Genomic DNA, 144179 nt, shown 5'->3' with positions numbered 1-144179 from the left:
AGAGGATCCATGTGGTGACCGTAGCCACGTTGCTCCCCCGCAGAGAAATCTGCTCCGGGCTTGTACTATTCCATTGTGACCCTACTTTTTTGCCGCATCATCAATGGGAGGCTGTGAAGATGACAGAAAGCGGGTTGTGGTTCATCAGAAACAGGCTAAGGGACTCCCAGGAAAGGTTCCATTCGGTGATCGTAGCCACATTAGTCCCTGGGATAGATGTCGTCATGGAGCCTGTAGTATTCAATCGTGACGCAAATTCTTTGTTGCGCCGTCAATGTGAGGCTACGAGGTTGCAATAAACAGATTGTGGTGCATCGGAAACTGACTACTGGACTCCCAGGAAAGGTTTGATTCAGTGACCATCGCCACGTTAGCCTCTCAGAGAGAAGTTGTCGTGGAGGGGTTAGTACTCAATCGAAACACAATTTCTGTGTTGTGTACGAATGTATGCTTTGGCGGCGATATCCGTTAATAAAACATCCTGGGGTTTCAAGCCACGTCAAGTGTTTTACTGCCACGAGCTTTCGGCAGAGAACTCCCCTGCCATTGTCAAGTGGATGACTGTTGTGTGGTTGTCATTGCCGTGCTTATAAAATCGCGCCGATGCTCCTGGCGTTGCTCGTGACGTCATTGATACTCGGTCCCGCACCATATATGGTAATGTTTTGGCCCGCGACCTCCGGGCCCTCTTCAGCTCCCTCAACACCGGATCCCACGCTACTCAGCTGCAATCCACTGTCTCTATTGAAGGCGTTGTCAGTATTTCTAATCTCTATGGCCTCGTTTATCACGCTATCCCAGAAGCCATTAGTCCGTTTAATAACAGACGTCTCATCGAATGCCTTTCGGTGTCCGTTTCCGAGAGCATGTTCTGCTACATCTGACTTTTCGGGATAGCGCAGACGGTAACACCTTTCATGTTCTATGCGTCGTTGTTCAATAGTGCGAAAAGTCTGGCCAACGTAGAACTGCCCACATCCACATGGTATCTTGTCAATTCCTGGCGTTCTGAGGCCTACATCGTCTTTCACAGATTTCATTAGTTTCCGGATCTTCGCCGGAGACCTGAAGATTGCGTCTATTTTATGCCTCTTCAGGAGCCGACTAATCTTCCCTGTTGTCGAATCACAAAACGGTAAGAATGCAACCTGGCTGGTGTCTTCCTCAGAGGTCTTCTTCCTTTGAGACTTGGATGACACTGCTTGTGAGATCCGTTTGTTGTTGTAGCGGTTTTTCTTAAAAACTTTGCGTAAGTGGCTCAATTCTCTCGGCAAGTTTTCAGCGTCTGAGACGGTTTCAGCTCAATGTACTAAGGTCCTCAGAACTGGCTGTTTCTGTGCTGGGTGAAGGAAACTGGCGGCGTGCAGATATCGATCCGTGTGGGTGGGCCTGCGGTAAACGCTATGATTTAGAGACCCATTGGGTTTACGGCGGACAAGCACGTCCAGTAACAGCAGGGAACCCTCCTTCTCTACTTCCATCGCAAAGTTGATGTGGTCGTAGATCCTGTTGAGGTGCTCCAGGAACTCTTCTAACTTTTCATGTCCATGTGGTCAAATGATGTAGCAATAAAAACAGCTCGGCTTTGTAGGAGCCGTGTCCAAGGCGATGTGTTCGAAATGCTCCCTGAAGAGGTTGGCTACTACTGGAGCTAATGGACTTCCCATCGCCACGCCGTCAGTTTGGTTAAAATATTCTCCATCATGTAAGAAATATGATGACGTCCGAGTGTGCTTAAATAAATCCACGATGGTGTCGTCAAAGAGCTGAGACAGCAAGTCCGTAGAGTCTGTGATGGGGACACACGTGAATAAAGAAACCACATCGAAGCTAACCATAATATCCCTTTCAGCAAGTCGCAGACCTTTAATCAGATTGATGAAGTCCGCCGTGTTCTTTATATGGTGTCCACAGTGTCCAACGTGCGTAGAGACGAGGCTGGCCAGATGTTTAGCAAGTTTATAGGTCGGTGATCCGATGGTACTCACTATCGGCCTCAGTGGTGTTTCCTTCTTATGCACCTTCGGCAGACCATAGAACGTGGGCGGTCTTAATAGTGTTTTCTTCCAGCGGTGACAGTTTGAGAAGCTCTGAAGTATTCCTCACTATTCCGGATGTTGGGTCCCGAGGTAATTTTTGGTATCTGTCTTCCTCCAACATCTGTCTGATTTTTGCGTCATAGTTGGCTCGTTCCATTAAGACGGCAGCATTGCCCTTGTCAGCTGGTAGGACGACGGTGAGAGGATCATTCCGGAGAGGACGGAGGCCACTGCGCTCAGCTCCAGTCATGTCTGAAGCTGGTGATTTGGATTTTAAGAGAATAAGGCTCGTTTCTCTACGAATTTCCTCAGCTACATAACCTGGGAACCTACGAACCGCTTGTTCAACACGAAACAATATGTCAGCGAAGGGGATGCTTCGTGGTGAAGGAGGAAAGTTAAGTCCCTTCTTAAGTGCTGAGATGGCACCTGCGTCGATGTTTCTTGCTGTCATGTTTATCGCAGCACGTTCCGTAATTTTATATTCTGCTCTGTGTTGTTGCAGCGCAAGCCTACTGAATTTCCCTTTCTGCTTCTCCGTTGCTCTCTGTCTCGATGATGTTTGCTGTGCAACTGTTGCTGCGTCGATCCAGTCCCAATCCAAAGCTGGAAGTGACCTTGTCAGTTGCGGCTGAACGGCCAAAAGCTCACGACCGTTTGTATTCCAGCTGTTTTCTGGTGAGATGCATCCTCTCCCGCAGCAGGGCGAAGCTAGCACGGCGAAAAATTCTTCTGACTACCATGGTGACGATGTGATGGTTAACGATGGCAAAATGTGGAACCGTCAACTCATCACGTAGTAGGAAGGCCATAGAGATTATGTCATAATGCAACACATGTACTGGGTAAAATCGTCGTTCCCTATAGACTGCAGAGGGTATTGTAGTTGAACGTGCGTTCTCCTCGATGTATAGTCGCAAACTGCCGTAATTCGAGGCCCTCTTCCTCATGCATCCTTTTTCTTCCCTCCATTCACCTACGGCGAGGACACAGGTTTTTCAGACGGTCCATCCTTTGCTGTTTCCTGCCACCATCTGCGGCCGCTGTCCACACTTGTCTTTCTGCCGTCTGGCCACATAAGGCGACCCCTCTACGCCAACACAATAGCGTGACAGTCAACTAAACAATAGGAGATAAAAGGATATCTGCCTCAAGTGCAACTTGTTCGTCTAAAATATAGCGACAGAGCCCCCACACTTCATCCTCATGATCAGAGCGCTTCTGTGTCTGGTGAGCACCCCCAGTAGACACACCCCACGTCGCGCCAGCAGCCTGCCATTCTGAGATTGAGAACAATTGCTCTTAATGTCAATGCAGCTCCTTCTAGCAATCTGATAAACTTATTTCTCCCCACTGTAAAAACAACGAAAATCCAGAGAACGCTCCGGATGACATTTTAAAAATTCTGCTGCTTGCGAAAGAGGAAGCTTTCTGCCTAAATCGACCGCAGCCTTACACCGCAGTGTCTTCGGTGTCCACCGGGTGGGCGACGCCGACAAAAGCTACACATGCAATGGAGAGTGACGCCGAAATCCATCAGAACAAAACCGTGATGAATGAGTGCTGTCCTGATCACGGGCTGTTTGTCTAAAGGGCCAGCCGCGACCTCTTAGGGACCTCCCACTATGCCATTCTGAGCACTGGACCGTAGAAAACTCAATCACAATCCTCTTTCCACGAAAATAGGCGCAGTCCTATTTCTTTTAGTTTTATGAGCAAAATCGGTATAGTTATAAATTCAACTGCAGGATACAATTTGCATCTCATTATTTTGTGACGTCCAATGAAGTCCACTGCCCAGCGGCTAGTGGCTAGTTTGCATTGTTGTCTGCCATTGTAGTGTTCACAGATGTTCAAGTGTGTATTACAAACATTTCTGAAACGTGAAATAACATTAGAGAGTACGATCTTTCATGCCATTACCTCACATGTCGGGGAAAAAACACATTCATTTTAGTTTCGGCAACAAGAAGCTATAATTCGATAGAATGTAGCTGTTTTGTACATAGTGACAGGTCCCAGTTACCAATACAATGCTATATAGTACTGTTGTTGTTGTTGTTGCTGTTGTGGTCTTCAGTCCTGAGACTGGTTTGATGCAGCTCTCCATGCTACTCTATCCTGTGCAAGCTCCTTCATCTCCCAGTACCTACTGTAACGTATATCCTTATGAATCTGCTTAGTGTATTCATATCTTGGTCTCCCTCTACGATTTTTACCCTTCTCGCTGCCCTCCAATGCTAAATTTGTGATCCCTTGATGTCTCAGAAGATGTCCTACCAACCGATCCCTTCGTCTAGTCAAGTTGTGCCACAAACTTTGAAACGTCCCCTTTTTACAATTGTACATGACTGTGCTTAAACTGACACACAATATTTTTTAGCGCAACGTAATCTGACTTTCAAAGATCCCTGCAAAAGAATGGCCCTGAGTAACATTAAACTATACCTTTCAGAAATCACTTACCTCACAAAAATCTTCATTACTCGAACTACTGCAATACAGCGAGCGCCACTACTGCCAGCTAAATAAAAGATTCAAACTACAGAAGGCACTAACTACTGATAGGCATAGTTAGCAAATGAAAGATTTTAATAGAGAACAAACAATGTATTTACCTTAATAGTCATAATATATATAGCAGTTCATGACAAATTACAAAACTCCGCCATCTCTCTCCCCACATCCACCACTGCTGGCGGCTCACCTCCAACTGCGCAACGCTACGCGCTGTTCACATCCAGCTGCCGTGCCCAACACTACAATGGCAGACAACAATGCAAACTAGACACAGACTGCACACAGCACAGCCAGTGATTTTTATACAGAGATGGCGTTACCAATAAAAAAACCTAAACAGCCTACTTACAACTTCTCTTCTCCCCAATCCTATTCAATACCTCCTCATTAGTTACATGATCTACCCACCTAATCTTCAACATTCTTCTGTAGCACCACATTTCGAAAGCTTCTATTCTCTTCTTGTCCAAACTATTTATTGTCCATGTTTCACTTCCATACATGGCTACACTCCATACAAATACTTTCAGAAACGACTTCCTGACACTTAAATCTATACTCAATGTTAACAAATTTCTCTTCTTCAGAAAAGCTTTCCTTGCCATTGCCAGTCTACATTTTATATCCTCTCTACTTCGACCATCATCAGTCATTTTGCTCCCCAAATAGCAAAACTCCTTTACTACTTTGAGTGTCTCATTTCCTTATGTAATTCCCTCAGCATCACCCGACTTAATTCGACTACATTCCATTATCCTCGTTTTGCTTTTGTTGATGTTCATCTAATATCCTCCTATCAAGACACTGTCCCTTCCGTTCAACTGCTCTTCCAAGTCCTTTGCTGTCTCTGACAGAATTACAATGTCATCGGCGAACCTCAAAGTTTTCATTCTTCTCCCTACATTTTAATACCTACTCCAAATTTTTCTTTTGTTTCCTTTACTGCTTGCTCAATACACAGATTCAATAACATCGGGGAGAGGCTACAACCCTGTCTCACTCCCTTACCAACCACTGCTTCCCTTTCATCCCCCTCGACTCTTATAACTGCCATCTGGTTTCTGTACAAATTGTAAATAGCCTTTCGCTCATTGTATTTTACCCCTGGCATCTTAAGAATTTGAAAGAGAGTATTCCAGTCTAGCATTTACGAAACAAATCGTGAGAGCATGACTCTCCTTATGTACGTGCGAGATTGAAATTTCGTTAAAAGATAGCGCCGCAAGTCAAGAATCATTCCATGGTGCCCTAACCCACCAGGTGGCACATCATTCATATCAATTGGATAGGGTAAGTAATTAAATTGATCATGGCAGTCAGTTTGCATGTCGAGTAATTTTTTCTCTTTTCAGTAATAGGATTACACTCACAAGGCAGGTCAAATGGGAATCCCTAGAGGGAAGACGATGTTCTTTTCGAGGAACACTACTGAGAACCGACATCTGATGCTGACCACAGAGGGATTCTACAGCCCACACCATACATTTTGCGTAAGGACCGCGCTATTAAAAACACGAGCGTAGCGACTGTGTTACCGTCACCCTGCATAAAAAGCAGTCTTGGGTCTAGAGGCACACACGAATCTCTGATAGCATTATGCTGTCTGATAGAAATGCTGTCTGCAATTTGGAATCAAGTCCATCCATTCTACCACATCCTTGCATTCGATCCTGTAGAGACGTCTTTTAACACTAGAAGGACCGGGGATTTCGATTTACGTAAAAGGATCATCCCGTCATTTTGACGGGTACAGTTTCATTTGCTGTTTTTTTTAAAAAGTGAACAGATTTTGACACACATTAATTTATTTCAGACAACTTACACAAAAATGGTTCAAATGGCTCTGAGCACTATGGGACTCAACATCTGCGGTCATCAGTCCCCCTAGAGATTAGAACTACTTAAACCTAACTAACCTAAGGACATCACACACATCCATGCCCAAGGCAGGATTCGAACCTGCGACCGTAGCAGTCACGCGGTTCCGGACTGAAGTGCCTAGAACCGCTCGACCACAGCGGCCGGCCAACTTACATAGTTTACCAGGATACAGTTTTACTTTTTTCCGTAGAATCACATGGTACAATGAGCATTTTATTCCTAAAAATTAAACAAAACATTGTATAACAAAATGTGGAGTGGATAACTTTCCGTAGAAAAGAAAACCATGTGTTTTAACACAAATATCTGTAAAGCACAATGTATTCTAGAGAAAAGATTTATAACCCTGCTTTTACTCATTCAAAACCACCTGCTGCATCATAACACCTTGCACAGGTGTATTCGGCATTGCCTAACCATGGTCCGCAAACATACTTGCCACACTTTATACATAAATGCTTGCTTCTATTCTTGCCTCTGCACCGTCCGATTTGACCAGTCTTCCGAATGTTGCAATGATGTGATACTGTATTGGGAAGAGTATTTTGTTCCCTTGTGGCCTTATATGCTTAAATCAACTCTTCTGCCAATTTGCATACAAACTGATGTCTGCTTAATTTTTCTCCTGTGACTTCTTTATAGAGAACCCATGCAGTCATAGCCGCTAAGTCCAAGACTTTGAAAAAAACGTGCGTGGACCATCTACGGCATCCATGCTTCACAGTGTAAAGCCAAGTCATTTGATCGATTACGTCAACCCCATACCTAGTGTCATTGCAGCAGGCCACACACTCTGGTAGCTTTCCAGAATGTCGTTCATCGATACTGACTGTGTCATGCATTGAACTCAAAATAAGCATATTTTTGTTCTTTTTCCCCTGATTGCATGTTAGTCATGTCAGCTGACTTATAAAGAATGGTTATATGCATAGGTGCTACAGCAGATTTTGCTAATCGAGGTATTTATTTCCCTTCCAGATTTCTCCACTGTGCCTACAATGCTCGTACTCTTACGTTTCAAATTTTCTGCAAGGCATTTCGTGGTGAAATAATTGTCGCAGGTTATGTTTCTTCCTGCGGAAACAAAGGCTGCATGAGACACGTTACAAAATGCTCTGTAAAGGGAACACCTATGGGACGCTGCTCATCTTGTCTAGCTAAGGAAACCCATTCATCAGATACTTAGAATTCGTATCAACTGCAAGCCTAAACTTTATTCCAAAGTTGTCTGGTTTGTTGCTCATGTATTGAATGAAAGAGCAGCTAGCCTTGCGTGGAAGCAGTTGCTCATCCATAGTAATATTTTCACCCGGAATATAGCACAGCAAGGAATTGACACTGAAAAGATTCCACACAGGGGTAGCAGGTGCAAAACGATCTGTCTTTAGCCTATGTGAATGTGTGCTGTTTGCGTCAAATCGCATAAACCGCAAAATTTCTCTGAACTTATTTCTGCTCATCGTGTGCCGAAAAAATGCTGGTCCCCATGTATTAGACCATAACAGCTTCAATGGAAAGTTTTTTGCTCCATATACGCCTCGTAAATAGATAAGTGATATTGCGCATTATATTTCATTGACGCTAATGGTCCAGTCATAATCATGTAGCTCTTGGCGTGCTCTGTTTTCTGTACACTTCTTTATATTTTGAATCACGCTGTCATCAATTAGCAATCTCCATGCACTAGAATGTATACCTTTGCGACAAACTTCTTCAAGTAGCCTGTAGGTCCTGGTGCTTCCTTCAAGATGTTCTGCATGGGACGTCTTCCAGGAACTGCTTTCGTAGGTGTAACAGTCCATGTTGTTCCGTCATTAGCAGTCTCACTACTCCCAACGGAAGGATTTACTTTCATCTGAATTTTTCCTTTCACTGTGCCAAGAACGCCTCTAGTGCTGTTAGCTGGAGGTAAGTGCACAATGTTGTTTGGCGTGCCTGAATATACAGTATGTAATAGAATAATTCAGTTACAACAAAAACAATGAATTTCAAATTATAATACAGCAAGATAGAAAACATTTATAGTGCTTGCTGAAATATCAGTTGCGATAAAAGATAAAATAATAATCCAATGTCTACACAAACATACCTGCTATAGGTAAAGTAACATTGGTTTACAACTTCTCGGCTTGCTCTTGTCCAGTAGCTGCATCCTCACTGTCTGAAGAGTCTCTGATTTCATTGAGGGGAGGGATATATTCCTCATCATCAAAAGCTCTTACAGCTTCATCTTCTCGTAATTCATCAACTTCACATACATGACGAGGATCTTCTCCTTTTGAGTCACCATCTGACACTGATATCAAATATTTCAAAATTTGGCCGGCTGCTGTGGCCAAGCGGTTCTTGGCGCTTCAGTCCGGAACCATGCTGCTGCTACGGTCGCAGGTTTGGCCTTGGGCATGGATGTGTGTGATTTCCTTAGGTTAGTTTGGTTTAAGTAGTGCTAAGTCTAGGGGACTGATGACCTCAGATGTTAAGTCCCATAGTGCTTAGAGACATTTGAACCATTTCAAAATTTCATCATCAGACAAACCGCGTCTTTGAACCGCCATTACGAAACAACTGAAATGTGGACAGCGCAAACTGCGCCACTTGAGCAACAAAGCTTCGTTGCTCACGGACAATGAGTCTGCAGAAGACAATAATCAAATTAGGATGGTAAACAACAATAGCTTTGAACATCTCCAAAAGCTATTGCTCACATTTCGGTAACCGTCAAAATGATCGATTTTGGTTCTTGTAGTAGGAGTTGTTTGGGACACTTTTCAGAATGGTCCTACTGGGTAAGTTCTTTGCAGACGCCTACCTAACAAATATTTATGAAAAGTCATAGAAAATGGGGCCAGTAGAAGAATCCATTTAGGAGAAATAAGTCTGCAGACGTACAATACCCGTCAAAATGACGGGTGCGGTCCTTCTAATGTCAATGATTACAGCCACAGCTGAATCATATTCGTGCCACTCTCATATTTTGAAATGAGTCACTTTTTTGGAAGCTATCTGCTAAGGGCCTCATACAGCAAAAACTCCAGTGCTGTTATTTAGCTTCGTGCATGTGATCATCTCAATTTAGGTCTGACCTGAATGGAAGTTAGAGACTGCTATTTCTAAGACCTTCTACATCTCGTGGAGAAACAGGACAAGCTGAGTTAATGCGACAGGACCGCGTTTTGACCACTCGGTGGAAATGGTAACATGTTGTCGTAGCTTCACCAAACATGTTCAATGTGTAAGGCCAGCGCCAAACGAAGCTTCCCCCTGCAAATGAGGTAGTAGAAAAGATAGCAACGGGCAGTTATGGTGGTGTTTTTTGTTGGGAAAATTAGGAAGACTCCACATCATACATTGCATGGAGGATTTTGCTACTGCATTGCAACAGATCTCCAAACTACATATACACTCCTGGAAATTGAAATAAGAACACCGTGAATTCATTGTCCCAGGAAGGGGAAACTTTATTGACACATTCCTGGGGTCAGATACATCACATGATCACACTGACAGAACCACAGGCACATAGACACAGGCAACAGAGCATGCACAATGTCGGCACTAGTACAGTGTATATCCACCTTTCGCAGCAATGCAGGCTGCTATTCTCCAATGGAGACGATCGTAGAGATGCTGGATGTAGTCCTGTGGAACGGCTTGCCATGCCATTTCCACCTGGCGCCTCAGTTGGACCAGCGTTCGTGCTGGACGTGCAGACCGCGTGAGACGACGCTTCATCCAGTCCCAAACATGCTCAATGGGGGACAGATCCGGAGATCTTGCTGGCCAGGGTAGTTGACTTACACCTTCTAGAGCACGTTGGGTGGCACGGGATACATGCGGACGTGCATTGTCCTGTTGGAACAGCAAGTTCCCTTGCCGGTCTAGGAATGGTAGAACGATGGGTTCGATGACGGTTTGGATGTACCGTGCACTATTCAGTGTCCCCTCGACGATCACCAGTGGTGTACGGCCAGTGTAGGAGATCGCTCCCCACACCATGATGCCGGGTGTTGGCCCTGTGTGCCTCGGTCGTATGCAGTCCTGATTGTGGCGCTCACCTGCACGGCGCCAAACACGCATACGACCATCATTGGCACCAAGGCAGAAGCGACTCTCATCGCTGAAGACGACACGTCTCCATTCGTCCCTCCATTCACGCCTGTCGCGACACCACTGGAGGCGGGCTGCACGATGTTGGGGCGTGAGCGGAAGACGGCCTAACGGTGTGCGGGGCCGTAGCCCAGCTTCATGGAGACGGTTGCGAATGGTCCTCGCCGATACCCCAGGAGCAACAGTGTCCCTAGTTTGCTGGGAAGTGGCGGTGCGGTCCCCTACGGCACCGCGTAGGATCCTACGGTCTTGGCGTGCATCCGTGCGTCGCTGCGGTCCGGTCCCAGGTCGACGGGCACGTGCACCTTCCGCCGACCACTGGCGACAACATCGATGTACTGTGGAGACCTCACGCCCCACGTGTTGAGCAATTCGGCGGTACGTCCACCCGGCCTCCCGCATGCCCACTATACGCCCTCGCTCAAAGTCCGTCAACTGCACATACGGTTCACGTCCACCTTGTCGCGGCATGCTACCAGTGTTAAAGACTGCGATGGAGCTCCGTATGCCACGGCAAACTGGCTGACACTGACGGCGGCGGTGCACAAATGCTGCGCAGCTAGCGCCATTCGACGGCCAACACCGCGGTTCCTGGTGTGTCCGCTGTGCCGTGCGTGTGATCATTGCTTGTACAGCCCTCTCGCAGTGTCCGGAGCAAGTATGGTGGGTCTGACACACCGGTGTCAATGTGTTCTTTTTTCCATTTCCAGGAGTGTATGTACTGCAGTCCAAACGAAATCTATGTCTCTCAGGGTGCATTCATGTCTATCACTCAAATATTCTCTCCCACCTTGGTATTTTGTACCACCCAACAGAGAAAACCTATGAACTACAAAAACTCAGTTAACATCACCATTAGAGAACTTCATAAGACATTACCACGTCCCTGTCTTCTGATATACCTGAAACAAATACAGTCTGCTTTCCCGCATTGACCATATGTGGCGATCCTATTAAATATACAGGTATTGGTTCATTGGCGCAGGTGGCTCGGGATCGAAGTCACTTCCACAGACTGGTGTAAAGTTACATCACCTCTACTGTAGGTCGACCATATCCAAAAGACCATCAATCACCCAGAGTTCCTGTACTGTTTAATACATTGGTACAGTTTAATACATTGGCTTTTTTTCAGTTGTAACACACGCAACCATTGTACACTGCCATACAATTTATTATCTGCCATGACTTAGAGGTCCGTGTCAGCTGCTGCTAAACCGAGATTAAAACGTTTCAATCTTCTGGCTCTCACAGGAAGCTGAACATTGCATGGTACAAACTAGACAGCTACCACAACACAGGCTGGTAGAAATAAAACACAGAGGTGATGTTTCTGATCGACAAAAATGTGGAAGACATCGCAACATATGGAAACTGGAAAAGTTTGCGGTATTGCAGAGCGTTTCCAACAGCTATTCAAAGGTTAACCTCATCTTCCCCATCGACAAAGTAGAGGATGTCTCGGTGCGCCATTTCGAAAAGCATTGTTCCTGCACTTTACAGTCACGTACATGATTACTGTTCCAGTGTTGACCATCGCCGAAAGGCGCTGTTCACAACACACGTGAGGTAGCACAAATAAAAAGAGGTACTGTTCTCTTATCGGTGAAAAAACGAATAAAATAAAATAAAAACATGTGGAGGCTGTATGAAGGTGATGACCTCTACATTTAATTCCATGCTCCACAGTGACAAGTAGCAGATATTTAGTGTTCTGCCAAGGCTCCCTCCATCTCAACCGAGTGGTGTCTGTCAGTCATTATGCAGTAATCAGCAGCATACCAATGCATGATTGGGATTGGAAAGACACCGTTGATATGGGATGATTATAATACGCACCACAGTTGATAGTGAGGTCAATTTTAGCAATTTTACCCAGAAGTCAGAGAGCGCTTTATGTCTACCAGGCTCTGCAACCCGTGTAGAAACAGAGTGAGCTGAGTTAATGCTGTAGGGCCGTGTTTTGACCACTCGGTGGAAATGGTAGCATGTTGTCGTAGCTCTGCCGACCATGTACGATGTGTAAGGTCAGCACCAAACGAAGGCTGCTCCTGCAACACGATGCAGTATAAAAGACAGTACGAACAGTTATGGTGGTGTTTCTTATCAGGAAAATTAGGAAGACTCAACATCATACAGGTACTGCAGTCCGAAGCAGATCCACGTCCCTCGGGGTCCATTAACGTCTATCAACCAAACATTCCATCATCGGTATTCTGTACCATCCCACAGAGGAAAATTACGAACTATAAAAGCTCCAAGAACTTTATCGGACAGATTTTTACCGCATCTCTCTCTTCTGATATATCGAAAACAAATACCGTCTCCGTGCCAGCATCGAGCATATGTGGCGATCCTATTAAATATACAGGTATTGATCCATTGGAGCAGTCGGCCAGTGATTGACGTCGCTTGCACAGACCGGTGTAAAGTTTCATTGCCTGTACTGCACGAAGACCTTCTCCCACAGATTATCAGTCGCAGGAGAGGGTCCCTGTTTGATACACCACTTTTTCTGCTGAAACACGCTTTGTACACTGCCATACATTTTGTTTTCTTCTGCCATGACTTCGACATCTGTGTCAGGCTCTAAACTTACATTAACACGTGTTGGTCCATTGGCTCTTACAAAAAAACTAGACATTGCACGGCGGAAATATACTGAGCCAGACGGGTGATCGTGTTGGTGCTGCTGATTCCACAACACACCCACACACTGGGTGATTTAAATAAAAGACAGTGACAACATAAGGAAACTGGAAGAGTTTTGAGGCATTGTGGAGCGTTTCCAAACTGCTGTCCGAAGGTGACTGACGACCTCTACACTCTTTTGGTGTTAGTCATCCCTGGAAGGTGTTGCCCCCTCCACCAAATTTCTTGCTCCATCTCAAACAAGCAACGTCAGTCAATCATTATGTGGTAATCAGCAGCGTACCAGTGAACAGTTGGGATAGAAGAGACACCATCGATGTTTCGCGATAATAAGGATCATAGTGCGTTCAATTTTTGCAAATTTTATCGTAATTTCAACACCGACCAATGATGCAGCAGCATGCTTACCAATTTCTATATCATCGCTAAACAGCGATGATGTAACAGGGGCCTCCACTACTTTGCGAGTACCATCGCGAATGTAAATAGATGACTGTGCAGCACATACACTCATTGTTAATTCTCGAACATATACAGCAAAGTATAGCAGACAGCGACCTACATATCTCTAGAACATCGGCCGTAGTGCGTAATTTACGATCTTTCTCTACGTGGATGGGAGTCACAGGGCATTCTCACATTCTTAGGATAAAGTTAGAGACTGGAAGATCTCCTCGCATGGTCTTTGACCAACGATCCCTGCAGTACTGCCACCGATTTAATCTGCAGCTGACCAGAAGTAGACAGCTACCTTCCGTGTTTCGTGGAGGATCAGTCCCAACCGGAGCTGTAACTGCTGTTCTGCACCCATCCTAGACCACAAGATTTCTCCAGATGCGCGATTGTCGAGGAGGTTAGTATCCCTTATCGGAGTACAGTAGATATGAAACTATCGTGATGAGATAACAGACGGTTAAGAAAAAGAAACGGGTGGTTTTTATGCATTATGGAGCTCCAGACAGACTGGGTTTGCAGCATTTTATGTAAATCAACTGCGCTATCAATTCTAAAGTATTGTTCTAGTATCTGAGGTTATTACCAAAGAATTCGTAAGAGAGAACATAAACACATGTACTTAAAACTGGCTGTAATGTTAGATAGTTGGGGTTTCCACCCAATGTTCACATCGAATTTCCTAAATAGGTAATATCTGATACACCAGAGTGTGCATATCGGCAATTTGGTTGGCATAACCTATTTAAATGGATAGGGGTCTCGAATCTACTACTAACTAATAATTAATCTTTTCCCTTAATAGTTTTATTCCACGTCACCCTTGTGACTACATGCAGTGAACGGTCGTGCACATTATAGTTAGTGTATGTTTGGATAAGTTTCTACAGGCTTCCTAAACGCAACGTTGACCATCTGTGCATAAAGTCATAAATGATGATCTAAGCTTTACACACACAGGCAATCATAAAGGCGTGGTAATGTAGTGGCATAGCATAACGTTAGTCAAATTTCGCATTAACAAATCGGTGTATTACTCCATGTACCGGGTGATCAAAAAGTCAGTATAAATTTGAAAACTTAATAAATCACGAAATAATGTAGATAGAGAAGTAAAAATTGACGCACATGATTGGAATGACATGGGGTTTATTAGCACCCAAAAAAAGAAAACAAAGTTCACAAAATGTCCGACAGATGGCGCTGGACAGCAAAACGTCAGTGACTGCGCATGACAATCGTGTATAAAAGCAGCTTGGCCTCCCAGGTCCCCAGACTTCAGTCCGTGCGATTATTGGCTTTGGGGTTACCTGAAGTCGGAAGTGTATCGTGATCGACCGACATCTCTAGGGATGCTGAAAGACAACATCCGACGCCATTGCCTCACCATAACTCCGGACATGCTTTACAGTGCTGTTCACAACATTATTCCTCGACTACAGCTATTGTAGTGGAATGATGGTGGACATATTGAGAATTTCCTGTAAAGAACATCATCTTTGCTTTGTCTTACTTTGCTATGCAAATTATTGCTATTCTGCTCAGATGAAGCTCCATCTGTCGGACATTTTTTGAACTTTTGTATTTTTTTTGGTTCTAATAAAACCCCATGTCATTCCAAGCATGTGTGTCAATTTGTACCTCTCTATCTACATTATTCCGTGATTTATTCCGTTTTCAAATTTATACTGACTTTTTGATCACCCGGTATAGTGGAAATTATTTTATTTCCATCTTCTCCTAACCCTGAGAAGTTCTCGCGTTACGGACATATAACCTTGTTCATCCCCTGCATGAGATCGTGCAGAACCATATGACTTATTGGTGATTATTTGAGGTTTTTAATCTAACAAGCTGAACTAAGTAAATTTTCTTGTCAATTAAAAAGGTCTCGGTTTATAGTTAACGCTTATCGGGATTCTATCTACTTAGTGCCTTGTTCTCTCTCAAATTTATGGTTTAACATTATAGGTAATTTCCCAGTACATAACATAAAGAGAGCCAATAGTAGGCACTTCTGACTTTCCGTGCGCGCATGCGCGTGGTCCCCCGTCTGGCTCAGTATATTTCCGCCGTGCCACAGTCAGTTGCAAAGCAGCGTCCGCGGCTAACCGACCGCTTTCCATGAAGTGGGGCCGGGGCTGTTCCTCAGCTAAGTAACGTAGCTTGACATGGTACCACGGTACTTTACCTTTTTATGTTTGACCGTGCCTTATTCTGGCATGTATTAGTTTATTTTATGCTTCTGAAGATGGCTAGATTACTCTAGCTGAAACCTGGGTAAAGACCTGTAACTTTTCGCAACTGAGCCGGACCTTTGACGTGTTAAACCGAATAGTAGTTGTAAGTAGCGGGACTTTCACCCATTCAGGCTCCTCATCGTCGACTACAAGATCTTTGCCCACATCCTCCGTGCGCGTCTCCACCAGGCTATCGGGAAAACAATCCATACCGATAAGGCCTGTTTATGTGGTGTCAGAAACATCGATAAAGCGTTAGGAGCGTACTGCGACGTAATAACATTGGTGAAGGCTTATAGAATATGGGGCACCATTGTCGTTGTCGATTTCAGCCATGCATTCGACTGCGTGGACGACGGATTGCTATGTGCAGTTTTGGAATGCATGGGCCTCTCTCCGCAGTCTTCGGAGGTAGTCACTCGATTGATCCACAGGGCGTGTTCTCACACGATGGTCAACAGTTAGCAGTCTGGTCACATTGTTGTTGGATGGTCAGTGTGAATATGATGCCTTGTCAAACATATTACACTACTGGCCATTAAAATTGCTACACCACTACGTGCTACAGACGCGAAATTTAACCGACAGGAAAAAGATGCTGTGATATGCAAATGATTAGCTTTTCAGAGCATTCACACAAGGTTGGCGCCGGTGGCGACACCTACAACGTGCTGACACGAGGAAAGTTTCCAATCGATTTCTCATACACAAACAGCAGTTGATCGGCGTTGCCTGGTGAAACGTTATTGTGATGCCTCGTGTTAGGAGGAGAAACGCGTACCATCACGTTTCCGACTTTGATAAAGGTCGGATTGTAGCCTATCGCGATTGCGGTTTACCATATCGCGACATTACTGCTCGCGTTGGTCTAGATCCAATGACTGTTAGCAGAATATGGAATCGGTGGGTTCAGGAGGGCAATACGGAACGCCGTGCTGAATCCCAACGGCCTCGTATCACTAGCAGTCGAGATGACAGGCATCTTATCCGCGTGGCTGTAACGGATCGTGCAGCCACGTCTCGATCCCTGAGTCAACAGATGGGGACGTTTGCAAGACAACAACCATCTGCACGAACAGTTCGACGACGTATGCAGCAGCATGGACTATCAGCTCGGAGACCATGGCTGCGGTTACCGGTGACGCTGCATCACAGACAGCAGCGCCTGCGATGGAGTACTCAACGACGAACCTGGGTGCACGAATGACAAAACGTCAATTTTTTGGATGAATCCAGGTTCTGTTTACAGCATCATGATGGTCGCATCGGTGTTTGGCGAAATCGCGGTGAACGCACATTGGAAGCATGTATTCGTCATCGCCATACTGGCGTATCACCCGGTGTGATGGTATGGGGTGCCATTGGTCACACGTCTCCGTCACCTCTTGTTCGCATTGACGGCACTTTGAACAGTGGACGTTACATTTCAGATGTGTTACGACCCGTGGCTCTGCCCTTCGTTCGATGCCTGCGAAACCCTACATTTCAGCAGGATAGTGCACGACCGCATGTTGCAGGTCCTGTACGGGCCTTTCTGGATACAGAAAATGTTCGACTGCTGTCCTGGCCAGCACATTCTCCAGATCTCTCACCAATTGAAAACGTCTGGTCAATGGTGGCCGAGCAAGCGGCTCGTCACAATACGCCAGTCACTACTCTTGATGAACTGTGGTATCGTGTTGAAGCTGCACGGGCAGCTGTACCTGTACACGCCATCCAAGCTCTGTTTGACTCAATGACCAGGCGTATCAAGGCCGCTATTACGGCCAGATATGATTGTTCTGGGTACTAATTTCTCAGGATCTATGCACTCAAATTACGTGAAAATGTAATCACAGGTCAGTTCTGGTATAATATATTTGTCCAATGAATACCCGTTTATTATCTGCATTTCTTCTTGGTGTAGCAATTTTAATGGCCAGTAGTGTATGCTTTGCATGGTCTTGACGGCATGGTCTTGACGTGACCTTTCGTTGCGGTGCATTCTCTCATGATGTGGCGTTCCAGCACAGAGCAGGGGTTGAAATACACATAGTGCTTCAGTGGCTACGCTAGTACGGCGGGGTGGGGGGGGGGGGGATTGCTGGGAGCGTTATCAGTCTGAGGAAGAATAAATACATAAATGGCGCAGGAGACCTTACCGAAACAACAGCGATGCATTTTGATAAGATGCCTGCACTCTGGGGGTGTGGTTTCCTAGCACTGCTCTGATTTTTTTTTTTTTTTTTTTTTTTTTTTTTTTTTTTTTTTTTTTTTTTTTTTTTTTTTTTTTTTTTTTTTGGTCATCAGTCTACTGACTGGTTTGATGTGGCCCGCCACGAACGCCACGAATTCCTTTCCTGTGCTAACCTCTTCATCTCAGAGTAGCACTTGCAACCTACGTCCTCAATTAATTGCTTGACGTATTCCAATCTCTGTCTTCCTCTACAGTTTTTGCCCTCTACAGCTCCCTCTAGTACCATGGAAGTCATTCCCTCATGTCTTAGCAGATGTCCTATCATTCTGTCCCTTCTCCTTATCAGTGTTTTCCACATATTCCTTTCCTCTCCGATTCTGCATAGAACCTCCTCATTCCTTACCTTATCATTCAACATTCGTCTATAGCACCACATCTCAAATGCTTCGATTCTCTTCTGTTTCGGTTTTCCCACAGTCCATGTTTCACAACCATACAATGCTGTACTCCAGGCGTACATCCTCAGAAATTTCTTCCTCAAATTAACGCCGGTATTTGATATTAGTAGACTTCTCTTGGCCAGAAATGCCTTTTTTGCCATAGCGAGTCTGCTTTTGATGTCCTCCTTGCTCCGTCCGTCATTGGTTATTTTACTGCCTAGGTAGCAGAATTCCATAACTTCATTGACTTCGTGACCATCAATCCTAATGTTAAGTTTCTCGCTGTCCTCATTTCTACTACTTCTCATTACCTTCGTCTTTCTCCGATTTACTCTCAAACCATACTGTGTACTCATTAGACTGTTCATTCCGTTCAGCAGATCATTTAATTCTTCTTCACTTTCACTCAGGATAGCAATGTCATCAGCGAATCGTATCACTGATATCCTTTCACCTTGTATTTTAATTCCACTCCTGAACCTTTCTTTTATTTCCATCGTTGCTTCCTCGATGTACAAATTGAAGAGTAGGGGCGAAAGGCTACAACCTTGTCTTACACCCTTCTTAATACGAGCACTTCGTTCTTGATCGTCCACTCTTATTATTTAATCTTGGTTGTTGTACATATTGTATATTACCCGTCTCTCCCTATAGCTTACCCCTACTTTTTTCAGAATCTCGAACAGCTTGCACCATTTTATATTGTCGAACGCTTTTTCCAGGTCGACAAATCCTATGAAAGTGTCTTGATTTTTCTTTAGCCTTGCTTCCATTATTAGCCGTAACGTCAGAATTGCCTCTCTCGTCCCTTTACTTTTCCTAAAGCCGAACTGATCGTCACCTAGCGCATTCTCAATTTTCTTTTCCATTCTTCTGTATATTATTCTTGTAAGCAGCTTCGATGCATGAGCTATTAAGCTGATTGTGCGATAATTCTCGCACTTGTCAGCTCTTGCCGTCTTCGGAATTGTGTAGATGATGCTTTTCCGAAAGTCAGATGGTATGTCGCCAGACTCATATATTCTACACACCAACGTGAATAGTCGTTTTGTTGCCACTTCCCCCAATGATTTTAGAAATTTGATGGAATTTTGTCTATCCCTTCTGCCTTATTTGACCGTAAGTCCTCCAAAGCTCTTTTAAATTCCGATTCTAATACTGGATCCTCTATCTCTTCTAAATCGACTCCTGTTTCTTCTTCTATCACATCAGACAAATCTTCACCCTCATAGAAGCTTTCAATGTATTCTTTCCACCTATCTGCTCTCTCCTCTGCATTTAACAGTGGAATTCCCGTTGCACTCTTAATGTTACCACCGTTGCTTTTAATGTCACCAAAGGTTGTTTTGACTTTCCTGTATGCTGAGTCTGTCCTTCAGACAATCATATCTTTTTCGATGTCTTCACATTTTTCCTGCAGCCATTTCGTCTTAGCTTCCCTGCACTTCCTATTTATTTCATTCCTCAGCGACTTGTATTTCTGTATTCCTGATTTTCCCGGAACATGTTTGTACTTCCTCCTTTCATCAACCAACTGAAGTATTTCTTCTAATACCCATGGTTTCTTCGCAGCTACCTTCTTTGTACCTATGTTTTCCTTCCCAACTTCTGTGATGGCCCTTTTAGAGATGTCCATTCCTCTTCAACTGTACTGCCTACTGCGCTGTTCCTTATTACTGTATCTATAGCGTTAGAGAACTTCAAACGTATCTCGTCATTCCTTAGTACTTCCGTATCCCACTTCTTTGCGTATTGATTCTTCCTGACTAATGTCTTGAACTTCAGCCTACTCTTCATCACTACTATATTGTGATCTGAGTCTATATCTGCTCCTGGGTACGCCTTACAATCCAGTATCTGATTTCGGAATCTCTGTCTGACCATGATGTAATATAACTGAAATCTTCCCGTATCTCCCGGCCTTTTCCAAGTATACCTCCTCCTCTTGTGATTCTTGAGCAGGGTATTCGCTATTACTAGCTGAAATTTGTTACAGAACTCAATTAGTCTTTCTCCTCTTTCATTCCTCGTCCCAAGCCCATATTCTCCTGTAACCCTTTCTTCTACTCCTTCCCCTACAACTGCATTCCAGTCGCCCATGACTATTAGATTTTCGTCCCCCTTTACATACTGCATTACCCTTTCAATATCCTCATACACTTTCTCTATCTGTTCATCTTCAGCTTGCGACGTCGGCATGTATACCTGAACTATCGTTGTCGGTGTTGGTCTGCTGTCGATTCTGATTAGAACAAAACGGTCACTGAACTGTTCACAGTAACACACCCTCTGCCCTACCTTCCTATTCATAACGAATCCTACACCTGTTATACCATTTTCTGCTGCTGTTGATATTACCCGATACTCATCTGACCAGAAATCCTTGTCTTCCTTCCACTTCACTTCACTGACCCCTACTATATCTAGATTGAGCCTTTGCATTTCCCTTTTCAGATTTTCTAGTTTCCCTACCACGTTCAAGCTTATGACATTCCACGCCCCGACTCGTAGAACGTTATCCTTCCGTTGATTATTCAATCTTTTTCTCATGGTAACCTCCCCCTTGGCAGCCCCCTCCCGGAGATCCGAATGGGGGACTATTCCAGAATCTTTTGCCAATGGAGAGACCATCATGACACTTCTTCAATTACAGGCCACATGTCCTGTGGATACACGTTACGTGTCTTTAATGCAGTGGTTTCCACTGCCTTCTGCATCCTCATGTCGTTGATCAATGCTGATTCTTCGGCCTTTAGGGGCAATTTCCCACCCCTAGGACAAGCGAGTGCCCTGAACCTCTATCCGCTCCTCCGCCCTCTTTGACAAGGCCGTTGGCAGAATGAGGCTGACTTCTTATGCCGGAAGTCTTCGGCCGCCAATGCTGATTATTTATCAAAATTTAGGCAGTGGCAGGGATCGAACCCGAGACCGAAGACGTTTTGATTATGAATCAAAGACGCTACCCCTAGACCACGGGTCTGATACGGAGCAACAAATTGCGTCCAATGGACATGGTCCTACGAATGCACTGTGTCAGCACCTATCTCATCTCAAAACTGAACTATTTCGCACACGTCCCTTGATTGTTGCGATGGCCGACAGATTTCAAGCAGAATATGGACATTTCGTGAGCTCTGGTCTCGTTTTTAAAGTTCGGTACGTCATCCCGACACTGCCCCAGCGAGACCGGCCTGTGTGGCCGAGCGGTTCTAGGCGCTTCAGTCCGGAACCGCGCGACCGCTACGGTCGCAGGTTCGAATCCTGCCTCGGGCATGGATGTGTGTGATGTCCTTAGGTTAGTTAGGTTTAAGTAGTTCTAAGTTATAGGGGACTGATGACCTCAGAAGTTAAGTCCCATAGTGCTCAGAGCCATTTGAACTGCCGCAGCGGGCGGATGGTATCGAATTAATTCATGTCTATAACCGTGTGCAATCGCTCTGTTTCAACACTAAGCGTCGTACGTGGGCCTCTACCCACGCCAATGTGAGGAGAACTTTGACAGATGAAGTGGCACTACGTTCTCTACAACCACTGGTTTCTGTGGGTCACGTTTCACCGGCACTCGCCCACATCAGAGTGTTTTTAATTGATCTAAGCGGACTTCCTGTCGGCATGGATGCCCCGTACAAAAGACTATTATCGCCCTCACCAACAGCAACAACCCATCTATACGATCGCAGACTGGCACCCAGAAGTTCGCTGGAAGACGATGTGCTGAGCAGTACACACGCCTTTTCTACCTATGGCGGTGCGTTCGGTTTGGTACATGTCTGTGAAAGGAACATTCGCTACTCCTCAGCGGCAACATTCCATTCACCTGACAAATGGCCCGTTGTGTTCGAGATATTGAGTCGTTGATTCGGATGCACACCGCTGACTTCAGACGCGACCAGAAACTGCTGGCATTACTTTTGCGGCGATTTCCGTTCTCCGGTGACGACGTATTGCGCCTCGACGGAGTGTATTTTCCACTATCCAAGATGAATGCCGTTGATTGGCGTAATGGCCCTTTACTTCATATTTCGTCATGCACACGAAGGTATACTCGACTTTTGGTCCCTACTGATGATAACACATGCGGCTTTCAGCAGCCACCCGAGGTACAGGACCCACTTCCCTAATTATTTAGAGATGCGAACCCTCCTGCTCATTAGGTAGAATGAGACGCTGTTACTGAAGAAGAGTCCTGGAGCATGTTGATCCCCTACGGACGGAATAAGGGGGAACCCCTACAAACAAAGGAGAAGATGACTCGGACGCTCGATACGGAAGTCGTAAGATCTTTTGTTAATAAAATAAATAAATAAACATGCTTAATCCTCTACCTGATCCTAGAGCACGTTGCGTGGGCGTGGCGACGGGATGGCCGTGCCTCGGGTGTCGACCCCTGCCATACCCGTTGTCCTGTTCGCGGGAGCAGTTCGTTAGAAAAAAAAAAAAAAAATTAATCGCTCTGCTTCGTAAGATGGAGGACTCTGGATCGACTCTCGCTCATGATACTTTTTTTTCTTGGTTCCCAGGTAATTTTAATAACAGATTCATTATGACTGGGCAAATTATCAGTATCTAAGGAATCATTTATTGCTAAATAATCTTCACCTTGAAAAATTCTGTTTTTCTCTAACATTTTGGAAGTAGTTTACCACTATAACTGTATCCCTGCAGGTACGTTTCAATCCAGCATGAGCCTATTTACCCGGTATAGATACAGATACGGTGCGACTCACCGTACGAACACATTTTCCCCGTAATGTTAGTTTTGACCCACCAGAGACATTTGCATGTGCACCAACAACTTCCGGTTGGTGGAAGGAGAAAGGGAAAATGTTTACGATCACGAAGAATACTTCATTTCTTTCTTAGCCCCGGAGGAAACTACATGTCAACGCTCCAACATGTCTGGTTTTACGAGTAAACGTTTGATGCGCCTGGTACTTCAACAGCAAGAGAGCGTGCACCTGATAGTGAAGCCCTGATCTTTCAAAAGTACGATTAAAAACGGCACTTGTGTACAATGGACAGCTCCTTCTCCAAAACAATCTGATCGCTTCGGAACCTTCTGCAGCAATAACACAAGAACACATGGAAATTGGAGAAGAAATATTTTGCAGAATTTTCGAAATGCTAGCGCAGAAACAATTCGTCGTACAAGACGACCTAATAGCGCACCAAGACATCGATAAAGAGGGTGTATGTGTTGTGGACTGGCAAGACAGCCAATCCACAGTGACGGGTAACCGAAAGGCACGCGCTTAAACTCACGCAGGCTGGCGTGAGGTCTGAAACAGGATACGTAATGAATGCTATAAAGAAAAGTACGTAGCTGCTGGAATACTTAACTTTAATCCACAATTGGTGAACATTGGTCTTGTTGATACAGCATATGCGTCATTAGATACATAGCAAAGGATAATTGGCGCCTTGCTAGGTCGTAACAATTGACTTAGCTGAAGGCTATGCTAACTATCTTCTCGGCAATTGAGAGCGTAATTGTCAGTGAACCTTTCCTAGCAAAGTCGGCTGTACAACTGGGGCGAGTGCCAGGACGTCTCTCTAGACCTGCCGTGTGGCGGCGCTCAGTCTGCAATTACTGACAGTGGCGACACGCGGGTCCGACGTATACTAGCGGACCGCGGCCGATTTAAAAGGCTACCACCTAGCAAGTGTGGTGTCTGGCGGTGACACTACAGTATGTGCTCAGACGATTACGAGGGCGAAGAGAAGCAGTCGAAAAAGGACAGCGATTACTTTCCGCAGTACTACAAGATTAGGGTTGTCAGTCTTGAAGAGAGCGTCCAGGATGGAGTTTGGCCACTCTTCGTAAACTGGGAGCTTCACGTCTCAAATGCATGAAAGGTTTGCAAAGATGGGAGGAACATATAAAACAAGGTGGAACAAGGCATGGACAACTTAAAAGCAATTAATTCGTGGGCCTATGATCGTTTCATAGAAGCTCCAGAATGTGATCAGCAGGTGACGACGAGAAGCCTGCAGCAATGGGCTTCTGCTGCGCCTAGACAATTTCCCGATTTAAATTTTCAAGCATCTGACTCGTGGGTCGTGCTCTTCAAACGGAGACATCGGATTAGTTAGACAAAAATTACCAGAGTAGAATCCAAGAGTAAAAGCGCTTCACTACTGCACCTCGTTGATGCAGCAGTAAATTTTCGAATGCAGACTCGAGCCCTCATACGAAACCACGACAAGGATTTTGTTATTAACATTCATCAGAGAGGTATTACACACAAAAGTACCTGCTTCATTTACATCAGTTGTACTAGTATTGTTATAAACCATGTCATGCTAATTTATGAATGTTCGTTCTAGGCTTCCAATATCAATAAACTTATGAGCGAACTCCTGCCGAATGCGGAACAGCGGTGTTTCTTGTGCAGCGAAAGAACGTGCACAAGGTGACACACTTGTACACTGCACAATAGGCAGGCACCTTATCTGGAAAATTACTACCAACGGTATTCGTTTCCTCGCAGGAGACCAATGGCTCAAGGGCGCAAAAAGTAGCTGATGAATGTGGACACCAATAGAAAAACGTTATGATAACATCTTCAAAGTCCGGGAAACTCACGACGGTTCTATCTATACGGGAAATTTCTAATTGAAGTCGTACGTGAGAGAAGAACAATTTCTTTTGCTGCTCGATTCATGGGGAGAGCAAACGAACCCGGTTTTGTACGACGAAATTTTTCAAGATAGAGAGGGTCTGCCAAAGTGCAGTATTGAAGTAATTTCTCCAAAAAGTACTGCGCTGGTGCAGCCCTGCGACGTTTGTTTTTATAGAAAGTTGAAAACTGTGGTATCGATAGCTACGATGCCACTGCTTAGGTTGGCACTACGAGAGTCACCGACGACAGCACCCTCCAGCCGGCGCTGTCGAGATCTACGAGATCCGCGACTGTTTATCCCCATTTGATCAGGCGCAGCCGGCCAGGACACTTCACTTCAGCATCGCACCTACGTACAAAGTTATGTAATCGTTTATCACCTTGTTTTTGCACCAATAAACCATTTGCACCAATAAACCATTTTCTTGCGGTACCGACTTCTATTACCTTTCCCAGTTCCTACCCACGCGCCGCCTCCCAGGCGGGATACAAAAAAAGCATTATAAAGTGAGTACACGCTTTTGACGTGCCCATGCTTGCCTGTTAGCCAGGCACGTTCTCAGCAGAAGGGGCAGGCTGGTTTACTCACATCCAAGCCAAGGTGTGCCCAACCCAGTTCATCCTAAAATACCCAAATGCGTTTTTGCAAATACAAAGTTCATTTTTCAAATTATGTTAATCTAAAAAGTACCTGTCTAAAGAAGAAGCTTTTCTTTCACACTAAGCTTTCTTCGCGTTTCGTTGCATACCACCTGAAGATGGTTTTTAATATGCACTGAGCCACAGTTTCTTTTCTCTTTCAGTCAATGGTTGCCCTAAATGTACAAAGCCCATGTACTCTTAAATGACCTTTAGTCCTCAGCACATATTTCTACACACTTCACAGCCACTAGATATTTGTCCTCTTTCAAAATATTTATGGAGTGAGGGAACTGCTGGTCAAATTTACAAAGATGTCTTAACATACTCGAGGTTCCCGAATGAGTATTTAGTAACTTTTTACAGGATTTTCTTTGCGAGACACCTCCTGATTTGTATGAAGCTGTCTCATAAGTACACTACAACATTTCCACAGCTGGGCTTGGCCCCTTTTTCGTGGCTGGCACATGTTCCACAATTCTTAATTTCTCCTCACTCTCCTTTAAGTTTGGTTTGCTCATTTTGCTGGTTCCACCGTTATGATAAACGAATTGCAGAGAAACTCCAGGCGCGATCATACACCTGGCCATTCTGGACTGACATGGATACGTTGGATTGATAGCGCAACCTGTTGTCAGCTGCAGCCGGCTGAACGGGTCCCGTGAAGTGGTTGCGGCGGAGACAGAGGCAAGCAAGCTGGAAGAAAATTTGTGCACCTCTCCCAGAAACTCAGATTTGTATGGCCAAGAGACAGCCGTTAGTCCGTACGAACATGACTCTCAGTAGCGTCGATTCCGGACGATGGTTGCTGACCTGTTTTTTCCCCCAGCGCACCCTCACAGTATTTAAAATATTGTCGGTATCGCTCCGTAGATCCTATATGTCGTAATGGAACAAAATACATACCTAACGAGACCAGATGTTTTAATATCAGGTGCTGCGGTCGTTCTAAATGGTTAAGAAGCTGATAATATCGACCAGTCATGAACAGGTATCAGCCATGCATGGATATGCAGCCTGGAATAGAGACCCAGACCCCGTGTGATGTGCGGCAGCAAAAACTGTTGCTCTCCTGTGGGGAAGGTCGAGACAGTTGAATAGGTACCGCGCGCCTAAAAAGCAGCAGTTTTCTCCAAAGCCCAGCGCTCGAATCATAGCCTTGCTTCTAATTTGTGTACGTCCCTTCTTTTTAAAACATGTGCTTCTTTAATTCAAGACAAGTGGGCAAAGAGTTTCCGTCTTCTTCAAAATGACGTGGCAAGATTATTATTTTTTAAAAAAATCCCAAAGCGCATTACAAATTACATTACGAGAACATTTAATGTGGAGGGAAGTACCGACCACTGTGTTTCATTGGTGTTGCAGTTCCCTTTGTTTGAACAAGAAAACTATATACAGTGTGAATAAAATAACTTGACAGTTGACACTCCACGCGTTGGAGCTGTCTTCCTCCAATCACAGTGCTCAACGTCACCGAATTGTTTGCCGTTGCCAGGCGGCCACAACAAACGGTCAGTTCACTTCCAATTCCTTGTCTGGCTTTTGTTGTTGCTGTGATTGGATACCGAGTCCTGGGTCTGTTCCTTTTATTACGCATTTCATCAGTCATGATAACCACTCCAAAAACAACACACATCACAGAGATTGGCCGACAGCAGATAAGCATCATCAGACATGACATGAGGCCAAACGTTTTGACGGCAGCAAATCATCGTTCTGTAGGGTAGTTATTACAAGACTATTACTCTAGTTACTGAAGTAGTGCAAAAGTTAAGTAACAAGCCTCCTGTGCGGAAAGTCGTGGGTTCTCATCTCTTCAACGCCTTTATTTATTTTTTTTTTTTTTTGTATTAAAGAATCTTTATCAAAGCGAGTCTGATTATTATTATTTCCAATTCCCTGGCTTAAATGTAGTTTTTTATTTTTAATCTTTTGTCACACCATTTTCATCATTTTTATTTGCTCTTATTTTTTCTTTCTATCATTCTTTTCTCGTTTGGAATGTACCTGTGTCGCCTACAACCTGTAACCGAGTGCTAATCAGGACTCATTGGTTGGTATAGCGTCACCTCGTATAGCCAGTATGAGGGTAGTTTCAGATAACTGATGAAAGCGAGAAGAAACAGTTCGCTTTTAGCGCTGAAACTGAAATTTTTCTGTCTTTTGTTTGCTCGTAGAGGTCTGCTTTAAACGCTTGCCATCAACAAAGCGAGCGTGATTAATAGTTCGGCCACAAGTTGTTGAATGCTGTTTTCTCAGATACATTTCACATCACAAGGCTGTAATAAGGTTAGGGCATGATTCTAAATTCAAGGCTAAGAAACACCTCGTATGCTGCAGTTCAGTGATTGGTCACTGGAAATCAGTTGGCGTTCCCGCCGTATCCGACTGCAGCCGCTTCCAACATAGCTCAGCGTTACATGAACGGACCTTCAGCGTTTGTGACGTGACCAACTGTGTCATCTTTAACTGAGCGGCAACCGTTTTTGGCAACACTGATATAGTGACGGACTTCGGCTCTCAAGTAATTTTAATCGGCCTATAGCTGTATGTTCTGTACGCATTAGGAGTTCGATTCACAATAGAAGCTTCTGGCTGGCTGTGGCGCAGCTAAGGATGGACACTGTGAAGTACCTGAAAGTCTTGGTGAAGGGTCCAAGTCAGTTGTAACGCTGTGAGAAACCCAATGAAAAACAAACATCGAACTTAGGCCAAGTCCACAGCGTAGGTTACCAGTATAATGATACTGGGCATGTATCCGCTAATCATGCAGGGATGAATACTACACTGCCTTGTTGTCCCAAAATGAGCATCTTTATTGTTCTTCTGAAGACCATTGGAAGGCGGTAGGGGGGAGTGGCGGGGGAGGGGGGGGGGGGTGCGCCTCAAGATAGTTGCTGAGTGCGGGCTGCCTGCTGCAAGTATGCGGCGCCGCCGGTTGTGTCAGAGAGTACATAGTCCCGCTCCCTGAATCGCTGACAATTGCACCCGGATTGGGAGACATGTCACTCGTTATGTGAGTGGGTCAGGAGAGGACACTGGTCACACAAAACACTTGTTGTGAAGTCTCGTGGCCTGCGACGCAACCTGGTTTTCACTCCGATAATTCACAACATTGCCACGATGATGTTTCATGGTCTGCTCATCTCATAAACAATTCGTGGCTTATCCGGTTTAGTGCTTACTGTAGCGGACTAGGATAGGTATAGGGCTTACGAGAAGGCAGCAACAGAAATGTATTTTACGTTGCGTGAGATAGAATTAATAGATTGATTTTTCAGTAGACTTAACATTATTTCTTCTCGGATGGAAGCCTGGAGGATCTCTTTGTGTTCTTCTAGTACCTGCCGATATTATTTTACATGTTTCATGCAGCGTGGTGGGTGCAACCATAGAGCGACAAGGCAGAGATTTGAAAGTAGAGGTAGATGTTTATCGTGTTTGCACTGTAAAAATCAGATCTTGGTCCGCTGGATTCCACAGTCACGGAATTAACACTCACAATCACAATAAAATTCACCAGAGCCTTACCAGTGCACCATATGCAAATAGGGATTGTGACTTCCAAACCTTTCACTCGTGTGTTCATGCCTCGTGTATAATTCCCACTCAAGAACCGGCATTCGCACCATTTTGAGAGCAATCGCAGCACCTGACATTAAAACTAGTTTCCAGCAGCAGTATGCGGACGGATTTGAAAGCTACTGCCAGATTAAAACTGAGCAGCAGGCTGGGATTGGAACCTGGGACCTTTGCTTTTCACAGACAAGTCTTCTTCTCATTGAGTTATCCAGTCACGATTCACGACCTACCATCAGCTTGACTTTCACTGGCACCTACTTTCCTACCTTTCAATTCACAAAAGTTGGGTTACATACCTTGTGAGCCTAATACTCCTGGAAGAAAGGATATTATGAAGAAGGTACAGGGGATAGGCAAAATAATGTGAACACCTGTACTTACTTGGGAATGGTTTACTAGCAAAGAGTTGGACCTTCATTTGCCCATAATACAGCTGCGATTCTTCTTGGAATACTGGCATATAATGATGGAATGTTATGCCACTCAACTATCAGAACCTCTTCTACCTCTTTAGGTTCGATAATGTTCAACTCCGGGGACTGTGCTGGCCAGGGAAGACGCTGCAGTTCAGTTGCATGCTCCTCATACCACGATTATACTACTCTGGCTGTGTGGATTGGTGCATTATCACCTGAAATATGGCACTATTGCTCGGGGAAAATATTCGAATGATGGGGTGCACATAATCGTTGAGTGTAACACATCCTTCGAGAGTAATGAATATCATGATATGGCTGCCCACACCATCACACTTCCCCATCCATCCTTAAGCTTTGGACTCTAACAATCAAGATTGTAGGCTTCTTTTGGCGTTCTCCTAACGCACACCCGGCCTGGTGTTGGAAATAACGAAAACGGTGACTCCTTGGACTGTATGACGTGTGTCCACTGCTCAGCCGTCCATGATTTATGCTCCTGCCACCATGGTTCAAATGTGTCTGAGCAGTATGGGACTTAACTTCTGAGGTCATCAGTCCCCTAAGAACTAATTAAACCTAACTAACCTAAGGACATCACACACACCCATGCCCGAGGCAGGATTCGAACGTGCGACCGTAGCGGTCGCGCGGTTCAAGACTGTAGCGCCTAGAACCGCTCGGCCACTCCGGCCGGCCCTGACACCATGTTTTACGCTTCTTTGGGTTGGTTGTCGTCACTAATGGTTTCGGTATAGCAGCTCGACCACGAATATTCGCTTTATGGACTTCTCGCTAGTTGTGGCTCTGAGCACTATGGGACTTAACATCTTAGGTCATCAGTCGCCTAGAACTTAAAACTACTTAAACCTAACTAACCTAAGGACATCACACACATCCGTGCCCGAGGCAGGAGTCGCACCTGCGACCGTAGCAGTCGCGCGGTTCCGGACTGCGCGCCTAGAACCGCGAGACCACCGCGGCCGGCCAAAGAGTTCTCGGTGGACATTGTCGATAGATACGGGGTCTCGCCGTAGTTTTGTGTTGTTTTGACACAATTCGCGTTATCGTATGACGATCTCTGTCATTTAGTTCTGATTTGCGCCTACTATTACGTTTAGACGACTCTGTATTTCCATGTTTTGTGTAGGCAGTCATGGCTGTTGAAACAGTTGCTCTTGAAACATTCAATAAGGTGGCTACCTTGATTACTGATGCTCCAGCTAACCGGGCCCCACAATCTGCCCTCTTCGCCCTCTGTTAGGCCTTCCGTAGCCCGTCTACCACGGCCTCTGAATGCAAATATGAAGTGTGCGCCGGCCGAGGTGGCCGAGCGGTTCTAGGCACTACAGTCTGTAACCGCGCGACCCCTACAGTCGCAGGTTCGAATCCTGCCTCGGGCATGGTTGTGTGCGATGTCGTTAGGTTTAAGTAGTTCTAAGTTCTAGGGGGCTGATGACCTCAGAAGTTAAGTCCCATAGTGCTCAGAGCCATTTGAACCATTTGAACGAAGTGTACACTACTCGTAAACAACCTGCACTGCTGCCTAGTCTGTACTGAACAAGTACAGTCCAGCGAGCATGTGCCTTACCTGCGTTGCTGACCGTCAAACACAAATACCCCATTGCTACCACTTGTTGACATTATTTTGGATATCACCCGTAGGAGGAAAGGTACTGGCTGAAGTAAAGCTGTGCAGGTGGGTGGCGAGCCATGCTCTGATAGTTCAGTCAGTAGAGCACTTACCTGCAAAAGGTGAGGGTCCCAGTCCGCTACACAGTTTCAATCTGCCATAAAGTTTAGTTCAAACATGGTGCCTCTTTGCTTATTATGTAAATTGAAGGTGGAGCTGCATTAGGACTTTGTGCGGAATCGGCGGCGAGGAGAGAAGAAATCTACTGGTCGGGGACTCGAACTCAAGATCTCCTGCTTACTAGCCAGTTGTGTTAACCACTGCGCCTTCCAGACACGGTGTTCATCACAAATGCACCGACTGTCTCGGCACGCTCCCAGGCCGACCCACATTCCCACCTATAGCCACCTAACCACCGTATCCGTCCGTATCCTCTGTGCCCGCTAGGAGGTCGAACGATATTTTGCATCCGCCCTGAATGTTGTGGATTCATTGCCCATCGAGGTGAATCAATTAGATGAATGTGTGGTGTCTGTTCTTTCGGACATGTACAAAAGATATGTCACCACGCTTTCATATAACTTACGTGTGTGTTTTCCACGACGACACCAGTCGTGCAGATTGGGAAGCTGATCAGACGCGGTGCAGGGACCTGTGCCGGTGTTGTGCAGTAGCCTATCACTAGACGTGCTAGTCTCACCCGAGTGTGGGCTGCCTTGCAGATCTGGTCGTTCATGGGGCAGCGCGGCCGCATGCAGCTGCTGCTCGCCCTCCTGCTGGAGATGCGGCGCCGCTACCAGCGAGACTCCAGGGGCGCCCGCCCGCGGGCACAGTCCAACGGCGTCACGCTCTTCTACATTCTCCAGGTGGGGCGCCACAAGCCACCTCGGCTCGCTAGGCACACACTACTCACTGCTCTTTCCAGGCTATGCAGTAGTATTTAATTTGATGACAACGTTAGATCCAGTGGTATTACCTGTTGTTGATGTTCTTCTGATGTAAGACTGCATTTTATTGATTAGAAGTATTAGTGTTATAGGACGTATGAAGATATATTCCCTACAAGCTACGACACTATCTATCGCTTGAGCCTTGTCCCGCAGGTACGCAGGGTCAGCCATCATTAATCGGATTTGGCAGGTTAATGTTTAAGGAGTGGCCGGATCCCCTTCCTGCCGCCACCCCGCACCCCCCGGAACGGAATTAGTGTACCCCAACTGTCTGCGTCGAGTGTAATCCGTGGAATTGTGCGAAAGTGTTCAGGTGTAACTGAGGCTGAACATGGGGACCAGCCCGGTATTCACCTAGCGGGATGTGGAAAACCGCCTAAAAGCCACATCCAAGCTGGCCGGCACATCGGCCCTCGTCGTTAATCCGGCGGGCGGATTCGATCTGGGGCCGGCGCGTCTACCTGAGTCCAGGAAGCAGCAGGTTAGCACTCTCAGCTACCCTGGCAAGTTCTACAAGCTACGACACTGTTGCGAATGAAACAATGACCCCGAATATACAATAAATTTCTTTTACTTCACGTCTATAGTCACAAATGTTTTTGCCAACAGACTACCGGTTTCAGTTTACAATGGCCATCTTCAGATCTGCAGCAAAATATGGGAAAAAACACAAATACGCTAGTAGATTGTCTACAGCTTAAAACAATAAAATAGGCACAATGACAAGTACTAATGACATACATAAGCATTTGTGTGCTTTGAATATGAAGAGGCATACCTGTTTTATAAAAATATGTCCTAATATAGTGCCATAGTGGCATCGTCAAATAATAAACACGAAATCAGCACCAGCATCGTCAAATACATGTAAATAACAGCATATGCAAGAGTCATCTTGTCAGCAGTACTACTGTTTCAAACAAACTGCCGTACAGTAGCCACAAAATTTTTGTGCTGCAAATTCATCAGATGTCGCTACTGTAGGTATACACATATTCTTCAATGTAATCGGCTTACACATTCCACCTTACACCCTATAAGCCGATTACAGACTTTACCGGTTGCATCTCCCTTTATTTTAGGTGGTACAATTAATCACTGAAGAATGTGCGTGTGCCTAAAACATCTACATCTGGTGAACTTGCAACACAAACATTTTTGGCTACAGTACTGCAGTTTGTTTTGAACAGTAGTACTGCTGTCAAGATGCTTCTTGCATATGCTATTATTTATATATATTTGACGATGATGGTGCTGATTTTGTGTTTAGCATTTGACAATCCCACTATGGCACTATATTCGAACATGTGTTTATAAAACAGGTGTGCCTCTTCATATTTAAAGCGCACAAATGCACATGTATACATTAAAAAAAAAATTGGTTCAAATGGCTCTGAGCACTACGGGACTTAACTTCTGGGGTCATGAGTCCCCTAGAACTTAGAACTACTTAAACCTAACTAACCTAAGGACATCACACACATCCATGCACGAGGCAGGATTCGAACCTGCGACCGTAACGGTCTCGCGGTGCCAGACTGTAGTGCCTAGAACCGCTCGGCCACTCCGCCAGGCATGTATGTAGTACCTTTCATTATGGTCTATTTTATTGTCTTAAACTGTAGACAATCTGTTACTGTATTTGTGTTTCTTTCCATATTTTTCTGCAGATCTGAAGATGGTCATTGTGGACCGAAACCGGCAGTCTCATGAAAAACAAAAATAAATAAATAAAAATTGTGACCATAGACGCGAAGTAAAGGAAATTTGAAATATTCTCTATCAACTTCACAAACATTCCCATCAGCAGACGTCTCACACAAAGCGACTGCAAAAAGACAGTTTTTGCGTTTAAATTTTTACAAAAACAAAGAGAAGCAACAATTTTTTGTTACCAACTGTTTCATTCGTTTTCAAAAATATTAGCTTTTAATATTTATGCACTTACACTTTCATTCAAACCGGTTCTAGAAACTTTTTCTTCGCTCTGTTCTCTCTAATTCAAAAATGTAGCTTTGAAAGCATTTGACAACTATTTAAGATGAGGAAAATCGCTGTATATGCATTCTTTGGTCAGCTTAAGGGAATAAAATAAAATGTTACGCAATAAATAACGTGAATATGCGCATCAACATATTAATTCCTTGCTTTTTTTCATTAAATAATCAATTGTTTCACGTCCTGAGTGACAGCTGGCTGTGGAACGCGATCGATGGAGGAGTGCTGTGGAGTGCAATCTAAAAGGCTCTCACTAGAACCAGGTTGAGGACGATGAGGATTACAGAAAACTATTGTGGTTGATCTTGGATTCACGTTGTTGTTGTGGTCTTCAGTTCAGAGACTGGTTTGATGCAGATCTCCAAGCCACTCTATCCTGTGCCAGCCTCTTCATCTCTGAGTAACTACTGCAGCCTACATCTTTCTGATCTCTTGGTCTCCCTCCCTCCCACACTAAATTGGTGATCTCTTGATGCCTCACAACGTGTCCTACGAACCGATTCATTCTTAGAGCCAAGTTGTGAAACAAATTCCTCTTCTCCCCAATTCTATACACTACCTCCCCATTAGTTACGTGATCTACCCATCTAATCGTCAATATTCTTCTGTAGCACCACATTTCGAAAGCTTCTATTCTCTTCTTGTCTAAACTATTTATCGTCCATGTTTCACTTCCATACATAGTTACAATCCATACAAATACTTTCAGAAAGGACTTCGCGACACTTATATCTGTATTCAATGTTAACAAATTGCTCTTCTTCAAAACCGCTTTCCTTGCCATATCCGGTCTACATTTTGTATCCTTTCTACCATCATCAGTTATTTTGCTTCCCAGTTAACAAAACTCATCTAAGTGTCTCATTTCCTAATCTAATTCCCTCAGCGTCATCTGATTTAATTTGACTACATTCCATTAACCTTGTTTTGCATTTGTTGATGTTCATCATAATCCTCCTTTCAAGTCACTGTCCGTTCCTTTCAACTGCTCTTCCAGGTCCTTTACAGTTTCTGACATAATTATAATGTCGTTAGCAAACCTCAAAGCTATTATTTCTTGCCGGCCGGAGTGGCCGTGCGGCTCTAGGCGCTACAGTCTGGAACCGCGGGACCGCTACGGTCGCAGGTTCGAAACCTGCCTCGGGCATGGATGTGTGTGATGTTCTTAGGTTAGTTAGGTTTAAGTAGTTCTAAGTTCTAGGGGATTGATGAACTCAGAAGTTGAGTCCCATAGTGCTCAGAGCCATTTTATTTCTTCTCCATGGATTTTAATACCTACTCCGAACTTTTCTTTTGTTTCCTTTACTGCTTGCTCAATATACAGATTGAATAGCATCGGGGAAAGGCTACAACCCAGTCCCACTCCCTTCCCAACCACTGCTTCCCTTTCATGTCCCTCGACTCTTATGACTGCCATTTGGTTTCTGTACAAATTGTAGATAGTCTTTCGCTCCCTGTATCTTATCCCCGCCATCTTTAGAATTTGAAAGAGGGTATTCCAGTCGATGCTGTCAAAAGCTTCCTCTAAGTCAACAAATGCTAGAAACGTAGGTTTGCCTTTCCTTAACCTATCTTCTTTGGGAAGTCATAAGGTCAGTATTGCTCCCCGTGTTCCATCATTTCTATAGAACCTAACACATCTTCCCCGAGGCAGGCTTCTACCAGTTTTTCCATTCGTTTGTAAAGAATTCGTGTTAGTATTTTGCAACCGTGGCATATTAAACTGATAGATCGGTAATTTTCACACCTGTCAACACGTGCTTTCTTTGGGATTGGCATTATTATATTCTTATCGAAGTCGGGGGGTATTTCACCTGTCTCATACATCTTTCTCACTATGGTTGGCTCACCCAAGGCTATAAGTAGTTGTAATGAAATGTTGTCTACGCCCTTGGCCTTATTTCGACTCAGGTCTTTCAGTGCTCTGTCAATTTCTTCACGCGGTATCATATCTCCCATTTCATCCTCATCTACGTCCTCTTCCATTTCCATAATATTCCTCTCAAGTACATCGCCCTTGTATACACCCTCTATATACTCCTTCCACCTGCTTTCCCCTCTTTACTTGGCACTGGTTTTCCATCTGAGCTCTTGATATTCATAGAGGTGGTTCTCTTTTCTCCAAAAGTCTCTTTAATTTTCCTGTAGGCAGTATCTACCTTACCCCGAGTGATATATGCCCCTACATCCTTACATTTTCCCTCTAGCCTTCCCTGTTTAGCCATTTTTCACTTCCTGTCGATCTCATTTATGAGACGTTTGTATTCATTTTTGCCTGCATCATTTTCTCCATTTCTATATTTTCTCCTTTCATCAATTAAATTCAATATCGCTTCTGTTACCCAAACATTTCTACTAGCCCTCGTTTTTTTACCTACTTGATCCTCTGCTGCCTTCACTATTTCATCTCTCAAAACTACCCATTATTCTTCTTTGTATTTCTTTCCCCTGTTCTTGTCAATCGTTCCCTAATGCTCTCTCTGAAACTCTCTACAACCTCTAGTTCTTTCAATTTATCCAGCTACCATCTTCTTAAATTTCTACCTTTTTGCGGTTTCTTCAGTTTTAATGTACAGTTCATAACCAGTAAATTAGGATCAGAGTCTACATTTGCTCCTGGAAATGTCTTAAAATTTAAAACCAGGTCCCTAAATCTCTGTCTTACCATTATACAATCTATCTGAAACCTCCCAGTGTCTCCAGGCCTCTTCCACGTATACAATCTTCTTTCAGGATTCTTAAACCAAGTGTTAGCTATGATTAAATTGTGTTCTGTGCAAAATTCTGCCAGGTGGCTTCCTCTTTCATTCCTTACACCCAGTCCATATTCACCTATTACTTTTCTTTCTCTTCCTTTTCCTACTATCGAATTCCAGTCCGCCATGATTATTAAATTTTCGTCCCCCTTAACTACCTGAATAATTCCTTTTATCGCATCATACATTTCTTCAGGCTCTTCATCAGTTGCGTAACTTATTTCGATATAAACGTGTACTAGTGTGGTAGGCGTGAGCTTCATGTCTATCTTGGCTACAATAATGCGTTTACTATTCTCTGCATAGTAGCTTATCCACGTTCCTATTTTTTATTCATTATTAAACCTACTTGCGTATTACCCTTATATTTTGTATTTATAACCCTATATTCATCTTACTAGAAGTTTTGTTCCTCCTGTTACCGAACTTCGCTAATTCCCATTATATCTAACTTTAACCTATCCGTTTTTCTTTTTAAATTTTCTATCTACCTACCCGAGTAAAGAATCTGACATTCCATGCTCTGATCCACAGGACGCCATTTTTGTTTCTCCCTTGGATCTACAAACACTTAGAATTAGGCAGGTACAGAGGAACAAACATAGGAACATGATTCTATGGTTGCCTTTATGAGGAGGCTTTGTTTGCTGCCTTGTTAAAAGGAGCCTGCCTCCGACCCCCCACCCCTTGTTTTACACACACACACACACACACACACACACATACACACACACACACACACCTCACAATTTCATGTAAAATCTTCTCCACTCCCACATACAGGTCCAAATACGTACTTTGTCTGTAGTCTTCTCCATGACTATCACAACATGACAGACAATAATTGAAGCATCAGTGTCGCATTGTCCACCTTGCTATCGTTTCTTAGCTCTGTCAATTTTTTTCCTTCATCTGCTTTGTGGCAGCTTGATATTTCTCATTGTGCTAATCTCTTCGTCTCAGAGTGGTACTTGCACCGAAAATCCTTAAATATTTGTAGTGTATGTCCCAAACTCTGTGTTCACCTACAATGTTTGCACTCCATGGCTCCCTCTTTATGACGAAGACTTGTCCTCCTTTAGGTAATATTAGAAAATGGTTCAAATGGCTCTGAGCACTATGGGACTTAACATCTATGGTCATCAGTCCCCTAGAACTTAGAACTACTTAAACCTAACTAACCTAAGGACATTACACAACATCCAGTCATCACGAGGCAGAGAAAATCCCTGACCCCGTCGGGAATCGAACCCGGGAACCCGTGCGCGGGAAGCGAGAACGCTACCGCACGACCACGAGCTGCGGACAGGTAATATTATCCAGATGTTTTGTCCTCCCATGCAATATGAGAAGAACTTAGGGATTTAGTATTTTTAAATTTTAATATTTTAGGTGAGCTTTACCATCACTATTACGAATAGCAACTTAAAATACAAATTTCTGTAACCTGTTACATTTGTTAAATTATACTTTCTACTATGTAGTTCAGGAGATTACATCATGTGGTAGATTTATGTCAGTTAATAAGGCATGGACGTACTGTATGTACGACTTTTGGGTAAAGGTTTGGCAGTACACGACCAAAAAAATAAGCTGAAAACCATGAACGTTTGAACTACGTAGGTGAGGAGTAATATAAATGCAAATCCCTTTCAGTGGTCAAAGGCTCCTTTTTCAGTCCTGTTTAGATCAAACACTATATCCTGAACTAAGCAAAGATGTGGTATTAGGAGTTAACAGATGCAAAGAACATGTAAGAATAATGATGCTGCCAACAGTAGCAATTTTTATATTTTATTAAATGTTAATATTTTAGGCGAGTTTTTCCACCACTATTACGAATATCAATTGCAAATCCCAATTTCTGTAACCTGTCGAATTCATAAATTATGCTTTCTACTATGCACTTCAGGAGATTACATCACCTGGTTGATTTATGTCAGTTAATAAGGCAGGGATGTATTATATGTACAACTTTTGGGTAAAAGTCTGGCAGCAGACGACAAAAAAGCTCAAAATTATGAACGTTTTAAGTGCGTAGGTGAGGAATAATATAAACGTAGATCCCTTTCAGTGGTCAGGGGTTCCTTCTCCAGTCCTGTTTGCATCACACACTATATCCTGAACTAAGCAAAGATGTGGTATTAGGAGTTAACAGATGCAAAGAACATGTAAGAATAATGATGTTGATAACAGTAGCAAATTTTACATGAAAGTTGTAGTTATTGTTAACACTAGAACGCTAAAGAGGAGAAAATGTACATTGCTACTAAACCATTGTACACTACTGGCCATTAAAATTGCTACACCACGACGATGACGTGCTACAGACGCGAAATTTAACCGACAGGAAGACGATGCTGTGACATGCAAATGATCAGCTTTTCAGAGCATTCACACAAGGATGGCGCCGGTGGCGACACCTACAACGTGCTGACATGAGGAAAGTTTGCAACCGATTTCTCATACACAAACAGCAGTTGACCGGCGTTGCCTGGTGAAACGTTGTTGTGATGCCTAGTGTAAGGAGGAGAAATGCGTACCATGTTTCCGGCTTTGATAAAGGTCGGATTGTAGCCTACCGCGATCGCGGTTTATCGTATCGCGACAGTGCTGCTCGCGTTGGTCGAGATCCAATGACTGTTAGCAGAATATGGAATCGGTGGGTTAAGGTAGGTAATACGGAACGCCGTGCTGGATCCCAACGGCCTCGTATCACTAGCAGTCGAGAAGACAGTCATCTTATCCGCATGGCTGTAACGGATCGTGCTGCCACGTCTCGATCCCTGAGTCGACAGATGGCGACGTTTGCTAGACAATAACCATCTGCACGAACAGTTCGACGACGTTTGCAGCAGCATGGACTATCAGCTCGGAGACCATGGTTGCGGTTACCCTTGACGCTGCATCACAGACAGGAGCGCCTGCGACGGTGTACTTAAGGACGAACCTGGGTGCACGAATGCCAAAACGTCATTGTTTCGGATGAATCCAGGTTCTGTTGACAGGATCATGATGGTCGCATCCGTGTTTGGCGACATCGCGGTGAACGCACATTGGAAGCGTGTATTCTTCATCGCCATACTAGCGTATCACCCGGCGTTATGGTATGGGGTGCCATTGGTTACACGTCTCGGTCACCTCTAGTTCGCATTGACGGCACTTTGAACAGGTGTGTTACGACCTTTGGCTCTACCCTTCATTCGATCCCAGCGAAACCCTACATTCCAGCAGGGTAATGCACGACCGCATGTTGCAAGTCCTGTACAGGCCTTTCTGGAAAATGTTCAGCTGCTGCCCTGTCCAGCATATTCTCCAGATCTTTCACCAATTGAAAACGTCTGGTCAACGGTGGCCGAGCAACTGGCTCGTCAGAATAGGCCAGTCACTACTCTTGATGAACTGTGGTATCGTGTTGAAGCTGTATGGGCAGCTGTACCTGTACACGCCATCCAAGCTCAGTTTGACTCAATCTCCATGCGTATCAAGACCGTTATTATGGCCAGATGCGGTTGTTCTGGGTACTGATTTCTCAGGATCTATGCACCCAAATTGCGTGAAAATGTAATCAGATGTCAGGTCTAGTATAATATATTTGTCCAATGAATGCCTGTTTATCATTTGCATTTCTTCTTGGTGTAGCAACTTTAATGGCCAGTAGCCGCGCGCGATTAGCCGAGCGGTCTAGGGCGCTGCAGTCATGGACTGTGCGGCTGGTCCCGGAGGAGGTTCGAGTCTTCCCTCGAGCAAGGGTGTGTGTGTTTGTCCGTAAGATAAATTAGGTTAAGTAGTGTGTAAACCAGGATTGGAAATCGAACAGAAGGGTATGAAAAGGTTATGGGTAAATTTGGAGAGGATATGGAGGCCAACAGGAACGGGAAACAACTTCTGGATTTCTGTGCCAGTATGGGCTTAGTAATCACAAACTTCGTTTTTAAACATAAGATCTGTCATTGACTATGTAATAACAGATCAGGCTGTGAGGGACACACGTGTATTCAGGGGATTCTTTGATGACACTGATCTTTATTTAATCTGCAGTGAAATTGGGATTGTGAGGCCGAAAGTGCAGGAGGTCAGGTCCATATGTAGGAGGATAAGAGTGGAGAAACTTCAGGATAAGGAAATCAGGCACAAGTACATATAAGCGACCTCAGAAAGGTACCTGTTAGTTGAATGTAGTCAATTACAGTCATTGGAAAAGGAATGGACAAGATACATGGACACAGTACTAGAAGTGGCTAAAGAATGTCGTGGAACAGTAGTGTGTAAAAATAGGATGAAGCAAACAGCTTGGTGGAATTACACAGTCAAGGCAGCCTGTAAAAGGAAAAAGAAGGCGTATCAAAAAATGGCTACATACTTGAACTCAGGTAGACAGAGAAATTTATGTTGAAGAAAGAAACAAAGCCAAACAGATAATTGCAGCATCCAAGAAGGAATTGGGAAGACTTTGGAAACAGGTTGGAGACTATGGGTCAAGCTGCTGGAAAACCATTCTGGAGTGTAATTAGCAGTCTTCGAAAGGGAGGTAAGAAGGATATGACAAGTATTTTGGACAGGTCAGGAAAACTGCTGGTGAATCCTGCGGATGCCTTGGGCAGACGGAGGGAATATTTTGAAGAGTTGCTCAATGTAGATGAAAATACGATCAGTAATGTTTCAGATTTAGAGGTAGAATGGGATAGGAATGATGATGGAAATAGGATCACATTTGAGGAAGTGGAGAAAATGGTCAATAGATTGCAGTGCAATAAAGCAGCTGGGGTGGATGAAACTAAGTCGGAACTCATCAAATACAGTGGAATGTCAGGTCTTAAATGGCTACACAGGATAATTGAAATGGTCTGGGGGTCGGGACAGGTTCCATCAGACTGGACAAAAGCAGTAATCACACCAATCTTTAAACATGGAAACAGAAAAAAATCTTCTCAGGTATTGTTGAAAGGAAGGTGCGAGTATTAGTTGAGGACCAATTGGATGAAAATCAGTGTGGGTTTAGGCCTCTTAGGGGTTGTCAGGACCAGATCTTTAGCTTGCGGCAAATAATGGAGAAGTGTTATGAGTGGAACAGGGAATTGTATCTATGCTTTATAGATCTAGAAAAGGCATATGACCGGGTTCCTAGGAGGAAGTTATTGTCTGTTCTACGAGATTATGGAATAGGAGGCAAACTTTTGCAAGCAATTAAAGATCTTTACATGGATAGTCAGGCAGCAGTTAGAGTTGACAGTAAATTGAGTTCATGGTTCAGAGTGGTTTCGGGGGTAAGTCAAGGCTGCAACCTGTCTCCACTGTTGTTCATATTATTTATGGATCATATGTTGAAAACAACAGACTGGCTGGGTGATATTAAGATATGTGAGCACAAAATAAGCATCTTGCATATGCGGATGACTTAGTTGTGATGGCAGATTCGAATGAAAGTTTCCAAAGTAATATTTCAGAGCTAGATCAGAAATGTAAGGACTATGGTATGAAGATTAGCATCTCCAAAACGAAAGTAATATCAGTGGGAAAGAAATATAAACGGATTGAGTGCCAAATAGGAGGAACAAAGTTAGAACAGGTGGGCGGTTTCAAGTACTTAGGATGCATATTCTCACAGGATGGCAACATAGTGAAAGAACTGGAAGCGAGGTGTAGCAAAGCTAATGCAGTGAGCGCTCAACTACGATCTACTCTCTTCTGCAAGAAGGAAGTCAGTACCAAGACTAAGCTATCTGTGCACCGTTCAATCTTTCGACCAACTTTGTTGTATGGGAGCGAAAGCTGGGTGGATTCAGGTTACCTTATCAACAAGGTTGAGGTTACGGATATGAAAGTAGCTAGGATGATTGCAGGTACTAGTAGATGGGAACAATGGCAGGAGGGTGTCCACAATGAGGAAATCAAAGAAAAACTGGGAATGAACTCTATAGATGTAGCAGTCAGGGCGAACAGGCTTAGATGGTGGGGTCATGTTACACGCATGGGAGAAGCAAGGTTACCCAAGAGACTCATGGGTTCAGCAGTAGAGGGTAGGAGGATGATGTTGATGTTTTGGTTTGTGGGGCGCTCAACTGCGTGGTTATCAGCGCCCGTACAATTATCCAATCTTTGCTCAGTCCAATTTCGCCACTTTCCTGGATGATGATGAAATGATGAGGACAACACAAACACCCAGTCATCTCGAGGCAGGTGAAAATCCCTGACCCCGCCGGGAATCGAACCCGGGACCCCGTGCTCGGGAAGCGAGAACGCTACCGCGAGACCACGAGCGGCGGACAGGGTAGGAGGAGTCGGGGCAGACCAAGGAGAAGGTACCTAGCTTCGGTTAAGAATGATTTTGAAGTAATAGGTTTAACATCAGAAGAGGCACCAATGTTAACACTGAATAGGGGAGCATGGAGAAATTTTATAAGGGGGACTATGGTGTAGACTGAACGCTGAAAGGCATAATCAGTCTTAAATGATGGTGATGATGATGATGATGATGTAGTGTGTAAGCTTAGGGACTGATGACCTTAGCAGTTAAGTCCCATGAGATTAAAAAAAATGACCAGTACGATAATTATTACTACTCCAAAAATTTAGTCAGCGGAAGACATAATCTACAGATTATACATTAATTAATTACATTTATTGGATCTCCAGTGGTATATTACGTACCAGATTAACTGCAGAAATTTCTGTTTTATACCGTATTAGAATCGTAAATTTAACGAGTAGTATGTAACCCAGGGTTAAGGTATTAAGTTGAGTTCGTGTTAGTTTGTGTGTGTGTGTGTGTGTGTGTTGTGTGTGTGTGTGTGTGTTGTAACACTCCACCCGTCACTTATCTGGTTTTGGCGTGTGTTCACCCCAGGTAATTGACTAACAGATCAACAGAGAGTGCAAAACTGCCCGAATGTCGCATAATGCAAAGAAAGTAATAAGGCCCTGTGACTCCTGATTGAACTGATTGAACTACGGTGGCAGTGTTGACACTCATTGATTCAGAATTGATCCCTTTTAATTAAAGGGGGTACACATTGATCACATTGATGTTATATTCAGCTATTGAACACCAGATGCAAATGTTGAACATAAAATTAATTAAGAAAGTGACTTGGGGTTTCAACTACTTGATTGAAAACAGATGCAGTCGATTAGCACAGATTTATTATAACTCACGACCTTCAATCATCACATTACGTGACTCTCCTAACAGGCAGTGGTAATAAATTGCGTTTGCGTGGAGTAAAGCGCGATAAATCAAAAGTAATTCCTATCGACTGACCCAGGCGTAATGCGAAGTGCGAGAAGAATTCTACAATACACGGCCCATGAGACCCTCGTGGAAACTTTGCCAACGTGTTCCAACAAATTAATCAGTGGCCGGAGCGGGCGCAATATCACCGAATACATGGCGGAGCGGTGTCGTTGTGCGGACGTCGGCCGACCTCGTGGTGCTGCAAGGCTGCGCTCGTCTATTCACTCCTAGCTACCTTGCTCAGTACATAGCTGAACCAAAACTTCCTATCTCCAAGCTCAATCGTTCCATTTGCTAAGTCCTAAACTGCAGAGATGCTCACTCTTTCTCAGGCAAGCTGAGTAAAGAACGCCACGTCCGCATTCTAGGCAAACTCGGAATGGAAGACCTCTACGGAGACTTCTGCCAGTCCGCTCTTCGCCTCAGTTTCCCCTCCAGCAAAATCACTTACGCCAATTGCAGCGCAAGTCGCGTTAATTATGTGTCGCTTTCCAGCGCTGACCAATGCCTGCTCTGGGAAGTGAACAAATTCCCACAAAATTTCCCCTCCTCTCAACTTCTGCTATTTAGCTCCTCCCAGGCCGCACATGAAGGTTAGCGTCTGCACAAAACACCAATTTTTTCGGAATTCTTACTCCCAGGAAAGTACTTCAAATTCCTCAGTCCTACGTTCCCATCGGAGGCCGGCGTATTTCATTCTGTCGCTCTTCACCTGATTTACTTCAGACTCTGCGGACCGTGAATTCAGCATGAAGTTGCTATAGTCACGAACACACATATTTTGGCCTCTGTTGACCGCTCCACCATAGCTTTGCGCGGCTTACTCGCATGCTTCACTGAAAACGGGAAGACGGACATTTATCAACAGGCGTACAAGTTCTCCGTCTGCTTCCCTGTACACCAGCATGGGATCAACCACCGACTCACTGTCACTCATCTTAAGGCGGCTGGAGGCCGCATCGCGTTACTGCTTTCTCAGAGCTTGAGCCACCCTAAGCTGCCTATTGTCGCTTCCTTTTGCCGTTCCCCAGCCGGCCACGGTCGACTCTAAATGCTTCCCTGGGGTAAACTAGAGTCCAGTAAATCGACTCGTTTCCAGAAAGTTTTCATGTCGTGTGAGTTACTTTAAAACCATCATGCGGCATTAATTATTCCAATACGTCCATACCTTATCCTCTACAAGATGCATTGTGCCTTGTCAGTCATTTTTGTTCAGCCCTACTGTTCGCTCAACGTGAGTTAGGTGATCTTTAATGACTTCATGTAAGGGGCATAGTTCTTGCCATCTTACAGTGTGTGTGTGTGTGTGTGTGTGTGTGTGTGTGTGACAGAGAGAGAGTGAGAGAGAGAGAGAGAGAGAGCAGAGTTTGTATAAGATGCCAAGAATATGACTCAGAATACCACGAAAAGTAAGGTCCGATCGGTAGTGAAATAGAAACCACTGTGAAAATCGATAATGTTTTATTTGCAACAAATAGCTACACCTTCAAGTTGCTTCTCTATATAGTCGCCGCTCACACTAGTCTACAGATCACTGTCTGTGCCAAAATGTTATTTTTATAGCCAGTGGTTCATGTGACCAAGAGATGAAACTCAGGTGGAGCCAATTACAGGCTGTATTGTGAAGGATCAAACAATTCCCATCGAAAACGCTGCAAGAGCATCTTCATTGCCCCTGCAAGAGCGGCCGAGAATTGTCTCTTCGGGAGGAAACGCATAACAGTTATGTCATATGCGCTTCATAACATCAGTGGAAATCTCTCAACAGGCTCTCACACTTCACGGGAAGCGCTATTTTCTAGGCGTCTTCACGTGCTCATTGCCCGCTCAGAACTGAAAAGAGCGGCGTGATTTGACACGCTAGAGCCACTGCCCGGCACATCTATGCAAAATTTCGTCGGATTTTCACTGCGGTTTTCATTTCGCGCGCAATCGTACCTTACGTTCTGTGAAAATAGCTTCGCAACAGTGAAGAATCCTGTGGTATTCAGTAACCAAAACGTACACCACACAACACAGAGTAATGCAACAACCCAGAGGCGCAACACTGCAGAGGCGACACAGCGCACAGTGATGCCGTTACCGTCGCTGCGGGAACAGCGTCGTTGTGCCGCTCTTCCATTGCATTCAGTGAACACACAGACGAGGCGCACGTCGGCCAACTCTTCATCAGGAAAAACTACTGTGTGCCAGTGTTGACGCACAACTAACATTATCGGAAAAAACAAAACTCTTGACAGAACAGAGCAGTACTGAATGCAGACCTGAGGGGAATGAGTAAGGAGGACGTACCTGTCGTCAACAGCACGTATCGCAAGTAAAAGGACTCAAGACACACAGCGTAACATTTTCACTGTCACGCACTAATTCTGCAGCAACACAGATACAAAGCTAACTGGCGCAAAAAACCAAACGGAATGTAATAAATAACTCTGTAATGATCCCCCGGACCCGTGGGTCTCTTGCATCCAGATATGCTCTAAGACGAAGAACACGACGCACCACGAAGGAATAATCTGAATTCGCCGGATGTATGTGCGCAAGCAAACAAATTATTACAATAGCAGAAAAATTGGATGATTTATTCAAGAGAAAGAGGGGGTTGGGTTGTTTGGGGGACGAGACTAGACAGTGAGGTCATCGGTCTCATTGGATTAGGGAGTGACAGGGAAGGAATTCGGCCGTGCTCTTTCAAAGGAACCATCCCGGCATTTGCCTGGAGTGATTTAGGGAAATCACGGACAACCTACATCAGAATGGCCGGACGTGGGATTGATCCGTCGTCTTTCCAAGAGAAAGAGCTTCGCAAACTGAGCAAGTCAGTAATGCGTTGATCCACCTCTCGCCCTCATGCAAGTAGTTATTCGGCTTGGCATTGACTGACAGCGTTGATGGATGTCCTCCTGAAGGATGTCGGGGCAAATTATGTCCAATTGTCGCGATAGATGTCAAAATCTCGAGGTGGTTGGAGGGCCGTGCCCACAATGCTCCAAACGTTCTCAGTTGGGGAGAGACCGAGTGACCTTTCTGGCCAAGGTAGGGCTTAGCAAGCACGAAGACAAAGAACTCTCTCCGCGTGCGGGTGGGCATTATCTTGCTGAAATGAAAGCCCAGGATGGCTTGGCATGAAGGGAACAAAATGGGGTGTAGAATACTGTGATGTACTGCTGTGCTGTAATGGTGCCGCTGATGGCACTAAGGGTGTCCTGCTAGAAAATGAAATGGCGTCCCAGCCCATCACTCCTGGCTGTCAGGCCGCATAGCAGGCGACAGTCAGGTTTGGTATCCCACCGCTGTATGGAGCGTCTCCAGACACGCCCTCGCTGATCATCGGGGCTCAGTCCGAAGAGGGACTCATCGCTGAGGACTGTTCTGCTCTAGTCAATGAGATCCGAGGGTAAAGACGTGTTTCGAGATGCCAACGACAGCAGTGGCACCCACACTTTGTGATCCCGCCATGCGGCTCTGTGATATCAATGATGGTCAGGGGTGCCATTTCTTTCCATAGCAGGACCCCTTTGCCTGTCATCTGCGGCAACCTTACAGCTTATCAGTACGTCGACGATATTCTGTATATCATTTTGTTGCATTTCACGGAAAGCAGTTCTGGGCTTACATTTCAGCAAGAGATCCTACTGCTTTCTTCAAGCTTGCTAAACCAACGATCTAACGCTCCATTTGGACAGAATTTTGCACTATATCCATTCGGAGGACATGCAGCAAACCTCTCAGTAAACGCCAATCCAAATAACAGCTTGCATAAGGACCATACTTGCTCAATTGTAAAGCTCTTTTTCTTGATTAAATCATCCAATTTTTCTGAAAGTGTAGTAATTTGATTGTCTGTATATGTACATCATTTCCAGTGATTTCAGTGTCATTCGGATAATTGCTTCGTGGTGCGCCGCTTTACTTTTTTTTTCTTTGCCTGCGATGGTACTCAGAAGATACACCCAAACAATCGTTAAGTCCCATAGTGCTCAGAGCCATTTGAACCAACCTAGACAACCTCTCAAAGTTTGCTTGTGGATTCTGATTAATTTGGGGATTAAACCTGTTGAATCAGGCAATGCTTTCAGGCTCATTCTACTGATCTTCCCTATGGCTCTCCTCTCTCTGTCCTCTACTTTTCTTTCTTCACCCCATTAGTTCCTATTTTCTTTGGAATCTCATTCTCTCGCTGTCCTAGCAAACAGTTTTTGTTTTGACTGAACACATTCCTATCTACTACTTTCACTGCTTCTATCTAGGGTTTCTAGAGATGCATTTTTACTTGTTTGTAGAATGGTAAATTCTTTAATTTTCCAATATATGTCGTAATCTTATGTGGAAGCGTCATTGTTGGGCGTCTCTGATCGTGACCATAAAATTTCAGTCTTCGTTTTTTAATGTCTGCTGCAATTTGGCAATTTGTCTGTAATGAAACTATGTGCGGTATTTGGTACACATAAGTAAAATGGAAATGTCGCGTGGCTAGGGCCTTCCATCGGTAGACCGGTCGTCTGGTGCAAGTCTTTTGAGTTGACGCCGCTTTGGCGACTTGTGTGTCGATGGGGATGAGATGATGATGATTACAACACAACAACCAGTCTTTGAACGGAGAAAATCTCCAACCCAGCCGGGAATCGAACCCAGACCCCTTTGCATGGCACTCCATCGCACTGATCACTCAGCTATCGGGCGCACGGTACACAAAAGTGGTGATGAGGGAATCCTGGTTGTAAAGGTGATGATGCGGAAATGTATTTAGTAGTGTGGCTTGTATTTATTTATATTTATTGATCATTAAACTTACATCTCTTCCAGGATATACCTAAGAAATGGCTGAGGTAGCAAAATGATTATGTCTACAACTAATATAAGACGGATATACACTTTAGCTAATAGGGAGCAAAACTACAGATGTGTGGCTGGGTCTGTTAACTTTTAGACCACGTTAATAGCACAGTATCGGCATTCTACATATACAATAGAAAGTCGAATTACTATACATACTTGAAGTTCCTGAAATATACAATCACCAAAGCAAACAGAATCATTTCTGTTTTGAACAGGAGCCTAAATTATCAAACACTCACAGACACAGTCACAGACAGACAGACACACCCACATAATGTCTACTTAATATAAATATGATTACAATTTTCTATAAAATTTGCCGCTATCGGCAGCGTTATTATTCTCGTATGTTTTTTGCACTCACAGCTCCTAAAACCCCATCTTTGCTTAATTTAGTGTATTCTATGCAATGTAAATACAACTGGAAAAGCACCATCTGTTCACCGAAAAGTATTTTCATTTATATTACTGTTCACCAGTCTAATCAAAATGTCTGCATCAGTTTGAATTTTGTACTAAAATATTTTGTCTTCTGCTGCCAGACAATGTTACAGTTTACCCAGAACTCATACACAGAATACATTCATATTTCTTTACGTACTAGACGAATATGCAATAAAAAATGGGGTTTTATAATTAAAAAAACGCAGTTGATATCCGTTTGACCTATGGCAGCGCCATCTAGCGAGCCAACCATAGAGCCATCTGGTTTCCTCCTTCAAGCTAGCCAGGTTTCGTTCTTTGTAGTTTTTTCGTTTGACGCTTATTTCGTGGGATATTTGGCCCAGTCACGATCAATGGACCACCATATATATATATATATATATATATATATATAGACAAACACACCTATTGGTCTTTATTTTCGTATGTTTTCTGAGAACATGCCAGATCACTCGAGAATGCATTTCTTTATAGGACTCCAAGAACATTCCAAAACGTTCGAGAACATTTAAAAACATTGAAAAATATGGGATGAAAAGTTCCGCCTTATGCAATACACCTTTTTCTTTTGTTTCACCCATACATGTTTCAGCACTTTTGTGCTATCCTCAGTGGTTCTATTTTTATTTTTAACTGTAAATTTGTTGTTAACATATTAACGTTTGCGTCGTTTACAACATTATGTAAAAGTTATCTTACTTATGATTACACCCACTTTTCGCCAATCCCGTTATAAATGTAACTTTTACATAATGTTGTAAACGACGCAAATGTTAGTATGTTAACAAATTTACAGTTAAAAATAAAAATAGAACCCACTGACGATAGCACAAAAGAGCTGAAACATGTATGGGCGAAACAAAAGAAAAAAGGTGTCTTGCATAAAGCGGAACTTCTCATCCCATTTTCTTAGCAAGCACGGAGACAACAAGAAGAACTGCACCACAAGATGATTATTGAAAAATACTCGAGAACGGTAAAGAAAACTGTAGAACATTCTCGAAACTCCTCGAAGATTCCATTACGTTCTGGAACACGCATGTTCTCCAACATTCCCTAACGATTTATCTCTTTGGCACTCACCCTCCAGTTGGTTCACCGACTTCCCATGAGAAGCCCACCAGCGCGATGTGCTACTTTAACACCCATGTCTTCGAGTCCAACCCCTGCAGCTCCAAACCGAAACTTTTTGCTTGTATGAGGGTTGGAGGAATAGCAATTCATACAATGCATAAGGCTACAGGTGTGGGTTGTGGACTTATGGCGGCAGTCGAGGACAAACCATGCTTACGTTTATTATGTACTAGCAGAGAAACCTGCCGTTGCGCAGGTATTTATTTATAGCTGTGCTTCCACGCAGCGTCTGATCTTGTGCGTCATGTTTATGACGTCATATCTCCTCAACTATGTGTCGGACAGTGATATAATTTCGTGGGTACATTCAGTGGCGTATGTGGTTACCGTTTGCAAAATGTTTTGCGAATAAAGTTAGTAGCAATGAAGTTAAAAATTTAAAGCCGCAGTTTTTCAGGTAGGTCACCTCTTATGACAGTGGTATCTCTGCGTACAATGATACAATATTGTAGGCACATTCAGCGGTATATGTGGATACTGCCTGCGAAATTTATTACGAATAGAATTAATAGTAAAGAAATGATAAATCGAAACGTCATGCATGTTGTGGCAGTTTTTCACGTATCGCGTTCTTTATGACGTCATATCTCCAGAATTATGTGGTATACGATGATATTATATGCAGATACATTCAATTGTGTACGCACATACGGTCTGCAAAATGCGTCGCCAATTCAGTTAGAATGGCGAGCGGAAAAATAGGAAGCGATTGACTTTTCTCCTTTCATAATATTGTTGGGGTTCTTAGCGAGAAAAAATTTCGTATGGGTTTGAAATTACGTGTGAAGTTTGTTACAAGTCACTAAGTGATCTCATATTCAAATAGTGGATGAATGTAGGCTGAGAATGCACGTGTTGGTGCCTGACAGTAACGTAAATGTGTACCAAGCTTGGCTGAAACCAGTCCAGTGTATAGAAGGATATGTGGAACATACACACACACACACACACACACACATATATATATATCACACACACACACACACATATATATATATATATATATATATATATATATATAGGAAATAAAGACCAATAGGTGTGTTTGTCAACCAGTAAATAACATTTCACAGAGCATGAAGAAATGTGATTTTCCAACTTCTTAAGAGGGAATTTATGACAAAATAGTACACGGATATCGGTATCCAACGGGCTCGGTAAGTCGGCAAACGACCACGTTACCATCTTCAAAAAGATGGTTCAAATGGCTCTGAGCACTATGGGACTCAACTGCTGAGGTCATAAGTCCCCTAGAACTTAGAACTACTTAAACCTAACTAACCTAAGGACAACACACACATCCATGACCGAGGCAGGATTCGAACCTGCGACCGTAGCGGTCGCGCGGTTCCAGACTGTAGCGCCAGAACCGCTCGGGCTCCAGCGGCCGGCTACCATCTTCAGATGGCTGACGAACTGACTGCATAGACTGCAGTTGCAGTTCATCAAAAGGACGTCATCTTCTTGGTATCTTCTGAGGTCCTAGCTTGCGGCTACTCTTTCAAAGATATGTATGGGGAATACTAACCTTTTACATGGCACTAACGAGATGTTTATGGTTAAACTCGAGTACTGGTTCAAAGTCTCGCTACTTTTGGCTCCACACACACATTCAAACACACATTCTCACACCGGGTTTTAGGGATTAGGAGTGACTTCTCTGAGGGATGTGGAAATTCTTAAGTGAGTTCGAGGCTAGGAACGATGGGAATGTTCTTGTTGAGGTGGGTGGAATGTGGAGGTCTTATTCTTGGAGATAATAATGTTGATAAGGAGTTCTTCCTAATAAGGAAGGTTTAGGCCGTGAATGGCAGATCTTTCTGTAATAAGTCGTCTACTTTCTTGCTCTAGCGGTTTTTTTTTTTTTTCATACTCGCATTCACTCGCACATCCACACACTCATGCATCTAGTGGTGGCTTTTGGGGCACTATCCAGAATGCTCTACAGTGTCAGCAGCGTTTCACCGCATCAGGGCAGCCTATCCGGGGACAAGAGATGCAGAACCACCTTGGGGGCAGCCGAGCTCTGGCACATACACTGATGTGACATAAGTCATGGGATACCTCCTAATGTTGTGTTCGACCTCCTTTTGCCCAGCGTATTCTAGCTACTGGACTTGGCATGCGCTCCACAAGCCGTTGGAAGTGCCCTGCAGAAATACTTAGCCATAGCTTCGGAAGTGTTGCCAGTGCAGGATTTTGTGCACGAACTGATCTCTCGATTATGTCTCATAAATATTCGATGTGATTCATGTCGGGCGATTTGTGTGGTCAAATAATTCGCTCGAATTGTCCAGAATGTTCTTCAAACCAATCACAAATACTTGTGGGCTGTTGCCAAGGCGCATCGTCATCCACGAAAAATTGCATCGTTGCTTGGAAACATGAAGACCATGAATGACTGGAGCTGGTCTCCAGGAAGCCGAACATAAGCATTTCCTTTCAACGAACGGTTCAGTCCATTCCATACAACCACAGCCCATACCACTGCTGCTTGGTTCTTCAGTGCATTGTTGACAACTTGGGTCCATAGTTTCCTGGGGTGGTCGCCATACTCGAACCCTAACATTATCTCATACCAACTGAAAATGGGACTCATCCGACAGGCCATAATTTTCCTGTTGTCCAGAGTCCAACCGATGTGGTCAAGAGTCCAGGAGAGGTGCTGCAGGCGATGTCGTGCTGTTAGCAAAGGCATTCGCGTCGGTCGACTGGTGTCATGACTAAAGTGCGCGTCATTTATGACGGCGGCCGAGTTTAGGTTCGTTCCGCGCATCTGATGTCACAAAACACAGTCAGCCAATGAACAGAAAACGACGTTGCCAAAGCTGGATTGCAGTGCAGAGCACGGACGAGTGCCTTCAGTTTTAGAAACCTTCAGTCATAAATAAAGTAACTGAGCAAAAGCAGTGTCTTGATAGCAGACTTTCTTTTATAGAAAGTTTGGGAAAAGCATTCTTTAAACAATCGCTTCATATTCTATTAATTAATTAAACCAAACAAGCAATAAGCCTCCTAATTCAGGCGATAGCAAGGAAAGGTGTTTGTATCATTCTCCCAAACCGCTTTTTCGCAATAAAGAACAACAGTCATTGTTTATTTCCTATTGTACTTCGACGAAACGTGAATAATTCATAGTCATACCAACAGTGTTTGTCGGTATTTTGCGTGATATGTTGGGAGATATATTGAATGAAGAGCTGCGTTAGTGTAATGGTTAAAGTGTAGGGGTGCCAAGCAAAAGGTTCTGAGTTCAAGCCTTGTTCAGTACTAAATATTTTCTTTATTTAAAAAGAATATCGAAGTGTCTTACTTCATGAATTTTATTCGTTTGAATGTAATTTTGTGAAATTTCTAGTGACAACTAAAATAGACTATATGGAAAGTATACACTATGGACTTTTACCTCTGCAAACTCTTCAAAATTTCGTGCAATGGTTTACTACATATAATGCTGCACAATAACTGCGTTGAACTTCGGAACAAAATTAAGTCATTAATGGGGGGGGGGGGGGGGGGGGAAGGTATCAGTCAAGAAGACGTGTAAAAATCAAATTTTGGGGCCAAGTAGTTTTTGTGAAATCGAATGATAAAGTGTGTCAAAGCAGTCGAAACAGCATGTGTCTGCACAGGCGAGCAGTGCAATGATGACAAAATCGCGCACATCGCGGAATGTGGGGAGCACGTCTCTGTAGCAGCGAAAGGTTTAATGCGGCCGTGGTGGCTTTACTTCATAAACTGCGCGCTCCCCCCTAACGTAAGTTTGCGAACTATACTATGGCGCTGCTTCTCTTGGCGCGTACAACTGTCAACGCAGCAATCACCCGCGTCTGGGCGGGCATGCGCGAACCGCCAAGATAAATGAATTGAACTATAGTGAACGCCAAATTTTCGCCACACCGTCCTTTAGGATACATTCGTCGTATGTCCCACATTGATTTCTGCAGTTATTTCACGCAGTGGTGCAGGTCTGTTAGCACCGACAACTTTACCCAAACGTTGCTGCTCTCGGTCGTTAAGTGATCGCTGTCGGCCACTGCATTGTCCGTGCTGAGAGGTACTGCCTAAAATTCGGAATACTCGACACACTCTTGACACTGTGAATCTCGGAATATTGAATTCCCTAACGATTTCCAAAGTGAAATGTTCCTAGTGTCTAGTTCCAACGACCATTCCATGGTCAAAGTCTTAATTCTCTTCGTGTAGCCATAATCACATCGGAAACTTCTTCGCGTGGATCTCCGGAGCACAAATGACAGTTCGGCCCATACACTGCCTTTTTGTACCTTGTAGATGATACTACCGCCATCTGTATACGTGCATGTCGCTATCCCATGACCTTTGTCGCCTCAGTGTAGCAGGGCAGGCACCACGCTACAGCAGTGGGCGGCGGTCGCTGTGTCAGCTGTTGCCACCAGGCGGCCAATGTTGGAGACATCGGCCACGGGTCGGCCGTCGCCGCCTTGGCTGCAGAATCCATGGGACGTCGCCTACTGAGCAGTGGCGTTACGCCACCGCTCGGTCACGCCGCACTCCGTCAACATTGTGCACGTCACGCATTCACAGGCAGGAGGCCACTGGATGCCTCAACTACTCTGCCACCGCTTGTAATTAACCTCGGCAGAAACCCGTTGTAAAGCAATCTGCGAAGCACGAAACGATCCTTCTGACTGCGGCCTTCTTCACTCAAACCTCTATAGTTTCTTTAACAGTTGCATACCATTGCTCTATGTTGCACTGGCCAACACTCATAGGAGGAGTCAGCGATTGATCCCTCTACCATTAAACTTTCTCTAAGATAAACCATATGACTTAATTATTTTTGGTAAACTAGAAGTTACAAATGTTGATTATTATTACTGAGTGAGGGTTACTGGGACTTGTTTTTATAAAAGAATTCCTTAGAAAAATGTTTAAATAAACTATAAAAAAATCATTTTAAATTTATTTATATTAATTTCACAATTACAAGGGTTACTCAAATTCACACTCAGAACACTTTACATATGAACTACTTCTTCGTTCTTGATGTGTGCAGTGGAGATATACCTATTCCAAGAGGTATGTAATTACGGTATTTGCTTCTGGCACATAACTAACAGTGTCCTTTCTTTGGCAGATTATGCACAGCTGCATGTGTCACTTTCTGTCGCAGCTCTGTAATGATGTTTCTTTCCTCTGCTTACAGCACCTTGGGTTGGTTACACTCATAGACAACAGCCGATAACGCTGAAGTTTATTTTGAGTGTAGGCCTACAGCATTTTGAGTGTGTCTTTTCATGTTGAGATCGCAAAGTTCCTGAGCTAGATTTTTCAGGTACTGCCTTCTTCCAGAACTCTTTGTCAGGTGATTCTTTGCCCATAACTTGTGTGAATCTTCAAGTACAACATACGAATTATATACTACAATTGCTCGACAACAGCTGTGCATTCTTGCACGCTTATGGAATGTATCCACTCCAGACATTGTACAGTTGTAGAACAGGATGATGTCTGGCTTCTGTTCCGCACATTCATGTCGTGATGTTGAGTTGACAATAATGCAACAACCTTTCCTTTCTTAGGCACGTTACTGACTAAAGTGACATCATCACTACAGGCAAACCGGACCGTTCCCAGAGTAACCTTTTTTAGAGAAACAGGACGGAGAACTGTATGAACATAAACTGTCCTTGTTGTGTCTATGGACTCCACAGTTCAAAACAATTCCAATTGCTGACACAATTTCTTCCGTTTAAAATGCTTTCGAATTTTTCACGAAAATATCTTCAGATGATTCCCCAAAGACTGCCTAGCTTATGGTTCGGATACATCAAAATGTTATCCAAGATGTTATCATCAAGGTTCATGAGAAAAGGTTTACCTGTTGTGTCAGGTTTTATCCCCAGCCTAGTTCCTTATGGGGTCCTCATTACGTTAACAGCAGACCACATCCTCTGGTTTACGTAAGAATCTCTCTTCCGTATCATACCTGATGGGCCGCCATGTCTTTTTCAAGGTGATCAATTTGTGCTTCGGCTTTCTTGTTGCTTGAATATCTATAAAAATGTGAGTGCAGAACCGAACACTAGAACACAAGACACTCATCTACCGAGACAGACATCCTTACGTATTCCAAAATATCTGCAAAAAGTAATAAAAATCAATACATACCCTGTTCATTTTCATCCAACTCGCTGCTGTCAGAAACTTCTTGATCTGGAATTTCCACGACCACACCTCCAGTTTCTAACAACCCTACCACAACAAAGATCAAAATTTAATAATGATTGTGGTGTTCCTCACGCTGCTAAATACTACATTTTCGGGCAACAACAAAGTTATTATGTGGCAGGTGTCATTAGAGCACAGTTAATAAAGTCATTTCATGTAATAATGAATAAACTAGGCACTCATCTTTTCGTGTTTCTCACGCTGGCTCAATCGTCGAAAATCTAGGTGGTGATGATTCCAAGCTCGGATGCAAAGAGGCCTAGGTTTTATTATGCGATATTCAAAATGTTTATAGATGTGTTTCACAAACCATTCTTGAAGATTACACTTTTGCAGGACAATGGTGATGTAAAAAAGTAATCAGCACTCCGAATTTAAGTTACACTTCTTTTTTATTGCTTTTGTTGCAATGGCACGTAACACACAAAACATCACGATACAAAACATACTTGAAAACATCTTCCCCACTGTTAAAGTTCACGTTTTATAAGCTGACGACAATATGCGTCTTTCCAACATGACGTCCAAGACTTGACTCTCTAAAGGTCCGACTCTCTAACAACTAACTGCTTACGCGCCCAAAAATCAATCGTTACAAGTACATCAAAGATCATAGTGACAAAAGAAAGAATACACATACGAATAACATCATTGCAATATAAACACATCGATGTATCAAAGTAGCTCTATATTAATGAAATCAAATCTGAATGTTGTCTCAGAAATATGTTAACTACTTTACAGAAACACAGTAGTATTGCTGGTATCGAGAGGTTCAGGTGAGGTGCCGTAATGGATACGTAATGCAAGTACCATCACAAGTTTCACTGATTGACGTTTCGCATAGTTCCCCAACTAAATTCACTGTATTAATTCTCAAGCAACTTCCTTCTTTCCTCATCTGTCTGTTTCATCTTTTTTTCCATTCTGTCAGTATGCTTAAACTCGCCACACTGTTTACCGGTTGACTGCGGTGGCGACTGTTGAGCTGCTACACCTCCAGTTACAACAATCGCTATAACACAACAATGAATGTAAACCCTAAAGCACTTCTTATGATCGACTGTAGCAATAATCCCCACCAGTGTTGAGCAGCTGTTGGCGCTATCCCGGGTGTGAGACCCAGCCGTGCTCTTGCCTTGTGGCGGCAGGTGAACGCTGTGGCGGCGGCGCTGGCGTGGTCGGTGCAGCCGCTGATCTCGGGCGCCGACCGCCGGCTGCCGCTGCCCGCGTGGCTGCCGTTCGACGCGACGGCGTCGCCCTACTACGAGGCGGTGTACGCCGGCCAGGCGCTGAGCCTGCTGCTCGTGCCGCAGATCTCGCTCTGCCTCAACATCTGCTACTTCGCGCTCATGCTGCACCTCGCCGCCGAGCTCGCCATCCTGCGCGACAACGTGGCCGTCGTGGGCTGGCGGCGGCCCTCCAAGGAGGCGGCCCTCCACGAAGAACGACACGCCGTCGACCGCGAATTCGCCGCCGCGCCGGAGAACCGCCTGCTGGAAGACAACGTCCGCCACCACCAGCTCATCATACGGTGAGGTCGAGTTGCATCTCTGGGCCGCCGCGCGACTCTCTCAAGGCCGGTTTCCTCATAGGGCGCCGTGTTCAGACAGTCCTTCGACTGTGTCCCTGCCGTGACGCTTCGCATGCACTCCCACATCACGGACCGTGTGCGAGCTGCGTTCAGTCACCAATTGCGAAAATAGACGAGGATGTTGTTGTGGCTCTCGAGACTTATTTGGTTTTATTGAGACGAAGAAAATTTGGAATCTGGGACCAAACTGCTGAGGTCTTCGGTCCTTAGGCCTACACACTCCTTAATCTAACTGAAACTAACTTGCGCTAGGGACAGCACACACACCAATGCCTCAGGGTGAACTCAACCTCCGACGTACTCATTCATTCATTCAAGCCTTTGAAGCAACGGCCCTCGGTTCAGCTCCTTTACGCCCACGTTGCTGGTTTAGATACGTGGACGACACGTTCGCTATATGGCCTCATGGTGAAATGGAGCTATACAAGTTCCACGAATATTTGAACAATATGCACTGGAAGATAGAGTTCACGCTGGAAGTAGAAAAGAATGGTGCTATCCCATTTCTAGACGTCGAACTGTACAGCAGAACGGAGGGAACACTGGGGCACAGATTATATCGTAAGCCTACACATACTGACAGGTATCTGCACGCCCAATCCTACCACCACCCAGCGCGGAAGATTGCTCTTTGGCAATCCGTGCACAGCCCCTAAGTGATGCTCAAAACATCGCGCCTGAACTTAAAATGTTACGCACAACGTTTCTAGCCAATGGCTACAGCCATAAGTCGATAAACACAGCCTTGTCGACGAACACAAGCAAGAAAGATAAGCAGGAAATAGACAAACTGCAGCCAACAGTACGCTTACCCTATGTGAAAAACGTTACTGACCGAATAGGCAAACACCTTCGCCGCGTTGAGGGGCAGCCTGTCTTCTATAGTGGTCCAGGACGTGCTAGCCTCCACCGAGGACAAGGTGGATGCATTACACACTGAAGGCGTTTACAAGGTGGAATGCGAATGTGGAGAGGCATACATCGGCGAGACTGGTAGGCCAATAGCAACGCGCATTCGGGAGCACGAGCGTTATATTCGTCTAGGGCAACACAACAAATCCTCAGTCGCACAACATCACCATTCCTGCGGAAAAGAAATAAAATTCAGTGAAGCCTGTGTGTTGGCCAAGCAGGCAATTATGACGAAACGCAAAATCAGAGAGGCCATCGAAATACTTAAACACCTTAATAACATGAACAGGGAGGATGGACTCAGGCTCGCCCCATCTTGGCTGCCAGCAATCAGAGCCCAACAGACCGCACTGTCAACACGAGGCACGGGCACTACCGGCGAGTAACTGCCGCCGCGCGGCCGACCTCCAGCAGTTGGTAAACAGCAGCAAACTTCTCATTCGACGGTGGCCACCAGTCGTGGTACATAACACAAGAGCCAATGGACAACAGAGGTCACGTTCTCCCTCCACCGCAATTACCTATTAAAATAGTGGTGTCACCGCCAGACACCACACTTGCTAGGTGGTAGCCTTTAAATCGGCCGCGGTCCGTTAGTATACGTCGGACCCGCGTGTCGCCACTATCAGTGATTGCAGACCGAGCGCCGCCACACGGCAAGTCTAGAGAGACTTCCCAGCACTCGCTCCAGTTGTGCAGACGACTTTGCTAGGAAAGGTTCACTGACAAATACGCTCTCATTTGCCGAGACGATAGTTAGCATAGCCTTCAGCTACGTCATTTGCTACGACCTAGCAAGGCGCCATTACCAATTATATTGAGATTATAATTAATGTATCAACAAGAGCGATGTACACCAATTATGGATTCCAAGATCTTCGTACTTTATTTGCAATTCTCAAGACATTGTCCTGTTCCAGACCTCACGCCAGTCTGCGTGAGCTTAAACGCGTGCCTTTCGGCTACCTCCGAGTGGCTTGGCTGTCTTGCCAAGTCACAACAAAAATAAAGTTCCCTCTCCTTCTTCCTTAAGTGAGCAATGAAACTAACTACCTTTTTAAAATTATGACGTAATGGCATGCGCAGTGAACACTAACAACAAAATATAAAGGACACTGCATAGCTATAACGCACCATTAGACCCAGAAGAAGGCCGCCGCAATCGTGGCCGAAACGTTGGTTTTTCTATAGCAGCAGTAGTTTTCACATTATGACACGGTACCAAACCCAGAAAACTTTTATGTCGAGTTCAAAAATGGTTCAAATGGCTCTGAGTACTTTGGGACTTAACATCTGTGGCCATAAGTCCCCTAGAACTACTTAAACCTAAGTAACCTAAGGACATCAGACACATCCATGCCCGGGGCAGGATTCGAACCTGCGACCGTAGCGGTCGCGCGGTTCCAGACTGAAGCGCCTAGAACCGCGCGGTACACGAGTGGGCCTTTGGCTCCGAAAGCTCATATTGATGATGTTTCCCCAATTCACACTACCTCGGAGATGCTGTATGCCATCGGTCGTGAGCCGACACCACTTTCAAAGTCACTTAAATCTTGATAACCTGCCATTGTAGCAGCAGCAACAGATCTAACAACTGCGCCAGACGCTTGTTCTCTTACATAGGCGTTGGCGACCACAGTGCCGTATTCTGCCTGTTTACATATTTCTCTATTTGAATATGCGTGCCTATACCTTTCTTCGGCCTTTCAGTGTAGAATGAGCTCTGGATGCTGCCCAACAAATATTGCAAGTTCCTTGTCCATGTTAGTGAAAACCGCAAACAATGTCACGACTTTTCTTTCTTTACTTCTCGGACACTTGCAGCAGTTGCAAGAGCTCACTCGTGGTTCTTACAAAATCAGACAATGCACTTTCCATATTGTTATCAGCGCTGCCAGACTAAATCAAAGAACTCTTGGCCTTTGTTTATATGTGTGGTGTCACCGCCAGACACCACACTTGCTAGGTGGTAGCCTTTAAATCGGCCGCGGTCCGTTAGTATACGTCGGACCCGCGTGTCGCCACTATCAGTGATTGCAGACCGAGCGCCGCCACACGGCAGGTCTAGAGAGACGTCCTGGCACTCGCCCAGTTGTACAGCCGACTTTGCAAGGAAAGGTTCACAGACAACTACGCTCTCATTTGCCGCGACGATAGTTAGCATAGCCTTCAGCTACGTCATTTGCTACGACCTAGCAAGGCGCCGTATTCAATTGATATTTATTATGTGAAGCATGTACCGTAAAGAGAGATGTTCTACAATTGTGGATTAAAGTTAAGTATTACCTCATCTACGTACTTTATTTGCAATTCTCAAGATATTGTCCTGTTCCAGACCTCACGCCAGTCAGCGTGTAATTAAACGCGTGCATTTCGGCCTCCTCTAGAAACACAGTGTTGGCTCTTCTGCCAACACTACAGTATGGTCATCACACCTTACTGTTGTAGAACTTAGAGAGGAAGTACTGTAATCCACCGAGGATGGACCTACCTCATCCTCCTCGTTTTCTTCTCAATTTAAAACATAATATAGGGAACTTTAAACGTTAGTAAAAGTCTCCACTTCTTCTTTGGAATCTGCCAGAGATGGTTTTGCGGCTGGCAAGAGCTCCAATAAAATACGACCTATTGCTTCTACAAGTAAGCAGAAATGTAGCTGAATGTGGAAAATATTATCACTGTTACCTTCAGCAAGTATAACAAAAAGTAAGACGAACAGAACTTATACTTTCTGGATTTGTTAAGCTTCTCACCGATCTCCCTCCATACATAGTCTTCGACAAGAGTATTGTCGTAGTCTTTATGCGACACATCGAGGAGTTCCGGATGCTGCCGAAGACGTATTACCAGCTGCTCTCCCAAGCTTACGAAAAATCCGGAGAGGCTAGTGTGAGGTGAGACAGGACCTGTGCATTCGAGAGAGAGTCGTAGGATTGGTTCAAGTGGCTCTAAGCACTATGGGACTTAACATCTGAGGTCATCAGTCCCCTAGAACTTAGAACTACTTAAACCTAACTAACCTAAGGACATCACACACATCCATGCCCGAGGCGGGATTCGAACCTGCGACCGTAGCAGCAGCGCGGTTCCAGACTGAAGTGCCTAGAACCGCTGGGCCACAACGGCTGGCGATTCGAAGGAGTTCGGGGAAAACCGGAATGAGCCGAAAACCAAACGACCGCCAACAGGCGACGTACCATCGCTTTGATGTAGTTTCCACATGACGCACTGTGTAGCCGCTGCGCACCTGTCACCTGTCGTGGATTCCCTCTGCCGACGGATAGCCTACAGTACAACAACCGCATGTATTGGACACAGCAGCTACACAGCACACTTTGCCCAAATGAGGTATTTGGAGCATTTGCAAAGCGAACAGGACGAGTCCAGTCGCGATCCCACTCCCCAAGACGCAGTCGGAGCATAGTCGGGAACTCACTCTGAACGCGGTACCCTACGTGAAAACTGGCCATCAAGGTGCGTTTGTTTGCACCTGCGCGTCATGCGGGTAGTCGCCGCGCGACTGTGCTCGCCCCACACGCAAGCACAGGTACGAATGTCCTCCTCCGGTATGGCGAGACGCCTCCCCCCTGTGTGCATAACTCAAAGGCGTGGAATACTTTGCACCGATGCGTGCTTTTATATGGCAACAGAAAATTAAAGGGAGAGATATTTAAATTGCGATGAAATGTTAAAGTTGAAATGAATGTTACTTGAATGTTAAATGTTAGTGTGCTTCACAAACAAGGTTTCCCTCATTATTAAGAGTGACTTTAGATGTATATAAGCATTCAGGACTGTCCAGCTATGCCTACGTTTAATAATTTTACTTGTATAATGCAATGTGATCAAACGGTAGCGACACGAAGCTGTAGCCTAAACGTATCGCACCGCTGCTGTTGGACGCCGCTCTCCCGAAAAGCTTACTTAAGGTTATTTCTCACGTTAGACGTGTGTAGCCACCTACACTCGTAGCACACACTGGGACGTGTGAATGTAGTCGTCTCAGATTTTTGGGGAGAAAATAATTGTAAATTACAGTTCCAGTGCAAAGATGGCCTACTGTGACGGAAAAGGGCCGCGTGCAGGCTCGAATTGACACTCATACTAGGGCTGCTCGGAAAATAAGATCCGACTGGTCGAGAAATGAAAACCACAGTGAAAATCAAAAGTTTTTTATTCGCGTCAGTTAGCCACACCTTACAGCTGCTTTGGCTTAGGCATTATTCGTGGCGTTGTACAAACTTTCCAGCAAAATCGTCACAGAAAGCAGCCGTGTGTTTTTCCAGTTGAATAACATTTACAGACTTCCATAGTGGCCAGGTCTCGACATCTTCTGAATAGACGTTGTACTGAACGGTGACAGATTTATAAATCTTTTGTATCTGTACATATATCTACATTCAGATCTACTATTAGCAACTGGAAAACAGCAACAAATCTATGTATTATTTTTCCTATTTGATTTTAGATGTAGAATAAATTAATACCTGGATTCTCTGTTCATGAACAGCATCTGTTCCCCGATACTGTAGCCATTAAAGAACCCACAGCGTGCAAAGGAAGTCATAACAATACATATAACAGAGACTTTAGTAATAAAAAATACAGTGTGTTACAAAAAGAATGATCTGATTTCAAAACTCCTTATTTATTGATAAAAGCATACTACAAACATGGGTGAACAGCAAAATACACACTCATAAAATGTTGAAGTTTTAGCTTTACTATTACAAGTGCGTTATTTGTCCACCAGTAGCAGCATGAACAACAGCTAGATTCGTCATAAACTTTGCGCAATGTCTCTGCTTTTACAGAAGTTATGGCGGCTGTTTTACTGTTCTTCTCTTTTTCTATTCGAGGAGGTAAAGGGGAGATGAGCACACTTTGGTTCACATGTCCCCACGAGAAAACATCGCATAGGGTCATGTCTGGCAATCTAGGAGGCCAAGAATGAAGGGCAGTGTCTCGGGGTCCAGTGCAGCCTATCCAGCGTTCAGCTACCTTCAAATACTGCAGAACTGGCCTTTTCCACAACTTCGGGAAGTCTCAGCACACTGGCACAATATCGTACCTCAGTTTCTGGGTCACTCTGTGCCTCAACACTGGATAGGGCGCACGGAACCCCGAAAATGTGCCCTGCATTCTTGGCCTCCTATCTCACCAGACATGACCGCATGCGATTTTTCCTTGCGGAAGTATGTGAAGGAAATTCTGTTCATCTCTCCTTTACCGTGTGACATAGAACAAGTGAACAGCGGAACAAAAGCTGCCATAACTTCTGTAAAAGCAGATACATTTTGTGAAGTTTATGACGAATTTAGCTATCGTCTAGACGTTGTTCATGCTGTTACTGGTGGACACTTAGAGCATTTGTAATAGAAAAGCTAAAAATTAAAGTTTTTGTGAGTATTTTGCAATCCATCCCAATTTCGTAGTATGTTTTTGTCAATAAACACGCAGTTTTGAAATCAGATAATTCTTTTTGAAATACCTTGCATAGTCCCCTTCACTATGTACAACAGTCAACGCCGGGGTGACTTTTCGATTCCGCGACTGTAGAAATCACGTGGTTTTGAGGCGAAGAGTTCGCCGTGCCATGTTCGCAGCGCATTTTCATCCGCGAAGGAAGTTCATTGAGGGCTGTGCGACAAGAGACCGGAAAAAGGCGAAAATCAGAGAGTGCAAGATCTACATCTACATCTACATCTACATCTACATCTACATGACTACTCTGCAATTCACATTTAAGTGCCTGGCAGAGGGTTCATCGAACCACAATCATACTATCTCTCTACCATTCCACACCCGAACAGCGCGCGGGAAAAACGAACACCTAAACCTTTCTGTTCGAGCTCTGATTTCTCTTATTTTATTTTGATGATCATTCCTACCTATGTAGGTTGGGCTCAACGAAATATTTTCGCATTCGGAAGAGAAAGTTGGTGACTGAAATTTCGTAAATAGATCTCGCCGCGACGAAAAACGTCTTTGCTTTAATGACTTCCATCCCAATTCGCGTATCATATCTGCCACACTCTCTCCCCTATTACGTGATAATACAAAACGAGCTGCCCTTTTTTGCACCCTTTCGATGTCCTCCGTCAATCCCACCTGGTAAGGATCCCACACCGCGCAGCAATATTCTAACAGAGGACGAACGAGTGTAGTGTAAGCTGTCTCTTTAGTGGACTTGTTGCATCTTCTAAGTGTCCTGCCAATGAAATGCAACCTTTGGCTCGCCTTCCCCACAATATTATCTATGTGGTCTTTCCAACTGAAGTTGGTTCAGATGGTTCTGAGCACTTTGGACTTAACATCTGTGGTCATCAGTCCCCTAGAACTCAGAACTACTTAAACCTAACTAACCTAAGGACATCACACACATCCATGCCCGAAGCAGGATTCGAACCTGCGACCGTAGGAGTCGCGCGGCTCCGGACTGAGCGCCTAGAACCGCTAGACCACCGCGGCCGGCAACTGAAGTTGTTCGTCATTTTATCACCCAGGTACTTAGTTGAATTGACAGCCTTGAGAATTGTACTATTTATCGAGTAATCGAATTCCAACGGATTTCTTTTGAAACTCATGTGGACCACCTCACACTTTTCGTTAGTTAGCGTCAACTGCCACCTGCCACACCATACAGCAATCTTTTCTAAATTGCCTTGCAACTGATACTGGTCTTCGGACGACCTTACTAGACGGTAAATTACAGCATCATCTGCGAACAACCTAAGAGAACTGCTCAGATTGCCACCCAGGTCATTTGTATAGATCAGGAACAGCAGAGGTCACAGGACGCTTCCCTGGGGAACACCTGATATCACTTCAGTTTTACTCGATGATTTGCCGTCTATTACTACGAACTGCGACCTTCCTGACAGGAAATCACGAATCCAGTCGCACAACTGAGACGATACCCCATAGGCCCGCAGCTTGATTAGACGTCGCTTGTGAGGAACGGTGTCAAAAGCTTTCTGGAAATCTAGAAATACTGAATCAACTTGAGATCCCCTGTTGATAGCGGCTTATTTCTTCGTGCGAATAAAAGAGCTAGCTGCGTTGCACAAGAACGATGTTTTCTGAAACCATGCTCATTACGTATCAATAGATCGTTCCCTTCGAGGTGGTTCATAATGTTTGAATACAGTATATGTTCCAAAACTCTACTGCAAACCGACGTCAATGATATAGGTCTGTAGTTCGATGGATTACTCCTACTACCCTTCTTAAACACTGGTGCGACCTGCGCAATTTTCCTGTCTGTAGGTAGAGATCTATCGGTGAGCGAGCGGTTGTATATGATTGCTAAGTAGGGAGCTATTGTATCAGCGTAATCTGAAAGGAACCTAATCGGTATACAATCTGGACCTGAAGACTTGCCTGTATCAAGTGATTTGAGTTGCTTCGCAACCCCTAAGGCATCTACTTGTAAGAAACTCATGCTAGCAGCTGCTCGTGTTTCAAATTCTGGAATATTCCATTCGTCTTCCCTGGTGAAGGAATTTCGGAAAACTGCGTTCAATAACTCCGCTTTAGCGGAACAGTCGTCGGTTAACAGTACCATCGGCACTGCGCAGCGAAGGACTTGACTGCGTCTTGCCGCTTGTGTACTTTACACACGACCAGAATTTCTTCGGATTTTCTACCAAATTTCGAGACAATGTTTCGTTGTGGAACCTATTAAAGGCATCTCGCATGGAAGTCTGTGCCAAATTTCGCGCGTCTGTAAATTTTAGCCAATCTTCGGGATTTCGCGTTCTTCTGAACTTCACATGCTTTTTCCGTTGCCTCTGCAACAGCGTTCGGACCTGTTTTGTGTACCACGGGGAATCAGTTCCATCTCCTACCAATTTATGAGGTATGAATCTCTCAATTGCTGTTGCTACTATATCTTTGAATTTGAGCCACATCTCGTCTACATTTGCATAGTCAGTTCGGAAGGAATGGAGATTGTCTCTTAGGAAGGCTTCTAGTGACACTTTATCCGCTTTTTTAAATAAAATTATTTTGCGTTTGTTTCTGGTGGATTTGGAAGAAATGGTATTGAGTTAGCTACAACGACCTTGTGATCACTAATCCCTGTATCAGTCATGATGCTCTCTATCAGCTCTGGATTGTTTGTGGCTAAGATGTCAAGTGTGTTTTCGCAGCCGTTTACAATTCGCGTGGGTTCGTGGACTAACTGCTCGAAATAATTTTCGGAGAAAGCATTTAGGACAATCTCTGAAGACATTTTCTGCCTACCACCGCTTTTGAACAAGTATTTTTGCCAACATATCGAGGGAAGGTTGAAGTCCCCACCAACTATAACCGTATGAGTGGGGTATTTATTTGTTACGAGACTCAAATTTTCTCTGAACTGTTCAGCAACTATATCATCGGAGTCTGGAGGTCGGTAGAAGGAGCCAATTATTAACTTAGTTCTGCTGTTAAGTATAACCTCCACCCATACCAATTCGCACGGAGTATCTACTTCGACTTCACTACAAGATAAACCACTACTGACAGACACAAATACTCCACCACCAATTCTGCCTAATCTATCTTTCCTGAACACCGTCTGAGACTTCGTAAAAATTTCTGCAGAACTTATTTCAGGCTTTAGCCAGCTTTCTGTACCTATAACGATTTCAGCTTCTGTGCTTTCTATTAGCGCTTGAAGCTCAGGGACTTTCCCAGCACAACTACAACAATTTACAACTACAATTCCGAATGTTCCTTGATCCAAGCACGTCCTGTATTTGCCATGCACCCTTTGAGATTGCAGCCCACCCCGTACTTTCCCGATGCCTTCTAACCTAAAAAACCGCCCATTCCACGCCACACAGCCTCCGCTACCCGTGTAGCCGCCAACTGAGTGTAGTGAACTCCTGACCTATTTAGCGGAACCCGAAACCCCACCGCCCTATGGCGCAAGTCAAGGAATTTGCAGCCAACACGGTCGCAAAACCGTCTGAGCCTCTGATTCAGACCCTCCACCCGGCTCTGCAATAAAGGTCCGCAGTCGGTTCTGTCAACGATGCTGCAGATGGTGAGCTCTGCCTTCATCTCGTAAGCAAGACCGGCAGCCTTCACCAAATCAGATAGCCTCTGGAATCCAGAGAGAATTTCCTCAGATCCAAAGCGACACACGTCATTAGTGCCGACATGTGCCACCACCTGCAGCTGGCTGCACCCTGTGCTCTTCATGGCATCCGGAAGGACCCTTTCCACATCAGGAATGACTCCACCCGGAATGCACACGGAGTGCACACTGGATTTCTTCCCCTCCTTAGCCGCCATTCCCTAAGGGGCCCCATTATGCGCCTAACATTGGAGCTCCCAACTACCAATAAGCCCACCCTCTGTGATTGCCTGGACCTTGAAGGCTGAGAATCATCCTCTGAAACAGGGCAGGCAGCTGCATCTGGCTCAGCCAGAGACAGTGCCTGAAACCTGTTTGTCAGACGCACCGGGGAGGCTTTCTGATCAGCCTCCGGGGACGTCTCTCGCTGCCTGCCACGCCTTGGAACGACCTCCCAATCAACCACAGGCGAGGGCTCAGCCCCACTGCGGGCAGCAACCGGGGCAACCACAGCGGCAGACCGATCTGGGGACAGACGGGACGAGGTTGACATCCCCGTGATACCCAAGTCCGGCTCCCCACAGTGGTGCCCATTGGCAACAGCCTCAAGCTGCGCGACCGAAGTCAGCGCCGCTTGCAGCTGTGAGCGTAGGGATGCCAACTCAGCCCTCATCTGAACACAGCAATCACAGTCCCTGTCCATTCTAATCGATGTTGAACAACAGTTACTGAAACACGAGTCCGTGCCTAGATAACGCAAGGGAAACACGCAAAGAATGTATTAACTAACCTCTACAAATGCCTATCGTCTGCGCTACAATCTGCCTGAATTTACGATTACAGTAACTAAAACTCGAAATTACACCTCCTATACGAAACTCACACGCAATTTAAGTAAGAATCTACGAAGTAAACACTAAAGCGCGATGCTACAACTCTCAAATACTATAACACGCCCGAAATTTATGAATTAAACAAAGCAAATACCCAAAAACACGCAAAGAAATTAAGAATTAAACTATGTAACAAATAAGTACGCTAGGGGTATACGACTTGCTGCTGCAGCTGCTTATCCAACGGCGGCAGGGACCACAGGTGTATAAGGTGGATGCGGTATGACTTCCCGACCAAACTCCTGTTTAGTATTTTGTGCCACTCTAGCATAATGCGAGCGGGCACTATCATGGAGTACCATGACTTCACGCAGTCTTCCCGATCGTTGTTGCCGCGCGAGGTCAGGCGAGCGGTCTGAGGCGCTGCAGTCCTGGGCTGTGCGGCTGGTCCCGGCGGAGGTTCGTCTTCCTTCGGGCATGGGAGTGCGTGTGTGTTTGTCCTTAGGATAACTTAGGTTAAGTAGTGCGTAAGCTTAGGGACTGATGACCTTAGCAGTTAAGTCCCATAAGAGTTCACACACATTTGAACATTTTTTTGACCGTTGTTCTTGAATTGAGTCTGCAAGACGTCTCAGTTGTTGACAACAGATGCCAACAGTGATGGTTACATCTCGGGGAAGCAATTCGTACTGCACCACACCATCGCCGTTCCACCAGATGCATAACATTTTCTTTGCGGATGCGCGCAACTCTTTGAACGGAGAGTTGCTGCTTTGTTTGGACTCAATCATTCCTTTCTTTCCAATATGTTAACATAAAGACACCATTTCTCGTCACGAGTAGCGATACAGTGTTTTTCACGATGCAGTTGATGAGGAGCAAGCACATATGGCCACCCGCCGATATTTGTGATTTGGCATAGAGCATGCGCTACCCATACACCATAGTTTTGAAGCTTCACCATTGAATTAAAATGTCGCACGATGGTGGAATGATGACAGTTCATCACATCTGCCACTTTTTGTGGATAAATGCGTTTTAATGAGCTTCATCAGACTGCGAAGATGTTCGTGAACGTGGAGAGTCACTAATATCAAAATGATCCTACTTGAAACGAGAAAACCATTTTAATAGCATGCTGTGTCCAGTGGCATTGTCCCCATACACGGCGCAAATGTTTCCTTCTGCCTCCGCTGCTGTCATCCCTCTACTGTACTCAAACAGAAAAATATGTAAGAAATGTTCCGATTTCTCCATTTAGCACTCCATTTTCTAACGTCCACATCTCCACTCACTATCTCCAAATGACAAAATGACGATATGTAAACTCAGATATCGACAATCTACTACAAATAAACATGGCAATCGATAAACAAACCCATAGCAACCGGAATACCAACATGTAAAACAAAAACTCCTCGGACTTAAGTACCAGCATCATCTGTAACTGCTAGTGATGAGCATTTGACCTAGTTGTAAATCTTGGCTGTAGTCTTTCCCTAAAGCCATCGTTGCACTGAACGAGGCAGCTAACGTTAAGGTAGACGCGGATGGGCCATCCGACCTCATGAGAGACAGCACCGCCGACACACGGGACGAACTGGCTAACGTGATTGGCGCTCTCAGCGCTACCCAGCGACCGTGGCCAGATTTGTTTGGCTCGCAAACCGTACAGTTTCTTTATGAAAATGGAGCCGCGCAAAATAGCTGCGTTAATTCTGTTAGCGGTTGTCGAAGAAGAACGGAGAAAATCACGAAGGAGATTCTGGACTTGTCCGTCGATGGCTTGAACAGCGAATTGTTGGTAGAAGAACACTACATCATGTTATACGACGATCTGAGATACATATTACGAAGGTTGCCCAGAAAGGAATGTACCGTATATTTTTCTTCAACAATTCTTTATTGAACATAATGAGAATTACACACACGAAAGAATGGTGTTTTATCTACAAACCCTATTTTCCCACGTAATCTCCATCCCGTTCTATGGCCTTCCTCCAGCGCGAAACAAGGGCGTGTATGCCCTGTCGGTACCAATTCCGTCCTAAAAATGTCTTCCACGCATAGAATCCTTTAATGGCCCAAACAAGTGGAAGTGCGAGGGGGCTAGGTCAGGTGTGTCAGGTGTGACAGCCGTGGATGATCTCCCCGACCGCTGCAAATCGTGGAGCTCCGCCTAACCGCCTTCTGATGACCTCACCCTCCGAGCCCAGCGGCTAACTGTACTTCTGTCGACAGCAGATGCTCCATAGACTTTGCACAAGCGTTTGTGAATATTCCCCACTGTTCCTTTCCCTGCAGTGACAAATTCAAAGACAGCACGTCGCCTGTAACGTGCATCCCCTACAGACGCCATTCTGAAACTGTCCTGCAGCTACGCTATCTTTCGGAAGTGACGGGAACTCAGGAGACTTAAAAAATTACATACGTAACGCTTCGCATTCGTAGCATTGTTTTCTGCCGAGAAAAAAATGCGGTGCATTACTTTCTGGGCAACTCTCGTAGAAGAAGTCATTCGTTAACTCAGCTGGATTTTTACACCATTTTCGGTTTTAAATCGAATATAAGAAATGTATAGCGTCTAACGTCAGTTTGCGCATGAATAATATCCATTTCTCGATGTTGCATTGATTACCTACAGTGTGAAATAACGTAATTCATCACAAAGTCTTCAAGATCTAGATTCGTTTCATAATTTCATTTGAACGGAAGAAAAGATATTTTCGGAATAGTACACCATCACTGAAAAAGATATTTACTCACAAGATGCAAATATGAACCAAGCCAAAAACCCAGCGATATATATACAGGGTGAGTCACCTAACATTACCGCTGGATATATTTCGTAAACCACATCAAATACTAGCGAATCGATTCCACAGACCGAACGTGAGGAGAGGGGCTAGTGTAACTGGTTAATACAAACCATAAAAAAATGCGCGGATGTATGTTTTTTAACACAAACCTACGTTTTTTCAAATGGAACCCTGTTAGTTTTCTTAGCACATCTGAACATATAAACAAATACGTAATCAGTGCCGTTTGTTTCATTGTAATATGTTAATTACATACGGAGATATTGTAACCTAAAGTTGACGCTTGAGTACCACTCCTCCGCTGTTCGATCGTGTGTATCGGAGGGCACTGAATTAGGTAGGGATCCAAAGGGAACGGTGATGGACCTTAGGTACAGAAGAAACTGGAACAGCACATTACGTCCACATGCTAACACCTTTTTATTGGTCTCTTTCACTGACGCACATGTACATTACCATGAGGGGTGAGGTACACGTACACACGTGGTTTCCGTTTTCAATTACGAAGTGGAATAGAGTGTGTCCCGACATGTCAGGCCAATAGATGTTCAATGTGGTGGCCATCATTTGCTGCACACAATTGCAATCTCTGGCGTAATGAATGTCGTACACGCCGCAGTTCATCTGGTGTAATGTCGCCGCAGGCTGCCACAATACGTTGTTTCATATCCACTGGGGTTGTAGGCACATCACGGTACACATTCTCCTTTAACGTACCCCACAGAAAGAAGTCCAGAGGTGTATTATCAGGAGAAACACGGTCGTCATCGTAAACATGTCCCTGCAGATGCTGCTCGCCGACCGTGGCCCGTGCTTTTTACAACACGCAACTGAACGTCGGAGGTTTCAAGCGTCAACTTTAGGTTACAATATCTCCGGATGTAATTAACATTTTACAATGCAACAAACGGCACAGATTACGTATTTGTTTAGATTACGTATTTGTTCAGATGTGCTAACAAAACTAACGTAGTTCCATTTAGAAAAAACGTAGGTTTGTGTTAAAAAACATACTTCCGTGCATTTTTGTATGGTTTGTATTAAATAATTACACTAGCCCCTCTCCTCAGGTTCGATCTGTGGAATCGGTTCGTCAGTATTTGATGTGGTTTACGAAACATATCCAGCGGTGACGTTAGGTGACTCACCCTGTATATATATCGCTGGGTGTTTACTTCCAGACGTCGGATGGTTTTCACGTTAACATTCCCGGCCACTGGGTAAACTTTACGATCCTTGCCGTTGATGGAAAGACTCGTGTGTCTCAGCTATACAGATAGCTATACGGATAGACAGGTGCAACCACAATGCAGTGTTATCTGTTGAGGGGTATAAGCATCTGCCAGCAGCAAGTCGTATACTCTTAGCTCACTTATTTGTTACATAGTTTAATTCTTAATTTCTTTGCGTGTTTTTGGGTTCTTGCATTGTTTCATTCATAATTTTCGGGCATATTATAGTATTTGAGAGTTGTAGTATCGCGTTTTAGTACCTGAATGGTGTAAACTCGCGTAGTCTCCTTCCGCCACGGAGCAGTGTGTCAGCAGTACGCAAGTAGCAGCATTACTGCATTTATTAGGCAATCTTGTATTTTAATAACCGTTTAAATTTTGTGTCGAATTGTTTGTGCTCTCTGTAGATTAGTTCAGACGTTCTTTGCACTACAGTTTTTAGCATGGATAGGGACTGCAACTGCTGTGTTCGGATGCGGGCTGAGTTGGCATCCCTTTGCTCCCATCTTCAGGCAGTGTCGGCTTCGGTCACACAGCTTGAGGCTGTTACCAACGGGCATCACTGTGGGGGTCCGGATGGGGGTTTGTCGGGGACGGCCAGCTCGTCCCACGCATCCCCCGATCGGACTACGGCTGTGGCTGCCCGGGATACTGCCCACATTGAGGCTGACCCCTCACCCATTGTAGAGTGGGAGGTCGTCTCGAGGGGTGGCAGGAGGCGAAAGACATTCCGGAGGGCTGAACAGAAGGCCTCTCCAGTTTGACGAACCGGTTTCAGGCTCTGTCTCCGGCTGATACTGATCTGTAGCTGGACATGGCTGCTTGTCCTGTTCCAGAGGTTGCCCCTCAGTCTGCAAGATCCGGGCGGTCACAGAGTGTGGGCTTACTGGTAGTTGGGAGCTCCAACGTCAGGCGCGTAATGGGGCCCCTTAGGTTATATGGCAGCAAGAGAGGGAAAGAAAACCAATCTGCACTCCGTGTGCATACCGAGGGGAGACATTCCAGATATGGAAAGGGTCCTTCCGGATGCCACGAAGGGTACGGGGTGCACCCATCTGCAGGTGGTCGCTCATGTCGGCACCAATGATGTGTGTCGCTATGGATTGGAGGAAACCCTCTCTGGCTTCCGGCGGCTATCTGATTTGGTGAAGACTGCCAGTCTCACTAGCGGGATGAAAGCAGAGCTCACCACCTGCAGCATCGTCGACAGGAATGACTGCGAACCTTTGGTACAGAGCCAAGTGGAGGGTCTGAATCAGAGGCTCACACGGTTCTGCGACTGTGTGGGCTGCAGATTCCTCGACTTGCGCCGTAGGGTGGTGGGGTTTTGGGTTCTGCTGGATAGGTCAGGAGTCCACTACATGCAGCAGGCGGCTACACGGGTAGCAGGGGTTGTGTGGCGTGAACTGGGAGGTTTTTTAGGTTAGATGGCCTCGGGCAAGTGCAGCAATGGCAACAGCCTCAAAAGGTGCGGGGCAAAGTCAGGACATATGGGGACCAAGCAGCAATCGGTATTGTAATTGTAAACTGTCGAAGCTGCATTGGTAAAGTACCGGAACTTCAAGCGCTGATAGAAAGCATCGAAGCTGGAATCGTTATGGGTACGGAAAGCTGGTTGAAGCCAGAGATAAATTCTGCCGAAATTTTTACAAAGGTACAGACGGCGTTTAGAAAGAATAGATTGCATGCAACCAGTGGTGGAGTGTTCGTCGCTGTTAGTAGTAGTTTATCCTGTAGTGAAGTAGAAGTGGATAGTTCCTGTGAATTATTATTGGTGGAGGTTATACTCAACAACCAAGCTAATTGACTCCTTTTACCGACCTCCCGACTCAGCAGCGTTAGTGGCAGAACAACTAAGAGAAACTCTGGAATACATTTCACATAAATTTTCTCAGGATGTTATAATCTTAGGTGGAGATTTCAATTTACCAGATATAGACTGGGACACTCAGATGTTTAGTACGGGTGATAGGGACAGAGCATCGAGTGACATTATACTGAGTGCACAATCCGAAAATTACCTCGAGCAATTAAACAGAGAACCGACTCATGGAGATAACATCTTGGACCTACTGATAACAAACAGACCCGAACTTTTCGACTCTGTAAGCGCAGAACAGGGAATCAGTGATCATAAGGCCGTTGCACCATCCCTGGACATGGAAGTAAACAGGAATATAAAAAAAAGGGAGGAAGGTTTATCTGTTTTGCAAGAGTAATAGAAGGCAGATTTCAGACTACCCAACAGATCAAAACGAAAATTTCTGTTCCGACACTGACAATGTTGAGTGTTTATGGAAAAAGTTCAAGGCAGTCGTAAAATGCGTTTTAGACAGGTACGTGCCGAGTAAAACTGTGAGGGACGGGAAAAACCCACCGTGGTTCAACAACAAAGTTAGGAAACAACTACGAAAGCAAAGAGAGCTTCACTGCAAGTTTAAACGCAGCCAAAACCTTTCAGACAAACAGAAGCTAAACGATGTCAAAGTTAGCGTAAGGAGGGCTATGCGTGAAGCGTTCAGTGAATTTGAAAGTAAAATTCTATGTACCGAATTGACAGAAAATCCTAGGAAGTTCTGGTCTTACGTTAAATCAGTAAGTGGCTCGAAACAGTATATCCAGACACTCCGGGATGATGATGGCATTGAAACAGAGAATGACACGCGTAAAGCTGAAATACTAAACACCTTTTTCCAAAGCTGTTTCATAGAGGAAGACCGCACTGCAGTTCCTTCTCTAAATCCTCGCACAAACGAAAAAATGGCTGACATCGAAATAAGTGTCCAAGGAATAGAAAAGCAACTGGAGTCACTCAACAGAGGAAAGTCCACTGGACCTGACGGGATACCAATTCGTTTCTACACAGAGTACGCGAAAGAACTTGCCCCCCTTCTAGCAGCCGTGTACCGCAAGTCTCTAGAGGAGCGGAAGGTTCCAAATGATTGGAAAAGACCACAGGTAGTCCCAGTCTTCAAGAAGGGTCGTCGAGCAGATGGGCAAAACTATAGACCTATATCTCTGACATCGATCTATTGTTGAATTTTAGAACATGTTTTTTGCTCGAGTATCATGTCGTTTTTGGAAACCCAGAATCTATTCTGTAGAAATCAACATGGATTCCCGAAACAGCGTTCGTGTGAGACCCAACTCGCTTTATTTGTTCATGAGACCCAGAAAATATTAGATACAGATCCCAGGTAGATGCTATTTTCCTTCACTTCCGGAAGGCGTTCGATACAGTTCCGCACTGTCGCCTGATGAACAAAGTAAGAGTCTACGGAATATCAGACCAGCTGTGTGGCTGAAGTGAAGAGTTTTTAGCAAACAGAACACAGCATGTTGTTCTCAATGGAGAGACGTCTACAGACGTTAAAGTAACCTCTGGCCACAGGGGAGTATTATGGGACCACTGCTTTTCACAATATATATAAATGACCTAGTAGATAGTATCGGATGTTCCATGCGGCTTTTCGCGGATGATTTTTTACAGAGAAGTTGCAGCATTAGAAAATTGTAGCGAAATGCAGGAAGATCTGCAGCGGATAGGCACTTGGAGCAGGGATTGGGAACTGACCCTTAACATAGACAAATGTAATGTATTGCGAATACATAGAAAGAAGGATCCTTTATTGCATGATTACATGATAGCGGAACAAACACTGGTAGCAGTTACTTCTGTAAAATATCTGGGAGTATGCATGCGGAACGATTTGAAGTGGAACGATCATATAAAATTAATTGTTGGTTACGCGGGTACCAGGTTGAGATTCATTGGGAGAGTCCTTAGAAAATGCAGTCCATCAACAAAGGAGGTGGCTTACAAAACACTCGTTCGACCTATACTTGAGTACTGCTCATCAGTGTGGGATCCATACCAGATCGGGTTGACGGAGGAGATAGAGAGGATCCAAAGAAGAGTGGTGCGTTTCGTCACAGGTTTATTTGGTAAGCGTGATAGCCTTACGGAGATGTTTAGCAAACTTAAGTGGCAGACTCTGCAAGAGAGGCGCTGTGCATCGCGGTGTAGCTTGCTGTCCAGGTTTCGAGAGGGTGCGTTTCTGGATGAGGTATCGAATATATTGCTTCCTCCTACTTATACTTCCCGAGGAGATCACGAATGAAAAATTAGAGAGATTCGAGCGCGCACGGAGGCTTTCCGGCAGTTGTTCTTCCCGCGAACCACACGCGACTGGAACAGAAAAGGGAGGTAATGACAGTGGCACGTAAAGTGCCCTCCGCCACACACCGTTGTGTGGCATGCGGAGTATAAATGTAGATGTAGATGTAGATGGTTTCTGAAGAGGGACAGCAGCCTTTTCAGTAACTGCACGGGCAAGAGTCTGGATGATTGACTGATCTGGCCTTGTAACGTCAATCGAAACGGCCTTGCTGCGCTGGCACTGCGAAGGGCTGAAAGCAAGGGGGGACTACAGCTGTAGTTTTTCCCGAGGGCATGCTGCTTTACTGTATGGTTAAATGGTGATGGCATCCTCTTTGGTAAAGTATCCCGAATGTAAAATAGTCACCCATTTGGACCTCCAGTCGGCGAATGCTCAGGAAAATGTTATCATCAGGAGAAACAAAATCGGCAATCTACGGATTGGAGCGTGGAATTCCCTTAATTGAGCAGGAAGGTTAGAAAATTTAAAAAGGGAAATGGATAGGTTACAGTTAGATATTCTGGAAATTAGTGAAGTTAGGCAAGTGGAACACGACTTCTGGTCAGAAGAATCCAGGATTACAAATACACAATTAAACAGGGGTAATGCAGGTGTAGGTTTAATAATGAATAAGAAAATAGGAATGCGGGTAAGCTACTACAAACAGCATAGTGAACGCATTATTGTAGTCAAAACAGCCACCACAGTAGTACAAGTTTATATGCCAAATAACTCCACAGATGATGAAGTGATTGAAGAAATGTGGGATGAGGTAAAATCAATTATTCAGAAAGTTAAGACAGACGAAAATTTGATAGTTATGAATGACTGGAATTCGATAGTAGGAAAAGGAAGAGAAGGAGAAATTGTAGGTGAATATTGACTGGGGGAAAGGAATGAAAGAGGAAGCCGCCTGGTAGAATTTTGCACAGAATACAATTTAATTATAGTTAAAACCTGATTTAAAAATCATGAGAAAAGGTTATACACATGGAAGAGACCTGGGGACACCGGAAGGTTTCAGGTTGATTGTGTAGTGGTAAGACAGAGATTTGGGAACTGAATATAAAATTGTAATACATTCCCAGGAGCAGAAGTGGATTCTGACCAAAATTTATTGGTTATGAACTGTAGATTAAAACTGAAATTGCAAACAGGCAGTGTATTAAGGAGATGGCATCTGGATAAGAACAGGGGAAACCAGTACAGTAGAAGGCGTATGGGTAGCTCTGAGAGAGGAGGATGGGAAGAGTGTTTAACGTCCCGTCAACAAGGAGGTCATTAGAGACGGAGCACAAGCTCGTATTATGGAGGGTTGAAGAAGGAAATCGGCCGTGCCCTTTCCCGGCATTTGCCTGAAGCGATTTAGAGAAATAACGGAAAACCTAAATCAGCATGGCCTGACGCGGGTTTGAACCGTCGTCCTTCCCACTGCGAGTCCAGTGTGCTGAACACTGGGCACCTTGCTCGGCCTTTGAGAGATGAAATAATGAAGACAGCAACGGACCAAATAGGTAAAAGGACAAGGCCAAACAGAAATCCTTGGATAACACAGGGGATACTGAATTTAACTGACGAAAGGAGAAAACATAAAAATACGGTATGTGAAGCAGGCGAAAAGGAATACAAACGTCTAAAATATTTGATCTGCAGAAAGTGCAACTTTGCTGAATAGGAATGGCTAGATGACAAATGTAAGAATTTAGAAGCATATATCACTAGAGGGAAGATAGATACCGTCTACAGGAATACAAAGAGGTCTTTGAAGAAAAGAGAAGCAGCCGTATGAACATCAAGAGCTACGATGGAAAACTAGTTCTAAGCAAAGAAGAGAAAGCTGAAAGGAGGAAGGAATATATAGAGGGTCTGTACAACAGAGATGAATTTACAGCCAATATTATAGAAACAGAAGAGGACGTAGATGAAGACGAGATGGGAGACATTATACTGCTAGAAGAATTTGAGAGAACACTGAAAGACCTAAGTTGAAACAAGGCCCGGGGAGTAGAAGACATCGTCAGAACTGTGATAGCCGTCGGAGAACCAGCCATCACAAAACTCATCCATCTGGTGTGCAAGATGTATGAGACAGACGAAATACCATCAGACTTCAAGAAGAATATAATAATTCCAATTCCAACGAAAGCAGGTAATGACGGGTGTGAATATTACCGAAGTTTAATAAAGGAAATACTAACACCATTTCTTTACAAAAGGATGAAAAAATTGGTAGAAGCTGACCCCGGGGAAGATAAGTTTGGATTCCGGAGAAATGTAGGAATACGCGAGGCAATATTGACCCTACGACTTATCTTAGAAGACAGGATAAGGAAATGCAAACCTGCGTTTATAGCGTTTGTAGACTTAGAGAAAGCTTATGACAATGTTGACTGGAATGTTTTCTTTGCAATTATTAAGGTAGCAGGAGTAAAATACAGGGATCGGAATGCTATTCACAACTTGTACAGAAACCAGACGGCAGTTATAAGAGTCGAAGGGTATGAAAGGGAAGCAGTGATTGAGAAGGGTGTGAGGCAGGGTTGTAGCCTATCCCCGATGTAATTCAATCTATACGTTGAGCAAGCAGTAAAGTAAATCAAAGGGAACTTTGAAGTAGGAATTAAAGTCCAGGGAGTAGATATAAAAACGTTGAGGTTTGTCGATGAGATTGTAATTCTGTCAGAGGCAGCAAAGAAATTGGAAGAGTAGCTGAATAGAATGGATAGTGACTTGAAAGGAGGATATAAAATGAACAACAATAGCAAATCAACGATAAGGAAATAGAGTCGAATTAAATCTAGTTATACTTTGGGAATTAGATTGGGAAACGAGACGCTTAAAGTAGTAGCTGAGTTTTCCTATTTGGGCGGCAAAATAACTGATGATGTGCGATGTAGAGAGGATATAAAATGTAGGCTGGAAATGGAAAGAAAAGGGTTCCTGAATAAGGGAAATTAGTTAACATCGAATATAGGTTTAAATGACAGGAGGTCTTTTCTTAAAGTATTTGTCCGAAGTGTAGCCATGTATGGAAGTTATACGTGGAAGATAAACGGCAAATGTGGTGCTACTGAAAAATGCTGAAGATTGAAGTAACTAATGAGGAGGTACTGAATAGAATCCTGGAGGACAGAAATTTGAGGCAAAACCTGACTAGAAAGAGGGAGCACACAAGTTATTAACATTAAAAACATCAACTATAGGAAACCTCTACGTATGAATATGTAGTTTGCCGTAAGTTTATCAGAAAAAATCGTAGCTAAAACTAGGCGTTTCCGAAAGATCCTCAGTTTTCTGATGCTCTGAAACAGTTAATATTCATACCACGGACTCTGTTAGAAAGAAACCTACCAAATACATTCTTTAACGCTATATAGTTTGATGGCTCCCATGTCCTGTTTATAAAATAAAACGATGTCTCATCTCACTGGCCACTTCCCTCTCCACGATGCAAAAATCTGACACGACAGGTCTTTATTTTTCGCTCCACAGTGCAGTGATACGTGGGTGGAATTCCACGCTATGACGTCGCCAGCTGCTAGTCCACGTACGTTCTCAAGTCCCGTGAGAGGACGGCTTTTGTGTTGCTTTCTTCGCTTCCCATACGTAAGTAATTTCTCACCTCCAGAGGAGATAACCGTAACAGCGTCAGACTTCTTAGCTTACTGCACGTGTTCCTAACCGAATCTTGCTGTATGAATATACCGACGGGACGGTAACAAACAAGAAACACTTAGTACAATTTTCGCATAATTTGAACGTATTCTTCAGTACGATTGAAAGCTGAAGCAGCCTTTTCGCTTTGGCAGCCATTAATCCACAATAATGGATTATCTGTATAAAAAAATGCAGTCATAAACGAGAAATTATTACAACAGAAGAATTGTTATACACGTAGAAAAATTCGTTTACTCCAGCCCACAGTGTGTTAGAAATGGAACGATAAGACGGCAGAAGACCAATTAATTACCAAACTTGTATAATAATTGAAGAAATCGTTCGAATTTTAAATGCACCCGTAGGAAAACTACATACAGAGAGAATCTTAACTAGCTTTGAGAGTTCTATGGATTGTTGCAAGTGGTGGCATGGGCAGTGTCGTAACTCGGAAAAACTCCTTTTATTACTTTAACGGTTCAAGATATCGAAACGAGGTTTATAGCAAATGATACAACATCGAGGGGTACGCAATTTTGTTTTACTTTTAAGCGTCTTAACACTTGCATCACCCTAGATATTTAAGTAAGTATAGTTATTTAATTGAACAATATACTTGTTTTGATGACAATCGAAAACTCTTGCAAAGACGAATACTGTGATATGATGCTTCTTAAAATTGGCGTTGAAACTTTTCGTTTAAGTATCCGAGGTATGTGCTAAAATTAAAAGGCGAGGCACCTGAAATCGACTATTGCGATGTGAAGGCGATGTAAATGCCTTTACATCGCAATAGTCAATTTCAGGCGCTTCGCCTTTTTACATCGCAATAGCCGATCTCAGGTGCCTCGCCTTTTAATTTTAGCACATATCTCTTGCTTTCATTTCATGCCAGCCTCCGTCGTTGCAATAAGCATTTAGACTTTTTACTTGTTTTCACGAAACCTGTCCACTTAAACACGAGTATGTACACAGATTTGATATAGTTTGCCTAAACCCCTTCGGGTACACTACAAATTAGCGTATAGTTAGCACACCCTAGCTGATCTGGTATCTATGTAGTATAAAGTAGGGCCAAGAAGAAACGAATACATTAGTTCTCAGTAGTGTAGACCTATCTTCTGGGTTCATATAGCGGCGGAGTCGGGCATTAGAGCCCCATTCGGTAGTGTTTTCACTGCAATAGCTGCCTTCATTTTTAATAATTTTCTCGGATATCGGTACTTATGTGAAAAGTTTCAACACCAACATTAAGCGTTATGTCACTGTGATCGTCTTTGTTGTGACCAGACGAAACTACTTTCGTCCAGCCATAGCTGCGAGTTCTTTGATTGTTCTGGCTGGAGGCTCATCAAACTAGAAAACACAAAGTATTAGTTCACTTTATAACATAAAGGAATAAAAGATTTACTTAACTTTGTCACGGTTCTTTGAAACAGGATGCGCTTGACGATGTACAACTTTAAGTGACCATTAAAGCAACACTTGATGCACTAATTAACAAACGATTCTCTTGAAGTATAACATGCAACATTTACGAAAGTACATTTCCACATAAACTTGAACATCTCGTTAGTCCTACGGTATGATGCTGACTCCTTCAGATGACGTCACGATCTGGGCAGAGCACTTGCATGAACGACACAATATTGAAGTGCCTCCTATTGGTTGCTGCGGAATGTCCGTGGCACCGATTCGCGTTGCCTACTTTGGTGTGGCACCACGATCTTTGGACAATACCACAGTCTTTTTCAAAGAGCTTTCCGAGTACATTGTTCATTTAAAAATAGCATACCTGGTTAAATATCTCGGTTGATACACAGATTAAGAGGATTAGTAACGCAAATTGTGTGCTATTCTGCATACTTCGTTTATCAAAAGCTTCATTTCGATGTCTTGAACGAATCACGAAATAAAAGGGGTGGTACCTCTCACGCGACTCACATTGTTTACATGTCAGTAAGCTATGATGTGTAAGTGGATGTTATAGCTTAATCAGTACGGTAGCCATCCATTACTATCTAATAATAATAGTTGCGTCTTATCCCCTTCCTATGTAAATTTTCATTCGCATATTTTATTTACAATAAGTAAGTATTTCAGCAAAGTTCTTTTTACCAAATAAGAACTTCGCTTACTTTTCAGGGCAGTGAGCGAGCTGGAGCAGATAATGAGCACCTCAGTCTACATCCACCTGTTCGTCAACATGATTAACGTCTGCTCTCATATCTTCGTCATTTCTGTGGTAGGTACTGCACGACAAATTTAAATACAGCATATCTGCTTACAAATGTGAAAATTTCATTATGTATCGGATGGTTATAATTAAAGTGCAACTACTCGTGGAGGTCCAGTGTGGTTTGTAATTATAGTATGGTGGCGAAACTTGGTAGATATGCTAATGCGTTAACGCGGAACCGAAATACGCTGGAAAAAATTTATTCCAATTTGGATCAGTAGGTGCAAATCTGGCGCTGTCCACAGTTTTTATGACATCCGCGCTGTCATTTGACAAGCCATAATGTGAGTGATGAGTATGGCTATCGAGAAGAGAGAGAGAGAGAGTGTACTGTTGATAAACTGTTTTATATGAACGGCAGCAATTACAGTGCTGCATTGAGAGAGTATCGCCGACTCTAAAGTCTGGCGAGATGCTCGATACCATCAAATGTTTTAAGGAATCTAATACACGATTGAGTTTGGTGTGCCACCAGGAAGAAAAAGGCGTCCTATTCCGGTGCAGGTTGCTGTTGCTGTGGCTGACAAGCAGCACGTGCCCCAGATAGCGCTAGTGGTCGTGCAGTCTCACAATCAGTGCCCATCCCATGGTGAACAGCACGCAAAGTTTTGCAGCGGTACCCATACAGGATCCAGAGGGTGCAGCAGCTGAAACCTCATAGGTTGCAGCAACATTCTGAATTTGTTCTTCAGTTTCTGACACGGATCGAACTTGACGACGTGTGACCCGGTAATATTCTGTGGAGTTACAAGGCGCATTTTACACTGCATGGTGCGGTGAATACACAGAACAGCCGAATTTGGGGTACTGCTAAACGGCATGTTGTGCACGAAGAGCCATTGTGCTCGCTGTACCACTGCTGTGGAAGAGCACAACTGCTTGAAAACCTCTGCTTTCATGAAGATGGTGCAACACCTGTCACTCTCGCAGTGAAAGATTTGCTTAATGCAACTGTCCACGAACACGTTACCTCCAGAGGTTTCCCAGATGCATTGCCTTGTAATCCACCCCTCCCTTCTTTGTTGATGCTGCTGTCCACTATGGTAAAGTCTTTTCACAAGATCCTAGAGTAGTAAGATTTGAAATAAACTTTTTACTTATCTTCTCTCCCACAGTTAGCTCCAGTTCTTCATGTCTAGGGGTCTGATTCTTGAAGCTGAAATTCTGATATTTTAGGTTCTCATGGTTCAATTGATCCACATAATTTTGATGAATGTTGTTGAAGGATTTTTGTTTTTACGATAATTCATTGTCTCATTTTACTATATCACACTGCCTTTTGGTTTTTCTCATTAACAAAGCCGAAATTACATTGTTCGTCCAGAGTACATAAATACGTCCGATCACATCAGGGGCATGCTTACTACTACCTCACTCTGCAGTAATATCAATATTCCAAAGGGTTTACCATTTTCTTGACAAATGAATTTTTATTAGGTTAGATTATTATTTCGTAAATGAATCCAGAAATAAACATAATAAACCGTACTAGATTGCATCATCAATAATAAAAATTTTAAGTGTGCCAAATATTTCGTAATTTCAAATCTTTCTACAAAAAATTTCATTGTACATTCAGAGATAGTACATATCCATTGTAACAATGAAAATAAAATAATTTCTTTTCATAAATTTTAGCTTGAAATGTAACATATTCTGTACAAAATGACAGGGTGTTACAAAAAGGTACGGCCAAACTTTCAGGAAACATTCCTCACACACAAAGAAAGAAAATATATGTGGACATGTGTCCAGAAACACTTACTTTCCATGTTAGAGCTAATGTTATTACTTCTCTTCAAATCACATTAATCATGGAATGGAAACACACAGCAACAGAACGTACCAGCGTGACTTCAAACACTTTGTTACAGGAAATGTTCAAAATGTCCTCCGTTAGCGAGGATACATGCATGCACCCTGCATCGCATGGAATCCCTGATATGCTGATGCAGCCCTGGAGAATGGCGTATTGTATCACAGCCGTCCACAAGACGAGCACGAAGAGTCTCTACATTTGGTACCGGGGTTGCGTAGACAGGAGCTTTCAAATGCCCCCCTAAATGAAAGTCAAGAGGGTTGATGTCAGGAGAGTGTGGAGGCCATGGAATTGGTTCGCCTCTACCAATCCATCGGTCACCGAATCTGTTGTTGAGAAGCATACGAACACTTTGACTGAAATTTGCAGGAGCTCCATGAACCACATGTTGTGTCGTACTTATAAAGGCATATGTTCTAGCAGCACAGGTAGAGTATCCCATATGAAATCATGGTAATGTGCTCCATTGAGCGTAGGTGGAAGAACATGAGGCCCAATCAAGACATCACCAACAATGCCTGCCCAAACGTTCACAGAAAATCTGTGTTGATGACGTGATTGCACAACTGCGTGCGGATTCTCGTCAGCCCACACATGTTGATTGTCAAAATTTACAATTTGATCACGTTGGAATGAAGCCTCATCTGTAAAGAGAACATTTGCACTAAATGAGGATTGACACATTTTTGGATGAACCATTCGCAGAAGTGTACCTGTGGAGGCCAATCAGCTGCTGATAGTGCCAGCACACATTGTACATGGTACGGAAACAACTGGTTCTCCCGTAGCACTCTCCATACAGTGACATGGGCAATGTTAATTTGTACAGCAGCAACTTCTCTTACGCTGACATTAGGGTTATCGTCAACTGCATGAAGAATTGCCTCGTTCATTGCAGGTGACCTCGTCGTTCTAGATTTTCCCCAGTTGCGAGTCATAGGGTGGAATGTTCCGTGCTCCCTAAGATGCCGATCAATTGCTTCCAACGTCTTCCTGTCGGGACACCTTCGTTCTGAAAATCTGTCTCGATACAAATGTACCGCACCACGGCTATTGCCCCGTGCTAAACCATACATCAAATGGGCATCTGCCAACTCTGCATTTGTAAACATTGCGCTGACTGCAAAACCAGGTTCGTGATGAACACTAACCTGTTGATGCTACGTACTGATGTGCTTGATGCTAGTACTGTAGAACAATGAGTCGCATGCAACACAAGCACCGAAGTCAACATTACCTTCCTTCAATTGGGCCAACTGGTGCTGACTCGAGGAAGTACAGTAAATACTGATGAAAGTAAAATGAGCTCTAACATGGAAATTAAGCGCCTCTGGACACATGTCCACATAACATCTTTTCTTTATTTGTGTGTGAGGAATGTTTCCTGAAAGTTTGGCCATACCTTTTTGTAATACCCTTTATATCCATCTTGTCCATTGTTTGAAATTTCATATATTTTTGTACAATTAAAATTATTTCCTTCCTCCCATTTAAATCCACCATATGGTAAATATTGGTTCAGAGCATAACCATATATATTATTTGCATCTAGATACATTATATAATTTGATATTTCTTTATTATTAAAATCTTTCAAATATTTATTATTTCTTTTTACATATCTTTTACAATATTGGGAAATTCCACACCTTATTCTTTTATCAACCTTTATAAGGATATCATAATCATATAATAATTAAGTTTTTCATCAGTAATTTTTAACATTGCATCCCAACATAAACCTGGTGCTGTAATATACCAAGAACGATCTACATTATGTTTGTATATATGTTTTTCTAAAATTTTCGAAAACATCACTTAACAATAATACATCAGCTTAAAGTTATAAATCATGATATTCACCAAGATCTTTAACATTGAATTTTTCCTAAACTAATGGTGCATGTTCATAATCTTCATCACTTATGTCACAACCATTTAATTCACTATAAAATTTATCTTTTGTTGGTAATTGTGTTTCTTCACATTTTTTCCAAGAATCCATGTAGTCATATGGATAAACAGCTTTTCTAATTACTATATTAAATAGTTCTGGAGAAAGATACTTTTTAATATTTCTTAATTGATTTTTTATTTAATTTGATGGAAGTCTATCAAGTGAAGAAGCCATAAATCGAAATGAATCAACAAATCTCATTTATAAAATTTTGGTACATTTACCAAACTAATATATTTATTTTTATTGTTCATAACAAGATAAATTATGTAACCAAATAGGTACAAAATCAAGATTTTGTTGTTTCAAATTAAATGTAATGCATAATGGAGCTATACATTTTCCAGTTAAATGACCATTATAACAAACTTTCTTATTAATTTTTTTATAATGACATTTGCATAACATACAATATTTAGAATTATTATGTATTTTATTTTCGTCATTTGTAAGTTGTTTTATTTCTTCAGTTTCAGAATATATTCATCCAATTTTGGTAAACATTTTTGGAATGCAGTGATCAATAAATTGTTATATTTAGATTAAAGTTCAGTCTTGATCACGTTATGTCTGTTTTAATGAGTAACCGGTTTCGGTTTTTTCTATAAAACCATCATCAGACCTGTGAATAAATTTTAAGAAATACTAGATACCAATTTTTTTTTTTTTTTTTTTTTTTTGGTATCTAGTATTTCTTAAAATTTATTCACAGGTCTGATGATGGTTTTATAGAAAAAACCGAAACCGGTTACTCATTAAAACAGACATAACGTGATCAAGACTGAACTTTAATCTAAATATAAATTCATCCAATTTCTTCAACTTCTTGTTTGATACATACTATAAATTTTTTATGACAATTCAGTCCTCTATAAACAACAGCATCTTTATAATTTCTATATATATATTTAATATGATACCAAAATCCACTTGGTTCACATTTTTGATATTTCAGTGTAAATGATGTTTCTGGATTTGGTTCATAATTACCCATTTTCAAAAGTAAACTTTCAAAATTAGCTTAAATAACAAATGGAACTTTTTATGTAAATTGATGATTTTTAAATAAACAGATTCGCCTTCAATGACATTTCAACTTGTAATTGTTTATTAGTTAAACTGTTTGTTGTATGATTATCTAATTTTTCTTTAGTATTAAAATGTAGTAAACATAAATCACAAATAAATTTTACTTCAGTATGTTTAGTCATTTGACTTCATACAAGACTAGATAAATTTTTTTACATAACAATAACCTAAATTACTATCTATCTTGAAATAAAGAACATTTACATGTTTTTTCTTTTTTAGAGTTTCTTATTTTTAATGGATATACTTGTTAGTTTTATCATCATCAAATGAATATACAATAATAGATACATTATTTATATTTTCTATTTTTGGAATATGATCACCTAGTACAGAAAAATTCAATTTTTTCAAGTTTTCTAACAGGATTTAGACTAACATTTTTATATTTTGTTATTCTATCAGAATGATCATCTACAGGAAACAAAGCCCACAGAAAACACATCCGATCATTATTTTTTACATTAACACATGCTTTCCTATTCTTGATTTTATCTGGTAATTCAATATAAGATTTTTAATTGCTAGTTATAACCCAATAATTCTATTTAATTAGCATCCTGATCCTTGTGCTTAAAAATTAAATATTTTCTGTAAAATATGTCTTTAATGTTTTTGAATTTTTTAAAAATCTTTTTTTGTTGAAATAGTATAGTTTGGTGTTTGTTGTCTAAATTCTTGAACTTTTTTATTTATTCCCTCTGTTTGTAATTTGTATTCAGAATATAAATTAAAATTTATTTTTAATCATGATGAGCATACAAATATTCTTTAACAATTTTAAAACATTTTGATTTTACTGCATTTAAGAAATGTTTAGAATTAAGTATATCTCAACTATTTTGTAAATTTATAGTTTGTAATGTGTCTGCAAATGCTTTTTCAACTAAGGAATCTTTAACTCTTTCTATCTCTTGGTTTTTTCAAATATATTTGAAGAAAATGTAAATATGCCTTTCCATGGGATATCTTCTTTAGTTAGAAGAATATCTTAAGATGTTAACATTTTCCAAAGTTACTATCAGGATTATAATTCTAACAATATTTCTATTATATTGTTCAGGTATATAAATACTAACAATATTTTTAAAATTTTTACTTACTTCAGTTACATAATTGCTATGATTTTCACTTATTGTAGACGTAATATTTTTAACAATATTTGTATTATTTTTAGATATATTATTTTCACTTACTACATGTGTATTATTTCCAACAGTATTTGGATGGTTACTAATAATAATTGAATGACTACTAGTAATAAATGTAATTAAATCAGATTTACAAAACCTTGCATATAATCGTAAATTATTTATTCAACAAAATTCACGAAGTCTAGCAACATTTAATTTTTGTAGTTGAGCAGCAATGTTGCTTCCCATTTTTCTCTTCTATTTGTAAGAAAAAAATATTAGATTTGTAAAAAACATTTTTGGGTTAAAAATAATAATTATTTAATAGATGGATAAGGATTATTATTAATCAAAAAGAGAATTAATGTATTATTTAGTTTAACAATCAACTAGTATACAATTTAGTTTAACAATTGTTAGTTTATTATTTATCTTTAAAACAATTTGTTTTTAATCAATTAGTTTTTAAATGAATTAATTTATTAATTAGATTACTACTTTGTTTAACGATTAATTCCTTTCCCCATCTATTTATTACGAAAATTTGTATATATTATTTTTATTAATAATATGATAATTATTTAATAGATGGACAGATAATTACACATAAAGGATTATTATTTAAAGTTAAGCTTCCTTATTCTTAATATATTCTAAGGTAAATTCCTACATTTATTATTATGTTTATCTGTATGTGATGGATTTATATAAAAGAAATTTAAATCTTTAATTTCTTCACAAATTTGATATTTCTTACTCAAGGAATTCGATTTTTTAAGTAATTTTCTCCATTATATTTATTTAAACATGGCCTACATATAGTTCTATAACTAAGCTTTGTGTATTTTTGTAAAGTAAAATTATCAATTGATTTCTCTGTATTACAATATTTACAAAATTTAGTTTTCACAGAACAATCTTGCTAAAATTGCTCCATTTATATACAATAAAATTTATTAGACTCGTAAAAAAGTGTATTAATAATCATCATAATCGCCATATATCCTGCTTCATTTAAAGCATCAAACATAGAATTAATTTCAATAATTTCAATAATTTCAAATGATTCTAGATCTTTATTTTTAATAATAGTTCTACAAAATGGACCATTTTGTTTTTCCTTTAAGCATTCATCAATACATTCTTTATGAAAAATATGAATTCAACTTGTTTTAAGAAATTGATTATTTTTTTCATCACATAAACAAATAGAACAATCAATATTTCTTTCACATACCTCAATTAGTGCATACATTACTTTTAGTGTAGTTTGCCATTTATACGAAAATTTTTTTATCAGATTTAGAAAAAAGTAAAATCCTCTAACTTTCATACTGTATCTTTCAATATATTTATGACAATCAATACCAAATAATATTTTTTTTGTAAATTCACTTGTTCTTAGAATGTATCATTATTGAAAAAATACAACAAACCATTTGTGTATCGAAATGCAGAATTCAATTTGATGGTAATCCTGGAAATTCCCTAGTTATATTTCCCCTTGATTTATATGTAAAAGTGCATTCATCTAATTCTACATAGATGTATTCGTTAAAAAATAAAAATGTTCTACCTGAATAAGTATTTACTATACTATTCAATAAAAACTTTTTACGTAATCCTATACTAGTAATTGACTTTGGATATCCTGAAATTAATTGTAATGTTTGTTAATCTACCATATATACCATATTGTCAACAAATATTACAATTTCACCATTTTGTCTTTCATATATTCCATATATTTTTGTAAATCTTTTGGAAAAAATGTTAACCATGTAGTTATTAATTTAGGTTTATTCTTACTTTTCGAAACCCACTTATTATGAAAAATATACAAACTTCCATTTGCAAATAGTAGGTGATCAAATTTCTTAAGTTCACATAATGATTCAATTGGTTCAATTTTTGTTGGCGATATAGTAGCAGTAGTAGTAGTAGTTGTAGTAGTAGTAGTTGTTGTTGTTGTTGGTGTGTTTGTTTGTGTTCCATATAAACTTTGAATAGCATCAATATTATTTTGATATAATTCTAAAGGTGAACCATTATAATAAGGATACATTATTGATTCAAAATCATCTGATGTTCTAAGTCTAATGCATGGCCAATTTCATGAACTAAAACTTCAAATAGATTTGTTTCATAGTTTGATGATTTTATGTCAATTTCCAAGTAGCAGTTTTCATCGTTATCCATATGTATTTCTAATGGATCATTATTACTGTTAGGAAAAAAAGAATGACCTTACACATTATCTTTTCCATCTAACTCCTTTGGACAATGTTGATCATTAAATTCATATAAATGTATTCGTCTTTTACCTGTAATTAAAATATCAGGGTGATTGATATTACGAATAAATTGAATACCACTATATTTCCTCCATAACCTAAAAGCTATATCTGTAAATTCGTGTACTCTTTTTTTTTCGGAGTAGTTTCAGGGGTAAGACAAGGCTGCAACCTGTCTCCACTGTTGTTCATATTATTTATGGATCGTATGTTGAAAACAACAGACTGGCTGGGTGAGATTAAGATATGTGAACACAAAATAAGCAGTCTTGCATATGCGGATGACTTAAATGTGATGGCAGATTCGATTGAAAGTTTGCAAAGTAATATTTCAGAGCTAGATCAGAAATGTAAGGACTATGGTATGAAGATTAGCATCTCCAAAACGAAAGTAATGTCAGTGGGAAAGAAATATAAACTGATTGAGTGCCAAATAGGAGGAACAAAGTTAGAACAGGTGGACAGTTTCAAGTACTTAGGATGCATATTCTCACAGGATGGCAACATAGTGAAAGAACTGGAAGTGAGGTGTAGCAAAGCTAATGAAGTGAGTGCTCAGCTACGATCTACTCTCTTCTGCAAGAAGGAAGTCAGTACCAAGACTAAGTTATCTGTGCACCGTTGAATCTTTCGACCAACTTTGTTGTATGGGAGCAAAAGCTGGGTGGATTCAGGTTACCTTATCAACAAGGTTGAGGTTACGGATATGAAAGTAGCTAGGATGATTGCAGGTACTAGTAGATGGGAACAATGACAGGAGGGTGTCCACAATGAGGAAATCAAAGAAAAACTGGGAATGAACTGTATAGATGTAGCAGTCAGGGCGAACAGGCTTAGATGGTGGGGTCATGTTACACGCATGGGAGAAGCAAGGTTACCCAAGAGACTCATGGATTCAGTAGTAGAGGGTAGGAGGAGTCGGGGCAGACCGAGGAGAAGGTACCTGGAATCGGTTAAGAATGATTTTGAAGTAATAGGTTTAACATCAGAAGAGGCACCAATGTTAGCACTGAATAGGGGATCATGGAGGAACTGTATAAGGGGGGCTATGCTCCAGACTGAACGCTGAAAGGCATAATCAGTCTTAAATGATGATGATGATGATATAATTCCACTTTACATTCTTTTTATTCTATTTAGACATACTAGTTCTGTAATTATCAAATGAATCTTTTACACCATGTACAGGTTTGTTGATAAAACGTAAAGTTTCTTCACATAATTGACCTCAAGTTTGGGTGTTAGTTGAAGTAACATTAATGATTCTCTTAATAATTCATCACTAACTTAGGTTATTTCAGTTTTGGTGAAATATCTAAATAACCACAATCAAATAAATATGAAGATACATTGTTCTTTTGCAGTTCTAAGCCTGGTGCAGCTATTATTATTTTCACAAACAGTATCAACGGAAGTATCTTCATTTAAGTAGAATTAAAATAATATAATACACAAAGTTTATTCATTTACAAGTAGAAACCATAAATTTCAGCTACTATTTATGTTGTGCAAAACTAATAGAAAATATTTCTCTTAAATGAAACTGATTGTAGATATCATGAACGATAAGCTTACTTACATCAATAAGCAAGTTTTCATGATTATTGATGTAGAAAATAATCCATCGTTTAAAGCTAAGGATGTTGCTGTGATTTTAGAATACATAAACACAAATGATGCCATGATTAAACATGTTTATTTAGAAAATAAAGCAAATTTTGCTAATATTTTGAGCATCAAGTTTTGTGAGCCCATTTCAAGTATTGATAAACATACTTTTTCCATCAATGAATCTGGATTATATTAACATCATGGGTTGTCGTGTGTTCTGCTGGATATCAGCGTCGTACTTGCACGATATTTCGGTCACGTAGCTCGTAACCTTCATCAGGTGCTACCTGTGACTGCTCCTCGAGTGGACCTGGTCCAGTATTTATGCCTATGGCCTTCCCCCTCCACCAACGGCTGCAGGCGCTTCCTCTGTGGTCCGCGCCCATTCCCTGCGACCTGCTGGAGCGTTGCTGCTCCGTTTTCCGTCCGCTGCGGTTCTAGGTGTTCCCTCTGCGGTCCTTGCCCACCAAACCCGTTCCTGGGGTTTCATCTACGGTCTGGGGTACCAAGCGTTCCCCCTGCTGTCCGCGCCCGCTCAGCACGACCTGTTGGAGCGTTGCCGCTCCGTTTTTCGTCCGCTGCGGCTCTGGATGTTCCCTCTGCGGTCCGCGCCCACCAGTCCCACTTCTGGGTGTTCCATCTTCGGTCTGGTGCGCCTGGAAATCCGTCAGGGGCTCGTTTTCCATCTCCATGTCTCTGGTTCTTCTGTTTGTGTAGTGTTGCAGCTGGCCCCATTGGTCCTTTAACAATTCTAGAGCCGGGTCCCAGGCTCTGCTTAGCTGGTACCCTGTGTCATGGTTCATAACATCGTCAGCCATTTTAATGTCTATCGATTCTCTTATAACACTGTCCCAAAATCTGGGTGTTTGTGCTAGAATCTTGGTATCCTCATACTTCATGGCATGATCTAGTTCTAGGCAGTGTGCAGCAATGGCTGACTTAATCACCTGTCTTAATCTAGTGTGCCTCTGATGTTCTTTGCACCTGATCTCCACAGTTCTGGTCGTCTGGCCAATGTAGGACATGCCACATTGACAAGGTATATTGTAAATCCCCGGTTTTCGTAACCCCAGGTCGTCTTTGACACTCCCCAGCAGTTCCCTGATCTTGTTGGATGGACAGAAAACACACATGATATTGTGTTTACGGAGGATCCTACTGATTCTGGCAGAAATAGAACCAGCATAGGGCAGATATGCCACCTTCTTTGTTTCATTTTGGTCTTCTTCAGGAACCTGTGGTATAGTGGCTGGTTGGAGTGCCCCCTCAAATTGTCTGTCCGTGTATCCATTCCTGGAGAAAACTGTTTTGAGACATTCTATCTCTGTAGGTAGATTCTCTTGGTCTGACAGGGCCCGTGCTCTGTGGACCAAACTCTTCAGAACCCCATTCTTCTGTGCTTGGTGGTGACAGCTGCTGGCCTGCATATATAAATCAGTGTGTGTTGGTTTTCGGTCCATACTGTGACCAATTGATCCATCTGCTTTCCTCTGGACTAGTACATCCAGAAATGGCAGCTGGCCATTCTTCTCCAGTTCCATGGTGAACTTGATGTTAGGGTGGCATGAGTTAAGATGTTCAAGAAATTCACTCAGCCGGTCCATCCCATGTGGCCAGATCACGAAGGTGTCATCCACATACCTAAAGAAGCATGTGGGTTTAAATGTGGCTGTCTCCAATGCCCTTTCCTCAAAACTCTCCATAAACATGTTGGCAACCACAGGGGACAGTGTCAACCACATTCTTACTTGTTTTATCTTTAATAGGAACAGCCCAAGCAAATTTTGAGAAAACATCAAAAACAGATATTAATATTTATAACCTTTGTTTATTTTAAAAATACCTTTCAAATAACCAGAATCCATTTCAACTACATCAGCTTGCCATAAATCATCCATAATAAACGAAAAACATTTCTTATTTTAAAATTCTTTCTAATTGGTTTATGTAGTTCATTAATTATATTTTCACATATATTATTATTATTTAGACCTTCACCAGTTACAAATTCTTTTAACAAATTTACCCTTTTTTCTTTTACGAGGGCAGTTCAATAAGTAATGCAACACATTTTTTTTCTCGGCAAATTTTGGTTGAAAAAAACCGGAAATTTCTTGTGGAATATTTTCAAACATTCCCGCTTCGTATCATATAGTTTCATTGGCAGCGCTGTATGGAGCTGTTAAAATGGCGTCTGTAACGGATGTGCATTGCAAACAACGGGCAGTGATCGAGTTTCTTTTGGCAGAAAACCAGGGCATCTCAGATATTCATAGGCGCTTGCAGAATGTCTACGGTGATCTGGCAGTGGACAAAAGCATGGTGAGTCATTGGGCAAAGCGTGTGTCATCATCGCCGCAAGGTCAAGCAAGACTGTCTGATCTCCCGCGTGCGGGCCGGCCGTGCACAGCTGTGACTCCTGCAATGGCGGAGCGTGCGAACACACTCGTTCGAGATGATCGACGGATCACCATCAAACAACTCAGTGCTCAACTTGACATCTCTGTTGGTAGTGCTGTCACAATTGTTCACCAGTTGGGATATTCAAAGGTTTGTTCCCGCTGGGTCCCTCGTTGTCTAACCGAACACCATAAAGAGCAAAGGAGAACCATCTGTGAGGAATTGCTTGCTCGTCATGTGGCTGAGGGTGACAATTTCTTGTCAAAGACTGTTACAGGCGATGAAACATGGGTTCATCACTTCGAACCTGAAACAAAACGGCAATCAATGGAGTGGCGCCACACCCACTCCCCTACCAAGAAAAAGTTTAAAGCCATACCCTCAGCCGGTAAAGTCATGGTTACAGTCTTCTGGGACGCTGAAGGGGTTATTCTGTTCGATGTCCTTCCCCATGGTCAAACGATCAACTCTGAAGTGTATTGTGCTACTCTTCAGAAATTGAAGAAACGACTTCAGCGTGTTCATGGGCACAAAAATCTGAACGAACTTCTCCTTCTTCATGACAACGCAAGACCTCACATAAGTCTTAGCACCCGAGAGGAGCTCACAAAACTTCAGTGTACTGTTCTTCCTCATGCACCCTACAGCCCCGATCTCGCACCGTCGGATTTCCGTATGTTTGGCCCAATGAAGGAGGCAATCCGTGGGAGGCACTACGCGGATGATGAAGAAGTTATTGATGCAGTACGACGTTGGCGCCGACATCGACCAGTGGAATGGTACCGTGCAGGCATACAGGCCCTCATTTCAAGGTGGCGTAAGGCCGTAGCATTGAATGGAGATTACGTTGAAAAATAGTGTTGTGTAGCTAAAAGACAGGGGAATAACCTGGTGTATTTCAATGCTGCATAAAACAACACCTGTTTCAGAAAAAAAAGTGTTGCATTACTTATTGAACTGGCCTTGTACATATTATACAAAGACCTTCATTTCATTGTCTTCCATTTTTAGTTGTTGCTGTGTGTGTATTATGTGTATCAGTAAACTTTTTACACTTTAAACAATAAATAAGATAGCCATGTGAAATATGATTATCCATTTAAATAGATAAAAAATTTATTAACTTATAAATTATTGCCCCAAATATAATAAACTTTATATCAACTGGAAAAGTTTTAACACTATCTTTAACAGAATCTTTTAATTGTACAAATCAAATTCTTGATGTGTGTACTGGTACTGATTGATTATTATTATTTAATTATTAATATACTTCGTTATCTAAACATTCTGATATATTAAAATCATTAATGTTTAAATATCCATTTGTATAATCATCAAGAGCAATAATTCTTTTAAGTATGAAAATATATATTCAAATTTGAATATTTTTAGTGCATCAGCTGTCAGAAAAGTAAATTCAATTATTTGTTTGTCATATTCATTTTCTTTAAGATTACTTCACTGTTGTAAGTTTAGATTTTAATCTGTTTTTGAGAAATAATCTGATAAAGCTTTTTCTACTTCTTTTTTGGTAAAATAATAAGACAGTAGCAAAGTCACCTATTTTTAAAACCAATATAGCCCTTAGTTATTTTAAAAATAACATTAAATTCCATTTGAAAGTGTTTAATTGCATTAGTTATCTTTGAATCTATTGATGATTGTAGTTGTTTAATTCTCTCTTCAATATTTTCTAAATTGAGTGTAGATGTATTAACTACTTGTTAAATCTAAAATATCATTAAAATTGGAATTCTCACAATGCAATTTTAAAACAAATAGACATAAATGACCACATCAATATTTTCTATTCTTTCTGCATTGTAATATAATTCATCTTTTCATAAATATTTAAAAATTGTTTTGGTATATTACAATCAATGAATCAAAAACAACTTTTTATTTTTATAATAACAAATCCAATGTGTACCAGGAATATTAGATGTATCTAAATTTACTATACCACATTCAATTTTAAATAGTTTATTTGGCAGTTCATTAATCATATATATACTACCATAGTTTTTCATTTTTAATTGTTTAGTAAGTTCTTCTATATAAAAATTACCTAATGCATTAGGATACTTATCAATTACTTTTTGAAATATATTTTGCTTTCTTTATTCCAGTTCCTGCCTTTTTCACCATTTCTAAACTATGTCCCTTTTGTTCTTCTTATTTTTTATCTGTTGTCCTCTTATTTATAACTGCATTTGCAATTGCTACAGATCCACCAGCTAGTGAACCAATTTTGCTAAATATGGTAATGCACCTAATAATAACAGAAGAAATCTCTTTCATGTTGTGTTAGTCTTTTACCTTCTTTTTTGTTAGATATTTAAAAAAATTTTAACAAGAAGAATACCTAACATAACAAATAAATTTCCACCAACTTACCTTTTGTTTTTCCTTTTTTGAACATCTGTTAAAAGTGGTTCAATTGCATTTAATTGTTCATTATTTAACTTAAATTTAATTCATTTTGGTTTCGTTTTGCCACTAGGTAGCAAAGTGTGATCAATTGTAAAGTTCTCCATTTATATAGTTGAACATTTAATAAAGTTTTTTAATATAGTTTAAAGATTTTTATAATCCCCAACCATTTTCATCAACATCAAATCCCATTCCTAATTTTCGTTTTCCGTACACTATTCCTGTAACTGCTGTTGCTGCAATTTTTTCAACAAATGAAGCATCATTTGCATAAATCTTTCTTTTGCAGCTAATTGCAGTTTTTTATCAGCTATATGTCTTTTCCTAAATCATTATTATCTCTATAAGCAATATAATGTTTTTTACAAGCTTCATCTAGTGAATTTATTCCTTGATCTCCTCTTGCTTACTTTTCTTCTAATTTTGTACCTGGACCACAATAACTATAACCTGGAAGATGCATTCCAAATGGTAATTTGTTAATTAAAGTGTTTACTAACCCTTTTCATTATTTATCACTTTTCCAAAATGTATGTGGATGACGATTTAAAAATCTAAATAGATATGGAATTCTTTTGGATTATCAATTATAAAATCGCTAAATTTATTTGTTAACATTTGTGCAGTACTAACTTTTTCATTATGATAATTTGTATTTCCTGCTAATTCTTCACTGTGAATTACTGTTAATCTATCAATTAATTGTCTAACATCATTCATTCAAACATATTCAATTGATTTATCTGTATATTTTTAAACTACACATTGACCGATATTGTTAGGATTCTATTTTTTTATATTTCTCTCTTCTACTTGATTAGAATTCGGATCATTATTTGGATATAAAGCATTTCTTAACATTAAGATGTCTTCATAGTTGTTTAATGCATCTTCTTCATATTGATTTTCAACATAACTGTCAGGCAAGAGTTTCATTTAGTCATCAGTTGCTTTATAATTTTTCCATTGATTAAGATGTTATCATTGTGTAATTTAACTTCAGAATCTCCTATATAGTGTTTGCCATTTTCAAACCGTAATCCAAAACTTTATCATTGATAGAACCAATATACTTTGTTATTGTTGGATCAATATAATTCGTTTGAGGTAAAATCTATTTTCGACTCAATTTTAATTTCTCCTTTTCTTCTAATTTTTCAGCATCTCTTCAAGTTTTTTTCATGTTTGTGGTGTTGGACTTTCTGTATTAAATAAACTTTCTTCAACTAAAAATTCTGAAGGTGTTGATGGAATAGGAAAAATATCATCATAATTTTCTTTATGGTGATAAGGAACCATTTGTTTTTCTGCTTCTCTATGTTCTTCAATCGCTTTCAAAACATTATCACCTAAACCTCCAATTCCTTGTTTTACTTGTTTGATAGCATCAACAACAGGTTGATTTTTATATTCTGTACCTGGTTGGCTGGTTTTCAAAGCTTAAATTGTTCTTTTAATTATTCAGCTTGCTTTCTATTTCGTTTACCTTTTCTAACAACTTCTTCATCATACTTTGCAAAAATTTATTAAGGAAGAAAATACATTAGTTATGTTTAACATCTATGTTTATCTTTATGTTTATATTTATATTCATGTTTAATGTTCATGTTTACATTTACATTTATGTTTAACGTTTACATTTATGTTTATGCTTATGTTTTTACCTTCATTTGATTTTCTAGATATATCTGTTGTGATAAATCCAAACTCATCTTTCCAACATTTGCTACACATTTCTTTAAAATTTTCGAACTTTAAATATCCACCAACAAACTCATAGCAAATATGATTTTAATTTGTATCATGTTGTCTAAAAATATTTAAAAAGATTAGATTGTCTCTAACCAACTGTTCATGTATTTCTGATTAAGTTTGAGCTAAGTAAAAAAAATCTATTTCTTTATGTCTTCCTCTAGAAAATATTGTCTTACAACCTCTTGATTTTCTAGAATAAAATCATTAAATAAAACAACAGAATTTTCTTTACATTCATGTAATGGAATAATTTCTTCACTATTTTCAATAAAACTAACAGTGTTTTCATTAATTTTATCTTCATTTTTTACATTGTTTTATAAATTCTTGGTACTTTGGTTGTGCTAAACATTTTGAATAAATATATAAATATTTAATTTTATTCCAATTTAACCATCCTGGAGCTAAAATATAATTATCAATCATTAATACTGTTTTTCCGCAACTACTTGGTCCATCTAATAGAATTTGGTAGAAATTTAACATGTTTGTTTTTTAACTTATTTTCTGGAGTTCTTACTTTTGGTTCCCAATCTGTTTTGTTCATTTATTTAATTATTTTTTCAGTAGTAAATGAGTAGATTATTTCAACTTAGTGCTAAATCTTCAATACTTTGAAGATATGTGGTAGTTATACTAATGTTTCACTAGTTGCCTTTTATTCAATTTTTTTAACACCAAATGATAGAAATGAAGTTTTTTCTCAAGAAATGTGGAATATTAATCCACTAAATATTTTTGGAAAGCGTATGTTGCATTTCTAGATTTTAAAAGAATTACTTTGGTAAAATCAGATACTGATATAAATCCATTTAGTTTTATAACTAATTAGTTATAGAATCAATATGACACATAGAAAGAATCTTGTAACTACACAGAAAACTACTATGAAACTTTGTGCAACTTTTAATATTAAAATTCCAAATGATACACTTGCTCCTGTAATTATTTATTGCAAAAAGAAACTTACATACGATGTAGAACATAAATTACTTACTGAAAATGTTTAATTATTAATATTTACTTCTATATAAATGAATGAAAAACTAAAAAAAAATATTAAAGTGTGAACTTCATACTCATACACATTTCTGAAACATTTTAAGAAAGATAGAAAAAATGAAAACTGAAAATTTTAGTATTTTAATTATTAAATGATTTCTAATTTGTTTCATTATATTTTTCTGGATAGCTCTTTCTATGTAGATTATGTTAGCAATTTGAATTTTTAAAATCGATTAATATTTGGCTGAGAAATCGTCACTTAATCTACACCAAAAAAGTGCTGAATCATGAAAATGGACTTTTTTGTTTATTAAGTTATTTTGATGAAATTTGGTATATGGCCTACTGTAGTTTCCGGACGAAAGTATTTGAAGAAAAAATTCGGTGTTTTGCATTTTATAACAAAAATTGGGTTTGTTGCATTTTATATGTTTCAAGCTATCCATTTGTTGTATTTTATATGTTTCAAGCTTTACTTTCAGTACAGTATAGACATCTGTGGTTGCTAGTGTGAACTCCCTAGATTCTAACTTCTGTCAACAGAAGGCACGGAAGTAAGTTCCATTTACTTTAATGTGGGAACATACTTTACTTTAGATGTAATTTTCTCTATTCTGGTTTTTAATTTTGTTGTTCAAAATCATATTCATCAATTGTTCTGGTTGTTCTCCAATTTTAAAATGGTATAATGTAAAGAAAATAATGAATTTGGGCCTGAAATAAATTGATGAAGAAGTTGATTTTTAGAAGATACTTTGTCAGTAGAACCATACTATATATATGTTCTTCAGGTTCCTTTATTTCATCCAAACTTCACTCAATCGTTGACCAATGATACTGCACATATCAAAGGTCATTATAACATATTTGTGTGAAGAGTGCTATCCATTTGGCTAAAACATACAACACACAGCCCAAACAAAAGGAGCAGTTTGGTTAATTCAGAACTTAGTCTTCATGTAGTGCTGTGTACATAGGGTCAGAGGAGTCTGAAACACAGATAAATGTGTGTAGGACATTGTGAGGATGTTTTGCAGTTTTAGAAAATCAATAAAATTTTTAATATAATTTACTTTTATTAACTAATACATTTTAATTATTTACTTACATTCACAATATGATTTTGTTAAATAATGTACTTTGTTAACTAATTCATTTTATTTATTTTATTACGTTCATCTATGGGAAATGTATATAAAATAGATGATTTTCATTATAGCTATTATTATATTATATTATTATTAGGTAAAAGGGAAAGTAGGATGTTTTTGTATGTTCTGGATCATTAGATCAATCTTATGGAAAATAAAAAATGCGAGTGTTAACGAGCAATATTTTATTTTTTGTAAGATTGGTTTATTGGCCCAGAACATACAAAAACATCCTACTTGCATAGGTCATGTGGTACATATTATTTACCGTTTATGCACGTTCGCCCGGACGACAATGCATAGCACAAACTATATTGGTGTATTGGTTGATACTCTGTAGACAGACAACGTTTGCTACCATTCTGACTGACATCTGGAGCCATGGTTGTAAGGAGAATGGTGTAGAAACAGACTGTTTAGCATTTAAGAACCATTTCGCTTTCCAAACTACACAAATCATTTAAAATTTAAGGACTTTCACCTGAATTCCACAACTCATGACTATAATTTTGCCATAAAAGCAGTGTGTCTATTTATCTGTTTAATCCTACTTGCAAGGAGGCCACACGGAAATTGTGCTTTCGGATTTCTTTTATATTTATGGCACTTTTATATTTATGGCACTTTAAGTTCGAACTTAAAGATCAGTCAACCGAGAACAGCGCCGTTTGCGTAGAGTTGTCAGTGATAACAGACAAGCAACATTACACGAAATACCCACAGAAATCAGAGTGGGAGGCACCACTAACGTATCCATTAGGACAGTGTGGCGAAATCTGGGGCTAATGGGGTATGGCATAAGATGAACCACGTGAGTACCTTTGCTCACAGGACGACATCGGCTGCAGCTCCCCTTCTGGGCTCGTGACCATATTGGTTGGATCTTAGACGACTGCAAAACTGTGGCCTGAACACATGACTTCCAATTTCAGTTGGTAAGAGCTGACGGTACAGTTCGAGTGTGGCTCAGACCATATGAAGCCATGGACCCAAGTTGTCAATAAGGCACTGTAGAGACTGGTGGTGGCACCATAATGCTGTAGGCAGACAGGAGGATTACTATGTAGAGCGAAAATATTCCATAGCTTATGTAGCCCTTTATGTATCCCTACTTAGTACCTAGATGGTTCTGTGCTCCTGGTTTTTAAGGGAAATCTAATAAGACAATGATGCCCACCCAGCTAGCAGTGCAGTTTAACGCTCTGTTTCCCGAGCGCGATGGCATCCTGGTCCACTCCACGAACCTGCCCAGCGGATTACTGTTGAGGTCCAGTGTGCTGGCCAGGCTGTGGATGGTTTTGAAGGCGGTTTTCCGTCTACCTCACCCAATGCGAGCTGGTTCTCCTTATTCCGCCTCAGGTACACTATGTCAGTGATTGCTGCCCAAACACTGTCTCCACCTATGTGCGGACTATTATTACTCTACCATACAAACATTTGGGGATACCCTTGTCTGGTATGAGATTTTTATTTTTAAATTTGTCATAATGTCTTATGGGACCAAACCGCTGAGGTCATTGGTGCCTAAATCTACTCACTACTTAATCTAACTTAAACTAACTTACGCTATGGACAACACACACAACCATGCCCAAGGAAGAACTCGAACCTCGAATGGGGGCAACCGCACAGACCCTGACAAGGCGCCTCAGAGACCAGGGGCCACCACGTGCGGCTTATGAGACGTTCCTGGTGTGTGTGTGTGTGGGGGGGGGGGGGGGGGGGGGGAGGGTAGGGGGGACGTCTACTGGGGTCTGAACCGCACAATAGCCCTGGGTTCAGTGTGGGGCAGCAGTGGGGGGGGTGGACTGTTGTGGCCTGTTGTGGGGTTGTGAACCACTGAGGGCTATGGCGGGAAAGAAGCCTCTCCATTGTTTCTAGGTCCCCGGATCAATACACAATACACAATACAATGCCAGGCAAAAGGAGGACCGACACGATTTAGGAGATATCACATGACTTTCGTCACCTCTCTGTATACTGGGCCACAACTACAAAATTAGAACGTTCATAGAAAAATCGAAACAATAAATTCATTGTAAAATACAAAAATTACAGAAAGAGAAAATAAACGCCAGATGTTTTAGCCATACAAGAAGAAAGAATGACTTCAACTGTTCGAAAAGCTTCAGCACGCTTGAGTCCAAATCAAAAATACAAACTGACGCCTGCTTGCGCAGGTGCTACTGGAGACCGACGAGATGGCGGTAGTGGTGTCCACGGCCTCCAGTCTGGCCGTCTTTCTCAGTGGGATCGCTCTGTACTGCATCATCGGCCACACCATCATCGACCAGGTGGGTGTGTTGAATTGTTGTTATTTGTTTCTTTTCTCGTACTTCATAATCAGAGGTAGAGAGAGAGAGAGAGAGAGAGAGGCAGACGGGTACATATGTCCTGTCGCGAAAATGCATTCAACGTTTCTGAAGGATGACACTTGCTCGCGAAACAATTGGGCGAGACTGTTTCGCGAGATAGCTGGCTCCTGTTCATTTACGTCATCATCTATAATCAGCAAGCCACCTTAGGAAGAATGATTGTTTGTAAATAGTGTCTAAGACTACTGTAGGCTAGTGTAGACTAAGTAACGGTAAACTACGACAGTTTTGCGAGTAGCCGCGGTCAGTAAGATAGTAACTGCGTTATTGGTACTTTAAGTGTGTTGCATACCTATCAGACATTACTTCATTTCGATCTCTTTGTTTGCGAATTCGATCAGTGTCTTACTACAATGAAGATCCAAAAAAACTGGTACACTTGCATGAACAGTCCCTTGCTGCCATGCAGGGTCCATAGATTCATGAGGTTGTCTCCGTACCCGTACACGTCCGTCCGCTCGATACAATTTGAAACGAAACTCGTCCGACCAGGCAGCATGTTTCCTGTCATCAACAGTCCAATATCGGTGTTGATGGGCCCAGGCGAGGCGTAAAGCTTTGCGTCGTGCAGCCAGCCAGGGTACACGAGTGGGCCTTCGGCTCCGAAAGCCCATATCGATGATGGTATGTTGAATGGTTCGCAAGCTGGCGCTGTTGATGGCCCAGCATTGAAATCTGCAGCAATTTTCGGAAGGGTTGCACCTTTCTGTCACGTTGAACGATTCTATTCAGTCGTCGTTGGTCCCGTTCTTGCAGGAGTTTTTTCCGGCCGCAGCGATGTCGGACATTTGTTGTTGTACCGGATTCCTGATATTCACGGTACACTCGTGAAATGGTCGTACTGGAAAATCCCCACTTCATCGTTAACCCAGAGATGATGCGTCCTATCAGTCGTGCAGCGACTGTAACACCACGTTCAAATCCATTTAAAATCTTGATAACCTGCCATTGTAGCAGCAGCAACGGATCTAACAACTGCGCCAGACACTTGTGTTGTATAGGCGTTGCCGACCGCAGCGCCATATGTCGCCTATTTACATATCTCTGTATCTGAATACGCATGCTTATCCAGTGTCTTTGGCGCTTGCTAGTCTGAATTAAAAAGCACAACAAAGCAGACGGAAGCTGCATTGGTGTGTACTCCGGAGTCATCAACACACAAACACACACACAACACCAAAAACATAACTACGAAATATAAACAGTAAGAGCCTAACTGGAAACGCTGTTATAGCATTGCTGACATTAGCCAAATATCGGAGCTTCAGAATAAGGCAGGCAGCTATTCTAAACTAAGCAGACTTTGATTTGACTGGGATGAATCAGAAGTCATCCTTTTCACAGTTGCAATAAACAATGTTCCAGGAGAGGAGAGGAACAGCGAACTTCTATTCATTGCAGTAGTTTGCTAAGCATAAGAATAAATGTAATATTACAGTGCAGATATACTGAAATCTGTCCTGTAAGTTTCTTCATTTGTATGGCCTGTAAGTACCTAGAAGAAACATTATTTATGTTTTTATTATGAGAAGAAGAAAGTTATTCGAAAGAAACTGACATGAAGATGTTCATTTAAACAAATTTTTGCGTCAGAATATCGAGATTGTAAAAATAGTCTGATATTTTTATGCACGTACCATAGAAAAAAGATTTCAGATATTTGTATCTGTATCCGAAGCGAAAGAGCACCCAGAAATCATTTCTCTAAAGGGATTCACAAGGCGCGTCTCTAAATTTTTATTCTTTAGTGCTTTACAGAAGCTTAACATTTTTAAACATCTGTACATTTTGTCTCCAGCTATCAAAGCCATTACAATGAAACGTCGTGCACGCGTTTAAGATATGATGTAAAACCCCATAGAACACTTATTCCTGAAGCTGTATTTTAAATTAATCTACATACCTGAGCACATTATTTTTCAAAAACTCGATTTCTAAATTAAAAAATAACCATCAAAATAATATCAGTGTTGATTACTTTATAGCTTATGTAAATTCGAAGGCTTCCACAGTCGATGTCATTTTGGATAAAATAATTTTCGGTATTGGGTCGCGTCATTGTAACTACTAAAACAACTAAACCGCCGATATTTCGACCGATTTACTGCGGCGCTCTTCAGGGTGGTTAACTGTTGTATACCAGTGAATGTTTTACTTAATATACTGCCATTTTCGGTTATTTGTTGCCTATCGAGATTTCATTGAACAATTTTAGAAGGGTGTTATGGAGGGGTGGCTGTACGATACGCTATAGCCTGTGTTTGGCTGAATTTTCGTATACATCCCTCTACCCCCTCTCCCATAAATACCTTACACAGTATAAGTGTTGCAAAAATAAACCTGCACAATAATACAACATGTTTTATGTCTTATTTCAGCGTTTTTCTGACTTTTTTGTTCCTGAGGAGACAAAAGTCATCTGATGCCGTGTCGGATCCCCTTTTGTCCAGCATAGTGTAGCAGCTCCACGTGGTATGGATTCAACAAGTCATTGGAAGTCCCCTGCAGAAATACTGATCCATGCTGTCTCTACAGTCGTCCATAACTGCGGAAGTGTTGCCGGTGCAGGATTTTGTCCGCCCCTGGTAGCTGAGTGGTCAGCGTGACAGAATATCAATCCTAAGGGCCCGGGTTCGATTCCCGGCTGGGTCGGAGATTTTCTCCGCTCAGTGACTGGGTGCTGTGTTGTCCTAATCATCATCATTTCATCGCCATCGACGCGGAAGTCATCGAAGTGGCGTCAAATCGAAAGACTTGCACCAGGCGAACGGTCTACCCGATGAGAGGCCATAGTCACACGATATTAACTTTTTTTTTTGTACACGAACTGACCTCTGGATTATGTCGCATTAATGTTTGATGGGATTCATGTCGAGCCGTGTGGATGGCCAAACCATTCGCTCGAATTGTCTAGAATATTATTCAAACCAATCGCGAACAATTGTGGCCCGGTGACATGGCACAGTGTCATCTACAAAAATTCCATCATTGTTTCGGAACATAACATCCATGAAGGGCTTCAAACGGTCTCCAAGTAGCCGAACATCCAGTGGATCCAGTCCATTCCATGTAAACACAGCCTATACCAGTCTAAAGTCACCACCAACTTTCACAATATCTTGTTGGGAACTTGACTCCGTGGCTCCGTCGAGTCAGCGCCACACATGCACCCTGCTATCAACCCTTACCAACTGAAATTGGGAGTCATCTGACCATGCCATGGTTTTCCAGTCGTCTAGGGTCCAACCGATATGGTAACACGCCCGGGAAAGGCGCTGCAGGTGATGTCGAGCTGTTAGCAAAGGCACCAACGGATACGTTCGTCGTACGTCTCGCATTGATTTCTTTGGTTATTTCACGCAGTGTTACGTGTTTATAAGCACTGACAACTCTACGCAGACACCGCTGCTCTAGGTCGTCAAGTGAAGGCTGTCGGAAACTGTGTTTTCCGTGGTCACAGATCATGCCTGAAATGTGGTGTCCTCGGCACACTCTTCACACAGTGGATCTCAGAACACTGAACTCCCTAAGGATTTCCGAAATTATGCGTCTAGCACCAACAACGATTCCGCGTTCAAGTCTGTTAATTTACGCCATGTGGCCAAAATCACGTAGGAAGCATTTTTACACAAATCACCTGAGCACAAATGACAGCTGCACCAATGTACTATCCTTTTATACTTTACGTACGCGATACTACCACTATTTGCATACTGAAGTGCCAAAGAAACTGGTGTAGGCATGTGCATTCAAGTACAGAGATATGTAAACAGGCAGAATACGGCGCTGCGATCGGCAACACCGGTGTAAGACAACAAGTGTCTGGCGCAGTTTTTAGATTGGTTACTGCTGCTAAAATGGAACGTTATCAAGATTTAAGTGAGTTTGAATGTGGTGGCACAGTCGGCGCACGCGCATTGGGACACAGCATCTCCGAGGTACCGATGGAGTGGGGATTTTCCTGTACAACCATTTCACGAGTGTAGTGTGAATGTCATGAATCTGATAGAAAATCAAATTTCCGAAATCGTTGCGGCCGGAAAAAGATCCTGTAAGAACGGGACCAACGACGACTGAAGAGAATCGTTCAAAATGACAGACGTGCAGCCCTTCGGCAAATTGCTGCAGGTTTCAACACTGATCCGTCAACAAGTGTCAGCGTGAGAATCAATCAATGAAACATCATCGATAAGGGCTTTCGGAGTCGAAGGCCCACTCCTGTACCCTTGATGATTGCGCGACATAAAGCTTTACTCCTCGCCTGAGCCCGCCAACACTGGCATCGGACTGTTGATGACGAACATTCTTTCTGGTCGGACGAGTCTCGTTTCAAATTGTATCGAGCGGATGGACGTGTATGGGTATGGAGACAACCTCATTAATCCATGGACCCTGCATGCCAGTAAGGTACTGTTCAAGCTGATGGAATCTCTGTAATAGTGTGGAGTGTGGGCAGTTGGAGTGATATGGGACCCCTGATACGTCTAGATACGACTCTGACAGGTGACACGTACTTAAGCATCCTGTCTGATCACCTACACCCATTCATGTCGAGTCCGGCCATCCTTATTTAGGTTTTCCGTGATTTCCGTAAATCGCTCCAGGCAAATGACGGGATGGTTCCTTTCAAAGGGCACGGCCGACTTCCTTCCCCGTCCTTCCCTAATCCGATGAGACCGATGACCTCGCTGTCTGGTCTCCTTCCCCAAAAACAACAACAACATTCATGTCGATTGTGCACTCTGACGGGCTTGGGCAATTCCAGCAAGACAATGCGACACCCCACGCATCCAGAATTTTATCACATTAGTTCCAGGAACACTCTTCCGAGTTTAAACACTTCATCTGGCCACCAACTCCCCAGACGTGAACCTTACTGAGCATATCTGGGATGCCTTGAAATGTGCTGTTCAAAAGTGATCTCCACCCACTCATACTCTCACAGATTTACAGGCAGCCCTGCAGGATTAATAGTTTTAGTTTCCTCCAGCACTACTTCTTTGGCTCTTCAGTGTATATGTGCATATCACTATCCCATGACTTTCGTCACCTCAGCACATTTCGTTTTGGAGAGTCGGCAACACTGCGGCCACAACGCCACCAGAGCCGCGGTGGAAAGTGGTCACAATGATTTTCAGCCGTGTATCGACTCGTGCTACACCTTGTGTTTGGACTGCATTGATTTCCTTTTCTTCCCCTGACGTGTTTGTTTGATATGTTGTCTGTCATTAAGTGGCTGCTTTGTTGTCTTTTCCCTCTGCTAACGATATCTGCGTTTTTGCCTTCGGGAAACTGCTATGGAGGAAGTGAGATCTTTGACAGGTGGTAACCTCGTGTGGTGGCGCAGAAGTACGGGGTTGCGCGCAGAGAGTGTGGTGGACACGGGAGGGCAGTGTGGCTCTCCAGCGTGTACCGTTGTACCGAGTCGCCACGTGATGTATGTCGGTTGTGTGTAACGAGCGGGTCGAGTTGACGGAAGAGCTCCCCGCATGTTGGTTGTATACAGAATCGCCCCACGATTAGTTGCTGTTCATTTCGCCTTGGTGGGACGTTAACAAGCTTCTTTAAATCCTCCCTTTCAACACTGGAGTTTAAAAGGATATACCTAACATGAAGGAGCGGTCACTACCCGTCAACGTCGCAGAGAAGATGTGAACTCCGATGACAGAGCGTGTTGTCGCGTGACCGTGGCGTGTTGGGTACGCTGGCGACGCGTGCGCGGTCGGATGTGTGGATCCTTGCCATCGGAGGTCGTGTACTGCCTGTTCGAGCATAATTGCAAGTTAAGTTCGTGGAAGGTTCAATCATTGTTGTGTTGGCTGACGAGCCAACACCGTGTTACTTGAGGAGGCCAAAATGCACGCGTTTTAGCTCAGGCAGGCTGGCGTGAGGAGGGAAGAGCTACACTGGCGTGAGGTCTGGAACATGACAAGGAATTAGAATTCAGAAAGCGGACATAATTAGTTTGATACTTAACTTTAATCCATTAATGATGAACGTCGCTCTTGACGGTACATGATTTACAATATTATCTGTTCAGAAGACATATAGTAAGTGAATATGACGTCTTGCTCGGTCGTAGCAAATGACGTAGCTGAAGGCTATGCTAAACTGTCGTCTCTGAAAATGAGAGCGTATGTAGTCAGTGAACCATGGCTAGCAAAGTCGGCTGTACAACTGGGGCGAGCGCTAGGGAATCTCTCTAGACTAGACCTGCCTTGAGGCGGCGCTCGGTCTGCAATCACTGATAGTGGCGACTCGCGGGTCCGACGTATACTAACTTACCGCGGCCGATTTAAATACTACCACCTAGCAAGTGTGGTGTCTGGCGGTGACACCACAATCATTAAGTAATAATTTTGTGTAACCAGCGTCTCTTCTGCCTTGTGGCCTCCGGCGACCGCGTTTCCTGTCCCCAGCACCGGTGTAATTGAAGACAGTGATCTTTCCTCCCCCTCTCGTTACTGTCCGATGGGAGGTGTAGTTTTGGGCAGTTTAATTGTTCCGCTATTCTGACGTGGGTTATGAGCAAATTCATGCTTCTTGTTGGTTGATCATGTGGTCGCTCATTCAGGACTGTGTGGTGTAATGTTTCCTTGCACGATGTTAGCTCTAATTCTGTCTGCAAGTTAAGCCATTTTATTACAAGTTTTCGCTGGCTAAAAGTCGGTGCAGTGACCAGCCTGAGAGTGGCAATCGTGTCTACGGGAGTATTTAAATTGGTCAGTTTTCTGTCTAGCCTGTGCATCCCTGAGTGGGTGATTTGTGGCCGCTTTACATGGGTCCGTCATATCTGTTATGTTCTAATGATATCCCAGGACACTTTTGTTTAAATTTTTTTTAAATTCCTCCAAGTCTGTAAATTCCTTTTGTTGCCATTAATCGTGTGTTTGGTGAGACCTATTTAATTTTTTTAATGGCGGTGTTGGTAGCTTCACTACCTCACCGTACTTTATTAACAAAGTTCTGTATTTACTTTAGTAGCCTGTTTACTAACGTTCTTTAATTTTTTTAATTGTTGTATTGCTATAAATTACTTCTTTGGCGTTAGCGGCGTGTTTTAAAGGGTAGTTTATTGCCGTACTGCTAGCTTCTGTATTTCTTTAAAAAAATTTTAACTGTTGTATTGCTATAAATTACTTGATTGGCGTTAGCGGCGTGTTTTAAAAGGTTGTTTATTGCCATAATGCTAGCTTCTGTGTTTTTTTTTAATAATTTTTAATTGTTGTATTGTTATAAATTACTTGATTCCCGTTAGCGGCGTGTTTAAAAGGCTGTTTATTGCCGTACTGCTAGTTTCTGTAAGATACAAATAAAAAATTGTAAAAATCTCAACTCGACAGTAAACTACCAGGAATTTTGCCCCGTTTCCCAACTTGTGGTGTGGCTTGTAGTAACCGTAACCACTGTGTGTGTCTGATTTGGTTCGTCAGTGCACGGGGCCAGCAGTAACGTACTGTGTCTCGCGTGCAGAGCGAGCAGCTGCCAGAGGCGGTGTACAGCAGCGGGTGGACCGGCGCGGACGCCTCCTTCCGGAGGACGGTCTCCATCCTGATGGTCCGCGCCTCGCAGCCGCTCAGCATCACCGTGGGCAAGATGCGCGTGCTGTCCAAGCCCACGTTCGTGCAGGTCTGAGGCGCACACTGCTTCCAGCATTTCCCTGCATTCGGCTGCCGTAAGCTGCCTTCTACGATTACAGTAACGGTCGTCATACGAGGCGTGTCCAAAAGTTAAGAGTGTTCAATATTTCAAAAAGCATTAAGCACGGTGCGTCACCTAAAACGTGAAACATGTACGTTTCAAATATAACTGAAATTACGTAACTGACTGTAATTTGAAACACAATCCTTAGAACAGGAACGGCATGTGAACGTTTATTTTATCTCGTCACTTCGCTCTGTACTGAACTTTCATGTCTGCGAGAATGTGAAGTTAATTTAGCTGCGAAGTGTAAAGTTGTTAACTGTCAATAACTTTAAATGAAACTAAAACTGCATGAATTTACGTAATACAAAACTGAATCTGATGCAACACTATTGACTTCAAATTGACCCTGGAAATAAAACAAAACTTAATCAATTTGTAAAATAATAGTCCCTGTGCTTAATGAATGCTGTCCCTGAAATAATAAAATTTCTTACCTTCATCTGCGCTGTGGTAACGCTCTTCGGAGTGCTCTCTGTTAGTACTTCAAATTGTGTAGTTAGCAAACAGCTATTATGCAAGACTGTTGCTTAGCATACATTTTAATTAAATCGAATATGGCTGAGACAATAACTTCTTCGGAGAAATAGTTAACCAAAAATGACATGGATCTGGGAAGTGGTATTGGTTTTCGGTTAGTAACAATATGGTACCACCTTTAAAACTTGTATTTTGGCTCTTTGAAAATTAATAAAGTTTAATATTGACAGACTCAATAAACTGATTATACATTAACAATTAGCTTTACAAAATGAATGGATGTGAGTGCTATACATTGTCTCAATCAATCCCTTATGAATACGCGCATTGCATTAGTAACAAAACAACTTTCTTTACCTTAATTATTTCCAACTTCTGTTGAGATTCATTTTACAGTTAGCAAACAGCATAATATCTTCCAAATAAACTAGTTGCTGCCCGTAGCGAGTAAGTATATGTCCAGCACACATCAGATACGTCTTTACACTTGATGTCCTCTATACATCTCTCAAAATAAAGTTAGTCTAACACATTGCCCATCAGCGATCGTTGTTGATCAGCGACGCTACTACACAATCGATGCCACATTTTGACCATCTCTGGCACAATGTTCTTTCTTACAAAACTTGAATTGATTTACCCTGTGTGTATACTTTCAAACTTACGCCGCAAATATTGAGGCAACTGAAAGCGCTATTGATGTGTGGTTTTCACAGGGTGGAAAGATCCCGGGGGTGGGGGGTGGGGGATCGGGTGGAGGGGGGCAGGAAGAGGAGTCTGGGAACCGAAGTGATTCATTTTTAATCATATTGTTAGCCAATCAACAAATTGTAATAATAATTAGAATGTGTACTATGCAAACATACACATTTTTACGTGGAACAATGCCTATTGACATTGCCGTACATAAAGTAGGGCGTTTGTTGCAGGATTCTGGAGCGTGTCGTATTTTGAAAAGTTCCCATACCGACCATTGTACAATACCTGTGGTAGCAAACAACTCAAGTGCATACATACATCATCTGGATTCTGGCAACTAAAGAGACAATTGAACTTGACAGGTTGTGTCCAAAATGACCACCGGCAGCGGCAGTATACGCTTCCAGGCCGGTACGGAACGACTGCTACATTTCAGTGGAGATGTCCGAGAGGGCTAGAGGAATAAGTTGCTGCCTCTAATCGGGTGTATTGGCTATGTCCTTGTAGACAGCGTCTTTCAGCGTTCCCCACAGAAAAAACTCTACAGGCGTCAAATCCGGTAAACAGATCGGCCGAGGTACATGTTCTCTGCGTCCAATCCAACGATTTGGAAACAGTTCGTAAGGACATGCTGTAGCATCATATTGGTACTACAGGTTCCTTCCAGTCTGCAGAGAACGTCTTCGAGCATCCGTGGAAGAGGACCTTTTCGAAGGTTGCGATACTTGTGCACGTTCAGTGTTCTGTCTCTGACAAACGAGCCTATGACCTGATGATTCATTATCCAGCACTACACGTTTACACTCCTCGGACGCTGACGTTCCACCTGACAAAGCCAGCGAGAACTGTCAACAGACCAATAGTGCAAGTTTCGGCGGTTTACCTGGCCATGATTAGTAAATTTGGTTTCATCACTCAACAAGATACGTGATACAGCACGGAAGTTCACATGATTCTATTAATAATTTTCATGGAGCTCTTGATGAAGAGAAATGTGATAGGAATGGAAACTATTTCGATGGAGAATTCGTAGGACATTTTTCTGAGTCATGCCACTTCCTCATACGATTGCGTGGGAGCTAACGTGCCGATAAACTGCATCTGACGTCACGTGTTTCCTTCTGTTACGTTGCCTAGGTGTTACGCTACCACTTTCGCGTAGCTCGTTGAAAAGGCTTTTTAAATAACTGCCAAGATGGTTGACGTCTATTGGAATACCCGCATACATCGTCCAAGGACGAACTGCGCTCTTCCTACACTATCCATACAACATGACAATGTCAGCTTTTGCCGCGTTGGTAAATCCCATCGTCCACACACGACCTATTGCTTGGATGGCACACACTAACCGACTGACAACTGGCAATGCGTTTATAAAACACACAAGCACAATATGTCAGCAAAGATAGCAACATCGTACCTAACAACAACGCAGGTTGTGGAAACTTTTCAAAATACAATACCTCGTAAACGACCCACACTGGAATCCTGCAACAAACGCCCTACATTTAGTATGTTTGCAGGAAAAATACAGTTTCTAAGTATTACTACAATCTGTTTACTATAATAGTGGTAGCCCTTGACCATCAATCCATTCTGTGAAAACCACACATCAATAGCACTTCACATTCCCGCAATATCTGCGATGCAAGGTTTAAGTGGCTGGCTGGCTCTGAGCACTATGGGACTTAACTACTGTGGTCATCAGTCCCCTAGAACTTAGAACTACTTAAACCTAACTAACCTAAGGACAACACACACATCGATGCCCGAGGCAGGATTCGAACCTGCGACCGTAGCAGTAAGGTTTAAGTGATTCGCCCTGTATTAATGAACAATTTGAAAGTTCAAAAGCGTACATCACTGTTTTTCGACGTAGACGCCTCAGTTGTTGTTTATGCTGCACTCAGAAAAGTCTCCTGTCACCTCTTTGGCCCATTGTTTGATGACACTGTTGATCTCACAGTCGGTAGGGAAGGTTTTTCCACCCGTAAACAAATCCATAGAGGTGAAAAAAAAAATGAAAAGCTGAAAGTGCCATATCAGAGTTCGGGGCGGAGCGGTTGTTGATGTTCCAACCGAATGAATCCAATAGCTACTTTCTGGCATACTTATGTGGGAAAGAGCGTTACCATGCCACAAGCACATTCCCTTCCTTAATGTCCCCCTTCTTTTGTTCTAGATCGCGCTCCAGATTTTTAAAGTTCCATTGTACCGCTTAGCATTAATTGTTTTCCTCTGGTGCAAAAATTCATTGATGAGATTCCCGTTACTGTCGCAAAAGACAGTCCATGATGTTTCTGGCGGAAACAACAGTCTGAATTTTTTCGCTGAGAATGAATATGGACGTCGTCACCACGTTAACTCTTCGTCTGAGGGATGTAGTGGGCCACCCACGTTTAGTCGTCTGTCACACAAAAGTCAAGGAACTGTTCACCTTCCATTTTGAATTCCTGTGGACATGCATTTCCGTTGACTTTCTGTTGATATGTGAGCTGTTTTGGCGCCCACTCAAAGGCGGCAGTCAATCCACATTTCATGTGATTTTTCTCTGCCTACGTGTTCTCATACTTTTTACCCCCTGGGGGTTGGGGGATGGAGGGGAGAGGAAGATCACTCTGGGAACCGAAGTGATTAAATATCAATCATTTACAGTTAATGCTTCTGAGACATATTTTTGTGTCACCTTTAACGATGTGGGCTGAAGCAATGAATTACAATTTCTACCTATTCAGGATTCGAGCTCAGATCTCCCGATTACTGGGCAGATGCACTAAACACTGCAATACGAGGTGCATTCAAGTTCCAAGGCCTCCAATTTTTTTTCTCTGGACTGGAAAGAGATAGAAACATGCGCATTGTTTTAAAATGAGGCCGCGTTCATTGTCAATACGTCCCAGAGATGGCAGCACCGTACTGCAGATGGAATTTTACCGCCAGCGGCGAGAATGAGAACTGTTTTAAATACTTAAAATGGCGACGTTTTCCTTACTTGAACAGCGTGCAATCATTCGTTTTCTGAATTTGCGTGGTGTGAAACCAATTGAAATTCATCGACAGTTGAAGGAGACATGTGGTGATGGAGTTATGGATGTGTCGAAAGTGCGTTCGTGGGTGCGACAGTTTAATGAAGGCAGAACATCGTGTGACAACAAACTGAAACAATCTCAGGCTCGCACAAGCCGGTCTGACGACATGATCGAGAAAGTGGAGAGAATTGTTTTGGGGGATCACCGAATGACTGTTGAACAGATCGCCTCCAGATTTGACATTTCTGTGGGTTCTGTGCACACAATTCTGCATGACGACCTGAAAATGCGAAAAGTGTCATCCAGGTGGGTGCCACAAATGCTGACGGACGACCACATGGCTGCCTGTGTGGCATGTTGCCAAGCAATGTTGACGCACAACGACAGCATGAATGGGACTTTCTTTTCGTCGGTTGTGACAATGGATGAGACGTGGATGCCATTTTTCAATCCAGAAACAAAGCGCCAGTCAGCTCAATGGAAGCACACAGATTCACCACCAACAAAAAAATTTCGGTTAACCGCCAGTGCTGAAAAAATGATGGTGTCCACATTCTGGGACAGCGAGGGCGTAATCCTTACCCATTGCATTCCAAAGGGCACTACGGTAACAGGTGCATCCTACGAAAATGTTTTGAAGAACGAATTCCTTCCTGCACTGCAACAAAAACGTCCAGGAAGGGCTGTGCGTGTGCTGTTTCACCAAGACAACGCACCCGCACATCGAGCTAACGTTACTCAACAGTTTCTTCGTGATAACTTTGAAGTGATTCCTCATGCTCCCTACTCACCTGACCTGGCTCCTAGTGACTTTTGGCTTTTTCCAACAATGAAAGACACTCTCTGTGGCCGAACATTCACCAGTCGTGCTGCTATTGCCTCAGCGATTTTCCAGTGGTCAAAACAGACTCCTAAAGAAGCCTTCGCCGCTGCCATGGAATCATGGCGTCAGCGTTGTGAAAAGTGTGTACGTCTGCAGGGCGATTACGTCGAGAAGTAACGCCAGTTTTATCGATTTCGGGTGAGTAGTTAATTAGAAAAAAAATCGGAGGCCTTAGAACTTGAATGCACCTCGTACATCGGCACTGCAGCTAGTACAGTTGCACGGATTATCCTAGTACGTCTCCCTGGCTGACACAAATTCCCATTCACGCCTCAGCTTGTTACTGTTCTTCTTCTAAATTCTGATCCATATTGTAAAGGCTCTCAAATATTAGAATAGCACCTTACCGATGACCGAAATGGGCTGAGGCATGAATTATAATTTTCATCAGAGAAGCAAATGTCTTAAGATAATCGGAGCAGGTGTGGTAAGTCTAGCGCCAGGGTGTGACGGTGTTTAGCATATTTGCCTAGTAAGTAGGAGACCTGAGTTCGGATTCAGTACTGCTACAAGTTTTGATTCATTGCTGCAGCCTACATCATTATTGGACTTGATTTTTATCTCATTTTTATTACGTTTGATATTCTGAACCCTATGAACCCTTATCAACCTTCCTGTACATGGATTGCAAACGAGTACACGTTGGTAAATTCAGGTGGACTTATTTGATTCATCATTGTAGCAGGGCCTGGGAAAGGCCGTTGAGTTTAATTTTTCGAAGAGTCGCATCTGTCTGCCTGGACTTTCTTAAAGCACAGCTCCATGACTGGTTCTGCCAGATAAGCGCTTTTTCAGACCTGCTGTCATCTGATTGGAGGAGACGCCTGGTACCACTGAAAAATTCGTCTTGTTAATCAGCCAATTTGCCCCCTCCAAGTTTCTTTCTGTCTCTGTTCACAGAGCGAGGCAGGCTGGATTTTATGCAGAGTTATTCAGTCGCTGTGCTGGGGTCCGGTGAGAATGACGTACCACTTCTGTGCGCACTTTGAAAGTGATTTTGGATCGAAGTAAGTTTAGATTTTTGTGTTGGGAACTGTCTATAATTTTTGAAGCATTTATCAGAAGCATTATGATGTTCTCTTGAGTGATAACTTGGCTATCATTTAACTAGATGCCTCTAGGATCAACTTTCTTCTTTATCTGGTCACGATCCCCCGATTAAGTTTCGTGTGTCACACTCTAGGTTTCGCGACTCTGCATTTACTATAAAATGGTGATTTCCATATGATTATTCTGTGACTGTTTGAATCGATGTTGGTTTCCTTAGTTAAACTAATGCTCGCTTAATTATGATGATTAATATAATGACAAATACATTCCCCATACAAGATCAGAGTGTCAGGATATTAAACGCATCAAATGTTTGCTGAAGCTGAGAACAAAGCTCTATTTTGTGAACAAATGTCAATTTGGAATCAACTTATTCCGTTAAACTTATCCCAGACGTGCATACCAGCACGTCATTCCACGTCATGTGGTCATTAACCTAACCTACCTAATTTACCCTGTAAAAAAAACATGCTAAGAAGCATTTAGTGAAGTTCATTCTGTGAGCAGTTAATCTGAAGTCCGGTATTGAAATTTCAGTTGCACGGTCTTTGTGAGAGAACGGAGGGCTAAATTTAATTAAGGTTTATGTGACTTCAGGAGGCTTGGCATTCAGTGGAAATGAGAAAATGTTAAGCTCTGTTTTGTTTAGTAGGAAGCTTGTGGCTACGAAGAAGTCCTTTTATATGGCAAAAATTCATCCCACCGAAGGTCCACTTACCAATTTTTGACTTTTTCAGTACTTTATAAACAGTGTTCGGGTTCTACCATCTCGCATACAATTTTCGGAAATCAAGTCTTTCAGTAATACTTAATGCAGAAGAGATCTGGAATTTCTGTAAACACGAACTTCCTTCTCGTCCGAAGTCAGTCGACGGATGACACGAGTCATTGCTTCGGTCTCATTCACCATCTCATCAGTCATGCCTGACGGACGAGCACTCATTTTTTCATCATAAACATTCGTTCTGCCAAATTTTAGTGCACGACGCCATTTCTACACTTCAGTTTGGTTCATCACACCACCCCATAAACAGTTCCGATTCCGTTAAAAATCTGGAGCTGCACGTTTCTCTTTGCAAAAAGTAACAGGATTACGCTCCTCAGCTCCCACCTGGGAGGAGTAGGAATAGAGACGCTCATTTCAACATGGCAGTACAACAAGTTTTCAGCTCACCATGCGTTGTTCAAAAAATGGTTCAAATGGCTCTGAGCACTATGTGACTTAACTTCTGTGGTCATCAGTCCTAACTAACCTAAGAACATCACACACATCCATGCCCGAGGCAGGATTCGAACTTGCAACCGTAGCAGTCCCGCGGTTCCGGACTGCGCGCCTAGAACCACTAGACCACCGCGGCCGGCCCATGTGTTGTTCTTGAATGCAGTAGTCTACTAGCAACTTCATCGAACAAAATTCCTTCGTCCGTTAGAAACACACTACACTTACTTTCTGTACATGCGTTGCATTATGTGGCAGGATTTCGTCACACGTACTCATACGATGCTCTTGCAAATTACTGCTAGATAGTGCCTACAATGTAAAAAAAAGCTCCTTTGTGATTATTCGCTTTTTAGGCTACTGATGAGCTGTCCTCTTTTATTACTCTTTAACACAGAATACCATTTGATGAGTATATGTTCAAATGATGTATGCATATAACTTTTTCACATCTTACATACTCTGCTCCTTACCGTTCAGTGTGCTGTTGCAAAACTAACTTGTCTTATAGTAATTTCATCGTAGAACTAGCATTTTGTTTTGTTCTTTCAGGTGCTGAATGGGTCTTACACGCTGTTCAACTTTCTCTATCGGACACAGAGCGACAAGGAACGGAAAAGCTAGTTATTTCAAAGGCGAAAGAAGAAATACAAGAATTTTGCATTCTGATAACATTATCACATGTATCTAGTCAGCTCCTATTTTTGCATGCATATTTTGGAAGTAACATATAAGCTTTTATCACTGCAGTAGTTTTTAAATTCTGACATTTTGCAACACTGAGGAGCAGCCGCACCTACTTTACAGTTTTATCTACAACAGAAACTCAACGAAAATATTTCAATTACAGTTGTAGCAATTGAAGTAGGAAACACAAACTTCCTTATGATTAAAATAAAGTGAAACAAAAACTGAGTAAAATACTTGTTCATGGCGTTCAGTTATTCAATACGAAAACCGTGTAATGTAAATTCTGTCATGACTGTAAATAATTCTGCTGAAGCTAATTTGAGAGGTCAAGTTCCTACCACGCTCAGGATCCATATCGACGTAACAAATTGAGTTTGCACTGCACGTTGTAATCATTTTGTGATTTGTTGAATTACACCTAGGGTAATCAAACACTCACTATTGTCTCGAGAAAAAAGATAGCAGACACTTTTTTGTGAATTTCGTATTTGCTAACACAGGTAGAATTGAAGACCGAAATAAGATGGACATAAAACTTCCCGGCAGATTAAAACTGTGTGCCCGACCGAGACTCGAACTCGGGATCTTTGCCTTTCGCGGGCAAGTGCTCTACCATCTGAGCTACCGAAGCACGACTCACGCCCGGTACTCACAGCTTTACTTCTGCCAGTATCTCGTCTCCTACCTTCCAAACTTTACAGAAGCTCTTCTGCGAACCTAGCAGAACTAGCACTCCTGAAAGAAAGGATATAGCGGAGACATGGCTTAGCCACAGCCTGGGGGATGTTTCCAGAATGAGATTTTCACTCTGCAGCGGAGTGTGCGCTGATATGAAACTTCGCGGCAGATTAGAACTGTGTGCCCGACCGAGACTCGATTACCGAAGCACGACTCACGCCCGGTACTCACAGCTTTACTTCTGCCAGTATCTCGTCTCCTACCTTCCAAACTTTACAGAAGCTCTTCTGCGAACCTAGCAGAACTAGCACTCCTGAAAGAAAGGATATAGCGGAGACATGGCTTAGCCACAGCCTGGGGGATGTTTCCAGAATGAGATTTTCACTCTGCAGCGGAGTGTGCGCTGATATGAAACTTCCCGGCAGATTAAAACTGTGTGCCCTCTCTTTGCCTCTCGCCCCCGCCCTGCTCACAGCTCAAAGTTTACATAACCCGAAACTATACATTCCGTCACTGCCAGCAACGTGTGGTTCACAAATTCTTAAACGATTTCTCGTACTCCACCAAGTGATGAGCTTTTCTTTATCTACCCAGTGCTGGCTCATACACGTCTGAAAGATTGCATGTCATGTAATGGATCTGTAGGAGAAGAACACGAGCAGAGCTTGACGTTCTTCAGCCTCTCGGTAAGTGTTTAAAGTTCTTTTTCTTTATTTTCTAAATAATAAGTCTAGAGGAGAGAAGTATCAAAGTTATTCACTTGCTGTACGTGGCAGTATTAAGTGTTTCGAATAGTGTGTGTTTATGTGTGGATATTTATGTGTGTGTGTCTGTGTGTCTGTATGTGTGTGTGTGTGTGTGTGTGCGTACGTGTGTGTTTTCTCGGAAATGCAACTTCTCCCGAGTGCATAAAGATGCAAAAATTTTTCATGGAAATTTCCGCTTAAGGCGGACGAAAGAAAGTTACGTGTTATCAGGCTGATAACAATGCACCTTAAGACCCACAGACTCGAATGGATGAAGATGTTTGATCTGAGGTTTTCACAGCGTATGGAAATCTTGAAAATTTCTCCGGTATACAGCCGAGTGGCGTCATCCAATACGCGCGATATTTTGGCAAGCCGACTTCTTGCCATCTTCAGGCGTTCCTGGTGTCTAATTGATATCTCGGATGGATGCTGGCTTTATATCATCTTTATCCCCCCCGCAGCCGGCGCCTTGGCGCTTCTCTGCAGTCCGCAGCCCATGCTGGGGGAAGCAAGGCGCCCAGTGGTGGGGCGCCCCTGTCAGGACACGTGAAGAAGAAGACCCACTGTCACCACGGTGGCAGATTTACACGTGCGACCGTGGTCACTGAAGGACTGTGGTCTATGATCTCTCGCAGGGTGCCGCGCTTCACCCACCACCTGGTCCCACACTTCTCCCACCACCTAGCGCCATGCTTCCTTCACCACCTGCTGCCAAGCTCCCCCCACCACCCAGAGCCAAGCTTCACTCATCACAAACGTCGCGCATCCCCTACCACCCAGCGCTGCACTTCCCCCACTACTGGCTGCTGACCACATGGAAGTGCCAAGATGGAGGCTGCGAGAGAGGGTAAAGATTGTTTAAATTCGCCACCTATCAGAGATCAGAATCCAGGAACGCCCGCAGACAGCAAGAAGTTGGGTTGCCTTTTGGACGACGCCACCTGGCTGAATACCCATGAAAATTTTGAAGATATTCATCCAAACAATCTCAAAATGTTTTCCACTCCACTGCACTTCTCTGCTGAAAACAAAAGAGGGGTAAAATTCTCTCTTGTTTTTCGGCTAAGGGACATCCAGTAGCTTCTCTGACTCCATAGCTAGATTGTCAGTCACCATCCCTACCAACTCCATAACTTCTCTTTCTAGGACGACAATGGAGACCTATCGCAAAGCAGGTAGGAACATCTCTTTCTGGAGCAGGGCAAAGGGATTAACAGGTATAAATTATGTAGCATGAACACATTTTTTATTTTCTTACAAAATTTTTTTTTATAACAACGACTTTCTCCATTCTGATGTTGTTTCCTCAAAAACACGGCTTAGGAGGGATTCTAAAGCTTCTGGGAGTGCTGGAAAACACTGTCCTGTACATTTTATTTGATATAAGAGAAGAAGAAGATAATTTGGTGATCAGACATGTGAAACAATTTAAAACCATTCTGATTGCCAAATGCATAGAAATTTTAAAACACCTTTTAAAAGCCATATTGACTGTTTTATACTTGATAAGAATAACAAATCAGCTATTGTGAAACATATAGTCGAGAGAGGAAAAAACAGGATACAGTGTTGCAATAGATAACGTACTTAAAGCATTGTTCACTGTGAATTATAAGTCCGTTAACATTTTAAAATGCACTAATTCACGGAATAACGTTGGTAGATAGATAAAAATTGATCCACATTCCTGAAATGACATGAAGTTTTATTGAAACCAAAAACGAATGCAAAAAGTGGCCAACAGATGGCGCTGGACAGTAACATGTCAGTGCTGTCGCATCATAATCGTGTATAAAATGAGCCTGGCTGATAAACACCTTCATCTCCGGCGGTACCTTGCAATGAGTACCGCCATCCGATAGTGGCATTCGCCTCTGATCGAAGTGTTAGGGTTTTGCAGGGCCAGCCAGCCAGCAGATGCAGCAGTCCAGCCCACGGCAGCAGCAGCTGCAGCATTCCTGCCAGCGTTCCCACCAGCGATCCAGCCTCTGTGGTCGCCTCCTGCCAGCGGCAGTGGAGTGGGGCTTTGGCCCCAGTCGGCGTTTCGTCAGTCTTCATCTGTCTTCGTCATTCTTTGTGAGTCCCTTGTTTTCTTCTGAAGTTTTTGTCCCGTCCTGTTCCTTTCCTCCTTGTAATCATGTCAACCCCCACCACCACTACCACTGACACCACTACCGCCATAGTATACACCTCTCCATCTGCTGCCACCACCACAATAACGTGGTGTGCCCAATCGCCCCCCCCCCCCCTGCATCATTCCATCCCCCCCTCTTCTCACCCTCCCTTCTCCTTCGCTCTTTGTCGCCTCATCCCCAGCTCCTTCCTCCCGCGCCTCCTCCTCTGATCCCTTCCCTCCACTCCCTTACTATGTTCCCTCCGTCTCTGCAGCCCCCGCTAGGGTGGTGGCCCGGAGGGCCACGGCCCACACCCCGCTCTCGCCATCACCTCCACCACCATCGTCATCATCATCTTCATCATTGCCATCATCTTCACCATCGCCATCCCCGTCTAAGGTGCCAGCTCCAGCATCCACGCTGGGACTTGCGACTTCCCACCACCTCTCAGTTGCTCCTGTCTCACATGCCTCCTCTCACCCTTCAGTCGTCGTCAAACGCCCCAGTGGCAACCCTGCCTCCTCTGCTCCCAAAAAGGCCCACCCCCTCCCCCTTCCCCCCCCCCCCCAGGATGCCATGGATGTCTCTCTGCCTGTCCCTGCTACCTCCTCTTCCTCCTCCCCCTCCTCCTACAAATACCTCCTCTCCCGTCCTGATCCCTCCCTCCTCGAGGCCCGGAACCTCACGCTCCTCCTCCACCAATACTTTCCCAGAGCCCCCATCTCCCTCCTCACTCCCCGCCGAGACTCCGTTCTCATCTCCTTCCCCAGCCAGACCTTCACATACTCTCCTGAATCCCCATTACTCGATTTGGCTCCAATGCCTCCCTCACCCCTGCACCTTCCCCATCCCCCTCCCGCCAACCCCAAACCCCGCGTCGCCTGCCTACCCTCACTGCCGTGACGTAATCACTCGGCTTAGTCCGACCATCACGGAGGAGGAAGTGTCCTTAGAAATACGGGCAGTCCGCCGCATCTTCAACCCCGCCGGCCCCACCCACCTTATGCGGGTGTTCTCAGAACATGCCCCATCCGTCGACTGTCTCCTGAAGGAGGGTGCCCTCCTCTTCCACCAGCGTTACAAGGTCGACCCCTCCCGTTCCCCTCCTCAATCCCTCTGCTGCCAGAGGTGTCTGGGCTATAATGCACATCCTACATCTGAGTGTCTGTAAACAGGTGCACTTCCTCCGGCAGTGTCCCAACCTACAGTCCATGATTATCCCCTCTCTACCGAGGTCAATAGCCACCCCTTCACCTACCACCACCCTGATGATATTACCCATGCCGCCATCTTTCTCCAGCAGATCTTGTCTGAGGTTGTGGAGGCCCACATCCCTTCCGTCGCTATCCACCCCCTCCACCCTTCTTTACCACCACAGGCCATCCTCCTTCTCTGTGGATCCCGCCCTCTCCACCATGCCTTCCTTCACACGTGTGACCCAGACACACTATGACGCCACCGGCAACTACAACGACACATCAGAAACTTGCTCGTGGCTAAGAAACGACGGGACTGGCGACAGACATGCACCCGTCTTAATGCTACACTTCCTATCAACTCGTCCAAGTACTGGTCAGCCTTCCGCCGCCTTTCTGGATCTAGCCCCCCCCCCTACTACCCTCTCCTTCATGATAATCAACCCTTCCCTGACAACCTTAGTAAGGCTAATCACTTTGCCTCCTACCTCTCCAATGTCTTTACCATCCCCAATGATCCCCAGTTCGATTACTCCCTCTTCCTGAATGTCCACGATCTAACTGACATCTCTGTCACTTCCCTCCCTCCTGGTTTCCAGTACTTGGACATCATTGCACTCAATTCTCCCATCACTACTCAGGATATCATTGCTACACTCCACATGAAACGCAACACCGCTCCCGGTCACAATCGTGTCACCTATCGCCACCTTCGTGAAGCTCCTGCCTCCTTCCTCTCCACCCTGGTCAGGCTCTATAATGTAGTCCTGTCCACCAGCTACTACCCTGACCTGTGGGAAACCTCCCGTATCCTGATGTTTCTTAAACCCGACAAACCGCCGTCCTCTATCTCCTCCTACCGTCCCATCAGCCTTACCTCGGTCCTCAGCAAGGTCCTGGAATCCATCCTTACCCGACACATCCACCAGCATCTCCGCCAGCACCGCTTCCTTCCCATTACCCAGTGTGGCTTTCGGCCGTCCTTCTCTACCAATGACCTTCTCCTTCACCTCACTCCTCTCCGAACAGCTCAATTCCCGTCGCTCCGCTATCCTCCTTTCCCTAGACCTCGAATGCGCCTATGACCATGTGTGGCATTCCGGTCTCCTCTTCAAGCTCCAAACCTTCGCCTTTCCTATTAACTACGTCCATCTGATTGTGTCCTTTCATTCCCAACGTCCTTCCTACGTCACCATCCACAACACGGATTCCTACACCTTTTTCCCCTCTGCCAGTGTGCCCCAAGGTTACGTCTTCTCCCCTCTTCTGTACCTTTTGTATACGGTGGACATGCCGCCGCCTTCACACCCCATCCACCTTCTCCAGTACACCGATGACACTGCCTTCCTTGCCCTTGCCCCCATCCTGCAGCGTTCCCAACACCTTCTCCAATCCCATCTTGACCGGTTCACCACTTGGTGTAACCAGTGGTTGCTTAAGGTCAATCCTTCCAAAACCCAGGTGATCATTGTAATCAAAACAACCCCTTCCTTCTGCCTCTTCTATGTCACCATCTATGGCCATCCTATCGCCCTCACCCCCACCCTTAAGTACCTTGGCGTCACCCTTGACCGTCATCTCTCCTGGACCCCCATCTCCGGACAATCCAAGCCAAGGCACGCTCCCGACTCCATCACCTCAAGCTCCTTCCTGGCCGTACATGGGGTCCGCACCCCTTCACCATCCTCCTTCCTCCCACGCCTCCTCCTCTGATCCCTTCCCTCCACTCCCTCACTCTGTTCCCTCCGTCTCTGCGGCCCCCAGTAGGGTGGTGGCCCAGAAGCCCACCCTGCCTGGATCTCCGCCCCTCCTACCTTTTTCAAATCCCTTCAAATCCTCGAATGCCATGCTCTTCGCCTCGCCTATCGCATCTGTCTCCCCTCCCCCACACGGATCCTGTATGACCTTATTCCGTTCCCCCACCTCCTCCTTTTCCTCGAATGGTGACGGATCCCCTACACCTCCCGTAAACTTGATCCCCCTCACCTGCTTGTCTCTCACATCCTCTCCCACCCCTGTACGCTGCTGCGCCTGTATTTCCACGTCCCCCCTGCTCTCCACTCTCCTTACCCTCTCCCAAGGTAGTTTCTGTCAGCTCCCCCTCCCTGATGATGCCCTCCTCCCCTCCATCTACCCCTCCTGTCAACTTTGATCCTCCCACCCTGTGTTTTTTCCTCAGGGCACCCTCTCTCCTTTCCCTCCCTCCTCCCTTCCTCCCCCCCTCCTCCCCCAGGCTTCCCCTACCCTCCATACCTTCATTCCTCCCCCCCATCTCCTCTGCCATTGGCGTCTCTGCTCTCCCATCTCCCTCCTCCCTCCCCCACCATCGTCTTCCCCTCTTGGCAGGTCCTTGGACTCGCACATGTTAAGTGGACATTCGCGCGCCAGAGATCGTCCACCGTTTTAGTGTGTGTGCCGTCGTGTTTGTGCCTCAGTGTTTTCGCCGCCCACGCTCCATCGTTCACGTGTCGTCTCCATCATCAATGTTCAGTGCCACCAGTTTCTTTGGTTGTCTTCGCGTGTGAACGGCTTCGTGTTTTGTCGTTACTGTGTCTACTGTTTTTTGCCCCCCACTATGTTCTGTATATTCTGTGTCTCCATTGTTTTTCTTTTGTAATACCTGTGGCTGAAGAGCAGTGTACTGTGCTGCTGCCAGCCCACCTTATGTAAGGTGTGAAGTAACAATAAAGGAAGAAAAAAATAATCACCTTTTATGCAGGATGGCGCTCCACCCCATATTGCTACATATGTGAAAGACCTCTTGCACACATCATTTGGTGACGACTGCATGCTGAGCTGCCATGTCCGCCATACTTGAAGAACCAGAGAAACTGGTACACTTGCCTAACATCATGTAGGGCCTAGGGTAACACGCAGAAGCGCCGAAACACGACGTGGCATGGACTCTACTACTGTCTGAAGTAGTGCTGGAGGGAACTGACACCATGAATTCTGCAGGGCTGTCCATAAACCCATAAGAGTACGAGCGTGTGCACATCTCTTCTGAACAGCACGTTGCAAGGCATCCCAGACATGCTGAATAATGGTCATGTCTGGTGAGTCTGATAGCCAGCGGAATTGTTTAAACACTGCGTAGAAATTCTGGGCATGTGGGGTGTTGCATTGTCCTGCTGGAATTCCCCAACTCCGTCGTATTGCACAATGGACATTAATGGAGCAGGTGATCAAACAGGATGCTTACGTATGTGTCACCTGTCAGAAGTGTGTCTAGACATATCACTCCATTTGCACATGACTCACACCATTACATATTCTTCATCAGCTTGAACAGTCACCTGCTCAATGCAGGGTCCATGGATTCATAAGCTTATTTCCATACCTGTACACGTCCATCCTCTCGATACGATTTGAAACGAGACTCGTCCACCTAGGTAACATGTTTCCAGTCATCAACAGTCCAGTGTTGATGTTCACGGGCCCAGGCGAGGCATAAAGCTTTGTGTCGTGCAGTGATCAAGGGTACACGAGTGGGCCTTCTGCTCTGAAAACCAATATCGATGATATTTCGTTGAATGGTTTGCACTCTGACACTTTTTGATGGCCCAGCATTGAAATCTGCCACAAGTTGTGGAAGGGTTGCACTTCTGTCACACTGAACGATTCTCTTCAATCGTCGTTGGTCCTGTTCTTGCAACATCTTTTTCCGGCAGCAGCAATGTGGAGATTTGATATTTTACCGCATTCCTGATATTCACGGTATACTCGTGAAATGGTCGTATGGGAAAATCCCCACTCCATCGCTACCTCTGAGATACTGTATCCAATCGCTCGTGCGCCGACTATTACACCACGTTCAAACTCAAATCTTGATAACCTGCCATTGTAGCAGCAGTAACCGACCTAACACTGCGCCAGACACTTGTTGTCTTAGATAGTCGTCTCATACAGAAACGCCGTATTCTGCCCATTTACATATCTCTGTACTTCAATTTGCATGCCTATACGAGTTTCTTTGGCGCTTCAGTGTACGAGTATATTTGGCCTACCAGGTCCCCAGACCTCAATCCGTGTGGTTATTGGTTGTGGTGTTACCTGAAATTGCAAGGCTACGGCGATCGTCCGACCTCATAGAGAATGCTAAAAGACAACTCCGATGGCAATTTCTCACCATACTTACTGATATGTTGTACAATGCTGTTCGTAAGTCCTTCCACTACAGGCATCGTATGACGTCTAATATTTTGAGCATTTTTTATAAAGAACATCGTCTTTGCTAAAAATTAATTGTTGTGCTAATTATTGCTTTTGTATCATATTAACCACCACCTGTTGGTCATTTTGTGCACTTTTTTTTGGTTTCAATAAAACTCTCCGCATTTCAAGCATGTGTATCAATTGTTACTGCTCTACCTAAATTATACTGTGAAGTACTTAATTTTCAAATGTTAACGGACTTCTGGGTCACCCTGTACACTTTAAAGAAGAGCTGGAAAACGAAAATCTTTGGAGGAAATGGAAATAGTCATCTATGGCGAAAAGTGGAAAAACGAGATCCTGATCGAAATTACAGATTTCAAGAACTAGCAGTTCTTCACCAACTTCAGTTCAGTACTGCCAAAATAGAAAATTCGTAACGATTAAGAATACATACGAATCTGTGTCCCAATAGCAATATCTTTGCAGTTCTTTAAAATTGATTTCGTATTTTCGTTGTTAACGTCAAATTTTCACATTTTCTTTCATTGTAATATTTCTTGTCGACCAACATCAGAGATGCAAGTTGTGCAGAAGACATTCCAACTCACAGATAACACCAAGATCAATGCATCAATAGTTAAATCGAAACAAGCTTTGTTTTGACCGCCAACTTATTTCTAGTGAACAGCAGAAGTGATTGTAATGACGAGTTTTAAGTGTTCTTTGCAAACAGTGGGTAACGTGATTCAATAGTCACAACACATGAAGAAAGTGAGAGATTATTTTTGAAAAAATTTGTTTGAACAACTGCTTTGAAAACGATCATATTAGGCTACCCTTCTCTTTCTTCGCAGGACGGCCGCAGTTCTTGCAAAAACTGTAAAGAAATCTATGTGTTATTCTGTCAAATGTTTCTTGCATTGCCATTGTAGCCTGAAAGTGAGGTTTCTACCTCGAAATATGTTGCTTCATTAAATGATCTAAATAAGTCAATAAAAACCTGTTACTAGTGAGAGTGCGAGGAAAATCTTTTCATATTTTCAGATCACGTCAGCATGGCCAGTGTGAGATCAATTCGATAATTTTTTGTGTCCAATAATTAACTGCAAGACGTGTTTTGTCTTGCAATAAGCAATGCAACGTTTTTGGTTGTTTTTACCGACTTAACCGGTGAGTTGTGGGAAGTAAATAGTTATATAGGGTATTCAGCAATACCTCTTCTTCTATCCTCTGAAGCAATGGTCGTGACATGTCCAGTCTAACCAAAGAACAGTTTCTGTTTTTGCTAGGAAAAGCTTGGCGAGTGAACTATTTTTGTCGGCTTTGGTTCATTTTGGGAATCACAAGCCGTAGCCCACTACGCCCAAAGATCGGATAGCCGCTTGTACGAATATATTCAAAATTCTCCTACTTACACGATGTCATACACGGAGTCCGCGAATCCAAGGTCGACTTTTTTGAGCATTTGTTTATATCAGTTCACACGAGCCTGTTTCAGAGCTTCGGCTAAGCAGAATCCAACGGAAAGAAATCTTTTTCGCGGCTAAATGTAAATATGAAATCGTTTATAGCGCAGTCTCCAATATTTGACCGCCAGTCATATGCCAATCGCCTACAACCAGTAACTCCCAAGAAACACTGAGTCAGTAAAGAATACAATTCCCGTGTAATTATTTTATAAATGAGTTATTGTGTTAAATACTTGACTTATTAGTTGAAGACGCAAAACCGTAATTGTATTGATTTTATTAATTTCGGATTATTTACTCGTAGACTAATGAAAAAGCCAAAATAAATATACCGTGAGTTTATAGAATGAAGTTATCACTTTACAGCGGAGTGTGCGCTGATATGAAACTTCCTGGCAGATTAAAACTGTGTGCCGGACCGAGACTCGAACTCGGGACCTTTGCAAAGGTCCAGAGTTCGAGTCTCGGTCCGGCACACAGTTTTAATCCGCCAGGAAGTTTCATACCGTGAGTTATTTCCGCTCCGTTTTTTGACACAGCTGAATGTTTGTCGCGTTATATCTCCTGGACTATGTGTCGTGCAATAGACTTAATTTGAAAGAGGTGATAAATTAAAAGAACTTACCTGGCGCTGAGGTTTTCCTGCATGAACACCAAAGATGAAGTTAAAGATATACTATTTTTCCTTTCCCTGTCATTATTGTGGAGGCGTGTCAGTGAGGGATTGTTTCGAAATGTTTTGAAATTATGTTTTAAGTCTGTTGGTGGCAGCTGAGTTCTCTCATTCTCGAATACTGGGCAATATGCGCGCCGTGAATTACTCAGCCATAAGACATACACAGTTTCCAGCTGACTTATTGTGTTAAGCTTTTAATATCACATTATACCTGTTATTGAAAGATTATGACAGTATATCAAATTTTTAAATTCGCTCAATTGTATGACATTCTGAAAATCAAAGTTTCATTTCCCCTGGAAGCCATTCGATAAGCTGTTTGCTAATACAAATCATGTGGCGCAAAGTACCGATGGTTTTTGGAACTACAACCGGCTGACCTCTACGAAATCCATCGCTGATGGAAGCACAGCCACGACCTAGTTCTGAAACTCAAACAGTTTTTCTGAAGGTGCTTGATTGCCAAAAGATATGAAGTGATTCGAGCAGTTGTTGCTGATTATTACCTTTACGAAAATCGTAAAACGTCATCCGACAGAAATGATCTGTTTCTTTAATCTCTCACTGTAAACAAACTACTCAGCCTGATTCAGAGGTGCCATTATTTTCACAATAACAAATGACGATTTTTTCAAAGCAATAGCAATGTAACACCCAACCTAAAAGGAGCCGCTCCAACTCGAACAGTAGATACATTCTCTTCGGAGGTATTCTCGCATAAATTTTCAAAAATATCAAGTACAACCACATTTTATTTAATTCTTTACAAAATTATCACACAGTTACAACATTACAAGCATCGTAATTATATAAAACGTACAAAATGATTAAGTAAAATTTTTAACTAACAAGGGGAGGCCACGACGTTTGGAACGCGGATTTACTTCAAACTTCGTGCACTTGTAATACTCCATTAGGACAACAAAATGTGTAAGTAGTAGCGCGTACTTCTCAAGTGTTATTGAGAAAATCAGAAGATAATTTCCCTCGTCAAATATATACCTGTGCGTGGCAGTTTTTACTAGGAAGCGGAGGCAGCCGACTGCCGGCACGGTAGCTCAGAGTGTTCGGTCGGAGAGCTGGTTGGTCTCTGTAATAAAAACTGAGTGAAAGGATCAACAACGAACTGCAACAGATGTCATGTGATGTCCGCTACTACCAAATACAAAAAAATAAAAAATAAAAATAAAAAAAGTGGGTAGCGTTCAAGCCCATAATCGCTGGGTTGCTGAATCGAGTCCCGTTCGTCAGTTTTTTTTTTATTTCTAACACACTCATTTTCTTTACTATTCATGTTACAGTTGCTATAATGGGGAAAATACGTGTAATCGGATGAACTCTTATTAAATTTACAATGTTATTTGACAGTCTACAAATTTTTATTATCACAAGTAATATAATATTCATAACTATCGACTAGTAAACACCCAAACGCATGAAGTGATACTGAAAATGTATGCTTGTCCGTGTCTCCAAAATTGTTCGTATTTGATCGAAAAAGAACGAGAAACTGCTTCTCGTGGAGACGCTATTAAAATACACTGGATACTGCATGATCAATTATCAGTACCGATATTTGAGGAAATGCTGCGTTATGCATGGTTTGCTTCCAAATTATCGGCTGAAAGAGAGGTTTTCGAAAATGTTAACGAGTTTTGTTTTTCCACGGAAAACCTCAAAAGACCTTGCGTATGCGGAAACAGCATTTATTTAATGCAGCTGGTGCCGTTTAACGTTATGTTTTCGATGTTTTTACGAAAAATACCATCCTGCCATTGTACTCGTAATTTCGAAAGCGACGATTAATCGTACATCTTTCGAAAGCCGTCTGTGCCGGTCAAAACTTGTAGGTAACAGGTAGTTTCGGGCTCCTTCCAGGTATAAGGGATTTCTAAAATCACGGAAAAGCACACATTTTCAGTATCACTTTATGCGCTTGGTTATTTTACTAGTCGATAGTTATGAATATTATATTATTTGTGATAGTAAAAATATGTAAACTGCGAAATAACATAGTAAATTTAATAAAAGTTCATCCGATTACACGTATTTTTCCCATTATACGAATTGTAATATAAATAGTAGAGAAAATTACTGTGTTAATAACAAAAAAACAAAAAACTGACGAACAGGACTCGATCCACCGACGCAGCGATGACGGGGCTTGAACGCTACCCACTTTTTTTTTTTTTTTTTTTTTTAAAAAAATCTCATTTTGTTCGGTTTCGTTCGCTGCATCTGCTCGGGGCGGACGTCGTAAGACATCCGTTTTCAGTTCGTTGTTGATCCGTTCACGCAGCTTTTTTATTACAGAGAGCAGCTAACCCTCCGACCGAACACGCTGAGCTACAGTGCCGGCGCCACTGGGCTGCCGCCGCTTCCTGGTAAAAACGGCCACGCACAGGTATATATTTGACGACCGAAATTATCTTGCGATTTTCTAAATAACGCTTGAGAAATACGCGCTACTGCTTACACATTTGTTGTCCTAATGGAGTACTACGAGTGTACGAAGTTTGAAGTAAATCCGCGTTCCAAACGTCGTGGTCCCCCTTGTAAGTATTAACTACATTTCAATACACAAAATTTAACATTCTTAACATATATCACGAGCTGAATTTCTCACTCACAGAAGAACATGCTGAATACGAAAAGAAGGAAATAAATCTGCGAATCTTCTTTCGACAGCCACGCAGTAGCTACGCTATCTTCCGCACTGAGTACCCTGGGGGACGCGCCAGCAAACCGCCCCCAGCTGCGGTACGCTCACTGGCTGACTTCACAGGCCAGCGAGACACATCGGCATTTCGAGTTGTGCCTCGAATGTTTCAATTCGTTTTGAACTCATAAGCTCAAGAGTAATGTCTAATTCATTAATGAGAGCATCTACTTTCTACAGCTTCCTCTAGAAGGCCACGAAGAATTGGCAAGAAATGCGACGAGGCAACCTTCGCAGGCAGCAGTAGTTTTCAAAAATGATAATAACGATTGTATTCTAATAGAGTCAGCTATTACTTCGTATTCGAACTGAACTCACGAATTATACCTACACCAGGTTAGAACTACTGATTTTACCTACACCAGGTTAGAACTAGTGATCTTACTGCTCAATATACTGAAAGTGAGTTAATACAATGAGGTGCTGTGCTTATGTTTTTCAAGAACAATATGTCAGTTGTTTATCTTCATACTACCGTCATATTTTAATGAAGGTTATGTGAAATAATGCGAAAAGTTTGTTTGTAAAAGTTAAGTTTTACTTAAAGAGATACAAAGTTTTATATGAGTTATCGTAATCGGCCCTTACGAGTTAACTTTTAATTCGTTTGTTTGAGGAGAGACTCCACAAAGGGTCGGAATTTAAACGTTATACTGTGAGAGACTAATTTAGGGTCCCAGTAATGTATTTTATTTCCAGAACGAATTTTCACTCTGCTGCGGAATGTGTGCTCATTTGAAACTACCTGGTAGAATAAAACTCTGTACCGGACTGGTACTCGAACTTGGAACCTTTGCTTTCCGCGGGATAGTGCTCTACTGACTTTAAAAAAAAGTATGGGACGGTTGTGATTAAATTGCATCTACTGATAGAGGTCCAGTGTAGGCTGTAATTATCGTACAGAACCGAAACTTGATAGGTCTTGTAATGTGTTAATCCGAAACCAATTTACGAAGGAAAAAATTAGTTCCGATTCTCACCACGCGGTGCAAATTTGTTGCTGTGAATGCGTGAAAGATTTAAACAAATGTTTCCATGTGTAATGGATTAGGAACAGGATGTGAGCAGAAAAGATCAAACATCCGGCAGCACAGTCATTGCCCATAGCGCACGCGCGGATGGCCTTTCTGCGGTTCCCAGCAGGGGGCACCAGGAGCTCCGCTTTCCTCCAACTACGAGCGTCTTCCCGCGCACGCGTATTGCCTGCTCCCGGCATGATAAATTCCTACGCCGCGCGATTATCATCAGTCGTGCCTTGCATCAGTGACAGCAGCAGCTACCACCACCTGATGATATCGAGCAGTTGCATCGAAGAAATGTTGGGCGATTTACACAATACTATACGGCGGCAAACCCGAGAAGCGTATTTGCAACAGATCCGTCGGGAAAGCATGAAAAGTAACAATAGTACGGTCCTGCGTAGGTGTGCAAGAAATTGACGTCAGCACTACAGAGTGAAAATTCATTCTGCAAACAATACCTATCGAGTGGCCAAGCCATTTCTTCGCACGACTGCTAGTCCCAAAGGGTACGGTTGAGGACAAATTTTATGAAGTTTGAAAAGGTCGGAGAAAATGTCCTGGTGGAAGTAAAACTATGAGAGTAGATAGAAGGGCGTTCTCAGATAGCTGAGTTAGCAGAGAACTTGCCCTTTAAAGGCAATGGTCCCAGCTTTGAGTATTGGTCTGGCACACAGTTTTAATTGCCAGGTAGTTTTAACATATTTTGTGCTGCTAAAAATAGTTTTTATACCGTATTCTTAGTCAGGCCTCTTAAGGGGGGGTAGGACGTCAAACGGGCCGACTTGGAGCAGGAGAGGTACCACAGGACATTTTCATTTCCACTGTCTATACTTTTACAAATAAATTCATAAAACTTTATCAGCATGACCAGGAAGGATTCAGAATTCACACTCATAGCAGTGGAAGTTAGAAAACATAAGGAAGTAATTTTTTTTACATGTGAAATTTCATCATTTTTTTCACTTACTAATTGCAGCATTTGTTGGTATAGGTACACTTTTCTTCATAAGTAAGAGAGATGGTTCGATGAATTTTGCACAGCATACAAACCATATTTAAAGGAGTATGAAACTCTAGAATTTTCCAAATCTATTAAAAACTGTAGTAAAAATTGAGGTAATTAACTACAAAATTTGTGTTTTTTTTTCTAAATATGAAGTTTAAAATACAACAGATCATTCGTTTTTTCATAAATTAAATAAATTCTAGAGTTTCATACACCTGTAAGTATGGTATGTATGCTGTGCAAAATTCATCGAAGAATCTCTTTAACTTATGAAGAAAAGTGTACCTATAGCAACAAATGCAGCCATTAGTAAGTGGAAAAACGATGAAATTTGACACGTAAAAAAAAAATTATTTTGTTATGTTTTCGAACTTCCATTGCAATGAGTGTGAATCCTGAATCCTTCCTGGTGATGCTGACAAAGTTTTATGAATTTATTTGTAAAAGTATAGACACTGGAAATTAAAACGTCCTGTGATGCCTCTCCTGCTCCAAGTCGGCCCATTTGACGTCCTACCCCCCCCCCCCCCCCAAGCCCCCCCTTAAAAGCAGTGGTTCACCAAAGCATAATTACGCAGACAGATCCAAATTTTATTCAGAACATTTGTGCTTGGGACGGAGGCTACCTATTCCTTTGAGACGTATGGAGCAGTTTGACTCTTCCAATCAAATGGCAAAGCATTTCATGCAACATTTTTGTAGTGGGCTATGCAACGAGTGTTCGCGTAGCAGTGGCGTAGATTGCCAGTACGTGTGCAGGTACACTGGATAGCGGATACTGAAGAGCGGCAGCTGCCAGCTTCGGCTGGGAGTCGTGCTGAGTTGGCCCGGACGCGCAGTCAGGCGGCCGTGACGCAGGTGGCGGGCTGGCTGGGGCGCCGCGGCGCTGCGGGGCGTCGCCCGAGGCGTCGCAGCAGCGCGCGGCCCAGGCCGAGGCAGGGCGCCTCCAGCAGCAGGTAGAGCGCCGCCGACACCAGCGCCGACGCCGCCAGGTCCCCCACCAGGCCGTGCACCTGCAGGCACCGCCCAGTCAGGGAGAGCGCACTAAAGACACCGAAGAGCCAAAGAAACTGGTACAACTGCCTAATACCGTGTAGGGCCACCGCGAGGGGGACTCGACTAATGTCTGAAGTAGTGCTGGAGGGCACTGACATCATGAATCCTTCAGGGCTATTCACAGATACGAGAGGATAGAGAACTCTTCTAAACAGCAAGTTGCAAGGCTTCCGAGATATGCTCAATAATGTTCATGTCTGGAGAGTCTGGTGGCCAGACAAGTGTTTAAAATCAGAAGAGTGTTCCTGGATCCACTCTGCAGCAATTCTGGACGTGTGAGGTGTCGCAGTGTCCTGTTGCAATTGTCCAAGTCCGTCGGTATGCGCAATGGACATGAATGGATGCAGGTGATGAGACAGGGTGCTTACATATCTGTCACCTGTCAGAGTCGTATCTAAACATATCGGGGGTCCTACATCACTCCAACTGCACACGCCCCACGCCATTACAGAACCTCCACCAATTGTAACAGTCCCTTGCAGAAATGCAGGGTCCATGGATTCATGAGGTTGTCTCCATACCAATACACGTCCATCCGCTCGATACAATTTGAGACGCGAATCGACAGACCAGGCAACGTGTTTCCAGTCATCAACAGTCCAATGTCGGTGTTGATGGGCCCAGGCGAGGCGTAAAGCTTTGTGTAATTCAGTGAACAAGGGTAGACGAGTGGGTCTTCTACTCTGAAAGCCCATATCTATGATGTGTCGTTGAATGGTTTGCGCCAGCCGTTGTGGCCAAGCGGTTCTAGACGCTTCAGTCCGGAACCGCGCTGCTGCTACGGTCGAAATGTTGGAATCCTGCCTCGGGCATGGATGTGTGTGATGTCCTTAGGTTAGCTAGGTTTAAGTAGTTCTAAGTCTAGGGGACCTCAGATGTTAAGTCCCATAGAGTTTAGAGCCATTTGAACCATTTGAATGGTTTGCACTCTGACACGTTTTGATGGCTCATCACTGAAATCTGCAGCAATTTGTGGAAGGTTTGCACTTCCGTCACGTCGAACGATTCTCTTCAGTCGCCGTTGGTCCCGTTCTTGTAGGATCTATTCACGGCCTCAGCAAAGTTTGATGTTTTACCGGATTCCTTATATTCACAGTACACTCATGAAATGATCGTATGGGAAAATCACCACTTCACAGCTACCTTGGAGATGTTGCGTCCATTCGCTCGTGTGCCGACTATAATACCACGTTCAAACTCACTTACGTCTTGATAACCTTGCCATTGTAGAAGCATTAGCCGATCTAACAACTGCGCCAGACACCTGTTGTCTTATACAGTCGTTGCCGTCAGCACGGCCGTATTGTGCCTGTTTACATATCTCTGTATTTGAGTATGCATGCCTATACCAGTTTCTTTGGCGCTTCAGTGTAACTCTGCCCATCCCTGTTCAGATGTCACGGTAAGGGCGGGGACAACAGTAGTGGTGGGGCTCCGCTGCGAACAGCCACCGCACAGCAGGTGAGAAGCAGCTGAAGGCTACTCACACAGGTATGCGGAGCATACACAGGTTCACCGAAGATACGGAAACAAATGAGAATTGCATGTTTCAGTATAAATGCAAATGGTGGCCAAGTCTTCAGGTTTTGCTGTTGCACTGGACCAAGAATAGCGCCCAGGCGAAGTTCTCAATATGTTGCAAGCATTAGTCGTGTTCAGACCAGTGTTCTGTTTAGCTGTGACTGCGGTATGTCTGAGCTAAGTGAATTCGAACGTGGACCAACTGTTGGTACTCCTATGGGGGCTTCCATACCAAAGGTGGTCGAAGTGCCGGCCGGCGTGGCTGAGCGGTTCTAGGCGCTTCAACCTGGAACGGCGCGACCGCTACGGTCGCAGGTTCTAATCCTACCTCGGGCATGGATGTGTGTCATGTCCTTAGGTTAGTAAGGTTTAAGTAGTTCTGTCTATGGGACTGATGAGCTCAGATGTTAAGTCCCATAGTGCTCAGAGCCAGAGTAGCCGAAGTGGTCGCTATTTCGAGAGGCACCCTATCAGAGACTTATGCTGCATGCAGGGAAAACGGAAAAACATCATCCGTTAAGTTACATCACTGAAGAAAGTGTGTGATGAGTGATCGTGACAGAGGGTGATTGAAGAAGACTGTGACGAAAAATAAGAGGACGAAAGTTGCAGTAGTCACTTGTGAACTGAATGTTGTTCTTGCGAATCAAATCAGCTCCAAAGTAACTCAAAGGGAGGTCCATAGCATGGGAATTGGAGGACAGGCTGGAGTTCCAAAGCACTCAATGATGCAAATGCTGTAAAAGGAAAACGTGACGCCTAAGCCAAAAAACCTGGACTAAGGAGCTACTGGAGAGAGTCATTTGGTCAGATAAGTCTTGTTTCACACTGTCTCCAGCTTTTGGCTGAGTTTAAGTCCCAGGAATGAAATGTGGCGGGGGCGCACTGATGATTTCGCCGGCCATGTCGTGGTATTCCGTGGGCGGGATACTTGCTTTGCATGTTTGCAATACTGTAGAGGGTTACGTGGCCATTTTCGCTGATCAGGTGCATCCCATGGTACAACGTTTGTGCGCCATTTGTGGTGCTGTGTTCCAAGAGGACAAGGCCCCTGTTCACGCACCTCACATCATCCCGGACTGGTTTTGCGGGCACGAGCGTGAACTCTTGCATCTTCCCTGGTCAACCTCAATGTTACTGAACCCTAGTTGTCTACTTTGGAGGGAAGTGTGTGTGATCGCTGTCCACCTCCATCATCGTTCCCTGAACTTGACAATATTTTGCAAAAAGAATGGTATGAGATTCCTTTGTAAACTGTACAAGATCTGTATTTATCCATTCCGACATGGTATGATATTCACTTGTAAACCGTACATGACCCATATTTATCCATTCCGAAACGATTGGAAACTGTTTTGAATGCCAAAGATTTCCCTGCACCATATTGGGCATCGGGATATGTTATGTTTCTGTGTTTCTGTCCATTGCTGTAAATTATAAGCAACAGCCAGCTAATCTACAAACTATTATATTATGAGTTATGTCAGTATGATAAATAATTTGTTAAATCTAGATGTTCCAAATCAACACTTTATCTGTAGAGTACTGAACAAGAAATAGTCGACAAACAATGGATGAGTCAAAACAAAACAAGTTCGCCTACATGCTGCCAAAAGGTACTCTCATAAAACAAAACAAAAAAAAAACACAAAAAAACACAAAAAGCAGGAAACAAAGTAGTGTAGCACATATTGTCGCTTACTATGATAGTGACAATGTAAAATACAGAACTTGTGTGTTGTGGAAATTAAGAGCCAGTCCCCTGAAAAACTTTTTGTCAATGTTACCTAAATATAAAATGTTCTATCCTTCTATCCTGAAATGCCAAGTACTTGTAACTAAGCATTCCCCCTCCTTCTTTATTGTGCGACTGAAATAGCTGGGATTCTGCAACCATCTCAAACATAATTTTTAATGAGATTTTTGCTTCCTTGTTCGTCTCTTCTGACATAAAATTTATGCTATTGAATATATTCAAATGTGGCTTATTTCGAAGAAATATTCCTTGCACCTTGCATGACTGTGTTGTCACGTCATGTGGAAAGGAGATAGCAACGGGAAAGTTCGAAGTGTGCGTGTCAGCAAGTGACAGTTAACTTAAACAAAGGGATGGAAGCGCACAATATTCAGGACGAAAAAGCTTTCCTGCATATGGACCAAGCTATTTTGCGCGACTTCTAGTGTTAGGAGTCTTGTCCTTTCACCCTCCTAGGATTTGTGTCCAAGAAAATAACAAGAATTACTTCCCTCTAGAAAAAAATTTCATTATTTGTCTGCATCAAAATTATCCCCTTCAGAATTGCCTGTTCAATAGTAGACATTCACGACGGCGCATTCTCCAATTCCAAAACATTTCTGCAACTACATTTTTGGAACAGCTTTCGACTCTCTCAGCGATGCATTTTTAACCTCATCTAAGCTTCTAAAACGACGGAAAGTCACATGTAATCATGCCTCAGGAATATGAAGGCAGAGGCATCATTAAGATTTCGTCTCTGACCAAAAATTCACAAATATTTAACTAAGCGTGAGCAAGTCCATTATCATGGTCAAAAAACAAGGAATCATTTCGCACAAACATGGACATCCCAGAACGTTACCATTGTCGATTGAGCCTTAGTTTCGGCACCCTTTAAGTAAACTCTTCTGAACATATCTAGCACGTCACACATAAATTTATGTACAGCGCGGCCCACTGAAACGTTTCAGCGCAAATATCTCTGGCACAACTACAGATACTATTGACCAGTATGAATTTAAGGCAGGGGCTCATGAAAGTAAATACTAAGAGACATTCTAAAACGTAAGTAAATATTAGTTTCAACACAAACTTTTTTTTAAGTGAATGCTCCATATTATTTCTTACGTAATCAATAATATGAAAAATCACAAAAAGAACAGCATTGGTTGCATCGCAGTACATCAATTACATCCCGAGAAATTGCAAAGTGAAGTTGACGCATGCAATAAACAAAACGCACTGCTACTGCACATCCAGAGATGGAAACATGAACCCCACGTTGTTTGTAATAGCGATGTGATTGACGTATTGCGATGCAACAAATGCTGCACTTCTTGCTGTTTACATTGTTAGTCAGTGGACTGGAACAATACAGGTGTCCTCACACACAGTGAAAAATAAGGAAAGGCGTGAGCTCGTTCGTTCTTTGTTGATTTTTACGACAGTACAAGAATGGACATAAAGGTACCGAATATCAACGGCAAGGGCAAACATCATTAATGGCTGACCGAATAAAAGGGGTAAATTATAGTTGTATGAAGTGAGTGGACATCTTATTGTTTTCAGTTCAGTTACTGAAGGTAATTGATAGAAATACTCAATGAGAAGAAAAGAAATGATACTTTCATTCAAATACAGTAATTATACTGTCTATAAGAACGAAGTCATTACCGAATGCACTTCCAAGAAGACGCACGTGGGGAGGAAATACACGGCACATTCACCGGTGAGTGTGCCGTGTTCAAAGATTTGGAGGTCCGTACGCCCTTGGAGCATTATGCCCCTCACACTGTAACACCTAGATTACCCAAACGATGATGTTCGACAATGCTCCTGTGCACATTACATGTTCCCATCTTTCGCCATGTGAGGGTGTAGTATTTCTGGCTTATTCAGCCATCATATTAGGCTCCAGGAAGCTATTCCCAGGGCAGTGGAGATGCAAGAAGCATAGAGATGACGCAATGTGGGATGAGGTACCGGTGACAGATGTTAGATTCGGTACCCTTCCAGTGAGAAAGACTGCCTGCATGATGCTGCTGCTCTGTGATTGGCTGCTGTGTTCGGCGGTAGGGTGCCAAAACGTTAAACTTTAGTTCCTATTATTAATTAAACCTGTCATCCAAATTACTTCATGTTTTTAAATAAATATCTCTCAACAGCCAGCTTTCAATCAGTCATTTCAAAATTATTAAAATCAAAGTATTACTAAAACAAAAGACTGACGATATTACTGCCGATGCACTTCGGTGGCGTTCGGGTCACGCCTTGCTGGCTTGGCGCGCGAAGTGCCTCGGGCAGTCTGGCTCTCCATTTCTGACCGTTCCAGTAGACAGACATGTTGTCTGTTATAGCAGTATTTGTTTCATGCAATTTTATTTACTAAAGTTCCGACCGTCGCTAGGTACAGACATGTTGTCTGTAATAGTAGTATTTGATTCATGTAATTTTGTTCTCCAGTTCTGACGGTTCCAGTAGACAGACATGTTGTCTGTGGCAGGATGTATTTCATGTTATTTTAGCCAGATATAATCACTGTGGAAAGATATGTTCAATACGTAGTGATCAAGAATAGTTTCTCCTGTCTATATCAATAAAAACGCGAGTGGCATCCCAAATGAGTTATAGTTTATTCGCAGCAGCGGTTCCTTGTGAAGTTAATTTCAGGCTCAAGAAAAAGAATCCACGACCTGCGTGCTGTTTTCTGCGCTGGGGACATCATCATCATGAAGACAACAGGTTAGTTAAGTGTACAAGAACTTACGTATTCCACACAGGGCAGTGGAAACAACTAGGCGCCTCACGTGTACTGCATGCACAGTACAAGGGGTGCTCAGTGACACGTCATCTGCAGTAATGCAGAGGAGGTGAAGAAGGATGAAAGTATTAACACTATCTCACTTTTATTCCTTTTCCTTGCTAAGGGCACTTCCAGCATTGTCGAACATGATCGTTTTGGTGACCCAAGTCTTATGGGGTGGAGAGGCATATTGTTGCATGGGTGTTCTGACCTCCAAACGTTTTGACAAGGTACAATCATTGGTCAGCGTCATTATGACACTGTACTCCTTCACATTGCGTCTTTTCAGAGGTGCAGTCGGTCCTGACTTCATTTTGTGGACGACAATGCGCGACGGCAACAAACTGCGCAGGTAGAGGAGCTCCTGGAACGAGAGGACATTCAGCGAACTGGCCTGTCCGTGCCCTCAACTTAAGTTCCATCGAGCACGTCTGGGATGCGTTCGGAGAGGCGTATTGTAGCATGGTACATGCACGAACGACCCCCCCACCACTTGCTAGCCGAGCTGGTCGAGAACTCCTTGACAGCCTTGTGGCCAGTATGTGAACACAAGGGAGAAAACGCAGTGCCGTCCGTGGGGATCACGTACCATATTTAGAACCATGTCCCGCCTTTTTAATGTGCAGGGGACCATCATAAATCGCAGTGACTTCAGTGAAATTACTGTCTTTCAAAAAAAGTGTCATTTCTACTCGTCTCATTTTATATTTCTTTCAATTACCTTCTGTGCTAAACTGTAGCAGTTCTTTCCATCTATGGTCCAAGTTCGATTGAGCTATGTTAATTGGCAGTGATGGATCAGGCAAAACTTAGTTATGTTCTTAATTTGCACACCACAGTGTAAAACAGATATTTTATCACAAAATGCGGGAGCTGTATCAACATATCCTACCTTCTTTCCATGTACATGCACTCCATTTCTTTTTCCAATCGAATTTCACTCGCCTGTCCCTCTCAGACTGTGAATATATCCCTGAAATGTACCATTCCTTCCCAGCAGAACCTGCCTTTTC

The 144179-nt window shown here is 42.9% G+C and overlaps 1 protein-coding gene across 1 annotated transcript; it reads left to right on the top strand.

The window, feature by feature from the left end:
• Positions 1–32183: 32183 nt before the first annotated feature.
• LOC124616605 (putative odorant receptor 71a) lies at positions 32184–120251 on the top strand. Its single transcript, XM_047144926.1, has 6 exons — positions 32184–32267; positions 58121–58503; positions 83389–83488; positions 104313–104426; positions 111981–112136; positions 120124–120251. Exons 1-6 carry the CDS (start codon positions 32184–32186, stop codon positions 120193–120195), a joined length of 909 nt encoding a protein of 302 aa, XP_047000882.1. The 3' UTR covers positions 120196–120251.
• Positions 120252–144179: the final 23928 nt, after the last annotated feature.

Source organism: Schistocerca americana, chromosome 5 (assembly GCF_021461395.2).
Source record: "Schistocerca americana isolate TAMUIC-IGC-003095 chromosome 5, iqSchAmer2.1, whole genome shotgun sequence".
In the NCBI taxonomy this organism is placed as follows: Eukaryota; Metazoa; Arthropoda; class Insecta; order Orthoptera; family Acrididae; genus Schistocerca; species Schistocerca americana.
This window is presented reverse-complemented; position numbering and strand designations above follow the sequence as displayed.

Excerpts from the sequence above, each read along its gene's own strand:
- LOC124616605 (XM_047144926.1), top strand. The coding sequence starts at position 32,184 with ATGCGGCGCCGCTACCAGCGAGACTCCAGGGGCGCCCGCCCGCGGGCA. Across the intron at positions 32,268-58,120 it reads CGCTCTTCTACATTCTCCAG|GTGAACGCTGTGGCGGCGGC; the intron begins GTGGGGCGCCAC and ends TTGTGGCGGCAG. Across the intron at positions 112,137-120,123 it reads CCAAGCCCACGTTCGTGCAG|GTGCTGAATGGGTCTTACAC; the intron begins GTCTGAGGCGCA and ends TTGTTCTTTCAG.